We start from the raw sequence: 144,179 nt of genomic DNA, 5'->3' as shown, positions 1-144,179 counted from the left end.
AATGAAGAAATATTTCCTCGATTTTCTACGAAAAACTTCTTGGATACCGTAGAACCCCGTTGAATAGCTAACATTGCATTTAAACGGCACTCACTTTGAATTTGTTTAACGGGTATCCCTACAGTGCCCAATGGCGCTACGCAATGTAATGCAATTGTAAGTTGAATTCGACTCAGGAGCTACTTTTATCAGTGGTGTAGACTGGTTAAATTTTTTCTCGATATTCGTCATATTCCAGCAGATTTTGAGGAAAATTTTACTCACTCAGTGAGTGAGTGTGTAACAGTGAGTAACCCAACTTTCACGATTTTAAGTGAAATGTTTAGTGATGGTGGTTGGAACTAGTGACCCTCGAGGTTAACCAGTCATTGAAAAAAAAATCTTTATTTCCTACAAGGTCGCAAAGGACCATTCTAAATGAGTAACCAATTCCAAATTTACCTTGACATCACAGCCCAAATAAAAATTGTATGGTTCTGGGTATCATCCAAACCATTTATGGAATAGTTCAATGATTTGGGTTATCGTTCGTTTATGGTTATTTTTTATTAGGGAGGGGTTGCGGTCTTCATCAAAGCTGGTCAGATACATAAGATCTATTGGAAGGTGTACAGTTGAGTTCTGAATTTGTCTTCCAGGTGGCACTAATACATTATTTGCTTAACTTGACATCGTGATTAGACAGAAGTTTGCTGTCTTCAGTTCTGAATGAGAAGATCTATCGTATCTCACTCGAAAAAAAATCATTAACCACTAGTGTTATTTTAAATTAATGGCTTGCCTAATTTGACATCTGGAATAGATAGAAGGTTGCAGTTCTAAATTATCACACCAGGCCCGGCGAGTATACGATTTGACTTATAATTTCTTGCTTTAACTTGAAAGCTCAACTAGATAGATGGTCGCTCCTGATGAATGTGGGCGTCTTAGCGGAATACCTGTATAATGAGAGAGAGAAGGATTAGTAAATTCCATTTAATTCCTTATTTGCTTATCCTTGACGGATACGCGTATTTCGTTTATAATGTGCAGACTTCTTCAGTGTCTTGTACTAATACTCGACAGAAGAAAACATCTCATTTTACCGAATATATATTCGGTACATTTTTACTTAGAAGCTAGGTAAACTTAAATTTAAATTTATTGAAAGGTACGTCCGAACCTTGTTTCTGTTGGTGTTGTAGATCTGTGTGATATTTTCCCCACGACACTGAACTGAAATGACAGCTACGGTTGTCAGCAGTGATTGCAGAGAAGAAACAGTGCTGTTTTCCTTTTGCCATTCTTGTAACGCATAGGGTTAACTACCCCATTTTGGGCCTATTAAGCACAACCCGCACGTAGTATTTCTTAATCTAGCGCAGTTTAGCACCAAACGGAATGTTATTATTACTGATGGCTTTCAAATTTATTTACCTTTCCTTATTTATTTTACCTTTAGTAAGATTTGATAAAGAGAAACTAATTGTTGAGATATTGTCAAAAGTCTAACACTGCTTCTTGACGCCAAACTCGGCCTACGGATTCTAAACTCGGCCTAACGCATTGAAACCTCATTGAAACGCCAATGAATTCACTTCGGCCTATCGGATGAAGATAAAAAATTGATTCGGTCGGAGCGCTTCTTTTGTTTTTGAGAATAATGGGTGCAAACCTTCATATCACGCGTTCTCATTAACTTCGTTCGATAGCTTATTAACTAAAATATCGTACCAAACGCATAATTGACTTGTTAACTCTGAAATCATGGATTTATTTGAAGTTTTCTGCTCGATAGGCCCAAAATGGGCGATTAGGCTGAAGTAGTTCTCTACCCTATCAATTAATATAGACGTATAAAGTATTCGTTGTTCACCGTTCACGTTTACACGTGTCCCTTATAGTTATTTCGGTCTTCCGGTGTCTGCTGCATAACCTGGGAAGTGAGTCCGCGATCGTGGCCCTGCTAGATCCAGTAGTTTCTCCATGCTGCATTATCTCGTTGTGATAATAGCCATTCCACCAAATGGTTGATTGCTTGAGGATGGAAGCCGATTTCATCAAGGATAGCATCAGACGACTATATAGAAAATTGGACATGAAGACTTTGGAATGTTATTCTTTACATCTCAAATTGGCCAAGAAGTATCCAATTAAATTCCAGGAGTTTCTGTCTAGGGCCAAGGTAGCAGAGGAGTGCGAATCGGATAGGAAACGGAAGCTGCACGATAGGAAGCAAAAAACAGACTACGACACGAGTCTCAACGGAGATGGACGACACACCGAACAGGTGAGCAGATCCCATCACCATCACCACGACGCCGAGGGTTCACTTAATTGATGGGTTGGTTGTCAACCGATGGACGACCACATTCACGGAAGAACAATTGATACACTTCAACAAGGGGCTATGATACGCGGTTACAACCAAGCCAGACGTAGAACAGATCATCATTGACGTAGAGACAGTGATTACCAAGACACTTCCAACATCATCACAGAATACGGTCAGGACTACCTATCACATCGAACATAATCAAGTACGGACAGGAACAAAGTCGCACCAACGAAAAGGAAATTCGGATTGTAAAGGAGCTGAAACTGAAAAGTAAAGTGTGAAAGCAGGCAAGGGCAACGTTGTCGTTATCATGGACAAGGACGATTACGACAATCATATGACAACGAAGATTAACAACGGACCGTATAGACAGCTTCGTGCAGACCCCTTACAAAACATAGTGAAACGCGTGGAGAAAGCACTGACGGAGTGCAAATCAATATTAGGAGATGGAGCAGGTCATTTACGGGAATCCAATCCCATTCTACCCAGGATCAAAAGTATCCCCAAATTCCACAAACCGGGGAATGAAATACGACACATCGTGTTTGCAGTTGGTTCCCCCACCCACAAACTAGCGAAGTGGCTAGTCACAGAGTTCCAGAGTATGCCGAATCAGTTCCAGAGTAAAGCAGTTAGTAACACCCAGGAATTCGCCCAGCAACTACAATCTTCAGGAGATATCAACAAGGACGAGATTATGGTATCTTTCGACGTCACAGCTCTTGTTCCCAGTGTACCGATCAAGGAAGCGATCAACCATTTGGCTATTAACACAACAAGAGGATGCAGCCTGGAGAAACAAGATTCGGACGTACCTTACGCTGACTCGCCTTTGTATGGAAGAGAACTACTTCTCTTTCCGAGGTAACTTCTACAAGCAGACGAAAAGAGCCCCAATGGGAAACCCCCTATCTCCCTTCCTGTGTGAACTTTTCATGGCCAACTTGGAGACAATCCTGAAGGAGAAAGGACTATTACCAAACCGTTTGTTGACTATATCTTCAGCGTAGTTAAAAGGGAAGCCCTTCCACAAATTTTAGATGAGATCAACAGAATTCACAAGGATATCAAATTCACTCACGAGGTAGAAAAAGACGGAAAACTCGCATTTCTCGATCTTCTAGTCATCAGGGAATCGTCATCATCTTCTTCGCTTGAATTCGAAATTTACCGGAAACCAACAAGCACCAAAAGAATTATCCCCTATACTTGCAACCATTCGTTCCAGCAGAAAATAGCCCCCTTCCACCACATAATTCATCGGATGCAGACTCTTTCACTGAGCGATACAGGAAAGGTTAAGAAATTACAGTACATCTTCGAAACAGCGAGAGTCAATGGATACAAGAAGACCACAATCCAGGCAATCATCGATAATAAAAAGCGCGAATTCTACAAAGGAGATCATTTACAACCCTCACCGCAGCACCTGAACCCTTGAAACGAGTGTACGTTCCATTTGATCAAGATATTACTTGTAAGCTAAGACCACAGTTAAAGCAATTTGGATTAGATTTAGTTTTCACCAGTAGACATAACCAGTTAAAATCATTGTTAGGATCCACTAAAGACCAAGTTAATGTTTTAGGTAAAGCAGGTGTATATAAAATAAGCTGTAATCATTGTAACAAAGTATATGTAGGACAAACTAAGAGAACATATAGCGGAGGTTAATAAGGCCAAAAAGCAAGAGGAAAAAGGCCTAACATATGATTTCAAATCTAAGGTTGCAGAACAAATCTTCACAGAGGACCACCAACTATCGACGGAGAACAACACTGTTTTTACGAACCGTATCTACACCATGGAAATTTGATGTTGCAGAGAGCCTCGAGATCAACAAACAACGGAATTCAACACACATGGCTTTTCAAGTTACTACCATAGAGGTAACTCTAAGACAAGAAGGTCCCGAAATAACGTGCTCAACTTTTTGGCTCAGCTCTGGTACTCTTTTCGGTCCCAAGCTAATCGATTCACCCCTCGAAACATAGGAAAATCCACTAACCCCTCATTTTATCTGTCAAACTTTCATAGCGAATCAAAACAAACATTGTGTAGTACTAGAATTTCGACTAGAATGGGATACGTTAATCGTTTGCTTGGGACCAATAGGCTAGTCAAGTAGTGAGCCAATTTAAAATCGTTAGTTTCGTATTGATTGTTGTTACTGCCTAGGACACTCAACGAGTAAGCAGCGGAGTACCTGCTTCTACAGGAAATTAAATTTAAGTTTACCTAGCTTCAAAGTGAAAATGTACCCGTTGTAATATTGTAACCGTTAAGTTCCCCGTAATGTGGGTAGATCACCTTTTCGTGGTACGTTACGGGATGTAAGATCTACCACCGATTCCTAGTCCTGACTACTTCAAACTAGAGGAACAGGATTTTTCAGTAATCCAAGGAACACATCTTAGTCCTTGTTACTTTTTATGCCTTGTTGATAGTGACAAGACTCGGCTTTGTCTACCGAGGATGATCTTGAAAGAAGGAAAAAAATGAGTTAGTTGTCTTCATCTATGTGATTCCTAATCTTCTATTCGTTGTTCCCTAGTTTGAAGTGGTTAAGACTAGGGTTCTGATGCATGGTCATTATCGGTATTATACCTTAATTTTGTTGCTAAGGAATCCAATTTTGATTGACAAAGGGGCGCGCCTTTGGAGGGTGTTTCAACACTCCGAAGGGTATAAATAGCGGGACCTTTCAATTAGAGTCGGCTCCTTGCGATAAATGCAAGAGTGACAACTGTAAAAAAATCGAATACTTCATCATTTCTCAATAGTGATGGAGTAATACGACATGCACTAAACTAAGGACACGGGATATACTACAATAGATCAATTTACTGGTCGCAGTAGTGTTAGGTCCCGAACAGAGGAAAAAAAAAAACCGTTAAGTTACAATGACCTAGGTTTTAATTTGCGCATGTTGTTTTAGGAAACTGTAGTGTTTTTTAGTGTCAGTGTTGGGTTAGTAGGATTAGTAGGATTGTTGGTAAAATTGCTGTAATTGAAAAATGTATAAATTTGTGTTAGTAGGTAGTTTGAAATTGATATTTTTTTTTTACAAACTTAATTGGGAGTGACAGGATCGAATGGGTGTTATGATCAACTGTGGTTGAAAAACTCAAAAGGGGAAGGAGATGATATGGATGGGTGGTGATAAGCTACAAGGAAGGAAAATGGAGGAAATAAGGAACGAATTGAAAAATGGATGGGAAAAGGAGGGCTTTTGATAGCTGGGATGGTCAACCATTGCCCAGAAGTAAACCGGCGTTTGTGTCTAGAAGACGTGAATAGAGTACAAAAGTGAACCGAAGTGCAGTGAACGACCTTTTTATGTTCCTGGTGTTCATTCAGGTGGGGCCTCCCTTAGCTCAGTCAGTAAAGGCGCAGCTACAAAGCAAGGCCATGCTGGAGGTGGCTGGGTTCGATTCCCGGTCCGGTCTAGGAATTTTTCGGGTTGGAAAATTTCTCGACTTCCCTGGGCATATAACAGTATGATTGGACTTGCCACACAATTATACCAATGCAAAAATGGTACAGGCATCGAAAGCTCTCAATTAATAACTGTGGAAGTGCATCTAGAACACTAAGTTGAGAGCACGCAATAAGCTAATATGCCATATGCAATAAGCTTAAAAAGCGAAGAAGAAGAAGAAGGAAGTGCATCTAGAACACTAAATTGGGAGCACGCAATAAGCTAATATGCGATATGCAATAAGCTTGAAATGCGAAGAAGAAGAAGAAGAAGTTCATTCAGGTAACTGAATTTGACCAAATATTTTTTTGGCTTGGTTTTAAACAACCATTTGTTCTTTAGGACCTTTTTGATTTATTCCACGGATATCATCACAATCGGCACTTTTCGACCAAGTCAGTCTCGACTGTCTTGGTCTAAATGTCAAGGACCTTCCGCTCTCCGGCTTAATAATTGCCAGAAAGGAGAGCATCCTCGGACTCGGAAGTCCTAATTGTTAAGGAGGAAGACCCTTCTCGGCTCGACCAAAGGTGGCCTTGTCACGGTCAGCTGATATTCGCCAACGAAGGGAGACGCCGTTGACACCGAAAAGACTACTTCGGTAGCTGCACAGGGATTACTACATTCCCTGGTTGCGAAACGCCATCGCAACGCGCAAACCCAAGCCTCAAATCCGCCATTGTAGTGACCACAGCTCACCAGGCGCCATCTTCCAGACCAGTTGAAGACACCGATCCGCCATTGTGGACGGAGTGATCAAGCCACGGACCGCCATCGCGATCAAACAACAGCTGCCCAATACAATCACCACCAGCGAGCGCTCGCCATCGTCCAGCAAACACCACCGGTACGTACCAATGAAGCAGAAACCCATAGAACACACCCCCCAATAGCCCAATAAAACCATCCGCACCATAATACCATTTTAATAAATTGCTAGACTTTTTCCACCCACACCATATATATTCGGTAAAATGCGATGTTTTCTTCAGTCAAGTATTAGTACAAGACAGTGAAGAAGTCTGCACGACATGTCGTTGCATGGCTGGCTTGAAAGCTGACGTATTTTTATTTTGGTGCGTATTTTCGTCAGCGAATTAATTTAAATTTTTTGCTTTAAATTTGTTAACTTGTGTGCTGAAATTTTGTGCTGAAAGTGTTCATAAAGTTATCATTTAGTGATGTATCGTGTTTTGCCTGTGTTTGCCTTGAGTGACTCGGTTGACGTTGAATTTAACCTCCAAAATATAAAACGCAGCTTCAGTTCTATTGTTCGGTGTCGGTTTTCATTGCCCGGTTCTCCTAGTTCGGATGCTTCACTTTTGGCGTGTAGTTCTATTGAAAGATCGGTCCGGTTGGTGGATTAGCCCGGGAACGTGTTGATAATATATCCGTCGCGAGTTTTGGTGGTGATTCGGTGGATGAGGTTGGCGTGAATCAGCAAGTTTTTCGCTTGCAAAAGTGCTCAGCTGCGGGTCTCTCTCCGGTGTCGAAGATTGCGAGCAATATGAAAGATGTCTCACTGCATACTACCAAGACTGGACGGGTTGCAGTTGGTGGCCTCGAACTGTTCCTGGGGAAAGCACTAGACGTGAACCTCCTCCCAGATGACCATGGCAATGCACGAAAATTTGTGTTCGTTGAAGGAAGTATTACGACAAAGTTGCATCACGAAATGCGATGCAAAGCTTAGAGAAAATCAAAATTACGGAGCGCATGGATTGGAGGATCAAATTAACATGGTGAGACCAGTCCAAATACATTTTAAAATTAAAAAAAAAACATAAACTAAATACGTGCCAGGTTTGAAAAGAATATTTTCGAACCTGGAAGCGAGTATGTAATACCAAAATCCATTTGATAACAGTTATGCATACATACGGGGCTTATTGTAAGTGAAAGTAACCTCAGAATGGGCGTGACTCTCCAGACATTCTGAAAGGGGTTGCTGGATCTGCAATAGAGCTATCACTTTCTAACTCCCGGACTAAAGCTGTCTACAATGACCATAAATGCGACATTGCATTGTAGAGAGAGTTCTTCCTTAATAACACTGCCGGCCAGTGGGGGTTAGAGGGAATAAACACACACACGGGTTGAAAAAGTCTGCACATTGTAGACGAAATACGTGTATCTGTCAAGGATAAGCAAATAAGGAATTAAATGGAAATTACTAATCCTTCTCTCTCTCTCTCTTTATAGATTGTCGCTGTTTTTGACAAAGTTGAACCTTCACCGGTATATGAACTGAAATGCTATCATTGACTTAGTTGTTCCAATGCAAAAGACCTATTGGGTGATGCATAGTTTAGTTCAGAATTCTGTCACCACGGAACTAAAGGTGCCTTTGAAATAATAATTCTTTAAAAAGAAAATTTGATAATTTCTTCTTATTATTCATAGTTATTACGTCCTAACTGGAACTTTGCTTTTGTCTTCAACTTTCGTTTCTCGTGAAATGAAGATGGCATACATCAGCGAAATATAGCCGGACAAAGATTTATCAAAATGGTACCATAATATCTGCAAATTTAAATACAGCCTTGTGTAAACGAGAATAGATCAGTTCAAACTCACAAAGATATGTTAATATGAAACAATTTGACCTAATTGACCTTAAATGTATTGTATTACAGCGGTTGCTATTTGATAGATTGAACACAGATAAAGGACAAACTCAAATGAGATTCAGTTTATCTCTCATAATTTTGCAACATTAAACTGTAATAGCATGGTGTGACGTACTTATATGTATTTTAAACTGGTTTGTTATATGAATTGTATTTTAAATAGCGAAGTGTGACTCTGGTAACTGTAAATAAACATTATTCAGTAGGTACCTCCCAAGCAACATTGCAAGTTTTATCGAGGTTTTAAAGCATTCTACAAGTCTTAATCATGGTCTACATAACCCTTATAGAACCAAAATTGTTACTTGGGCTGAAAATTGGTTGTACATGTTTTGAACCTAATTTTGAATGTGATAGGAACTGAAATTTGAAATATTAAAATTGAATTTAATTAAGGATATTGAATATCCCTAATTTCAAAACTTTGCTTTGAATATCTATTCTAGAATAAAATTTATAAATTAATAATATTGTAATTATTATTAAAATTAATAAGCAAAAAATCAATCTCGTAGTCCTACCTCAATAATTCGGTCACCCTTGGGACACAATTCTTTTTAATTGTAAGTAGATTGAACAATGTACCAAAATGTGATTGAATCCCTGATACTGATTGCAGAAAAATAAATGTTAGTTTACCGTTTTCAATTCAATACAAAATCTTTGAGATATAGTTTGAATAATTTATTACATTAGCAACATTATTATATAAGCAAAATAAGAATGTTGGAAATTAGTCTGGTACAGTAAGGTCTTTTTGTTGGGTGTATCACAACATATCAATTTTTCCTAGTGAGATAACTCATTTTCGACAGATGTTAGCAAACAGCAGCCAAACAAACCACTTTTGTTCACATGCTATGCACGACAAGAACTGTTGCTATCTGCGTGTATTGCACGCTTTATGCTGATTTAGTAAGCACGCCACGAATCAGCTATATGCAGAACCAGTGTCGAAATAGAATCTCAAAATCCGTCCTCCCACATTCAACGTAGGAGCAGGAGCAACATGTTTATAGGACTAATTTTGCTAATAAATGTAGCACACGATCCGGCAAAGTCCACGACAGCCTAGCGGGCAACAGCAATCAGAATAAAAATTCACTCTCTGTCATGCTTTTGAAAGGTGGTGCCCACTGTATGCTGCCAGTAAAACATGGATACAGTAACGTACACCTTTCCGTAAAGCCTTTTTCCTTACAGGGGAAATTATTTATGACGAAAATCACGAAATCCGAGGTCCCCGTACACTACCGGAGTGGAACTCGGTGTGGCTCCCGGGCATCATTTTTATAAAATAATGAAGTTGTTAGCAGTAGAGCTCTCACGTATGCCAAGAAAGAGTGTAATTACACGGTATTGAAGGTCACACAAGTTAACAGACCATACGTTTAGTAGGGCGTAGCAAAATATTTATTATATCAATGTTAAGATCAAGCTTGCTGAAATCTGGTTTCGAGTAAACCTTCTCTGCCTGCTCAGCTAGTTCTATTAACGTTAAACCAGTTGTGAAATCGACAGACTAACACCACGGTGGTCGTAACCCAAATATGACCCACTCATCGATCTCATTATCGATGCAACTGGATCAAACAATGCGACGCTCAAATAATCAAAAGAGTAAGCGATCTGCATCAATCCACTCGATGGATTTAAGTTTAAACATTACATAACGATTCAAAACGTGCGCTTCTCAGGCTTGCACCTACCTGCTGCTACACACGATGGAGTTCGCGTGCCGTTTTGTATTGAAAGTGAGGGTCAATTTGTTTTATCGTATTTTTTGCGATTTTTTCCAAAGCAAACTTTTTCTCATTCCCTCTTTCTTACAACTATATTTAGTTTGCATTCGATTTGTCAAATACTGCAAATTGATACCTACCTAGTGGCATTTTGCATTTTTATCACCACATACCACTGGTATATGAAGGCTGGACGAAACAAATACTCCTTGGTCGTCCAGCACTCACCTCCACAAGTGGTAAGGATGTTTTATGGTTCAATAACAGATGCATGTAGTACAGTGGCACATGGTACCACAGTCGGTAAACGGGCGGTGTGTGCTAAATCCGGTCACGCAGTGGAAACTACCAAGTAGCTGCAGCAGGTTAACGCTTTTGACAGCAATGATACTTGTTTTGTTGCCAGCGTTCAAACAGGCAATTAGTTAATTGGGCAGTTAACTAGCTGCTACTCATCAATAGTTAGAGAAATCTCAGTTAAGTACTTTTGGCTAAACGATGTGTAAATTAGCAAGTTTCGCGATCTTTAACCACGTTGAATATGCTTAGCTTTAAGGATACACAAAATCTAGTTCAGAAGCGTGTTGCTAATCATTCTTGCCGTCAAATGTTGTGTTCCACATATAGTTTAGTTCTAATTTACAACATTGTGGTATATTTTCATACAAAATAGTCTGTGCCTATCTGCACAGAGGGTTAAACTCAATAAAGACCCGATTTTACCCATGGATATGATATAGCAGACTCAATAATTACTGCACTGCACCAGTAATTAATATTTGTCTAGAGTAAATGCAATTCCTCATTCCATCTTGAGTTATTTGCTGAGGAACGGTCTCTTTACTGGACGACTCCGAATGTTTTTACCTCTTTTGATCTAGCCTGCTGAATAAAAATTAGAAACTCTACTAGCCCTGTATATTCTTACGCCGCAATGTATCTTCAACCAGTCTCATGTTCATCGAATACGGATTTCTCGTATTAAATCTACGTTAGCACTAATTTCGTGCAATCACGACATGTAACACAAAACTTTTATCCCTCCTGCACCGATTTAACCATTAATGGGCCAACTAAATTTCACTAGCCACACGTTTACTAATTTATGGCAAAGTCACAATACGACGTCCTCGATGTTGCAGATGATTTCTTCCACTATGGAAGGAAGAACTTTGCTGTCTCTTACTTGACCTACTTCCTAAAAATGGTTTCCGCGATTGCCATTTCCGCACGTAAAGCGTTCAACGTGGTATCGGTTAGTCATTCGGAGTCACTAACGGTCGACGACGCTGCCTTTTCGTTTAGATATTGATTTTCTGATATTTATTACTCACATTTGGATATTTCCAAAGTAAACATTCAAGGGTTGTTGTTCATGGTTCTATGCCTCTATAGGTATACGACATTGTTGATCGAACAAACACTCTACCGGCGGTTCCAGCCCCGCATTCCAAATCTTCATAAATTGCCATTCCCGTGGTTTCAGCAATTTGCAAATCAACAATCCACTACTGTTAGGCAAATTCAAATCCTATGCACACACGCTACACGTATGACAGATAAAGATATTATTCATGTGGTCCCGGCATAGCACTATCGCACCACAACCATGAGGTAGGGTCCATTTGTTCGATCGATCACCGGTGTAGGTTTTACCTTCCGCCCTCTAATATGGAGCACAAACTTACGATACGATGATTGGCGTGTTTTGAAGAAATCATTCATTGATTGCAACCAAAGCCAAAGAACGATTAACACGATCACACCGTCCGTTGTTGGTGCGGCCAGTGAGTGTCAGCACTGCCCCCCAGCAGTCAAGGTGCGGGTGAAAGTGGAACCAATTAACATTCTTCACCAAAGGCCACCGTACTTGACCGTCGCGTCGCCGTCGTTGTCTAGCTGGTAGTTCTGCATGAACTTGATCGATCTAGTGAGAGCCAGGGAGGGCTGAGTAAATAGACGAACCTTCGAAATTCAATTTAGAACCTAGCCCTCTTCATCGATAGCATCTGCGCGGTGCTAGATAGTTGTTGGTGAACCAGAGACAGAGGCGTAACTATGGCCCGCCTTTGGATAGAGTGAATGTTATGGGGGATTCTGTTATAACTACGAACTAGATTCATGCGTTTTGTTTCAAGTAAAAATACAAGTGTTAGCAAGGCCGTAGCCAGGTTTCGAGCTAGGGAGGGGCGAAAAAAAATTACCATGGAAAATTTGGCCGAATGCCATTTCACCGAACGCCATTTCCTCGAAAGCCTTTGTGTTGCCGAGTTTAGGGGGGGGGGGCAGTCGCCCCCCCCCCTGCCCCTATCTGGCTACGCCTATGAGTGTTAGGTACAATCATTAGATTTTAATAAAAAAATGTGAACAATTAAAGAAGGCGATAATTTTGGAAACGCCATAGTACACACAGATAAAAATTCTGAATTTTAATTGTGATGTAAACATTCATTCACGTAGACTTGTATTTCATTTCACGCAACCGAGCAACTTGCAAACAATGTTGTTTACAAAGATGGACTTTTGTATACAATATTTGCTACATTGCATGAAATGTGTCAGAACTTTGCATTATATATAATGTGAACGTAGGGGAATTTACGTATTCTCGTCAATCTAAGCAGCGTCCGAACTTCTATTAGCGATTTCTCAGCGTCACACACATACATGACAGGTTTGTTTGTTGACATTTATCTGCTGCTTGCTGTTCTACCAATTTCAATCGACAGAATTGATCAAAACGGGTTGAACATGTTTTTACAACGCTCCAAACTTCTCAGGTGAGTGTGACTATTGTCGGCAGTCTCATTTTCTTCGGCACCCTCTCCATTTGAACTGCATGTTAACCAGCTGTTCTATTATCGGCAACTCGAAATCAGCCGTATTTTGTAGTGTGTATATTTAATTTAAAGAAAAATATGGCATAACAGGATTGCACAGTCGTAAAAATGTAATCAGATTGAAGATGAAAAGGTAAGGAATCGGCTTAATACATTCAGCGAAGAGTTTTGATGGGAAAATACATTGAAATTAACGTTTCAATTTCGGTTGCCGAAAACAGTCAATGGGTGCCGAAACCATAATTTACCCTATATGATATCTATATATATAAAAATGAATTTCGGTCTGTCTGTCTGTCTGTCTGTCTGTCTGTCTGTCTGTCTGTCTGTCTGTCTGTCTGTCTGTCTGTCTGTCTGTCTGTCTGTCTGTCTGTCTGTCTGTCTGTCTGTCTGTCTGTCTGTCTGTCTGTCTGTCTGTCTGTCTGTCTGTCTGTCTGTCTGTCTGTCTGTCTGTCTGTCTGTCTGTCTGTCTGTCTGTCTGTCTGTCTGTCTGTCTGTCTGTCTGTCTGTCTGTCTGTCTGTCTGTCTGTCTGTCTGTCTGTCTGTCTGTCTGTCTGTCTGTCTGTCTGTCTGTCTGTCTGTCTGTCTGTCTGTCTGTCTGTCTGTCTGTCTGTCTGTCTGTCTGTCTGTCTGTCTGTCTGTCTGTCTGTCTGTCTGTCTGTCTGTCTGTCTGTCTGTCTGTCTGTCTGTCTGTCTGTCTGTCTGTCTGTCTGTCTGTCTGTCTGTCTGTCTGTCTGTCTGTCTGTCTGTCTGTCTGTCTGTCTGTCTGTCTGTCTGTCTGTCTGTCTGTCTGTCTGTCTGTCTGTCTGTCTGTCTGTCTGTCTGTCTGTCTGTCTGTCTGTCTGTCTGTCTGTCTGTCTGTCTGTCTGTCTGTCTGTCTGTCTGTCTGTCTGTCTGTCTGTCTGTCTGTCTGTCTGTCTGTCTGTCTGTCTGTCTGTCTGTCTGTCTGTCTGTCTGTCTGTCTGTCTGTCTGTCTGTCTGTCTGTCTGTCTGTCTGTCTGTCTGTCTGTCTGTCTGTCTGTCTGTCTGTCTGTCTGTCTGTCTGTCTGTCTGTCTGTCTGTCTGTCTGTCTGTCTGTCTGTCTGTCTGTCTGTCTGTCTGTCTGTCTGTCTGTCTGTCTGTCTGTCTGTCTGTCTGTCTGTCTGTCTGTCTGTCTGTCTGTCTGTCTGTCTGTCTGTCTGTCTGTCTGTCTGTCTGTCTGTCTGTCTGTCTGTCTGTCTGTCTGTCTGTCTGTCTGTCTGTCTGTCTGTCTGTCTGTCTGTCTGTCTGTCTGTCTGTCTGTCTGTCTGTCTGTCTGTCTGTCTGTCTGTCTGTCTGTCTGTCTGTCTGTCTGTCTGTCTGTCTGTCTGTCTGTCTGTCTGTCTGTCTGTCTGTCTGTCTGTCTGTCTGTCTGTCTGTCTGTCTGTCTGTCTGTCTGTCTGTCTGTCTGTCTGTCTGTCTGTCTGTCTGTCTGTCTGTCTGTCTGTCTGTCTGTCTGTCTGTCTGTCTGTCTGTCTGTCTGTCTGTCTGTCTGTCTGTCTGTCTGTCTGTCTGTCTGTCTGTCTGTCTGTCTGTCTGTCTGTCTGTCTGTCTGTCTGTCTGTCTGTCTGTCTGTCTGTCTGTCTGTCTGTCTGTCTGTCTGTCTTGTTGCGCCCTTTCTATATGTTACGCTGTACGCATACGCGAATCCACCCCTGCAGAGAAACAACATTACCACTGACGTTCTGTAATTTGCGCATCATTAATAAAAACACGTTGTTCAAAGTACGCGGTCGTGTATACTTTTATTCTGTCCGATTATCCTGGTTAAACCTGTCCGTCTGGTTCCGTCGGATGATTGTCCGCCAACAGGTTATGGGCCCAGTCTAATTCGTGATTGCGGAATTCGGTTCGTGCGCGAGAAAAGTTGTGGAACGGTTCGTTTTGCGGTCGAGTGTTTGTGGCTTCGAGCATCGGCTGGTGGATTCCTGCAAGCGACAAAATGGCGGATTCGCAGAGGTTTGCGATGCAGAAATTAAACAACCACAACTACCAGTCGTGGAAGTTTAGATGGAGATGCTGCTGATCCGGGAGGATACATGGCAGGTCATTTCAAGTCCACGTGAGAACCCAGTGACTGAAGCGGATGCAAAAGCTCGGGCGACAATCGGGCTCTGCATTGAAGACGACCAGACGAGCCTAGTGCGCAGTTGTGCAACTGCGAAGGAGGCATGGGATGCCTTGAAAACGTACCACGATAAGGGATCGGAGGTGTATCTCTTGAAAAAGCTGACGCACTTGGAACTAAAGGAGAGCGGCGATATGGAGCAACATTTGCAGACGTTTTCCGATTTGCTGCAACGGATCGCGGACGTTGGCGATGCAATTCCGGAGAAGCTGCAGGTGGCTATGTTGTTGTGCTCGCTGCCGGACTCGTATGATTTCCTTACGACGGCATTGGAACAACGGCCACGAGAAGAATTGACACTTCAACTTGTGAAATCCAAGCTGTTATCAGAGGCAGAAAAACGCCGAGAGCGCAGTGAAGGTGCCAATTCGAGCAGTGGACAAGCGTTGTGGGTTGAACATCGTCGCCGACGAGTGCGTGGTACTGGTGGAAGTAAGCAAACAGAAACACGATCTTGCTTCCAGTGTAAACAACCGGGGCACCTGAAGAAAGATTGCCCAAATGTTGCTGCTGCCGAATCAGGGAAGAAGCCGACGAAGAAGAAACCGGAAGAACCGAAAGCCAAGCAAGCACAAGCAGTTTCCGAGGAACCGCTGGCTTGGATGGTGGGGCAAGCTGAGCCAACAAGCTGGTTCATCGACAGTGGTGCTTCTCGGCATATGACGGGAAACGAAAAGTTTTTCAAGGAGCTGGAGAAGACCGGCGGAACAACTGTGATGTTGGCTGACGGCGAGAGAGCTGAGGTATCTGGAACTGGCCGTGGAATCATTGTCGGTGTGACCGATACAGGGGAACCGATAACCATCGAGTTGAGTGAGGTGTTGTATGTGCCGAAACTTACCAGTGGACTTGTATCGGTGAGTACCCTTGCGAAGAAGTGCTTTGACGTGATGTTCAGTGAGAATCGGTGCGAGATACGAATGCGTAATGGACAGATGTGCGCGGTAGGTGAACGGCATGGAAGGTTGTATCGTTTGTGTATTTCGGAGCAAGCGATGATAAGTGTCCAGACGGTGCACACGTCGCATTGTCTGCATACGTGGCACAGACGCCTAGGCCACCGAGATCCCGATGCGGTTCGTTCGATTCATGCAAATAAGCAAGCAACTGGCATGAAGCTGGTGGATTGTGGCATACGCACTGTGTGTCAATGTTGTCTCGAAGGCAAAATGGCAAGAGCACCGTTCCCGAAGAGTGTCGATAGAGGTTCGAAGGAGAAGTTGGACATCGTACACGCCGATCTTAGTGGACCGATGAAGTGCACGCCGAGTGGAAACCAGTATTTCCTTTGTTTGGTTGATGACCATACACGAATGGCTTTCGTGTACCTTTTGAGGAAGAAGTCAGATGCCGCGTCGAAGATCATGGACTTCATTTGCTTCTGCAGGACGCAGATCGGCAAGACACCCCGAGTTTTGCAGTCTGATGGTGGAGGTGAGTTTATCAGCAAGGATTTGCAGGATTACCTCCGGGCAGAGGGTGTAGTGAGCCAGTTCAGCGCACCCTACTCGCCACAGCAAAATGGGGTGGTAGAAAGGCGGAACCGATACCTGAAAGAGATGGCGCTCTGTATGTTGTTGGAGGCAAAGCTGGACCAGAAGTACTGGGGTGAGGCGATTCTAACAGCGACCTACATTCAGAATCGGGTACCTTCTAGGTCCATCGGAATGAGCTCCTATGAGAAATGGTACGGAAGACTTCCGTCGTATGAGCACTTCCGGATCTTCGGCTGTGATGCGTGGGTGCATATTCCAGCTGAGACGCGTAAGAAAATGGAGCCTAAAGCGCGAAAACTGATGTTTGTAGGCTACTCCAACGAGCATAAGGCCTATAGGCTGCTGGATACGGGTTCGGGACGAATCACCATCAGCCGGGATGTGAAGTTCCTGGAAGATTGGCGCATGGATAGTGAAAACGGTGCCGATCGGAAGCTGGAAGTTACTGAATCGACAGTCGAGTTGGAGCCACTACCGGAAATCACGCGTGAAGTGGCACCTGTGTCTGAATCCGAAGAAGAACCTGAAGTTGAAGAAGACTTTGATGGATATGAATCGGCTGAAGATCTGTATCACGGTGAAGATATTCCTGTTCCGGAGGATGAAAATCAGCGGGAAAATCCTCGTCGTTCCACCAGAGGAGTTTTGCCAGCACGATTCGGCGATTATTTTGTTGGAATGGCAACGGTGGACCAGGATGAGCCGACTTCGTACGAGCAAGCTGTTAGCTGTGCTGAGAAGAAGGACTGGATTGCTGCGATGGATGCTGAGTTCGATTCATTGGTTTCAAACGATACATGGGAGCTTGTGGACCCACCGCCTGCTACCAACATTGTCGGAAGCAAGTGGGTGTATAAGAAAAAGATGGACGCGGACGGAAAGGTTGAGCGAATGAAGGCCAGACTCGTAGCGCAAGGATGCAGTCAGCGCTTTGGGTCTGATTACGAGGACATATTTGCTCCTGTGGCGATGTGTTCTACCTTTCGTGTGCTGTTGACTGTTGCGGGCCATCGAAAGATGTACGTAAAACACCTAGACATAAAATCTGCATACCTGTATGGAAAGCTGGATGAGGTGGTGTTCATGAGGCAACCTACGGGCTACAAGGTGCCTGGATCTGAGAAGAAAGTGTGCAGATTAAAGCGGAGCATTTACGGCTTGAAACAAGCTGCAAGAGTTTGGCACAAGACGCTTACGAATATACTGAAGCAGCTTGGTTTTGAGCAGTGCAGTTCCGATTCGTGCCTTTATCGGAAGCGTATTGGTGAGAACGGGTGGATGTATATCTTCATATATGTGGATGATTTGCTATTGTGCTGCACGCATGAGGAGGAAATCGACCAGGTCGAGCAAGCTTTGCAAGATCGACTGAAGATTACAAGGCTGGGAGATATCAGGAGCTTCTTAGGTATTCGTGTGCGAAAGAATGCGGAAGGTTTCTTTGTGATTTCCCAGAGTGGTTTCATCAGAAGAGTTGCGACACGATTCGGGTTGGACAACGCTAAAGGGTCGAAGTACCCAATGGATCCGGGATACTATAAGGTGACCGAGGGTAGCCCGAAGATGGAAAGCAACGAAGAATATCGCAAGTTAATCGGTTGCCTGCTATACCTGTCTGTCAATAGCCGTCCAGATGTCGCAGCGGGAGTTGGAATATTGAGCCGGAAAGTTAGTTGCCCATCGGTGACGGACTGGACCGAAGCCAAACGTATTGTACGCTACCTCTTACACACGGTTGACTACGGATTGACGCTTGGAAGGAGTGATTGTGAGCTTCTGTTGTCAGGATATTGCGATGCGGATTGGGCTGGCGACAGCACTGACCGTAAATCCTGTACCGGTTACATGTTGAGTCTAGGAGGAGGAACCGTGACTTGGGTGAGCCGGAAGCAGAGCTGTGTGGCCATGTCTACCATGGAGGCCGAATATGTGGCCCTCTCAGAGGCTACGCAGGAGGTTGTTTGGTTGCGGCGTTTGCTAACTGAACTGAACGAGAATCAATGGCGGCCGACAGTTATTTTCGAAGATAACAGGAGTTGCCTAGATTTTGTCGCATTGGATCAGCAGAAGAAAAGGTCGAAACACATTGACACTCGGTACCACTACACCAGGAACTGCTGTTCTTCTGGTGATATCGAGCTGCAGTACTGTGCATCGGAGTATATGGTTGCGGATATCTTGACCAAGCCACTCGGGTCAACAAAGGTCAAAAGATTCGCTACGAAGATGGGATTGGCAACCGTGCCGATCGAGGAGGAGACTCGGGGTTAAATTCGCGAGGAGGAGTGTTGCGCCCTTTCTATATGTTACGCTGTACGCATACGCGAATCCACCCCTGCAGAGAAACAACATTACCACTGACGTTCTGTAATTTGAAAGAAACGGCTAGCTCAACGCTCTCTTAACCTCGGACCGGCTATCCACGTACTCTCGGCAGACTCGTCGGGGGACAAGGTGGATCAATCACCCAACGAACAATAACTGAAAACCGACTGTCATGCACCTAGGGCTCAGAAATTTAGAAATAAGGAGACGTTCACATTCATTTTATCTTTTTTTGTTTTATTTAAATATACATGAAGGAAGGGAAAGGAGGGGACATAGGGTAAGGGGAACGATGCGGCCGTTCAGCTCCCGTTGACGTCATGCAATTGTAGAGAGAGAGAGAGTTCTTCTAGCGACATACCTATTGCTGGTTACTCGATGGTGGGATGCTCACGGCAGGGGGAGAAGCACATCGGCATCATGCACTGGCAAGCGGGGGCGGACCCGCCGGACCTCACCAAGCTGACACCTCCCTAGCGTCCGCTTCTCCGCTCCACAACCGTGTGTAGTCGACCGAAATGGCGTGGGGGGGTCTCGGCAACTACCTGCACCCAGGATGGGGATTATTTCGGGCTTTCGGGACTCACGTGGTACAGTCTGGACCTCCTAGCTCACTTCGGCAAACGACGCTCTTCACTCTTCTCACGTGGCTCCGATGACTGACCGACAAGGGCGGTTCACAGAGGAACAGAAGATTGTCCCACGTTGACTTCCGACTTCTAGCTCTTCAATAGCCGACTTTCTTCAACGAGCGGGCAGAATCTCGAGCGACGGCGTTGCCGGGTTAGCACGGGAAATCTGGGGTCACCAAGGCTCTGAACATCCCCGTCTCCCGACCGAGGAGGCCGTGATATGGCGTGTAGATGACACCGAAAAACGTGCCAAACCGTGACACTTGTCTTCGCTGGTGTAACCAGAGTTTCACTCGCGCACCGTGCAAATCACCACACACTCCACGAAACGTATCGGTCCTTAGTGGGATTATTCCGATTCCCCGCGTGTACGAAAGGTAAAATTTTCTTCCAAAATGGCTTCGGGAAGGGTATTCACTGTTTGCGACGATCTCCGCGTACGTCCGTCTTCGGTGATAGTTCTGGACACTCTATTCCCTTCGCTGATCCTCAACATTTCTTTCCTCCCATCCTCTCCTTTTCGAACTCTCCCTCTCAACTCTCTTTCTCTCTCTCTTTCGCCGGTTGGCTTTCGGAAATGGGAAAACGGATCCCATTTCGCTCCATCGGAGATGTGAAGGGTGCACGTAATTTGCACACGGTGGGTTTATTAGTATATATATTGTTGTAATAATTTTAGTGCGGAACTTTGCCGTCTTGTTTTATTTATTTACATTCATGATCATTGGACAAATTACGCAAGCGCGGTTTAGATTGGTCCAATGATTTTTTTTCCGTTTGTCGGTTTTCGATAACATCTAGCTACATGCAAAGCTTTACATCAACTTAATATGGGGCTGGGTAACGAATTAAATAGGTGAAAGATTTTATGTTAAACACAAATGAACAAAAGTGGTTTGAATATAGATATCTATGTATGTATATAATGCAAATATGGGTATTTAAGTAATGTTGAGCCTTCCTATGGCAAACAATTAAGTAGAAATCTAGCTTCCTATAAATTAAATTTTGTGTATTGCAAAAGCTGTACAATCCAATTTGCTTAAAGCCATTGTTAGCGGTGATTGACCGGTAACAAATTTGCGCATCATTAATAAAAACACGTTGTTCAAAGTACGCGGTCGTGTATACTTTTATTCTGTCCGATTATCCTGGTTAAACCTGTCCGTCTGGTTCCGTCGGTTGATTGTCCGCCAACATGTCTGATCCTTATAGACTCGGAAACTACTGAACCGATTGGCGTGAAAATTTGTATACAGGGGTTTTTGGAGCCGTGGAAGGTTCTTATGATGGTTCGAGACCCCTCTCCCTTCTGTAAGGGGGGGCTCCCATACAAATGAAACAGAAATTTCTGCATAACTCGAGAACTAATCAAGCAAATGGAACCAAATTAGGCATGTGGGGGCGAGTGTGGGGGTATAAGGAGATAATCATAGGGGGTAGCCCCTTAGGGTGGTGGTCGACAGTCGAGTATTAGTACAAGACACTGAAGAAGTCTGCACATTGTAGACGAAATACGCGTATCTGTCAAGGATAAGCAAATAAAGTAGTGGAATTAAATGGAAAATACTAATCCTTCTCTCTCTCATTATCTTTTGATTTCATTATTCCTAAAAACATGTTTTTATGCTGTCAACTACATATAAGTATGACAGAACAAAGCTTCTTACTGTTTCACACTTGCATCGCAGTGTGAGCTATGCGACGAAATTCTTGATTGTTGCCCCCGTGGTTTTATGCTAAATGAGCATTTGTAACCTTGAATTGGTAGCAATTCTTCTTCTTCTTCTTTCACGCATATCAAGCATATTGGTTATCGCATATTAGCTGATTGCATGCTCTCAAAATAGTGTTCTAGATGCACTTGCACCAACCGGTGAACACTCGTGTTTATTTCAGTTACCGTGGGGACGTTATTTGTGATTAGCCCCGGTCCCTTTCAAATTGTATGATTATTTATGAACGGTCCTTATATTTAAAATGACGTTTCACGTTCATCTAGTGATGGCCGATTTTCATTCGAATAATTGATTAATCGATTAACGAACCGGAAAGTAAACTATTTGTAATCGGTTATATCATATCGATATAAGCATTAACTTTTCCAGAGGATCATCACCGATCATTTCAAACATGTGCTGCACTCTCATTGGTGGAAAAGTGGCAGCACAGCGAACAAAAAAAATAATCGATTAATTGTTAATCGACTAATTAAAAAATGGGACATCTCTGATTTTTGTGTGATTGTTTTGATAAAAATGAGCGCAAAATTTCATCTCTACCGAGGGGGCAGCAAAACCACAAAATAACCTTGAATACGGGGGGCAGAGTTGCGACCTATCACAATCACGATCGTCAAACAGCTGATGGTAGTAACGCTTTGTACATTCCTATCAATGTGCTCGTCGAAGCTCTCTCCATGACCATCCATCAAGTTGACGAATGAAGTAAAAAGCAACTGGGGAATGTCGTCTTCGGTTGTGATCCATCACCGATCTGGTCATTCCCGACAAGCACGACACTCATCTGTGCTCGTTTTGAAGCAGTTGTTGCTTTGCTTGCTTATGTGAGTGTGTTGGTGAGTGAGCCCAACAGCTTCCGTTTAATATTGCCAGCTTTGTTTGTAGCTCACACAGTCGCGCCTGCCGAGACAAACTTGGAATGCGTAGGCATTGTTTTCATTTTCTTCTGTCGTTTCGCTTTTTCTCATGATCGTACTGCAGAAGTCTTCACTGTTTTCGTTGTGCTTTTGATCATCACCTTCTTTTGTGTATAAATTGAGTAAAATTAGTTTAGAGTGTAATGTTTACATGTGCAAAATCTCGTCACAATCTGTGAAGGGGTTATCCGAGCGGTCGTGGAAAATCAAGGCCAGTGCCAAAGGTGGATCGTGAAACATTTTGGAATCGAAAATTCGACCGTGTCCCGTGTGGTAAAATCGTTCAAGGACACCCAGACGACACAGCGGCGAGCTGGCAGTGGAAGAAAATCAAAAGCGACCGACCCCGTGAATGCAAGGATTACTTCAAGCGCAATCCGAACCTTTCGATTCGGGACGTAGCCAAAAAAGTCAATTCTTCCATCTGGTTCGTCCAGCATAAAATGAAGCGAGCCGGACTTCATGTCTTCAAGGTAAGGAAGGCGCCTAACCGAACCGATAAACAGAATACGGTGTCAAAATCCCACGCCAGGAAGCTGCACCGCGAGTGGTTGGTGCAGCCGAAAGCATCTTAATGGACGACGAGACGTACATTAAAGCGGACGCCAAGCAGATCCCCGGCCTGGAGTTTTCGTCGGCAAGTCCTGCTTGGATGTTCCGGAGAAGTTCCGGAAAAACTACAAGGGACAGCTCTATGGGGTTGTACGCAATGGTGACGTAGGACTACGTGGTCTTATATAATAAATCTTATTTGTTAACTGCAGCAGGCGCTTGTGTTTTGTGTAGGAATAGGAATTTGAGCGGAATTCTTTCTGTTTATACTCTTTAATATGACGCGCTTGACATAGATGGCCCACAGCGACGCACGAAGAGCTACTGATTCCGATTAATAGCGCTGCGGCTTCTTCCTCCTTCTATGGATGGTCATGTGGGCTGCAGCTCGCACAGCCTTTCGTTGTGTACTGGAGAACAATGTTGAACGCCACACGCCGAAAGCACTGCTGCTACTGCTGCTGATGCCGACGTCCAGACACCACCACAAGCGGTGATTGGAACTGATTCCAATCAACGGTTGAGATCAGCCTTGATAGCTAGCTTGCGTGGAGCCTTTTATTGTGTACTGGAGAACACCGCCACTCACCACGTGGTGATTGAATAAGCATCGTTTGGTGAGACCGAATGGAATTCAACTTTGAAATCTGTGTTAGGGAAATCGCTTTTCGCAGGCAATAGGTGATAATATTAATTATCATAGCAACAGTTGCACATTCATGTAATTTTCAATAGTGACGTTTTGAAAAATGATAAAGTCTTAAATTTAACAAATGCGTAGACATATTTCTGATCGATTTTTGATAAAATTATTGAAATTGGTCCAGGATTAGCTGAGTTATTAATGTTTAAAATCTTTCATAATTATTTTGTTACATGTTTCAATTTTGGTTTTCACAAAGTGTATCCGCAGGTCCTTCCTCCGGTCCCACGAAGGTGACACTCTGTTTTGGCCGGATCTGGCATCGTACCATTACGCGAAACCGGAGATCGAGTGGTACGAAGCCTATGATGTTGTTCTTGGGCCGAAGGAGGCAAATCCGCGAAACTCGCCAAAACTTCACCCAATAGAAAAATTCTGGGCGATTATGAAGGGCAAGCTCCAGAAAACAGGGAAGGTATTCAAAAACGACAAGAGTGGATGAAAGTGTGTAAGAAAGATGGCACAACCCGTAAAAAAAAAGAACCGTAGAGGTACAATGAAATGTATTTTAACCATACATTAGAGTTTATTGTATTTACAATAAATCGTATTCTCCACAACGATAAAATTACAATAGAATGTAATGTTTCTACAATAGAATCTATGGTAAATGGGGGAATATACAATAGAACATGGGGGTCGTTATGTATCTTAACCATACGAAAAATCACTTTTTCCCGAACAAACTTGAACCATTCATTAATTGTATTGTTGTTCTATTGTTGAAAATTCTTACTATATGGTACGTATTGTACATCTATTGTAATAACAATATGTTCAAATTTCGTGTACTATATACGTACAATAAGATCGATTGTTGGCAATAGATTTACTTGTAATTGTATTCTATTTTATGGTAATTGAATGGTTATTTTTTTCCAGGAAGTGTTGCACAGGATTTGTGCTTTCCGTTCCTAACGTCTAAATTTGCATAGATTTAAAAATTCAATTAGCTATAAAAAACATAATTTCTCAATATTTTTCTTCACAACAAGTTGCATTTCGTCGGGAATCTATTGAAGTTTTTGAATCCATCTGAAAACATTTGGATCAATACATGGTTCCAGAGTTATTCCGGTTCCCGTTGGGGTCACTTTTGGTCGGCATTCGGCTTTACTGTTTTGTAATAAGTATACACACGGTGAACATCATGTTTTTTTTCTCTCAAATGATGTAATTGGACCAATGGCAGCTATACTGACGTTCCACGGTCACATTGGGCATCCCGGAAATGTTCCTGTGTCCCCGGGGAAGTTCCACCGGCTAGAGCGGGAATCGAACCCTCACTTCATGGCACCGTGCCAATTGCGGTTTGTGATGTAATCATCTGAAATAAAAAAACCATGCCAAATCGTTAAGCATGTGTTAAACGAGTCCTTGATCGTTCGGTTTTTTTTTAATTTTTTTGACAAAATGGCGGCCTTGCAAAGTTGAAGTGCCGATTTTTGATCCTTAAAATTTGTCTTTGATCGGCTGTAAAAAATCGAAATTAAATGATAGACGAAATCCGAACGATCGTGGACTGCACAAAATAGCACTGAACAGAAATCAAAACGAATCGGACGAATCGAATGTATACATTTCGAGAAATTTTTGGCACCGGTTTTGAATACATGATTCCGAGATAATCGCGTTTAAAGTTTCAAGTTGGGTTTAGTCCACTATAAGTGAATATTTTTGTATGTCGCATAACTTTCACAATTTTCATCGGATCAACTTGATCTTTTGAGGAAATATTCTTGACTTTATATACTTTCGATTAAGACAATAAAAAAAAATCGATTTTTTGAAAGTTTGCGGGTAGGCGTGACCCCTTAAACTACACTAACATATCGCAAACATACGATTTACCAGCAGTTCTCAGAAATCGATCCATCTAAAGTGTGCTCGTAATTGAAAAATAGCTGCACGGGTGATTTCCTGATACACTGTATATAGATTTTATTTTCAAATTGGAATGAACTCACCAGATCAATTCATGATCGATGTCCAATGGTGTGGATTTATACATTTTGATTTCAAATTGCAAACCCTTCGAATTCATTTGATCCAGAAATGGTTAAAATAATAACAATCAATACTTACTGTTTCCAGCTTCCCGTAACTGAACCGCTCTAAACACAGCCTCATGGATGACGGGCGCGTTTCCTTGCATTATCAAACTTTTTAATAAGTGATAAGGCACTGAACAAATAACATTTTGTTGAGAAAAGCCCAATAATTAATCCCAAATTATTACCTGTTCCCTAACGGATCGTTGTGGTGTGTAATGAATTGGTTTTTAGGATAGATCTTTAAGGTGTTTCGCAGTGAGATCCTTATTCTAGTAATCACTTCGAAACTTCAAGTGCACAAATATCTGCTTCCAGGACACGTACCACAATGAAACTGTTCCTCCACGTTTGCTGCATTGCAACATACATAAAGTAGCAATTTCAGGTGAAATGAGGCACTAATTTCTGAGATTTGTGTTATTGTAAAGTCGAAGTGGTAGTTAGTTATGTATAGCCTTCGTGGCGACCATTTGTGGACTCTACAAGGATCACCTTTAGGATCTGTGAAATGTATTTTTGTCATTACATACATACAATAAGTGTATCTAAAAGATGGTACACATACATTCATATACCAACAATCAATAGAAGTACAGTTCGATCTTGATTTTGGCAACATGTAATTTGTATAAAGAAAGAGAGAAGGGTTAGTATTTTCCATTTAAATCCACTACTTTAATTGCTTATATTTGACAAATACGCTTATTTCGTCTACAATGGGCATACTTTTTCAGTGTCTTGTACTAATGCTCGAATATTACTACAAGACACTGAAGATGTTTACACATAGTTATAGAAATACGCGTATCTGTCGAGGGTAAGCAATCAACGTAGTGGAAGTAAATGGAAATTACTAATCCTTCTTTCTTTGTTTATAAAGGTATTCCACTATAGACGCCCACATTCATCATGATGTATTTTTTTGCGTTTCATAGTGTTTATTATAAGCAAATCTTTATGGTGGTTTTCCTGCAAGTCTTCCATTGATATTCCAAATACTTACAAAAATATGCATATGTGAATTTACTTTTTTTCCTTATGAACCTACCCGAATGTTTGACATTTGACATGGTTGAGCAGTTAAAATCTTTTAAATTTGTCGAACCTCTTAACGGAATCCCTTTATGAAGAGCTTTGAGTGTGTTGGTTTATTTCCTTTGAATTCCGTTATAATTGCTTATCTTTTGACAGATACGCGTATTTCGTCTACTACTTGCAGACTTCATCAGTACCAAGTGGTGTTGAGTGCTTGGCACTGATGAAGTCTACAAGTAGTAGACGAAATACGCGTATCTGTCAAAAAATAAGCAATTATAACGGAATTTAAATGAAAAACCAACACTCAAAGCTCTTGAAGGATTGTTAATAAAAAACATCGTTGGACCTGGTCTAGCTTATGGCTACCATCCATTGTTGAAAAGAAATTTTCAACCAATATCTGTGATGAATTGATACACTGATGAAATCGATCCGTTTTGCCATATTGATAATACTGATGCTAATTTTTACAATTCTTTGTGCTAGTTTCTGCTTCTCTCGGGCCCATTAGCCCCTAACTACGGCCTTTTCAGCGAGACTTTTTGACCTCTCAAGTTTCAAAGAAATCCTTTGATAGGAAATGCTAATAGAGTGCGAACATGGGCGGCAGCACTTTCTGCACCCAAATGGCTTAAATTAATTGACCGATAAACACATGTTGTACAAAATGCCAGGGCTCAGCCGGTATTTATTCTTTGTTTTGTCCGAGCTAAAATTCGTTTCAATCGTGAGATTGTCAGATACCTATCTTGTCTGAAATGTTCGGGTTTTATGCCACTACCACCCAAAACGAGAGTACCTCGATGCGATGATGACGACCAAAACAATCAAGACAATGACGATGGACGGGATCATGATTATAGCCCTTTGCAGCATCCATATCCTATGGGCACATGGAATGTGGAAGGCGGGCGTGTGCATTTGTTCAGTTTCATGGCTATGAACAGGCGTCGCGACGACAATGCGTGAAGTGAAGTAGAGGTATGTCCGTCCGTGGCGAGCAGTATGGAAAAATATTAGTGTGTAAAAAATGTATGTTGAAATACATGTAGGTCTACTGCTGAAGCGAACTGTTCCGGCTGCACAGCACATCATTGACCGAAATCAGGAGAGAAGGCGTGCTGCAAATGATTAATCAAAAATTACATGCATTTATAATAACAATCTCCATTTTTCGATCGGGTGCTGATTGATTATTCGCTGTGTTAGCATTGAATTACAGTGTGTAATGTGGTCGTGAAAAACGTAAATACCATGATTTAGATGGAAGTTAACGCCATGCGGAGACCATGTCTCCTGTGTTCGTGGGAGGTGTGAAGTATATGCGAGTGGAAAGCAAGCTGTCTCTCGCACGATTAGTTATGATCGTTTTAAGTTTCTGTGAGTTAAGATCCATAAATGACACAATAAAAGTAGAGCAAGAGTTGGTGCACTTAGGCTAATGCCTAGTTGAACGCTTTGTTTAATTGTTGTTATTTATAAATGCCAGCGATCCAAAAGATCACGGTCAATCTAAGTGGATATTAAATAAAACCAAAGATGGCTCTCATAGATATGCTAGCGTCGCTGAAAATGTTTGAACCTCGAAATAAAAGCCTTGATGCCATATGGATTGTCTTCAGAACACATTCAAGAATAAAAAGCCGTTTGACTGTTATCTACGCCCACGACCACGACATGCAATCCTTAAAAGGGCAATCGATTCTAGGATCTCTTCGAACAGTTTGGCTTGCCACGGCGATGTTCCTCACTGAGACAAAAAAAAAGAAGACACCACAATGCGACATGCTCCACTTCTTGGTTGGAAATTTGTTTATCATAAAAAAAATTCTCTCGCATAAACTTTTCGATTGCTTTATGCTACAGTGTCACGCAACCGTAGCTATGTGATTAATTATTTTATCTGAGAACGCGACTGTGAATGGTGAAAGCTCCCGACTCCTGACTGACATGGACGTAACTGAGACGAACCCATGTGTTTGCAGTTTATGCATGTTCTCAGGTTGTCTATCGCTACTCAGGAAGAAAAGCTCAAATTCCGACACATTACACGAGCGAAATGGCCAAGCTCGGTCGTTCCGGTTGCCAAGGAGTTGTTGGTTCCGACGATTGTCGAACTCATGAATAGTTGTTCGTCTTCTAGCCGGCGATGGTTCCATCGGGATGGTATAAAAGGAACCATAGATCCTCGGATGGGCCTTCAGTCGTCGGGAATCGCGCGGAACGTTCTAATCGAGACAAACCGGAAGTCGAAAAGTTTTGCAAAGTGGAGTGTAAGAAGAAAAGGAAATCAAAAATCAGCATGAAAACTGGATATGGATTACCTACTGGGGATTCACTAGGATATCTTGGATACACTGCTAAGCCGTATTCATCATTACCATACAGTGGATATAGCAGCAAAGGATACTCTTCGCTAATAAGTGGATTGAAGCCATCGAAATATTGTGCCGAGAAGGATACTACGTCCGGGAGAATGAAGAAAATAAAACCAAGGCAAGAAATATGGGCAATGAAATTTCTTTAAATGGGAAACATGTGATCCGTGACAGAGTTCCTTCCTATAAGAGATATAAATCAATAGTACTTCAAGCTACAATACTTCTTAAAAGAGTGAGTCTGTTGTGGATTATTCGATTGCTGGCTAGCTTTGGTGTAAACGATGGGAAATGTAGCAATTAAAGTGCCCTTAGTGATATCGTAAAAGTTAAAAATCTTCGTAAAGCTAAAACAATTATTATATTTTTAACTTCTAGTTACAATACATATGGTGTATGGCATCAGATAGCGTAGTCAGTAAAGGCATGGTGTTACCAACCGGGGGTGGTGTTTAAGATTCATAGTATGGTCTAGAAAAAAAATCAGGTTGGAAATTTCCCGACTTCCGTTGGCATAGAGTGCAAATTCATGCATTAGTTAGCATTGAAAGCTCGCAATTAATTAATGTTGAAGTGTTTTAAAGAGCACTCAGTTGAGAGCAGACAGTATGAGCTCGCGTAACAGCGTCCACGTCAGGGAGAAGATGTCTGCGTAATCAAGGATTATGGAAATGAAATAATTATTTTCAATTTAGATAATGGACATACAGGAACAATATTTGAGGGAATGTTTTTGGTATGTCTGTTTGAGTGTAAAAAAATCTATCTTGCAGTTTGTAACGCTTCAAAATTATTTGTTATCAGAGCAAGTAAATCTTTTTTCAAACTTATAATTCCAGTGATGTTTCAACAATTCAATGAAAGTTAGCATAGCTTAGACTGGCTGCTACAACGGGATTAATCCAAACCAGTGAAATTACACAATGAATCAACTGAATTACTGAATGGGAGTGGTCGTCCATTCTCACGTACGATTTTCAGTGATTTCATATACATATAAAAAATCTGGATCCCTGGTAATCGGACCGTTCTAAATCTGAACACTTTTTAATTTGAACCCCGCTAATCTACACGCCGTGCAAACTAAAAATTGCTCAAACGTCATTCAGCATATGGAATGGAGAAAAGCGAAAATGGATTATTGTAAAATGGAACGCACAATCATAACAAAACGGCAAGTAGGGCTACTAGAAACATGCATTTCTGATGTTGATAAGGTTACTAGAAGTGCAAATTAAAAATGAACCCCGTTAATATACATGAAGTGTCGTTTATATCACGGTACTCTTAGAAACATATTTAAGAGACACCCAATCAAACCCTGAAATAAAAGTATCCCTTCACTATTGAGTGAGTTTTTCTTATCCTGCCAATTGATCGTTAAAAATTGAATTTAGTTGTTTCTCCGATACAACAATTTAACAACAAAATTTTAATGTACCGTAAAACGGGGTATCTTTGATAATGCAGGTAACTTTGATAGTATAATGTAAAGATTAAATTTACTCGTTGCGCTTTTTCCAAATTAGAAACATTGGTTCCATATTGTAGCTTAGGGTATTTCCGTTGATATTGTACATAGTTTTTTATATAGTATTTGTTACATATTTTACAAACATATTAAAAAACAATTTTCGTATTTTTCGCCTTTTTGAAAAAGCAGTCAAACCATCACTTATGAAATGTATTTCCGATATAGCCATGACAAATTCAATGTGGTATTCTTATTGCTTATGATGTTTTCCGATTACATACTCATTAAAAGTTTCATATTCATAAAGAACTAAATTGTTTGAGTTTCAACCATTTTTTTCTACATTCATCGAGCATTATCAAAGTAACCCCAAATAAAAAAAAACTGAAGTTTGGTCACAAAACTAAAAATAGTACAAATGCTTTAATTTCCTTTAAACATATTGAGCTTGAGCTTGAGCTTGATTGACCGCCCACGGTTGCTACTCTGTTACTGCCAGATCAGCTGTAATTACACAGAGAACCAATAGACGATGCTTGGGACTAGCAATCATCCTCAATGTGTAAAAACTGGTGATCTTAAATTAGGCAATACCAGCGCCGGCCGCGCCCGAACACAGGTCAAGAAAGGAATGGGAAGGATTGTGTTGACATGACACTCGCTTTGATGGAAGCCGAGAACACCTCTGCACTTCCACGAGGAATCACTGGGATGTTGGATAAGAGGGTTGGGTTTGCAGCAGGGTTCGTTTTGGTAAACGATAAGCTGAATTGATGTCCTAACGATCATATAACGCGAAGGAGCTTGGGACTAAACCCACTGTCTTCTGCTCAGTAAGCAAAAACGTTTGCCACAAGGCAGACGAGCACCTTATTAATCACCGAGTTGCTGTTATTACCATGTAGTCATATTAACAAATAAAACGATTGACGAATCTTGAATGTGGATGGGCCTGAGATTAGACTCATGATGTTCTGCTCAGTAAGCAAAAACGGTTGCTCTAAGGCCACCGAGCCCCTCATATCACATAATACCGTTGCTCAAATTTGTGTATCCATTCAAACCCGGAACCAACGACAACAACGAGTTTCGCAAAATACACGATACACAAGCGATTTTATCATAAAACTCTTTGATATGTAAGGACCTGGGACCGCGTTTTTCTGCTCAGTAAGCAGGCCACTGTAACCGACGATCTTTCAAATCCGAAAACTAATAACTACGAAAAAGTACTTAGGCCTTCATTAAGTTCCTCTTTCACGCGACGTTCAATGACAGGGTCCTATCCAGGATTACATCTGAAAAATCCAAATCTGGCCAACGCCCACCTAAACCTGTTCTAATCCACCTGAAATGACTAACGAATGGAAGACTTTGACTACCCAGCCATGCAATAGTCTCATTCCGTGCCTTATGGTAACTTGATGATTCTATTGCGCTCATCTTTTGGCACCACCCAGGGGAGACTTGGTCCTGTACCCAATGCTTAACTTATCTCCATTCCACTCAGCTACTCGCAATTTCTTGTGATATAGTGGGCGGAATATTATTATATGAGACAATTCAATGCAGACGTCTTTCCAAATTTGGCAGATCGACAGGTAATCGGTGAGTTACCACGATAGTTGCTATTCAACAACTCGACAACGTCCCATCGTCAACGCCTGCTATGAGAATTTCCCATTGCAGACGCCAACGAAATGACGTCATCGATCTATCGATCAACTACCCTGGTTATCGCCTGGTACCTTATAGCACGATGCTAGGAGGCGAACCGGAAGAATCGATGAGCTACCTCTTCCCCCTTTAATTTCCTTTAAACATATTACTGACGAACTGACTCTTGGATCCTCAGTACTTGTTTTGAAAATATAAAATTTTAAAAACATTCATTGCTGTAAATATTATTTAGAATATACTTTAAAAAACTATCAATGTTACCCCGTTTTACGGTACTTAAAATTCACCAGTAAAAAACATTGTAATTTCGTTGGTTTATTATGGTTATTTTCATTCGGGCGGTGTTTTCGAAGCAGTATCTACTACAAGAGGGGCGACTCTACCTAAGATGCAGGAAAGATTGTGTTTTGCTGTGGCAAGCTGCGCGCACGTTGAGTAGGTAGAAAGAAGATTGATGACGATTCTGAAGATTTCCTGCAAAAAGATGATGCGCAATACAAGTTTAGATGCGAGAAATGAAAAAAAGAATTTTCGAAGATTGTTTCGCTTGTGTGAGATTTTTTGGGCATCTAGAATTGAGATTTATATGTGTCGTCTCCTCGATTTACTTACTTCATTTGCAAGTGTCTCGTTTGTGATTAATCCCTCTAGAAGTGAGATGCAAATTTAGTTTTTTCACATAAGTGAAGATAGAATAATAGTTTCTATAGCAAAGTTCGCATTTTCGCATTCGCAAGTTGCACAAATTCGTAGGTGGTACAAGTCTTAGAACATTGTTTGAGAGTATTACCACCTCCGCCCGTTGCCGTATTGACTGAGGCCTCTTAGATGGAGGTATGTAGCACTATATCCAACAATCGAGAACTATCCTGGCCACGTGCTTGTAACTGCTGGGGATGGGAAGGATTATTAGTTGGACACTTACTTAAGAGAGGTACAGAAGGTCCCGAAGAAACGTCCTCAACTTTTTGACTCAGCTCTGGTACTATCTTCGGTCCCAAGGTAATCGATGCACCCCTCGAAACATAGGAAAATCCACGAACCCCTCATTTTATCTCTCAAACTTTCAAATCGAATCAAATCAAACATGGTGTAGTTCAACTATAATGGGGTACGGAGGGGTTACATCGTTTTTTTTTTAAAGCTTTATTAGCGAGAGTTTTAGCTCGTTGGCTAGTTCAGCTCGTAAATAGTTTTGGTTTCCTTTGCGCACTTATTCCTTGGCTCATAAAAAAATAAGTGAGCAGAAGACTCCAAGACGATACAATGTCACAGCCATTGGCTTAGCTAAGGGATGTGCCAAAGGGGCTAGGCCCCCTTCAGAAATGTCTAGCTCCCCCTCCTCGGAAATTTTGGGTGTTTTTTATACGGTATTTTTTCAAGCAGTTTCGAGGCTACTTTATTATTATGTTTTTGTTTTTTTTTTATGAATGTCTACTTTTCTTAATGTTCTAGACTTGAAGAAACGATGTCGAGAATTTACACACTTAAACAGAGACCCTGAGATCGGTATTGCTAAAAATTACTGATTGCTGAAAACTGTTAATGAAATGACCGAATTTAGGTAATTTCATTTTAATTTAACGAAAACGGTAAACATTTTTACCAGCAGGTCTGTAAATCGGCTTCATCACTGACTTCGGTGAAATATTTTACTGAAGTTTCGGTAAACAAAGCGTTCCATTACTGAGTTCGGTAACGGTCTTGGTAAACGTCAAATCCACCATATTGTGATTTTCGATCGACTTTGAAAACGTTTGTGAAAAACTAAAAAGATGAAATTGTGGAGGCTGTTATGCAACACCAAGATGAGTAATTAATTTTCGTTATCTAAATAAATACAGATTACGGATGGTCGATGTTGTTGCTTGTGTTTTCTGTCGGTTCAAGTTCCATTCCCGTTGGCGACGATCTGAAAACGGCATTTGGAATCTTCAGCCAATGCTTCCCTGTTTCAGTGTTGTTTTTGTTCATTGGTGGAGCAATTTGCAACACTAACACATTGATCACGACTGCAGCCAAATTTTTGCATGGGTTGCAGTGACCGCCACCTTGAAACAATATAAAAGCAAATTACAGTTGAGTCGGTGACCTTTTTAAAAAATTACAGATCTCTCGGAAATTTTCGATTTGCGAATGGTTCTCAAAATTACAATTCTCCGGTAGAGTCGACTACAAATCAAGCAATGCACATCGGTAAACGTTACCGATCGTTCGGTAATAAATTTGACAGCTGATTTTACTGATCCAGTTTACAGATTATTCGGTAATGTTCTCCATTACCGAAAACATTACAGACCGTTCAGCTGTTGAGAATTCGGTGAATGAAGTCTGTGATTTTTTCTAAGTGTGTATGTTATATCGACAATTAATCGATATTATAATAAGACGTCTTCGGGCTCTACAAATTGGCCAAGAGTCCAGGAATTTCCTTTAACCATCGTAAAATTTGAAGAACTTCTAAGAAGAAATCGTAAAAATTAACGAAACTTATTAGTAATTCTGGGAACTTCAAGGAGCTGTAGAAAAATACGTAGAAACTCAGGGAGCTTTGGAAAAGTTTAGAAAACTGCGGAGAAGTGGGAACTCTATTTATGTTTTGGGATCTTCGTAGAAGTTAAGTATTATATAATTTCAGGGAACCTCATTATTGTTCGGGCACCTTCATATAATTTCAGGATACTTTTTTGAAGCCTCAGCTTGGTATATCGCGGAAAATCAACGAGAAACGTAAACGTACAGCAAAATTTATAGAAAAATTTCGTAGCATTTTGAGAAGCTGCATAAAACTTCATATAAGTGCAGGGGATTTTGTAGAAGATCTAAAAAAAGTTCAGCAAACTTCTAAGATCTTTAGGGATCCTCGCTTCAGTCTAGGGAACTTCGTTGCAGTTTGTCTGATGTCTTACTTCAAAAGAGCTTAATGAACTTCTTTGAAGTTTTGGGAAATTCGTTAAATTTCAAGGAACTTTCCAGATGTTCACGAATATTTCTAGATGATGGAGTCTTCCCAGAAGTAATCGTAGAATTAAGAGAATTGGAAAAAATATGGAATTTGGAATAAATTCAGGGAACTTCGTAGAATTTGTGTAAATTTTGTAAAACTTGAGAGTTTTGTAGATGTGTTCCTTCTACATATGTTACAGGATATTCTTTTAGACATCCTTCCTAAACATCAAGTAATATTCAAAAGATCTCCAGATACACGAAGATATTAGTAAAGTTCTTTGGATATATTTTCAAGACTTTGGTTGATCAATTTCTGAAGATTTCCAACTGTAAAGTATTCAAAAGTACTCCAGCTTATAGCTGCAGCTAATTAAGCTATTTTGTCGGAAGGGAAGTAAAAGCGTTCGTCCCCGGTTCATGAGTAGATGGGTCAATTGGTAGGGTGGGAGATGTCTCCCTGGCGTCGGTAGCATTGGTACCAAGGTAAAAAACTAAATAATAAATTGGCTCCGAATGGGTTCAACCAAAACTAACTCCATTTCAAATAAAAAAAAATTTCATAACCCAATAAGCTTTTGTAGAAAAACATTGAAATAGTATCTAGTTTCAAACAGGGGTACAATCATACAAGTTTGGAGTTCATTCATTTCCTCTCGAAAAATGGTGTCTCAGATTCTAGGTAAGTTTCCCAAGATCTTTAATTACGATTTTATTTTGAAGTCCGGGAGATTCAAAGCTGGTCCATGAGCTGCTAAATATTGAAAAAAAAAATGGTCGACTATTTTTCAGGCATACACACTAAGATGTTGTTTCCGTGTTCGGTAAATTTTACCGAAATCAGAACAGCTGAACGTTCGGTAAAACTTTGACCTTCGTTTTAAAGGCTATTGAATTTGATAATCATACACACTTAATTCAGATCACCGAAGTCGGTAGGAATTTACCGGGTTTTTGAACAGCAGAATAACTCGGTAAAATTTTCAAATAACCGTTACACGTGAGAAATCAAGAAAATTTATAAATTTTACTTTTCATCAATCAATGGGGTAAACTGAACAAATTCTGTACAAGTTCGGGATAATTTTTTTAATAATTGGATTTTTCACTGAATTTTAAACTTTTACCGAACAGTTCTGTACTTCAAAATTTACCGAACGACGGAGGCCTGGATTACTGTGTATCAAAACATTTTCAACCTTCTTTTAATGATCAAATCTTGTCATTTTAGGGGAGATTTAGTTTCAAAGTAGCTGAAAAGCAATTGAATTGAAATGCATAAATTTTACCGAAAAGTTCAGCTGTTCAGATTTCGGTAAAAATTACCGAAGTCGGCGATAATTTCTAACAGTGTATTTATAGTAAAATTATTGTAATTCTTAATTGGTTTTTGTTTTAATATTCGTGTACTAGGAAGAATTTGCAATTTTATCTTAGTCTCAAAACTCAATTATGATAATTGATCAAATTTTGCGATCTGTTGTTTACTTTTGAATTCGAAGAATTTATACTTACAATCTGTGTATAAGATATCTAATTTTAAAGTTACAAAATCTTGAAAACATATGGGTTTGGGATTTCAAAACTATTTTTATTTTAACTTTCAGAGGTTTAAGAATTGAACATTGTTCATATTGTAAACTTTTTCCTATGTCTCAAACATAATTATCAAAGCCAGAAAATTTGAAAATTATAAATTAGAAGATCTAGAATTTAGTGTTGTTAACTATGTCTAAGATTTAATTGATGTTTGAATATATATGCTCTAAAAAACCTAGTTACAAAATTCATGGAATTATCTAAACCTGAGAATTATCTTACATGAGACTTATTAAAACAGCAAAAAGTTATCTTCCATTTCATTTCACTTAATTAATGTTGGTATCTATGACAGATACGTATTTCGACTACAATGTGCAGTTTGAGATCCATATGATATCCGGGCAATATTTAATTTAATTTAAAAAAGCTTGAACAAACGATCATGGCCCGTTCAAAATCAGTATGCTAATAAGACTCTCCGAAGCGTTGTTATGAAATAAATACAATAAAATTGAATTTTTCACCATTAACATATTACGGACGCCACAATTTTTGTTTTATTAAAGTTTTAAAGCAGTTGATATAGCCAAATTATAAAACCTTCAGTGACGACCATATTGCTTTAACAACCTCTTGTAAACCGGTATACAGCCATGTCATGGCCAATTGGGCCAGTTTTAATGCAATCACTAAAACTCAATATGCAAACTACCTTAGGAGCATAGGTTTTATGTCAATTTTATCACACTCTATACGTGGTTAAAAAAAAAGAAAGTATAAAACCTCCTCCTGGTCAGAAAGTTTTAACAACCTTTTTATGACTACCATAAAACTATATTACAACCGCTTAAATCGCTCCTGAAGAAATTGATATATGATACGCAAAATATGTTGACAAACTTGAAGGTTTTAAAATTGGGTTCATTTGGATGATGGTTAATATTGAGAAATATTTTATTGTGGGTTTATTCTTTCGATGCTTGATGTGAAATCATGATCAATGTCAGTTTGTAAAAATAGCTGATTTTGTTGTATATTGAAAACAAGACGACTTTATTACAATTTGGAACCAATCTGTATATGCTCCAAAGCATGCCGTGCATATATTTATGGTGATTATTATTCCAAATTGGAGCATAAATTCTGTGCGCCATATGAAAATTAAAACATAGGGATATTTTTAATTTGTCTACATTAGAACCATACATTAAAGAATCATTTAAAGTTTATCTATTTAGTACAAAAAATGTTATTACTGTTGAACAATAACCAGACCAAATATATTATTTAGTTTTACATAGATGTATGTAAGTGTTTTATCGCCTATCAATTAAAGTGTAATTATTCATATTGTGTGAAATTTTCTCATACTGCGACATTTTTTCGTTATAACTTGCTGCTCCAAAAAATGCCTCAATGTAACATATCCTCCTAGATTGATATTCTAAAGCATAACATAAACCTAATGGTTGTATCTTAGCATTTCCAAGTCCAACTAGAGAGTGTTAAGTTATATGTTAGCTCTATAGCAAGCTTGCTGGTTTTATTAGGTACAGCGAATCAAAACAAAACAAAAGCCTGGGCAACCTGTCAAAAAGTCAACATTCCAAGCGATCCTTCTATTTTCTCTTGTAATCAAGATGTAATAAATGCTCATTGGCTCCATTAAAAGCTTGTACAATATACGGAGGCGAACCAGCCCCAGGCTGAAAGCCTCCCTAATAAAGAAAACTTAACTTAACTTTTACAATACAAGGTGTAAAGCCAACCGGTGAACACTCGTGTTTATTTCAGTTACCCTGGGGACGTTATTTGTGATTAGCCCCGGCCCCTTTAAAATTGTATCATTATTTATGAACGTTCCTTATATTGGAAATAACGTTTCACATTCATTTAGTGTAAAGATACTGAATTGGGTAAAGAGGCGACACCTTATCCATTTGACAGGTCTCCTGCTTGATTGGAATAACTTTTCCTATGACTTTGACAGATAATCGATTGTTCTAATTTCGACATGTCGTCTCTTTATAAATTCAGGCTCTTTAATCTGGTGATGGCCAATTTTCATTCGAATAATCGATTATCGAACCGAAAAGTAAAATATTTGTAATCGGTTATATCATGCCGATATATGCATTAACTTATCCAGAGGATCATCACCGATCGTTTCAAACATGTGCTGCACTCTCATTGGTGGAAAAATGACAGCACAGCGGACAAAAAATAATTGATTAGTTGTTAATCGAGTAATTAAAAAATGGGACATCTCTGATTTTGATGTGATTGTTTTGATCAAAATGAGGGCAAAATTTCATCTCTACCGAGAGGGCAGCAAAACCACAAAATTACCTTGCATACGGGGGGTATTCATTGGATGAAAGGGACCGTGAAAGAGGACACTAAAATAGAAAGTTTTTCTTTCAACAGTTTTATCTTAGTATATTCATCTTTGGTAAAGCCGTGATGCCAATAGTGGCCATCTCCAACCGGATTTAGTGAAACTGACTGTGTAGTTTTAAGAAGAGTTCGTGGATCTTTCGGAAGTGTATCGGAAAGCCGCTTGTTCAATATTTTTAAGAGCTCCTTCACCGCACTGTGCCTTATGTTAAATGAGGGAGTCCATAACTGTAGATGCTCCAAGAGTTTCATATTGGCGATCGTCTCATCTTCATCGTGTTAAAAAGCACTGAAGGCACTCGATTTATTCAATTTCCACGCACTCATTTTCGCCATTTTTTGTTTTCATATTTGTAACAATTTTCAGAGTATTTTTTGTTATTGTTGTAGTATTTTTATAAACAGTGAATCTTATAGCGAATTCGTTTATTACCGGGGTTAACACCAGTTCCAACCCAGTGCGAAACCGAACTTTTTGTTAGTGTGAACCTCAACCTTAGCTAGGTTTTAAAAACAAACGAGCAAACTGACGTTTGTCAGAAAACAAGCTGACGGAGATTCACTGTTTAGAAAAATACTGATAAAAATGATAGCTGTCATGAGACTTTAATGAAGGAATAATATAGCTTCAAGTTTATATCAGCCATGAAAAGTATGCCATTAAACATAATTGCATGTTTTGTTCTGGTTTTATTCTTCAGTTATAAGTAGTGATACAGAACCACCTTACAGCTACCGTTAAAACTATGAACTACAACCACAGGCTACAATGGATGCTATGATAAAACAATGATAAAATAAGAATACATCTTCCAAGCATTTAGATTGTTTCTTGGGTAGTAAGCTTCGCCATAATAGGTCATATTATTGGGCGAAGTGGAAATGTATCCAACAGGAAAATAAAATAACAAATAGTCTTGACGCCTTTTGATTGAATGGCAGTTCCAGAGTTTCTATTTAACCGTAGTTTAACAAAACAAAACAAAATGTCACAGGCACCCTTCGGGAAACATTTCTAGCTACGCCAATGGTCACAGCGAACTTTTGAGGAGTCTAGTTTGAATTCAAAAATACAATATACTATGTTCAAAAGATATTCTCCATTTTTTTTAGAAAAGGCTTAAGAAGACTGTGGTGTTAAAACTGTAACAAAAGCTGTAGTTTGCGAAAGAGCTGCACAATTTGAAGTAACATGGTTGTAAATACGCCTAGACAGTTAGAAATAAATAACTAATTAAACCATGAATTTAACATTTGACGGAATTTATGTTTGATATACAAGCAAACATCCGGAGTGATTTGAGATTTGGGCGTAATTGCATTTGTAAACAAACACGTCAATCACCGATTTCTCACGAATAAAAGCTCAATCTCAAAAAGTAATAACACCATGAGGTAGAGGAATAATTCCTCTATCATTTGGTATAGTTTGTTTGTGAGATTGAGCTTTTATTCAAGAGAAATCAGTAATTGACGTGTTTGTTTACAAAAGCAATTACGCCCAAATCTCAAATCACTCTGGACATGTCATATAGAGTGCACTGAGACTGAAAAATATGTTACTCAAAGGATTGCGTTGAATTTACAGTCTTTTGTGATTTAATCTAGAGAAAAATGTGTTTGTAAGTTAAGGTTCAATTTACTTTGATGCTTTTTGGAAAATTTCAAAAGCAGTTTTTTCCGACTCATTATTTTAGATTGCAAAAAGCTCGCGTCATTTTGTGTAAAATATCAAAAGGAATCGAATAGTGCGAGCTTTTTGCAATCTGAAATAATGCGTCGGAAAAACTGCTTTTGAAATTTTCCAAAAAGCATCAAAGTAAATTGAACCTTAATGCAAACCAGTGAAAAACATTGCTCTAAAAGAAAACCTCATTTTGATAAGATATTAAGTAACAGTCAATAAATTCATACTCTATAAATTTCACAAAATACAGAATACATCGATGACCAGGCAAACATAATAAAATAAAATAAATTAACGCTGATAGTTGGATAATCCAGGATTAAGGGTTAAAAAAGAACACAATTTTTCGGTATCGTGATCAACGTCGAATTAATGTGACTGAATCAACATTTTTCAACACAGACAGAAGCTATAACAATTTCCAATAAGATAAACCGAACGCAATCATCGTCGGTGTATGAAAGCAACACATTTTTATTTCATTCATTGCGTGCTGAATTTGTGTTGCATTTGGAAGGGGGAGACAATTGAGAAACGCACAAAAACAAAAAGCTGCTTACCTATATGAGAAAGGGGAAGCGATCCGTATGCATAAAGGACATGTCTGTCAGGCGCACATGTTTCACCCCCACACACATGCGTTGTTAAGGGTAACTGAACTATGACGATCATTGTTGACGGTGGACAAACAGTTTCAATTTTTAGTTCTTCGCATATGATACGTATCTAGAATTAGTAGTTATTTTGATTGCATAAAAATAAGTTTTAAAATTGTTAATAATCATAAAATGAGTGCAGAATCGTCGAAGAAAGTCGATACATTGTAAAGCAAATGGTCACTTTGATTTAGAGCAAATCCCTTACCAGTAAATTGTATCATTTCTTCACAGGAAACTATCATCATCCGACAAAATCGATACTCCATTGTACAAGAAGAAAACGTTCGATTTCACCGATTATGCATATCGTGAGGCTGTAAATCGACTCAAGTTCCTTCTCACGGAAGCATATGAGCCAACTAAGGTTGCCACGTCGATCTACTACCGCGGAGTGGATGATGTTAAATCGGAAGCATCGGACAATCAGTCGGTCGTGGAGAGGCCCTCGATCACAGAAGTTTCGAAATATTTCAACCATGGTGCTCTATCACGGTACCAATCGGGGACCAGTGGCGGCGGTCGTCGATATAGTTTTCTGAATAAAGACTTCGGTACGAGTCCGGCATTGAAACCAGCAGTGTCCACAGCTAATCTACAACCGGCACCATCAGGTATAGTGGTTAAAGTGTAAGGAAATGAACATTGTACAAAAATATTTCTGAATTAGTGTGCAGTTTTTCTCAGAATCTGGAAATCACTCATCCACCTCCAGAGTTGCTTGGATTCATTGAGAAGCAGGAAAACTATATTGAACAGTTGGAAAAGGAGTCTCAGTATTGCAGGGTAAATAATTCGCTAATGAACATGAATTTTCAACACAATCTAGCATTTAATATCTTATCAGGAGGAACTGGCCACCCTGTTGAAAAAGGTGAAGGATGTGGTTTCAGAAAATGAAGCTCTCACGGATCGAGCTCGATCAAAATCGATCTACCAAATTGACACGTCGGAAAGCGAAGATTTGGATTTAGATCGGATGCGCGAAAAAACGAAGCTTTCAGGGCCGAACATTGTGTTCGAGTCGCGAATCAGTGAGCTGGAAGCTCAGTTGGCGCAATCGCAGATCGACCTGAAGAAGCTGTTTAACGAAAACGAAGAAAACAAACGCAAACTGTTGCACGGATCGAGTGATGCTAGTTGTTCCGATGTATACCGGAAGCAAGTGGAAAATTTACAAAGGTGACCATTTTTGAAGGCAGGTAATTGAGCGTCGAATTTTAATTGTTTTATAATTTCGTGCAGGGATAAACACAACCTGGAAGAATCGGTCCGGAAGCTCCAGCTAGCCATTGATCAGCTGAAGGACTCCGAAGCGACGAACTTCTCCAAATCTCAGCGAAGTCGTGATATGATTGAACATGTTGCTTTTGAGCGAAACCAGGCGGAGATTGAGATTCGGCGGTTAAAGGTAAATGAGTGAATATTTATTATACATTACTTATAAGAGGTTGTCCTAATACCACATGGACACTTTAGTGGCGGGCTAAAATATAAACGGCACATAAATAATTCGCACCTTGCACTTGAAATGATCATCATTGCCAATAAACCTGCTTGCTCAGGAGCAACAAACTATTGAAATTGAGTAATAGACTAGGGCAAGGTAGCAATTGAAATTTAAAAAGTTGCAATAGAAAATTTTGTTTTCGCCAGTAAAACCACAAAAAAGCAACATTAAATTGAAAAGTTGCAACAGTGAGGTAGTTGCTCAGAATATTCCGAAAAATTCTCTTGGAATTCTTCTCAGTACAGTCAACTCTCCCTTATTCGATTTTCAAGAGATTATCTACTTACAGAACATCGGAAAAAAAAGCATTGCAATTCTAGCGTTCAGAATAATAAGGACCTAACTTTGATGACAGATTCTCTAAATCGATTTTCTCTTCGCATTACCACAGTTCAGTGAACCAATTTTCCGAAATTCTTAAAATACAATGTAGTAAAAGGATGTACTAGCTAGCAAAAGCAACATTAAACGCAACGAGAAACGTTAATCCAGAAGAGTTATTAACAAAAAAGAAAATCGATGAAAAGAATCGATCTTTTTTTTTTCTTCCTTTATTTAGGAGATTTTTAGCCGTAGGCTAGTTCATCTCCGTAAAGGGTGGGAAGCCTTTGAAAGAGGTCCCCCAGCCACATTGCTTAAGTATCATGCTACTTTAACCTTTGATAATCTACTTAGCTAAAACATTTAAACAGCTAGTACAATAACACAGTAAACAGCATACGAAAAAGACAGACTAAAAGGATACAAAAAAAGAAGAACAAAATATAAAATGAACAAAACAAAACCAATAACAAAACATAGGTCCACTGTAGGAGGTCCTTGGGGGCCCCGTCCAGTGGGGGGATGTCCGGACGGCCGAAAGAATCGATGGTGCTAAATCCTGCAGTATAGCTTCGCCGCCTTCAAAAAGCGCAGTACAGCTGCTTGAGTTGAGAGAACGTCTGCTAGCATGTCCCGTACGCTGGCAGGCAGACCGTGGAGGCAGCGAAGGCGCTCGAATTGTGGACATACGCATAACACGTGCTCCACCGTCGAAGGAATATGGCAGAACTCACAGGTCTTCCTGAAGGGTCCTCCACTGAAATCTTGTGAGATTAGGGAGTGTCCTGTCCGGAGTCTGGAAAAAATCCTCTGATCTCGCAGGTTTGCAAGGTCCGTCCACTTTCCGATGTTACCTTTAATTTTTATAATAAACGGAAGGCTGGCACTGGACCATTCCGTTGCCAACGCTATCCGCACTGTGCAAGTGATCCATCTCTTTACGTCCTGCAACGGTACCTTGTGCGAGTACCGAGGACCCGATGGGCCTGACCCGGCTAGATTGTCCGCTAGACTGGGTCCTCCGAAGAAAGGGCCTGAATAACTCTGTGGGAGTCCGACAGGATCAGAATTGGGCGATCCGCAGGAACCGTGACGGCATGAAGAATAGCCGCTGCTTCTGCCGAGAACACCGAACATTGTTTTGGCAGACTTCTACTCGTTGGGGAAATGTCACCAGCGATTCCCATTCCGACTCCAGCTCTAGATCTTGACCCGTCTGTGTAACGATGCATGTAGTTTGGGTACAATCCGGTCAGCTCTGCTACCGATCTCCTAAGGGCTCCCCGTCCCCGGCTCTGAACTTCTCCTTTATCCGGCTGTCGATGTTTGGTGCGGGAGATTGCCAACTCTTATCTCCGTACCAGTGAATCTTGGCCACTGGGGGGAGCTCTGCGTTGGCGATTGTACGGAGAACTCTGTCCCCCACGCTGAGGAGGCAGATTCTGTCGGCGGTATTTGCTGAAAATGCAGCGGCCTTGCTGGCAATGGCTGCGTAGATGCGGTACCGGAAAGGGAGAGTGTCGGCTTCGACACAGCTGGCATCGGCTGGCGTCGAGGGTAGGAGACCGGAGATGATGCGCGTGTAGCTATTGTACACCGGAGCGAGTATTTGTATTGCCTTTTCGGTAGCGATGCAGGTCAGCTCCAGTCCATACATCAGCCGGCTGTCTACGATGGCCCGGGCAACACGGAAACGTAACTTCTCTGTTGTTGGACCGGTGGGGACGGGAGATTGAATCGATCATCGCAGTAGGCCCTTATGCTTCTGAATACTAGAATTTGTTTTCTTCTTTATTTTAGCGAATTTTAGCCGTTGGCTAGTTCTTCACTTTGCAGGAAAAAGGTATAAGGCCTGCCTTGGGAAATAACACAGTTGGAATTTACAGAGTTTTGGTTGGACGACGTTAAAAATTTGGGAAACACAGAAGAACAAACTAGACCATTGACATTGAGTTAACTTATTGATTAATCCGAACAAGGCAGAGCTCCGCCGTGGAAGGCGGTGCCCCCCTCCGATAGAGATGCCCCGACGGCCGAAAGGAAGGAATCGAACATTGAAAAACAAACCAGCGTCCTTCAGGAAGGAGATCAAGGTAGCCAGGATCGAAGGTTCGTCGCACAGTATGTCGCCGATATTCCCCGAAAGGCCGTAGTGTTGCCGTACGAGCTCGTAATTTGGACACACGCAGAGGATATGCTCGACGGTGGCTGGAATATTACAGACGACGCAATTCTTGCTGAAAACTCCCCCGCCGAAATCGTGTGAGACCTGTGCGAAGCCTGGAGATGACTTGTTGCTCCTTCAGGTTCCCAAGGTCGCGTGCTCTCCTTGATTTTCCTTACAAGCGGTCCTTGGTTTGCCAACCATTCTTCTTGCCACCTAGCCTGCATGGAAGTTTCGACCCATCGCTTGATGTCCGGAAGGGGAACTTCATCGGTGTACCTGGCACCAGATGGTCCCGCCCCGGCCAGTCTGTCAGCGTCGGAGTTGCCAGTGATGCCATAATGACCCGGAACCCAAGTGAATACTGTGTTGGGGGGGGGCACGTCTGATGATCCCCAGAATCCACGAGTGAGTGGGCATGTTGGACCGGAGAGCGGAAATTACGCTGTGTGAATCAGTGAGTATTAGGACTGGTCGGTCGGATGGTGTGATTGCTGCTTCAAAATCGCCGCTGCCTCTGCAGAAAAAAAACAGAGTATTGTGGCGGTAGGCTCAAGCTCGTTGGCGAGATCTTTTCCGCAATGCTATCCCAACTCCGTTGTGCGATTTGGATCCGTCCGTAAAACGGTGCGTATGCCTGGGGTACCCGGAGTTTAGCATCTCCGCGACGGCTATTGGGGAGAGGTCGGTATTGGCTGCTGTACGGAGGATTCTGTTCTCCTCCTCGAGGAGATAGATCCATTCGTTACCCGATGTTTTTGCCAAGTAGGCAGCTCGATTCGAAACCGGAAAGGAAGTACCCCGTCTTCAGTGCAGGGCAGGAGAGCTGAAACTACCCGGATGTAGCCGTTGTAAACCGGTTCAAGGACTTGCAACAGTTTGTCCTTGGCCATTGCGGTGAGCTCCAGACCGTAGAGTAGACAGCTGTCAATAACTGCCTTGGCTACATGCAGCCGGATAGCTCGGTTTTTGGTGCGGTGCGGCATGGAGATTGTTTTGATAAGGTTTATGCGGGTCTTGCAACTATCTTTAGAGCGTGTGGAAGTGTTGCGTGAAGCTTAAGTGTCGATCAACTAGAATGCCGAAGATGCGTATAATTTTTTAAGGGGATCGGTTGATCCCTGATCTTGATAGAAGCGCCGCCGACTCGGTGATCGGAAGCACAGACGTGACAGCGGATATTCTTTGCTGCTGAGATCTGGAACCCGGCTGAGCCGCCCATTTGGCAACTGCCGATACAGCTGCTTGTGCTTAGATACGGGTTCTTGCGATGGTGTCGACGAGAATGTTGATGTTGAGTGGCAAACGAGTAAAGATCCGGTTCATCGCTATTAGAAAAAATCGTCACCGCGATAACCGAGCCTTGCGGCACCCCTGTTTCCTCCGGGAAAGAAGAAGACTTGCTGTTCTCCACGGCGACTTTAAACGATCGTCTTGCCAGAAAGCCTCGAATAAAGGAAAGGATATTTCGCTTGAATCCCCAGATGATGAGCTCTTGAAGTACTAACGGCGTCCATGTTCGAAGGCCTTGGAGATATCCAAGGAGACGATCTCCGCGTGGTGGCCCTTTTCTTGCGTGTCCTTTAACAGTTCTCCCAGCGAGAAACTAGAATTTCTAAAATTCGTCATATTAGTCAAGAATTCAAATGGCCGCGCGCTTCATACGAAGTTGGAAGAAGTATTTAATGTTGTATTCGTTAATTTCTTGATTCAAAAATATACATGTCCAAAAATCTTTTTGAAGGATCAAAATTAAGCGCAATTTTGAATCACAATGAATAATGTTACAGCTACAGCTAGATCTCAAATGATCGGGGAAAACATAATATTAAATTGACTTAGATGCATGGGTATGATGTGTTTTGATCGAGTAAAAGAGGTATCGAGTTAAGGAAATATCGTGTTAGGTAACTATAGAGTTAAGGAGGTAGCGTCGCTTGTAAAATTGAAGAACTTTAAAAATCTTCAAGTTAGGGAAAATATTGAGATACAGAACATGAGTTGTGCTACCTAAGTACTCTCCAAAATTTCGCTTGGAATTATTCTCAGAACTCCCTTTTAAATATGCCTTTTGATTCCTTGGGATGCTTCATGATGCTCCTCAGTTTTACCGTGCAATTATTCTCAGAACTAATTTGGAAATATTCTCTGAGGAATTATTGCTCGGAATTTCCTTGACACGCTTCTTAGAGTTGCTTTTGAATTATACCCTGAATTTCCATTGATACTTCAAAATTTCTTTTCAATTCAAATCAGAGTTTTTTTGAAATACTTCCCTGCACGCTACGAAAAACTCATGTAAATTGTGGTGTTCTGAGACTGAAATATATACAAGCGTCACTTTTGACATAACGCTAACCCTTAAAAGATGCGAAATTCAGCTGAATCACACATATTTTTCGGTCTCCGAACCAGGGCTGTCAAATGTCATTTTCAATGAAATATTTCACGCGATATTTCCATCAGAGATCCTTCTGTCACTATATTTGGATGAGAAAACGATGATAAAGATTTTCTTCAAAATCTCATCGATTTTTTTTTTTGTCATGACAGAAGATGACAGTGTTGTGACCATTGCTCACTCGCATCATTGCTAGCTCTTATTGATATTATTGTTGTACCGCGAAAATCTTAAAAATATATTCACTTTACTTATTACATACTGTTGCTTGCCTAAATTCATCTAAATCAGTTGGTAATTTTGATGTCAAAAACCGCACGAGAATTAAAGAGCCACATGTGAATAGGGCATGCAAGCCTTTTGTAAACAAACATTTGTAAGCCAGCCTTTTCTCGCCGACCGAGGGTCGCTCACGCAATCCAACAACATCCTCGGGAAGGGGAAAGATTCCCCTGCCCGGTGATATTGATGGGTTGCGTTGATGTCATATTGGTGGCGAGAAAAGGACATAAGAAGGTTTGTTTACAAAAAGCTTTTATGTCCATTTCACATGTTGTTCTTGAATTTTTCTCATGAGCAGGCATGGAAAATCATTTACATTCATTTCGTGCATTCATTCACATTCATTTGCCTTTTTTCATCAACAGCATTCCACAAAATGATGTATAGAGGTATAGTAGGTTTTGTTATTAGCTACAACTTTTGTCCATAACTCAAATCTGCATCTCTTATGAATCACGAATTAGAGCGGGCAGACCTTGTTGCTGTTTTTCAGTGAATGTAAAATACATTCACTGAAAAACAGTAGTGGCTTTTGTTCGCTCTGGTTCGTCATGCATAAGATATACAGATTTGACAAAAGTTGTAGCTGCTAACAAAACCTACAAAAGCTCCGTACATCATTTTGCGGAATTCTGTTGATGAAAAAAGTTAAAGGCAAATGAATGTAAATGAATGCACGGAATGAATGTAAATGATTTTCCATGCCTGCTCATGAGTACTTGGTCATTTGAAAATGACAAGAAAGCTCATGATAGGTAGTTTTGTCTCGTGATAGTGAGAGGACCTGTTTTCTCGTTGTCACATGACAACCGTGATATTTACCGCTCCGAACACTTAATTTTACATGCAATGATTGTTCACGCTCCATCCTTTATGCCAAAGATAATTTCTGTCACTGGAATTATGTAAAGTGTGGCGTTTGTGACCTTTGAAAAATTCTCATTATTCTGTAGCTCAGTCAAATTTTAAATACCTGGAATTTTCAAAAAAACATTCAAAATCTTGGATATCAAAAGACTTGTTATGAGCTTGAGCTTGAGCTTGATTGACCGCCCACGGTTGCTACTCTGTTACTGCCAGATTAGCTGTAATTACACAGAGAACCAATAGACGATGCTTGGGACTAGCAATCATCCTCAATGTGTAAAAACTGGTGATCTTAAATTAGGCAATACCAGCGCCGGCCGCGCCCGAACACAGGTCAAGAAAGGAATGGGAAGGATTGTGTTGACATGACACTCGCTTTGATGGAAGCCGAGAACACCTCTGCACTTCCACGAGGAATCACTGGGATGTTGGATAAGAGGGTTGGGTTTGCAGCAGGGTTCGTTTTGGTAAACGATAAGCTGAATTGATGCCCTAACGATCATATAACGCGAAGGAGCTTGGGACTAAACCCACGGTCTTCTGCTCAGTAAGCAAAAACGTTTGCCACTAGGCAGACGAGCACCTTTTTAATCACCGAGTTGCTGTTATTACCATGTAGTCATATTAACAAATAAAACGATTGACGAATCTTGAATGTGGATGGGCCTGAGATTAGACTCATGATGTTCTGCTCAGTAAGCAAAAACGGTTGCTCTAAGGCCACCGAGACCCTCATATCACATAATACCGTTGCTCAAATTTGTGTATCCATTCAAACCCGGAACCAACGACAACAACGAGTTTCGCAAAATACACGATACACAAGCGATTTTACCATAAATCTCTTTGATATGTAAGGACCTGGGACCGCGTTTTTCTGCTCAGTAAGCAGGCCAATGTAACCGACGATCTTTCAAATCCGAAAACTAAAAACTACGAAAAAATACTTAGGCCTTCATTAAGTTCCACTTTCACGCGACGTTCAATGACAGGGTCCTATCCAGGATTACATCTGAAAAATCCAAATCTGGCCAACGCCCACCCTAAACCTAAACCTGCTCTAATCCACCTGAAATGACTAACGAATGGAAGACTTTGACTACCCAGCCATGCAATAGTCTCATTCCGTGCCTTATGGCAACTTGATGATTCTATTGCGCTCATCTTCTGGCACCACCCAGGGGAGACTTGGTCCTGTACCCAATGCTTAACTTATCTCCATTCCACTCAGCTACTCGCAATTTCTTGTGATATAGTGGGCGGAATATTATTATATGAGACAATTCAATGCAGACGTCTTTCCAAATTTGGCAGATCGACAGGTAATCAGTGAGTTACCACGATAGTTGCTATTCAACAACTCGACAACGTCCCATCGTCAACGCCTGCTATGAGAATTTCCCATTGCAGACGCCAACGAAATGACGTCATCGATCTATCGATCAACTACGCTGGTTATCGCCTGGTACCTTATAGCACGATGCTAGGAGGCGAACCGGAAGAATCGATGAGCTACCTCTCCCCCTCTTGGATATCAAAAGACTTGTTATTCTGAAAAATAGATAATCTGCTGTGTTTTTGACGCTTAACTTATAAAAGATTTCCAAACTTCAACATAACTCAAAATTATGCACATTTTTCTTGTTACTGAATTAGGGAAAGGGGTATTCGCCTCTCTTGCTATACGTCCATGATTAAGAAAAAATCGATTTTCTTCTTCAGGATGAGTTGGAACGCCAGCACGAGCGAGTACGTGAAGTTCAACTCGAAATGGCCAAACGGCTTTCCGAGGAACGTGCAAACGCCGAACGACGGTACACGTTCCAAGTTGATCAGTTGGGAGGAGACTTGAGTAGCCAGTGGGACCAAGCGACGAAACTACAACTGGAGGTGGAACGCATGAAACGCATCGAATCGGATTACAAACGGGAACTCAACCAGAAGAATTCCCAGATTGATGAGTTGAAGATGGAATTGAAGAACAAAACGGCAATCTTCATGTCCGATCTGAATCAAGCAAGTGCGGAAAAACAATCCATTGAGCAGGAGATTACTTCACTGAGGTGCGATAGATATTGAGCAGTTCCACGTCAAATGATGAATCGGAAAAACTTGACCAAAGATTTGCATAAAACTTTGCATAATTGTTAGCCACATTTTTACCAAAATTCTGCCATTTTTAATGTTGTAGCTTTTTTTCAAAATGGGGTCTTTGAAATTTTAAAATGAATTGCAGAACGACAACGTCACTTCTGATCGAAACTGGTAGAGAAAAATAAACTGGTAGAGAAAAATTAAGTCTTGCTGGGAAAAATATACATGCATTTTTTTATGATTTTTAGTATAAAATTCAAAGAAAGTGTTAGAAACTCAAATATATCAAAAAGTATATCGTAATTTTTTTTAAATGCTCATGGAAAAATGCCAACTTTTTGAATATTTAAATCCATGGACACTGCATTTTTCATGAGCTTTATTTAAAATTAAATTAATTTTTTGCAGAATTACTTAGCTTTTCTAAACAACCTTGTCTCAGTCGTCATTTCGATCAGAAGTGACTTTTTAGTGCTACAATTGATTGAAAAATGTCAAAGACGTCATTTTGAAAAAAATACAGGATCAAAAATGGCCGATTTTTTGCAAAACTGTGAATGATTATCCATAACACATATTTATGCAAATTGGAGAAGGTCTAGTCTTACACTTTTATTTTTTTAAATCATATTTGGCCTGGAACTGCTCTATTGCAACAACGAAACGATGATGTTGAATGGTGTTAGGCTACATGTTTTCCTTTATCTCTTCAAGATTGCAATTGGAACGAGCAGAGCGTCAATCTAAAGTAGAGGTTTCCCGTTTGAATGCTGAAATCACTTCACTTCGGCAGCGCTTGGATCGAGCTGATGCTGATTTGCTCCATTCCAAACGAGAAAATTTAAAACTTTCAGATGAGGTCGCTTCACTTGGAAAGGAAGTAAGTATCCTAGTTTCGATTTAGTATTCTATAAGTATTTAGAAATCCTTTTCAATTTAAGCTAACTTTCGGAGAGTTGAACAAAGAAACCCGCCCGTCCAAGGAACTTGCGAAAATGATTTCCGACATGGAGGCCAAACATGGTGAGTACAAGTAAAGTTTCTAGAAATGTGTATGGCTTATGCAGTAATGCTAAACTAGAACGCTTAGTCCATGGGTAAGCTATTGAAGCCCACCAAATGTACGCGTATAGACGAAAGATCGACGTTTTCATTCACCCACTCGCATAAACGTGTTTAGAGCCTCTTATTCTATTTGTTTTCATGTGTTTTCCACAAAAACCAAAATACATATACATACATTTTGATGTTGCATTAACTCAGTTTCCACCGAACAATAATTGAACAAGTTCGCATACATCATATAACCCACACCCAGTGAGAAACAATGCGAATGCATATTCAAATTGACTATAGCTATCAGAACCCAACCTGTTTATGCTAATCTTGTGCAAGCACACGACGAAACAATGAGAAAACTGATAAATCTGGCGTTCTCAATAGTTTATCCATGAGCTTTTTTCAACCTTTCAAACTCGCTGGCCTTTAGTTGTAAATCTTCAAATTTTCATCTAAGATAATGGTGTTACTTACATGTACAGATAATTAAGATATTTAACCTTCCGTCAGTTAACGTCTCTATCTCTCCATTTGTCTCAGACGTCATACACCATTCAAGAGGGTAACAATATGACAATAAGATTTATTTCACCCGTTCCGTCACCATACTTACCTTACTAGCATGAATACAATACCCGTGTTTGCCGGATTCTTATGCATTGTTTTCGTTTGCCCTAAAGCTGTTCAAACACCAAAACAACAACCATTGCCGCCGCATTCTACTGTCTCATGTCTCTACTGTCTGTTGTCCACTTTTCTTCTTCCTACTTGTAGCCGCCACCGTGTCAGAGCTCGAGGGCATGGTTCAAGATCAAAAACAGCTCATGGACAAACTAACTGCAGAATGCAGAAGCTTAACGCATAAGTTAGAGGACACGACACTGCAACATAAGTACATATCCTTTGATTTTCCATTCCACTATTGTTTATCGTTCGATTGTTTGGTTTTTAGTAGGTTTTAATTATATCTTGCAGTTTGTTTGATGAATTTGTGTTACCGTACAATTTTTAGTTATATGAATTGTATTAATTATGTATACTTACTTAAATACTGTTGTATAGAATATGGTAGCTGTTGGTACAACCAATTGCATATAATATGGTCAATTAGTAAAATTTAAGTGGTAAAGCGAATAATTTGCGATAACATGATGGTAAGAGTTGTAAGCATGACGTACATTGAGCAGAAAATCTTTTGGATATAAAGGCTAAGATTTTGGGTTTATGAGGATTCCTGCGAGGATAGCGATTAGTATGGAATTTTGGATAATAGGTTACTTATAATTGAGGGGATCAGAAGGAAAGGGGTGCATGTGACAAGCAGAAACGGACGCTTTTTTCATATAATATGAGTCACACACACTTACCCCACAACACTCCCCCATTTGATGTGTGAACGAAATTTATGGACAGATCCTAGTTTGAATGCTTATTGATCTTGTCTGATCGATAGAACGAAAATGGGCGATTACGACGAAGTAGCGCTCTACCCTAGTAAAATAAATATTGAAATAAAATTAAAAACAAAAACTACACTATATACATGTTTTGAAAACAACAGTGGTGAGTGGTTCCATGTGCGTGTTACCAAAAACAATAGCATGGCAAACAAGACACATGCTTATGGAAAACACGTTAAAAGGGTGGTTAAGAATTGTCACCCTTATAACGAGGCCTACAAACCCAAGGCTGCCTGTGACTTTTCTCGTATTTCGTCTTCAATGGAAGTACTTCGATTTTAAAGTTGCTCTTTCAATTTGTTTAATATGCGTTGTGTCCTATTTTTGTTACGTTTTTTTTAGATAAATGTACGGATTTATCTGTACGAAAATAAATTAAACATATTACGTGTAATCTTCGAGTGTTTCATGTGAGAAATGCTTTAAATATAAATTTTCATTTTCCGTCATATACGTCATGATTCCATGGTTGAAGTGCTTCATGAAAGACGAAAAGATCAAATATGAGCGCTCTTGCACTCGTCTGCTTCACCGAAGCATGAAAGAAAGACGAATAAAGCGACTGGAGAAATAGAGACAAACGATTGAAAATTTGAAGATGCTCGACTTCAACAGAAAACAGAAAGTTAGCAGTTTCTTCGCTGCATCGGTTTTTCAGCAGGTTTTCTACCAATCGTTCTGATTTTCTACGAGAGACTTCTTCTCCATTGACACTGCTCACATAGTCACATGCAAAAAATCAGACCGACTGGTTGAAAACCCGCCGAGAAAAAGCGGTGGGTTGAGTGCAGTGGGTAACGCGCTTTTCGGGGAATAGCTGTTTTCGTATTTAAAAAAAAAAATGTAGCCTTAAAAATGGCTTTTCTAGTCGAATTGACGGCTGGTCGAATTGGACAGTAAATGAAAACGCTGTTTAATAGCCTCAATCAGAGCTGGTAAATATCACGGCCGTCATGTGAGAATGAGAGAACAGGTCCTCTCACTATCACGAGACGAAACTACCTATCATTAGCATTCTTGTCATTTTCCAATGATCAAGCACTCATGAGAATAATTCTATTGCGGTTTTAACATCTACATTTCTAACTGATTTAGATTAATTCAAGCAAGTAACCGTATGTGATCGGTAGAGTGAATATATTATTACGATTTTCTCGGTACAAGTAACTTTAAAAGCAATAAATGAGCTAGTAATTACGATGATCACAACACTGTCACGTTCTGTCATGACGAAAAATTCGATGAGATTTTGAAGAAAATCTCTATCATCGTTTTCTCATCCGATGATAGTGACAGAAGTATCTCTGTAAATATCGCGTGAGATCTTTCATTGAAAATAAGATTTGCCAGCCCTAACCTCAATAGCAAAATATTGTGTATTTTTACAATTTTCGAACTTATGCTTATTTCAGAGCTTATCAAAAATGCTACCTTTTCTGATATTGGACACAATGAACAATTTAATTGTCCAAAGTGTCCAAAACCTTAAAACATCAACTACTAGTCAAAATTATAAGCGGCGCTGGTGGTAAAGTAGCGTGATTGCCTCTCTTCCCAAAGGGCCTGGGTTCAATCCCGGTCGGGACCGTCGGGATTACCTGAGGCATAAAATCTCTGAATATTGTCTCCGTCGTGGTTGATGTTGTGGTCAGGCTTGATGGAGCCTCGCTCGCGAGTTTGAAATGAACCGAGCGTAGGATTTTTCTGAGGCGTAGAATGCCTTCTGCCAAATCATTCCACTGAGCTTCAGAGCTTGTGAGCGAAGGGGGATAAAATGAGAGTGAGATTTGCTGCCATTCATGTCAATGTTTTCTATCACACACTCTTACTCTCACTGTGGGTGAACTCTGAGCTTCTTGCGTCGAACAAAAAAGTCATGTAGAGTCTCGAAAAGCGCACCTCACGTCAAATCATCCTCTCGCTGAACTCCACTCTCCCTCTCTCTCGAGGAGTTTTTGTTTCCTTCTTTCATATTCCTTCCGCCACTCACTCGAGGTGAGGGCTGGCTAAACTCGCAGGACAAGAGTGTTTTAGAACCTCCAGTGAGTTTGAGCAGTTTCAGCAAGCCTGGTTGTGGTTCGAATGATCTGAACTCCATGACGATTTGATAAACCTAAAACACGAACGTTATCATTTAATGGTGATTTTAGAGTCTATGAATCTTTTTGGATTTGCTCCGTTGCCCGGAGACCTAACCAGCTCTGGTTGATCTAGTAGATCACATAATTGAACGATTTAGATGAATTCTAATATTTCTTGTTTAGTCTAGGTTTTATTAACACTATTGGGCATGTACCATAGGGGAGTAAGTGCTCAGAGTTGATTTAGCGATATAGTCAAGGATTAGCACATACACACCAAATTTAGATCGCTGAAACTCAGCAGAATTTTACTGATTTTGATGAAAGCTCAGCAAACTTTTCAGCTATATAATGCTGCTGAATTTTCCAGCAATTCCAACTTCTGTCAACATAAGAACATTTTACTCATAATTAGCAAACATTTCAGTAAAATTTCTTCACTGATTTTTCAGCAATAAAAAATTTTGACAGCTCACAGCATTTAGCTGAATAAACTCAGTAAATCAAATTTATTTTCACTTGGGGCTCGCAGCTTCTGTTAAAGATTTTGGATACAAATACACAAATTTTGTCTTTATTTATTATTCTAAAGTCTTTTCCACGCATAGTTTATTAAAATTTAATATAAGCAGTGCTCTTAGCAATATAATTTTATATATTTGCTAAACTCTTTGAGCCATTTCGGGAAGTAGAAGTTTTATTTTATGTTAAGAGAAACGGGAATTCAGGATAGATAGAATTCTAATTTCAAACAATGCATTATTACACACTTACTTAAAAACTCGTCACCTCCACACTCTCCTATCGTGACTATGAATGTTTTATGAATGCCCCTAATATAATATAATAATAAGTAGTATAAACACATACAAACAGACGTAACCCTTCATTGTGTATCTTCGTTAGCGTATTTAACGGTTGATTTGAATATTATCAGTTCCGCGAACTACTCGCCGCAGCGCTGGCATCGGATCACTTTGACGTTTTTATACATTCTATAGAACTTTTCTGCAATATTTTTTGCGAGTTAGCGAGCAGGCTTGTTTTCCGCGAGAAGCCAGAGAGATGTCGTTACTGAGGTCATACTGAGGTATGTTTTAAGGTACTATGTTTTCAAGAAAAACTTTTTCAAAGAGCTACGTCTGTTTGTCTGCGGTATAAAGGTCAACTCCGTACGGAAGAAATCCTTGCTGTGCATGTTAAATCTTCCAAAGAATTTCTTGAAATCATCGAAGTCCACGATCGACGATCGTGTGTCATATTGATATTTTGTTCACAGCATGTCAGCCGCCATAAATATATGGTCGGACTCAAAATGATTAAGCACGATCTCATTTGGACCTACATTCATATTGCTACGGAGTAGAACAAGATGCTAAGAAGTTTTTGTTCTACATACAGCATTCATCATGTTTCTCGAGATGCCCATACGTTTAATGGCTTTATAGAAGTAGCAAACGATGATTGCAGCAATGTCAACACACTTATTATTGGTATCAATTAATGAGGCAAGCCTATACAAACTATCCAGGAACTTTTATTTATTTATTTCGTCAACAAACGTAGACTAGTACAAAAGCAGATGATAGCATCAAAAACATGGCTGTCAGCCAGGCCCCTGATACATACATACATCGATACATAGGGGAAATGGATGTAATGTCGGCCTAAATGCCCCTACATAAATTTAGCAATCGACTAAATTTTCAATAGCGATCAAAAATATCCAAAGTACCGTCCCAATGACGCCTTCATCTAGATAAAATTGATAAATAGCAGATTTTTAGCGATGGACGCAATCTTAGATCCATAGGCCAACATAAGAGCCATTTGCCCTAACATATAAGAGTCCCACTCAATATTATTCGTTTACAAATAGTCTTAACTGATTTAATTGAAGGTAATTTCTGTAGTATTCACTAAAAGATATTGATTCTGTTGAAATGTGAACAATGCACTAAGTTCTTTTAACGTATATTCCTTCCAATGAATAGAAATGATTTGAAACATTATTCGTGATTTTCTCACATGCAACTTTTAGAACATGGGGCAGATAGGGCTAACTACCCCATTTCCGGCCTATTAAGCACAACCCGCACTCTAAATCTAGCGCAGTTTAACACTAAACGGAATTTTATTATTACTGATGGCTTTCAAATTTATTTACCTTTCCGTACGTACCGTAAGATTTGATAAAGAGAAACCAATCGTTGAGATATAGTCAAAAGTCTAACACTGCTTCTTGACGCCAAACTCGGCCTACTGATTCTAAACTCGGCCTAACGCATTGAAACGCAATTGTAACACCAGTGAATTCACTTCGGCCTATCGGATGAAGATAAAAATTGATTCGGTCGGAGCGCTTCTTTTGTTTTTGGGAATAATGGGTGCAAACCTTCATATCACGTGTTCTCATTAACTTCGTTCGATAGCTTATTAACTAAAGTATCGTACCAAATGCATAATTGACGTGTTAACTATGAAATCATGGATTTATTGGAAGTTTTCTGCACGATAGGCCCAAAATGGGCGATTAGGCCGAAGTAGTTCTCTACACTATGATGGATTTTTAATATTTGATTTAATGGTAGTAGTAATTTTGGCTTCAAAGGTTTGTGCCGCGTGTGCGTATTACGGATATAAAGTACTGAGTTTTACATCTTCTTTCCTTTATTTAACGTCGGTCTCTGTTCCGCAATCTAGTGCCAATCACGGACGGACATCGATTGCCATCCATTGACGGCAATCGAATGTGCAGCTACCACACCTGCGTAGGATATCGCACCCATTCAACAACATACATGGGCCGGGACTAACGGGCTTTACTTCCCTTCCGAAGGAAGACGTGACCAGAGATTTTTATGGCTCAGAAAAATCCCACCGACCTCGACTGGGATTGAACCCAGACCCATTGGGGTCAGAAAGCAGTCACGCTTACCACTACACCACCGGCGTCGGCTCGAGTTTTACATGTCTCGATTACTTTTTTGAAGGGAAGTATCAGCTTTTGTAAACAACGCATTTGATCGTCGATATGGCGTAGCTGGTAGCTCACCCACGTAAATGGAAAATTTCCCCTATCTGATGGCAGTGTTAGAATGTGTGGGCGAGCTACCAGTAACGCCATACCGACGATGAAATGCATTGTTTTCAAAAGCTGGTACGTCCCTTCGAAAAAGTAATCGAGAATTGATGAAAAAAACAACTTTTAAGCTTATTTGGAAGAAGCATTGAATTAGTAGTAAGTTTTCTGGATGAAAAAGGATGCTTTGTTGGTTATGTATATTTGAGGTGGACAAAAAGGTGAACCAAAAGGTGGTCGTCTAAGCTTTTTCACATTTAAATGGCTGAGAAGCAACTGTAAACTGTAGCGGGAATTTCTATCTGTAGCTGTAACCAGTTTCTTTTGATTTGCTAATCTGGTTAAGATGTTATACTTAATTTTCTTAAAGATAAATCTTCCAGCTCAAGCCTTCATAGGGGTAAATTTTACTCCAGGTCGGACTCGATTATCCGGAGTATCGATTTTTTTTTCACTCCGGATAATCAAATCGTCCGGATAATCGAATCACAACAAAAAATTCAAATCTGCCCCTCCTCTTAGCTACATCCAATATTGTTAAAATAATCATATTGTATATTATAATACTAAATTATTTCAAATGTCTGCATAAAAACTAAAAAACGCAAAAAAATACTCCCGATAATCGAGTCTAAAATTCCGGATAATCGAACCCCGGATAATCGAGTCCGACCTGTATATCTACTTCTATGCATGTTATCGCACATTATTCGTCCGTACCATTCCTCTAGGTCTTAGATCACTCTTCCTAACGCTTGGTTTTTGGTTTTCATCCTTGCACGTCTCTCACTTTCTCCCTCCAAACTGCTATCCACCACGAATCCAGCAGACGCATCCTCAAAAAGCATGTTCGGTTCTCACTCGCTAATCCTACCGAGCCTCAGTCCGGTTTCCGAGGATCACCCCACTCCTTCGTTGAGCCAGCATCAACGAACCGTTCAGGACGTGAAACAGACCTCGGACCGAGCAACAGTGCATTCCGGCGGCAGTTACCTTCCAGCAAGTACTCGCCCCTGCTCGCGTCCCTTTGTGACAGCCATCATCGGCTCCGATGGCAAAGGGACGAACGTGTTGGACGAAGAGCACGCGGCCTGTACAAAACGGCACCCTATTAAGATTGATGTGAACGTGCGGATCAGCCCGAAACCGAAAACCAAAACCAGCGACAAGGAGGAGTGTGAAGACTAGACTAGAGGAACATCCATCGAAATTCAGTCCCTGCTCCACGCATTAATAATATGAATTATTTAGAACTTTAGAGTCTCTCAGGTATCCCTGCAAGTTTACTAAACCGACAGCACAATACATAATCTATGTTGTGTTTGATGAATAGTTCACGTAGTATAGTAGTATAGTTGTGTGCTTGGTAGACTTTACAGAACTATTGCAAAGTATTGAATTTTCCGGAAATTTTTGAAATATTAGAAACGAAAAGAAGGAGCTGAGACAAACGAACAGTGAATTGATGGAACGTTTAAAGCAAGTCTGGGCAAACTACAAGGAAATCAGTCCAGCTTTCCAAAAACGGAAGTATAGCTCCGACCAGCTGGACGCAGACTCAAATCTTTCATCGGCATCGAATCACGACCCTGAGGTATGTACCGATATTAACTAATCTAATCTGTTTTCTTTGTTTTCTCTCTCTCTCTCTTCTTGCAAACTCATCAGGCAGGAAATAGATGTCCTTCAGAATAATTTCGAATTCCTCTCACAACGCATAGAAACTAGTGGCACCGCCGCCGCAACCACCGGTCAAGATAATCAATACGCTTTACCCTCTGCTACCGTTAACGACAATCGCTATCCAGCCGAATATGCTTCCTCTAGACCTACCCATATCAATTATAGCAGCTACCCTACGGCTGCTACTACAAATCCCACTGCGGCTACTGGAGTTGCTCAAAGTTACTCAAGTCCGTCTCCGAATCAGTCCGTTGCGCGAGATGATGTGAATTATGAAGGTATCGTTCTGCCACAAACTACCCACCAATCACACCTTCATCAACACTAATTAGGCTTCTTGAGAACCTTAGTAAATGCTTAGTTCCAAATTGCAAGTCGATGTTTTATTCACATTGCATATCAGTCGGTGTCAGGGAAATACTGTGCGCTTCATTCAGCATTCATTTATGTTGCGAACAACACTTACTCACATCTCATCAGCATCAGCACCAGGCCTGGTAGTTTCCGCTGTTGGTCGGCGAGAAAATTCTCACCATTATTTGATTTCGCTTAGAAGGGCTACGCAGCGCGCTTTGTGGGAAAATATGTTTCAATTATAAATATTGAAGTCTGCTTTACCGTTTCCTCGCCAATGTTTTCTAACTGGAACATTCGGCTGATTGCTGGTTTCAAGAATTTTATGTTCGCGAGAATTTGATTATTTTATTGAAACGTACATACAACTGTTCAAAAATGTATCCTAATCAATAGCATAAATTGATACATTGCTGAAGACGACAGCCACGTTCCTGAACTTTCCATTTTTAAATCAACAATAACATATACAAATCGGGTTAGGAGAGTAGAGCATTTCGCTTGAGTTTTCAATGTATGTGCTCGGAAGAAGGTTTTCTATATTTACTTTCGGTTTAGGTATCTTCAATTTTAATTTATTATTTTGGAGCAAATACATTCATGGAGATATCGTTTAATGAATCTGTAACCTTTAGTAGTGCTTTGTACACGTAGGCTATACATGCACTTCCACTTCGAATTTTCAATTACACAAATCTCGGAAATGAATGCCCCATTTCACCTGAAATTGCTACTTCATGTATGCTGCAGTACAGCGAACGTGAAGTAACAGTTTCAATGTGGTACGTTTCGGGAAAGCTGATATTTGTGAACTTAAAGTTTCGATGTGGTTACGAGAATAAGGATCTCACAGCGAAATTGAATTGATCATATTAGTCGAGCAGTTTTGGGGTGATCTTCGGCCGCACTGGCATCCGATATCGGATGAGACGATATTGTTGCGGCGGTATGAGAGAGACACTAGTACTAGTTGTGTCCAGTTCGGCAAAATCTTGATACTACACGGCAATATTCAAAATTCTCCTGTGGTCACTCATTTGATCTAACAGTATTGGTCAAGGCAAACCATGTCAATTGTCAGTGACAATGCTGTCAGTGACGAATATGTGCAGATTTTTGTATTAGCTAAATTTGTAACGAAATTAAATGACTTCAGCAAAACAATTATATGGAGCCGTTACACACTTAAATTTTTTCGCCGAGATTCCAACAGCCGAGTAATTCTGCAATTTATTTCGCTGAGATTCAGTCAAACAATTGCCGAGACTCAGCGAACAAATTAAATTTTGCTGAGATATCAGCTAACAAACAGATATTTTGCAGTGATATCAGCAAAAGTGAATGCCGAAGTAATCGGCTGTTGGAGATTTTACCGAGCTAGATTAAGTGTGTACAGCGAACAAACATCTACGCCCTGAACTGCTTGGATAACACTAATGTGACACAGGATGCACGAAATTACACTTTTTGTTACCAGGTGAATCTTTGTCATTGACAAAAAAATGAATGAGATTTTGACAAAGGTTTTTTTGAGGATCAAGTCTATCAGTGACTATGTGAAAAACAATTTGTCAATATCGCACGAAAGTCTGTCAATGACAATGATAAATCTCAGCACTGGTTGTCTCTCTCATATGGACGCAAAAAATTTCGTTTTGTCCGATATCGGATGCCAGTGCGGTCGTACCTTTAACGGTTTCTGCATGACGGGGTACCTCAGTATCAAGCTCCTATTTGAATAACACGGTGTAGAAAAAGCAACAAATTCCTCACGCACATAAAGCGAATCCCACACGTTATAATATTGACGCATAGATACAGGGTTGACTACAGTTTTTCAAATATCTTTGGCAAAATACACCCAAAAAACTAGAAGAAAACTGGATCCCGAGAACTAGAAATTTGATTTTCTTCTAAACATGCTAAATTTCTGAACTTTTCAAGATTTTTTTTTTCAATTTGTTTTTTTTTTTTGACACAATCTACCAGCATGTATCCACGTTTTGAACTGTTATTTTAAAACATTGAAAATAGCTTTAAAAAAATAAAAAAAAAATATTTTTTGAAAAGTGTGAAAAATTTCCTATAAGAACTTATCAAGAGATTATGATTTGAGTGGCTCAAAATGATTTGGTGAGCGACTATGTTGCGTGACGTTACAACGTTTTGCCCTTCTCAGCTACACTACTCAACAACGGGAGCGGGACATTTCGTCGAAGGTCATTTCGCCGAATGGGTAATTTCGCCGAAGAGCAAACCATTTTCTACGGTTTTGAACTTTTCTCAAAGCTCAGTAAATAATCAATGTTTTACATTTGTAGAAATGTTTCCTTCTTTTAAACATGACCAATTCTTTCGAGTTGAACTGATTTCATTATTTTCTAAACAATCAATAACTAATAGGAATGCTTCCTTCTTTTAAACATGAGAATTTCTTTCGAGTTGCTTTACATAGGAATATCTATTATTTAAATGCGTTCGAAAGTAATTTTAATTGTATATTGATTCATGATTAAAATTCGGCAAAATGACCCATTCGGCGAAACATCCTTCGGCGAAATGACGCAGCTCTCTCAACAACTACTAGCCAAAACATTTTGGGCTACTCCAATCAGAAACTCTTGATCAATTCTTATAGGAAATTTAACGCGCTTTTCAAATCTGCATGATTATTTTGGGGTTACTTTTTTCAAATAGGAGAAATGGATGTAATGTCGGCCGAAATGCCCCTAATTTGGGCCCATACATAAATTCAGAAATCGCCTAAATTTTCAATAGCGTCCAAAAATATCATTACTGCCGTCCCAATGACGCTTTCATCTAAATAAAATTGATAAAAAGCAGATTTTTAGCGATGGGCCCAATCTTACATCCATAGGCCAACATTAGAGCCATTTCCCCTACAATGCAAAAACTGAAGAAGAAAAACAGGCAAAAACCGTTGTAACATCACGTAGAATGTGTCATTTGGTAAGACTCCACTGTTAAAAAAAAAAAACTTTACGGTGCCGTAAGTCTTCAAATCAATACTGATACTTGTAGCATTACTAAATTTCATTGATATTTTTAAATGAAAAAGGTGGACCTAAATGACACACGTTAAAGGGCCCATAAACATATACAAAAAAAAAACTGGAAAAGTTTACTTATGAAGGAATTTTGACGTAGGATTATGTCTTTCGGCAACATATTGCGGATGCAATTTCAAAAAACCAAAATCGACTGCATTACGAAAAGTGGTCAGGTTTTGACCACTTATAACTCTGTCAATAGCGGATGGATTTCAAATCTAAACAAGCCAATCGATTGGAAATTTTTCTACAAATCTGTTAAAATGAACACTTTATTAATTTTCAATATGCCACTATTGAAAATTATACAAATGTCCAACTGTTGCAATGGTGATCAAACTTATCACCGATTGCCTGCAAAAAGCTCTTTCTCTAATACAGATTTCAAAATCGAATTCCATCCGGTCTCACTGAACAGTACTTATTCAATCACCGTGTGTGGTGGTGTCCGGTTGGTTGTTATTATCAGCAGCAGCAGCAGTGCTTTCGGCGCGTAGCGTTGAACATTGTTCTCCAGTTTACAACGGAAGACTGCTCACCGACAAACCGACATGAATGATCATACAAATTACAAAAAAAAAATTCTGATCAAACCACAAAACTGACATCTGCCGCCGTGTTCGTGGAACATATTTATCCTAGCCATGAACACGTGTACAAAATTTATGAGTTGGTTCGTGTCTAATCTATTTAGGACAAATATTTTTTTTTTCTAGATAAAAAAATTCTATGGTTTTGACAGATGGGATCGCTGCACATTTGAATCGGCCGTTATGGATTCTCGATCAAGAGTTAAGTTTAAGTTTCATGTCGTTTTGTCACTGGGCTGCCCGCAAGCAGCGAGCTGCAGCCAACATGAGCGCCCATTCACCATAGAAAGAGGAATAAGCCGTACCGCTACTGATCGGAATCAGTAGCTCTTTGTTAGTTGTTGTGAGCCATCTATACCAAGTGCGTCACTCTCGTTCCAAAAAACATACAACTCACCAGCCTCATCTGTGTTGAACACCCTAATAGCAACAATCAATACGAAACTAACGATTTTAAATTGGCTCACCACTTTAGTAGCCTATTGGTCCCAAGCAAACGATTAACTACCCTATTCTAGTTGAAATTCTATTACTACACTATGTTTGTTTTGATTCGCTATGAAAGTTTGACAGATAACATCAGGGGTGTGTGGATTCATGCAGAACTTGCAGGGGTGAGTGAAATAGCTTGGGACTGCTTGGGACCGTTGTTCTGGTACTGAGTGAGCCAAAAATAATAATGATTTTCATCGGGACCCAGTGGTCCCGGAGTTACCTCTATGCTAATAGCATATAGGTAACTCTAAGACCAGAAGGTCCCGAAGAAACGAGCTCAACTTTTTGGCTCAGCTCTGGTACTATCTTCGGTCCCAAGCTAATCGATGCACCCCTCGAATCATAGGAAAATTCACGAACCCCTCATTTTATCTGTCAAACTTTCATAGCGAATCAAAACAAACATTGTGTAGTACTAGAATTTTGACTAGAATGGGGTACGTTAATCGATTTGCTTGGAACCAATAGGCTAGTCAAGAAGTGAGCCAATTTAAAAAGAGAAAAATAAACAAGAGCATATTTCTTGGGAATTTTCGGAGAATACATGGGTATGCTAAATGAAGGATTACAATTAATTCTGAGAATAATTCTAGGAGAGCTTCAAAGGTATTCCAAGAGAGTTCTGACTTGCATGCCAAACCAATTTTTAGAAGAAATCTATAAAAATTGTGAGGAGAACTGAAAGTGAATTCTTTGGACAAATTCAAAGTAGTAAATTCTACGAAAATTCTGAAAATAATACCAATGGATTTCTTAGAAGTATTCCAAAAGAATTCTGAGGAACTAAGGCAATCTAAAGAAAAAAAATATGAGGGATTTGAATTTCGATGAGGGTAGTTTCAACATATTTTGAGGATAATTTCAAAGGATTTCCGAGGAGTATTTGATGGATATTCTGGTGATAATTTTTTAGAAAATTCAGAAGAAAGAATTAATATTTTTTTGAAAATTCTTATTCCATGGAAATTATAAGGAAATTAATTCAAAGAATAAATGTGAATTGAGAGCAGCAAAAAATAATTTCTATGGTAATTGCATGGGATTTAAGAATATTATTATGTAATTTTTTTTATATCTTTATTAAGGAGACTTTCAGCCCTGGGCTGGTCGTCTCCAGGCTATTATATAAATGCTGAGGAGAACTCTGAAATCTGTTTAAGATTGCGAGAAATTCATTAATTCTTGGTTTTCGAGCTCGAAATCATACCTCAAAATATTTTGCCATCAATAGTAAAAAAACTGGATAAAACTGGATGAAATCTTAGAAAACTTGGAGATTTCAAACGGTAACTGTTTAACTGGATGCGTAAAAAACTAGAAGAATCCAGTTTGAACTGAAGTGTTAGCAACAGGTAGAGGAATTATTGGCATTAATATTGATGATGTGAATAATACGGGAATATTGTCAATACCTATATATTGACGTCAATATAGACTGTATTGACAATACGATTATTGTCAATAAAAGCAATGGTGTAGGGTTCACTTAAGGGAAATGAGGAAACTGTTTGCTGACTTTTTAGGGAGAACATTAATAAGGCCTTATTTTCTCGAGGTTCTATAAGTCGAAAGTTCAAAATAATAATCCACGGCAAAGTATGAGTGGTATAGGAATCGTCATTAAACTGCTCGAATGATATGGTCATCTAAAATAATATTTCCCATGACCAGGATCTTCGTTACTTGAACTTGATTTTTTAACGTTCCACTATCTCTAAAAGATCTTTCTAGTCTGAAATCCTGAAATAATGCTTGTTCAGATCTGCATTGGCTTCTGGTTCGCTTTGAGCGATCCATTTCCCAGGAGAAGGGCTTAGATCTAATTTGGCACCTACTAATCACAATCCGCGCTTTACCTCTATTTCTCGAGCGGATTTTTTTTTCACACTGGAGATGACTTCTAAATGTATTAACCTTTCCGTAAGTACCGTAAGATTTGATGAAGAGTAACTAATTGTTGAAATATTGTTAAAAATCTAACACTTCTTCTTAACCCCAAACTCGGCCTACGGATTCTAAATTCGGCCTAACGCATTGAAACGCCATTAAATTCGGTTCGGCCTATCGGAAGAAGATACAAATTGATTCGTTCGGAGCGCTTCTTTTGTTTTTGAGAATAACCCATATCACGCGTTTTTATTATCTTCGTTCGGTAGCTTTTGAACTAAAGCATCGTACCAAACGCATAATTGACTTGCTAACGCCGAAATCATGGATTTATTTAATGTTTTGTACTCGATAGGCCAAAATGGGCGATTAGGCCAAAGTAGTTCTCTACCCTAGCATTACTTCGTCTGGGAACGCGACCAAATGCACCTCCGATAAGCGCACCGGTAATGATACCAAACATTACATTGGTCACAACATAGCATGCCCTCATCTTGTTCGGACTACGATTCGCAGGCTTCGTGAAATCTCCAGCTCCCGGCATCGTATTTGAGGTTAGAACCCTTCCTCCTATTTCTTTTGAGAATCTTGTTCGGCTACAGGACAGCTTGAAGGGTCTGACGTTGGAAAGCGTTCGAGGACAGCTACTGTTTCCCAAATCGGTGCCAAAAATCATCAGCAAACTTCGCCAGCTGTATGGACGCCCGGAACAGTTGGTACAGTGTCACATTGAGAAAGTGCGGCGATTAGATTCTCCGAAATCGGACAAATTAGCGTTGTACATTTCATTTGGCAATGCTATGGAGCAGTTATGCGAGCATCTAGAGGCAGCGGATCTAGGGCAACACCTGGTTAATTCTCTCCTTATCCATGATCTCGTCGACAAGCTTCTGGCCCATGATAAGCGTGAGTGGGTTCGTTACAAAATTCGGAAAAGGAGGGTAAATCTGCATACTTTCACCGATTTTGTGTCGAAGATTGTTGCAGAAGTTTGCGAGTTCAGAGCGGAATCCAATTTGCAACGTGCACGCCGGAAAGAGCAAAGCGAAGGAAAAGGGAGCTCATTTATACAATCACAGCGTGGTGGATCTCCGGCGTCGGCGAGCATCGTCCGAAACCTTGCAAAGCGTGCAAGCGGACCGACCATCGTCTGCAATTCTGCCAGGATTTCAAGGGCTGGACATTTCGGGATCGTTTGAAGTTGGTAGAAAAGTGGAAACTCTGCGTTGTCTGCCTCAATGATCACGGTAACGCTCCGTGCAAATTCAAGATCCGGTGCAACATCGACGAATGTCGGGAGCATCATAATCCTCTACTGCATTCCGCTCCCGTATCCGTGGTAACCATAACGCACACTTTCGAACCACCAGTACCATCATGTTCCGTATGATACCAGTGACCTTGTGTTTCGGTAAGCGGTCGGTTAATACGTTAGCGTTTTATGGACGAGGGCGCATCAGTGACTCTGAAGGAAATTTCCTGGGTGGATTAGCTAGGTGTCCAAGGAACGAAGGAACAGTTGGAGAAGGGATCCCGACGGATGGACTTGTTCATTTCCGGACGAGATGGGAATGAAAAACATCAACTCGGCACGGTTCGAACTGTAGACTAGCTGCTACTACCGAAGCAATTCCTAAGTGCGTCGGTGTTCAGTCAGCGAATGAAGAATCTTCAAGGGCTACCGATTGCTTCGTACGAAAACCAGCGCCCGGGTTTATTGATCGGTCTGAACAATATCCACTTGATTGCACCGACTGAAGCAAAGGTTGGTAAGCCTGGTGATCCAAGGTAGGATGGGCAGTGTACGGTCCAAATGAGGTGCAACCATCAAACGCGGAAGCATATCCGGTACATCACGATGAAGTAAGCAATCAGGACCTGCATGATCTGCATGAAAAGTTGCTGCAAAAATTTAGTACGATTCTAACATTGATCCGAACAATGCTCGTCCCGTATCTTGAGAGCCTTCAAATGGTAAGTTTGTGTCATGAAGATTATCTTTATCCCAAATCCTTGACAATTTCGGTTCAACATACTTTGGTTCTATGACCGAGTACCGTTCATATCAATTTGACGTGGACGTGGAGTTTTAGAGGTGGATGAAGTATTCATGGTCCATACACTATTTTTTTATTGGCCAGTGTATGTTTGGCCACGTGGGGGAGAGGGGGGTTTGAAATCGTTTAAAAACTGTACAGATGCAGCGGTTGTCAGAGCATTGCTAATTTATCTAAAAACCGGAAATGTACCGATGCAAAGAGAAACGGCCATTCTAAGGAGTAAGAGCATAGCCAGGTTTATAAAAACAGGGAGGTAAAATTTTAATGAATCATATTTGAAATTAAAATAAATCTCCTGGGATAAACCATTTCAAAGCCCCACAATCTTAAAATAAAATATATCTAAATAGAATTTTTTATGATTTACTATGTTCAGGTTATCGCAAATTGTTTCAAAGATGAACAAAAAATCAATACCTTACCTTGATTTGTTTTGACCATCCAGAACCTTGAAAATATGCCCCGTATACTGATCAAAGATCTTACGCTTTTAAGACCAGCATGTAACTTATTTGCAAGTCACGACAGTTTCAGAACCTTGAAATTTTGTTAAAATTCTGGATTTTTTATGTGTCCGTTGAAATATGTGTGTTAAAATATTAAAAATGTGTGCATCGACAATCATATGCAGAGGGAGGGGTCTAACATCCATCAATAACTTTTCATGTAGTTTTTCGCCAACTCCAAACAAGCTTCTTATAAAAGTTGTACAGAAGCTTTGTTTAGATACTTTATTTTATTCGTTAGGCCATCCCTACGCTCCTTTACTCCTCCTTTACACGGAAGAGTATTAAACCTGAGTAGCTACGCGATAATCTTGCTGGATGATATTATTATAGGATAGCTTCAATAACATAATGAAAATTTAATTTTATAAAATGTTATGCATCGGAGATCTGCATAAGTGTGTCACCTATTAGTAATACTGTTTTGTCCTTATAGATGAACATGACATATATTATCCATTTATTCATTAAGGATAATCAACCCTACTCAGCTCTGATAGTTCTAATGCTATTACAATTCTACAATACTTTTTCTTAGCTCCCAAGATCGTATCACGGCCCGGTAGCACAGCCGCCCACTATCCACCAATCAGAGCAGCCCAACAGCCTGATGATGCCATTGGTCGATCAACAGCCGCCGCACAACCATCTGCTGTTGGCAAAACATCCCGACCCGAATCACAGATATCCGATAGACAGTATGCCACCAGTCGGCAGCAACCAAATGCCGAGTTGTCTCGTACAAGCTCCATCATTGACAACAATGAACCCAAAGGAAACAAGTACACCGATGAGAAACGAAGCGAGTCTCGTCTTTCCCGAGCATCGATCCCCAATGAGGACACTGCAGCCAAGTTGCAAGGAAAGGAGTCGGAGCCTGGACGTACTGACGCTGAACGACTATCCCGGACAAGCGACAGTACAACCACTAAACCAGACGGCACCGGCAGTAGTGGCAGATTATCACGCGAATCCATTGTCGGCAGCGAACGGGCATCCAGGCAATCGATTCGACAACCTACTGCATACATCGAGCAGACACAACCCAACCAGTATGTATCGGAGCCAGGGCACGCCGAATCCGTGGAACAGTACCTACCAACAGCAGTCGATCAATACCCATCACAATCCGGAGATATGGATCAATCCTACCAGCAACCCTATGATGAGACCACCGGATACGATGCATCCCAGTATGACCCCACCCAGCAGTATGACCAAAGCCAATACGATGAATATGGAAATCAACAGTACGTGCAAGAATCATATGACCAACAAGGCTACGACCAACAACAGCAGTACCAGGATTATCAGCAACCATATGATGCACAGCAGTACACCACTGAGCAAGTATATGATGAATCAAGCTACCCCACCGAGCAGTCCGTACAGTCTCCAACCCAGCGACCTGCACCAGCGCCAGCAACCACACCAGCGCCAACAGCCACACCAGTCCAGCTGCAGGAACAAACAGAAAGCAGCCGAAATGTGGGCTACACGCGCTCGAGAAATCCCCCGGGACCCTCTGGAAATGCTCCGGCATCAAATGGAACCAAACAACCCCAGTACAAGCAACCAACAGGGGCCTCAAACAAGTAGAGACCATTGCTACAATAGCTTACCACGACAGTTGCCAGAAAGTTGCCATTTTCAACCAATCGAGTCCTATCCGAGTCTCAGCATAAGTAGCCCTAGTTTGTTCGGTACTAGTCCCGAAACTAGTCTAACGCCATCGCCAACTACAACTGTGCTCAAGAACTACAATACCGCTAGTCCTAATCCTCAGTAAGAGTGTAGCAGCAGCAATAGCCGGACGCTCTATTTAACTCTATTATTCCATTGTTTCAAGCAGACGTAACGAGAAATAAACTACTTATTCCATAGTACGCATTACAAGCACGAGAGGAAATACATATTTATGACACTACTCTTCGACATGTTTTTTTTCCGCGATCATTGATTTGAAGAAGACGTATTATCAAATAACTACATACAGTCAGGAATCCTTATTGCCGAATAAGGATACCCAGAGCTTATGGGATTTGCACTAATAGGGGCTGTAGTGGATTATCTCATTTGTTTCAATATATAGAGCTATACCAAGCTATACTGTCTTGGACAAAGTTGTTGTACTGGGATAGACCAACAAGCTTGTGTCATTGGATTCAGGTTAAATTGGGAACTATGCCACTAGAGGCGCTTCAATTTTATGTTACTTATGACGGGTGCTATAATATATGGATCTTAAGTCCAACAAGCATATTTCGTGATCATGGTCATAAAAAAGGTTACTGTCTTCAGCAAAGTTGTTCAGTGGATCATGTCCTTTTGTATGGTATTCATATTAGTTCAGAACTCTCTCACTACACAGCGCTAGTGTGCATGTGAACTTCCTATATAAACTGTATCTCGAGAACCTGTCCATATAGAAAGTTGCTGTCTTTAGGAAAGTTGTTCAGGTTGTTGGGATCCAAAATGGTGGCAATCGGCTTTCCAAGGGACATTTAGTGGCTATGGACAGCCTCGTATCAGTTCAGCACAGTTAACGTGAACCGTTTACGGCGTAGGTTTGGCGATAATCCACTAGGAAAATTAATTTTAGAGCTCAAATTCTTGCCTTGCATTAATTTTCCTGAATAAGGCTTACCAAGCCTATTGCGTATTATTTGTACGATGTGTATAGCGTATCATTAAGCAAGATGACAACGTATCGTGGAGAACTCCTCAAAACGATTAAACGCTTTAGTTTGTTTTATTTTTTCTTTCGTAAACTGTAAATCTATTCCACAATGTATTTCTTCTTTCGATGACAAACAATCAGTGCTAGTGAAAGCCTTCATTCTCGGCTGTTTCCAGAATAAAACTGTAGCTTCCCTTGACATAGTTCAGCTTGAGATTTTTGATGATGCCTTGATCAAGGGATTGAATCAAAGACGTGATATTTGGTGGCATGTATAGAAGCATTATTTAATTAGATAATACTGACCACTTTAATTTTTTTTTAACAACGATAAAATGAGATCGGTCTCTGGCGTTTACACGTCGTCCCTTCCGGAAATACCCATATTGTGGTATTTGACAGTTTTTCTTGATGCCTCTGTAACTCCCAATCCTGGAAACCCGGAACGCGCCGTAGAAAGCCCCATGGAAGCCCCCAATCCCTCCGTCCTGCCATCAGCAGCCTTCGTTCATCATAGTCGTTCCGGACCTGCTGTCGGATGCGGAGAGGGGGTCTTCCAACCCACTCACTATGGCGAGTATCCAATGAGACTTGATGATGGTCAGTTATTGCCTGATGTATCTGTGATTTCCAGGGAGAGCAGTCGTTCGATTCCTTGCCGCAAGCAGGACGTCGTGATCTTCTACCAAAACGCCGGTGGAATGAATTCTGATGTTGAAGAGTACCACCTAGCTGTATCGGATCGTTGCTACGATATTATTGTCCTGTGCGAAACGTGGCTCGATTATCGAACGCTTTCCAGTCAAGTCTTCGGTCCTGACAACGAGGTCTTTCGTTGCGATCGGAATCCTAAAAACAGCCGTAAATCTACTGGTGGAGGTGTCCTTGTAGCTGTCCGTAGCGGGTTGGAGGCAAAGGCCATCGAGAACGATTCATGGAACTATGTGGAGCAGGTTTGGACAGCCATCAATCTGGGTGATCGCACACCATTTCTATGCGCTCTGTACATTCCACCTGTTCGAGTCCGCGACAATGAACTCATCGATACTCACTGTCGTTCAGTTTTCACAGTTGTCGAAAGTGCCACTCCAGTTGATGAGATATTCATTTTTGGTGACTTCAATCTGCCAGGTGTTTCGTGGAGTCCATCGCATAGCGGATTCCTGTACCCAAATCCTGATAGCTCTACATTTCACGCAGGAGCTATTAGCCTTCTCGACAACTACAGCGCAGCGACGCTTTCTCAAATTAACCATGTAGTTAACGAAAATGGTCGTAGTTTGGACCTCTGCTTCGTGAGCACACAGGACAGGGCTCGATCAATTTCCTCGGCTCCTTGTGCATTAACTAAGCTAGTTCCACATCACCCTCCTCTAATTGTCACTGTTGAGGATAAACTCGTGCGTGATTTCGACGACTATACTGCTACGGTTTCTTATGACTTCCGTAAAGCTGACCACCGTAGCATCATAGATGTATTGTCTAGCATGGGATGGGAGAACATCCTTGATCCAGATGACGTTGAGGCTGCAGCGCAAACCTTTTCGATTGTCTTGGCATATGTCATTGACAGACACGTCCCGAAAAGAACTCACCACAAAATGTCTCACCCTCCCTGGCAGACAAGAGAGCTACGTAGGTTGAAGTCAATCAAGAGAGCAGCATTGAGAAGATTTACGAAGTATCGCACGCTTTCTCTGAAACTACATTATGTGAGGCTGAATCACATGTACCAGCGAGTCAGTCGTGAATGCTTTTCAAGTTTCCAACGAGACATCCAGCGCAAACTTAAGCTACATCCGAAATCCTTTTGGGAATCCGGTCTCCCATCGTCTATGGAATTCAACGGAGAAGTTGCTGCCACCGTTCAGGATATATGCCACCTTTTTCCGAAAAGTTTGCCAGTGTATTCACTAATGAGATAATTACTGACGACCATATTAACCTGGCTACCAGGAACGTTCCAGTAAATGATCAAACGCTGGATGCAATTGATGTTAATGCAGACCTGATGGAGTTCCATCTGTATTTTTGAAGAAACATATTGCTAGCTGTTAATTCCGCTTCTTCGCCTGTTCCGAATGTCTCGCTCCAGTGACATATTTCCATCTTGCTGGAAATTTGCGCACATGTTTCCCATCCACAAAAAAGGAAGGAAACGAGCTGTGGATAACTATCTAGGAATTACATCGTTAAGTGCCGTTTCGAAGCTATTCGAGCTAGTGATTATGGTATTGGTCAGAGGTTTTCATCAGAATTGAAAGGCCGAGTTTAGTTCACGAACAATAAAAAGAAACTTTATTTAAGAAACGATGTTAACACTTCGAATGTTCGACCACGAATGAAAAAAGCACCTACAGTACCTTTTTGTTTTCTCTTCTCACAGTGTTGCCACCAACCAAGATGAATGAGTAAGGTGGCACGGCAGTTGTACTCAAAACACTCCTCCTCAACGTATAGTGCCACCATTTGATGACAGTCCCAGCATTCCTGAGAACTTCCGTTGTTTCGTAGTTCCCAGGGGCTTAGTAAGCACGTCAGCCACCATGTGCTCAGTTGGACAGTACTCTAACTTCAAGAGACCCTGCTCACACAGCTGCTTGACAAAATGCTCTCTTGTCTCAATGTGTTTTGACCGACGAGTGGTCCTTTCGGAATTCACGAAACTTATACAGCTCTGATTGTCTTCCATCATCGTCACCGGACCATCATCTGGCTCGCCCATCTCTTTCACCAATCCACGAAGCCAAACAAGTTCTTGCGTAGCTTCGCTCAGAGCCACATACTCTGACTCCATAGACGACAAGGTAACACAGGCCTGTTTACGACTGGTCCATGAAACAGCCCCGTTAGCATAGCAGAAAGCGTATCCGGTTGTTGACTTCCTCGTACTAGCGTCGCCAGCCCAATCAGCGTCAGTATAGCCGATCAGACCATAACCAGATCCGTTATACACCAATCTCCAATGTTTAGTCGCTTTCAAATAGCGAACCACTCGCTTCGCTGCTACCCAGCATGCCTCCGTAGGAGCACTCACTTTACGGCCAAGTATCGCCGTACTAACAGCAATATCCGGCCTAGCACACACAGCAATATACAGAAGGCCGCCAACCAAACTTCTGAACTTCGTTTCGTCAGCGAAAGAGGCACTCGTATCTTCCACTTTTAAAAACCCTTCGTCCATTGGCGTCTTAGCAACCTTTGCATCACTCAATCCAAACTTGTCAATAAGTTTATCGATGTAGCCTTCGAGGCTCACACTATAGTCACCCTTCTCTCGCTTAACCTCCAGTCCCAGGAAGTAGCTCAAGTCTCCGAGATAGGTGATCTCAAAATGTCTCTTCAACGATTGGTACACTGAGTCAATCTTCTTTTCATCTTCACATCCAACCATTATATCGTTATAATCGTTATAACAGGAATACCCTCTTCCCATCTTCGATCTTCATGTATAAGCACTGATCAGAACTACTCTGCTGAAAACCCATGTCCACAAGAACACCGTGTAATTTTTGGTTCCAGCAACGTGCGGACTGTTTGAGTCCGTATATGCTTCTTTTCAAACGGCAAACCAAGTGCTCCTTGCCTTTCTCCTCGTATCCAGGCGGTTGCCGCATAAACAAGTCCTGTTCAAGCTCTCCATATAAGTAGGCCGTTCTGATGTCGAAATGCTTAAGTGTCATTTTCTTCTTTGAAGCTAGAGCAAGCATCATGCGAAGAGTCGTATTGACGAGTGCACGGATGAATTTTAGTTCACTCACTCGACAAAAAATGACACAACAGCGGGGCCCTGTTTACTAAAAATGAACACATATGTGTTCATTTTTAGTAAACAGGGCCCCGCTGTTGTGTCACTTTTTGTCGAGTGAGTGAACTCAAATCCATCCGTGCACTCGTCAATGGCTCGTGACTAAAGCCCTACAGTAAAAGTATGGACGACTGTCACCACAAAACTGAAAAAAGCTGTTCCAATCGAGCAAAGCAGTGCATTTTGACGGTTCGATTGGAACAACTTTTGACAGACGTCCATACTTTTACTGTAGGGCTTTACTCGTGACGGGAGCGAAAACTTCATCGTAATCCTCGCCGAACCGCTGCGAATAGCCTTGAGCCACCAGACGCGCCTTGTGTTTGGTCACCTCCCCAGCTGCGTTCCGCTTCAATTTGAAGACCCAGCGGCAACCTACCACCTTCCGTCCTGCAGGTAACTCCATCAGCTCCCAAGTGCCATTCTCCGCATGTGATTTCAACTCGTTCACCATTGCTGCACTCCATTCTGCGTTTTCCTTACAGGTTAATGCTTCCTTCAAATTCCTGGGTTCAACTGCAGTATGTACAGTACCCGTTGCATAGGCCTCTTCAATCAACCGTACTGCCGCGATTCCTTTGTTCGGACGACCGGATCTGCGTGCGATTTCATCCATAGGAAAACCTCGGAACGATGGTTCCTCATCGGTCGCGCTGTCGTACTGCGTTGCATTAAGATCGGTATCATTTATTTCGCCAACACTTTCCTCGGCATTATTTGTACCGGCCGCCGGATTCTCGAGCGGTGAAGTAGGTCCGAGTGACACTACCACTACTCCTCCTGACGTCGAAGGCTCCTGTTTGGCAACCTCAACATCGCACTGTTCCAAAAAACTTCGCATCCCTGCTAATGGTGATTCCTTTCGTTTCCAGATTCACGAACCGATAGGCCTTCTGCCCCTCCGCGTAACCAACGAACACCAATTTCTCCGCCTTTTTATCTAGCTTCCGGCGCTTCTCCTTCGGAACATGTACGAAGGCTTCCGATCCGAATACTCGAAAATATCCGTACGCAGGCTTCCTCCCGTACCACAGCTCGTAAGGCGTAGACTCTACCGAAGACGAAGGCAAGCGATTCTGCAGGTAGTTGGCAGTCGAAATCGCCTCGCCCCAAAACAGCTTCTCCATCTTCGAATCCGCCAGCATGCACCGCATCATCTCAACGAGGTACCGGTTTTTGCGTTCGGCCACCCCATTCTGTTGAGGCGAATACGGAGCCGTCCGTTGATGCACTATTCCATGATCAGCAAAATACTTCTGCAGAGACTTACTGCCATACTCTCCGCCACCATCCGATCTGATGACTTTCGGATAGTGCCCAAACTGGTTGCGTACCAAAGCACAATACTCGCGAATTTTCTCCTCGGCCTCCGACTTCTTATGCAACAGGTAGATAACCGTATAACGACTATAGTCATCCACCATTGTCATGAAGAATCGACTACCGCGCGCTGTTGGCACCTCCATGGGTCCTCCCAAGTCCGTGTGCACCAAATCACCAACAACTGAAGCTCTCGAAGATGAAACTTTCGGAAATGATTCACGGCTCAACTTGCCCTCACAGCAGGATTCGCAAACAGACTTTACGTCACAACGATCCACTTTTAAACCGTGTCCCAAATCATTCCGCAGAATCTTCATTACCGCCTCCATGTCACGGTGCCCAAGCCGACGATGCCACAGGTGTAAACAGGAAACTCCATGATTCGAATACGCTAACTTGGCTTGCTCCGGAAAACGCTGCAGGTGATATAGGCCACCCTTACGTTGACCCACTAACAGCACATTTTCGCCTTTCAGGACTCTGCACCCGGTCTTATCGAACGAAACTTGAAACCCCAAATCAGTAATTTTACTCACCGAAAGTAGGTTTGTTGCGAGCGACGGCACATGGTACACGTTGTCCAGCGAAACGTTCATCCGAGCACCATTTCCGTTCACGGACACAAGCTTGCTACTTCCTGCACCAGTCGATTTGATGCATTGGCCGTCAGCCAACGAGATTGCTGATTGCTTCGATTTGTCCAGCTTCACCAGGATAGATGCGTCGTTTGTCATATGAGAAGTGGCACCAGAGTCTAAGTACCACAACCCGGCTTCTTCAGCTCTCCCAACGAACAAACACAGATCCACACTATCTTCTGCTTCAACGGCAACGTTTGCCTTTTCACAAGCTGCTTTTTCCTTCCTGTCAGCCACCAACTTCCGGCAGTCTCGCCGAAAATGGCCCTCCTTACCACAATAATGGCACAGTTTTTCTTTCTTCTTGTCATTTTTCTTTTCACTTTTAAATCTACTCTTCTCACTACTTCCACTCGACACCAGTGCTTTTTCTTCTTCTAGACCTTCCTGCGCTCGACGTCGGCCTTCATCCAACAGCTTCCCTTTGACGAAGTCGACCGTGAGGTCTGCATCTGGTCGACTCTCCAACGCCACGATCAAGCCATCGTATGATTTCGGCAGGCTCGACAGCATCAAGGCTACGAACGACGGATCCTTCATTTCTTCACCAAGTGCGATCAGTCGAAGCCGCAACGACGTGAGCTCCTTCAGGTGCTCTCCCATGTTGCCACCCTCCGACATCCGGGTAGCAAACATCTGGCGCATGACGTGGATTTTACTCGAAAGAGATGACCGCTCGTGGTATCCCTTAAGAGCGTCCCACATTTCCTTCGACGTAGTGGTCTGCATCACGTGAATTAGCTGGCTGTCTTCCAGTGCCAGACCGATCAGCGCCCTCGCCTTCTCGTCGTTTGCGAGCCACACAGCATCAGGTTCCGCAGGTTTCGGCTCCGACACAACTTTCAGCACTTTTTCACGGGACATTAGAAGCTGCATTTTGAACTTCCAGATTGTGTAGTTCTGGTCGCTCAGCTTCTCAATCGAGATGTGTGATTCCGCCATCTTGTTTAGTGCAGGCACGAACACGTTCACTCCCGACTTGTTTACTTCGCAAAATCCACTTTTTCCGCGACGATGAACCGCAAAGCTCGATACTTTCCACGATTACCTGGGCCCATAACCTATTGGTCAGAGGTTTTCATCAGAATTGAAAGGCCGAGTTTAGTTCACGAACAATAAAAAGAAACTTTATTTAAGAAACGATGTTAACACTTCGAATGTTCGACCACGAATGAAAAAAGCACCTACAGTACCTTTTTGTTTTCTCTTCTCACAGTGTTGCCACCAACCAAGATGAATGAGTAAGGTGGCACGGCAGTTGTACTCATAACATATGGAACCGTTGCTGTCCCATTGCAAGCAGTATTTGAGTGCTGATCAACATGGGCTTACTGTCGGCCGCTCTACAACCACCAATCTGCTGTGTCTCACATCGTAAATAACCGAAAGCATGTCGGATCTGGTTCAAACGGACGTTATTTATTCAGACCTATCCGCAGCATTCGACAAGTTGAACCATGCTATTGCGATTGCTAAACTCGGCAGGCTCGGTGTATGCGGTAATCTTCTGAGTTGGTTTCGATCATATCTTACCGGTCGGCAACTAAAGGTTGCCATAGGAGATTGCAGATCAGCTAGCTTCTTCGCCACATCAGGTATACACTGGAGTCGCTTTTTACGCGGGTGATACGTCCCGCGTAAAAAAAAACCGCGTAAATTCCGGAATCCGCGTAAAAAAAAACCGCGTAAATTCCGAAATCCGCGTAAAAAAAACCGTGTAAGAAAAAACCGCGTAAAAAGCGATATACCGCGTAAATTCTGAAATCCGCGTAAAAAAAACCGCGTAAATTCCGGAATCCGCGTAAAAAAAAACCGCGTAAATTCCGAAATCCGCGTAAAAAAAACCGAGTAAAAAAAACCGTGTAAGAAAAAACCGCGTAAAAAGCGATATACCGCGTAAATTCTGAAATCCGCGTAAAAAAAACCGCGTAAATTCCGGAATCCGCGTAAAAAAAAACCGCGTAAATTCCGAAATCCGCGTAAAAAAAAACCGCGTAAAAAAAACCGTGTAAAAAAAAACCGCGTAAAAAGCGACTCCAGTGTACCTCAGGGAAGCCACATGGGACCGTTAATTTTTATACTGTACTTCAACGACGAACATCTGGTCATCGAAGCTCCTCGGTTATCATATGCAGATGACCTCAAAATCTTCCTACGAATCTGCTCCATTGCGTCAACTGAATGTATTCGCTAGTTGGTGCAGGTTAAACAGAATGGTAGTGAACCCAGCCAAATGCTCCGCTATTACGTTCTCACGAAAACAACAACCGATAATATTTAGCTATGACCTGCTTGGCTCGACAATCGAACGCGTGAATCAGGTGAAAGACTTGGGTGTGATCTTCGATTCGCAGCTTTCATTCAAGCAACACATCGCATATGTTGTTGATAAGGCGTCAAGAACTTTAGGGTTCATTGTTAGAATAGCTAAAAACTTCACTGATATCTACTGTCTAAAATCTCTCTATTGTTCGCTTGTTCGATCGATGCTTGAGTATTGTTCAGCTGTTTGGAACCCAAACTACAATAACAGTGCCGAGAGAATTGAATCTGTTCAACGTCGCTTTCTTCGTTTTGCGTTGCGTAGATTGCCTTGGAATGATCCGTTTCGATTACCCAGTTACGAAAGCCGTTGTCAACTTATCGACCTAGAGCTTCTCCGGACTAGAAGAGACACAAGCAGAGCCCTAACCGTGGCCGATATCCTGCAAGGAAGGACAGATTGTGAGGCTATCCTGAGGCAAATTGACCTGAATGTTCAACCCCGACCGCTTCGTAATAACCTTATGCTAAGACTGCCTCTACGTCGCACAAATTATGGTGCGTACGGTGCGATTTGCGGACTGCAGAGAACATTCAACAGAGTTGCATCTGTTTTCGACTTTCATCTCTCCCGTGATGCGCTTCGTCGAAAGTTTTCTTCTGTTTATCGCCGGCAGCAGTCTGACTATAAGATATCAAGAACAACATGTGAAAAGGGCATATAAGCTTTTTGTAAACAAACCTTCTTATGTCCTATTTTCACCACCCCCATGACATTCACGTAAACCATCAACATCACTGGATAGGAGAAACTTTTCTCTTCCCGACGATGCTGTTGTTTTGCGTGAGCGACACTTGGTTGGCGAGCAAAGGGCCTACAAAGGTTTGTTTACAAAAAGCTTGTATGCCCTTTTCACATGAAGCTCTTGATATATGTTTTTTAATGTTTTTTTTTATGTTATGAATATGCTTGAATGTATTTTTTTACCATAGTTGATAAGGTTAAAATCATTGAGGCTTCATCCAGCCTGTTGATGTAAAACAACAATAAAATACTAGAACCGATTGTGGCCATCTTGGATTACAAAATGGCGTCTGGCATCGATTTACAGCCTCTACACGTCGTCCCCTATCCGGAAATTATCATATTGTAGGGAATTTGACAGTTTTTCTATGTTTTCTATGTTGAGAAATTCGAGAATTGAAAAAAAAAACTCAAAGGATGATTCCAAGAAATAATGAAAAAAAAAAAACAATCAACGGTGATGTCAACAGAACTTCTACACGATCGTTAAAAAATCTCACTTAGAGAGATATTAACTTCTCTGATGAAAGAGACATTTCTAATAACGTAGGTTATTCAGCGCTGAGGTTTTCCCAATTTGTTTTAAACTGTCAACATTCGGAGGTGATTTTTTTTAAAAGAACTACTACACATTTTGAAAATCTCGGGTTTTTCAGATTCCGAACTTGGAAATTTTAATTTTTTAATTTTTAGTTTAATTTCGGATGATTAAAAACTTGATGCAGTTTGTGCTGAAGTATAGTAAATTTTATTGAATGGATTATTTTTTCTTGGAAAAGCTATGTACCTTTTGTTTCTGGTGAGATGAGTCGGTTTGCTAGCTCCAATACCGTAACTACTGGACACGCCTTGCTGAATACGTAGGTAAGCCGGAATTATTCGACATGCCTTCAGCAATAAGCAGTTAGTGACGTTGATGCTTTGAGACCGAAGTAAATTCCAGATTTCACTCAAATTCAGGCTACAATTTCTCTCGTCGTGAAAATAAAGTTCACTTTAACATAACACATGCGTTGATAGTAGATATGATCAGCATACGCGTAGATTGGTTACTTAAACAAACTTTAATGTGTTTTCTTTATTCTGGTCTACTTTTGAAAGATACAAAAAAAAAGTTCCACTTCATGCCCTTTGAATTTGAACATCAAAATCCCATACACACGATGCAACTAATATTAGCGCCTTAAAAATCACTTTTTTTTTTAATAGGAATCCCGTCGACATCCCCATTGTAATTGTAGCAGAAACGCATCGCAGGTACAGAGCTTTAAGGTGAATCGCTGCGGAAACCTTATTTTTTAATAATCTTACTATCACCTTAAAATTTCAAGATCACAAATTTCAGCTCCCCCAAACATATAGCAAAGAAACTGGAACTTCACGTTTGCTGCAGTGCAGTAAACAGGGAGTAAAAATTTCAGGAGCTATATCGCAACAGAGTCAGAGATTTGTGCTTAATAAACTTGAAGTGATAGGGCACATCAGCTATCATGACGGCCATCTTTGAACTCTTCCAAGAACTCGTGTTTTCCTCGAGCGGCTCCTGCTGTGACTGACAGACTCTATAGGACGGTATTCAATCAGCTTTAGCGAATAGGGTATTTTCCCATATCTTTATTTCTGTCTTTGTCCATGGGACGTGACAAAATCTATGGATATAATAGAACAAAATGAATAAAACAAATTACGAATTCAGACTTTAACATTAACGTCCGAACATAGAATAGAGGTAAAACGGCAAAGTAAAATGAAAATAAATTGGAAATTCATAAACGAAAAAAAAAAGCCAAAGGTACTATTATCTTAGCGGAACTTGATCTGTGATTCGCGGTCACGATGCAACTTCGAGTAGAGGTGAATACGCAGCTGAGGCAATGTCTCCAGAATGGTGTTGCACATCTGGCATGAGATACCGTGACGTGGTAGATTGACATCCCTGTAGCGATTGAAAAGGAAAAAAAAAAAAATTAGAAAGCTGTCCAACGACACACCTTTTGATCAAACACATACGTGAGAGCCAACTTGTGCAGCTCGCGGCAGTGTTTCTTCAGGAAGTCCAACTGCTTGGCACTGACCGGCAGCAGGTTGAGCGGAGGCAGAAGCGGGAAAATCGCATTGTCGTAGATGTTGAAGTCTTGCTTGCGTTTCTTCGATGACGAAGACAACGACTCGACCGGATTTGCGTCTTCTTCGATCCTCCAGCTGTAGTCATTCGGTGCATGGCGTATGTCCATGAATTTACGCTCGTGTTCCAGAATTCTAAAATGAGAAACAATTATCGATTATTAGTGAGAGTACTATCGGAGGTGATATTACTGCAGGGAAAATTACTTAATGATATACTGCTTCACTTTTGCTTTCAAGTTCTCGATCGAAATGTCACCAAACTTAGGCACGGTTTGGTCCTGATCGGTATGCAGGATGGTATCCATGGTGTACCGCAGAGCGTTGATCTGAAGAGGAATGTTGGTTTGAAAATCTTTCATATCAATGAGTGATAAAATGTCCATCTTACCTCAACTATATCGTCATCAGATAGAACGATATCTAACGTCATTGCCAAGTCGTGTTCTGGGTAAAGTGATTCTCCGGTGGTATTATCGAAACCTAAGCCCGTAAGAAGGGAAACAACGCGGGTTCCTTCCTCATCCTTCTTCACCTGACAGGTGGGACAGAAAATCAGTGCCATCAAGACGCCAAAGCCGGGAATGTTAGGCATCAGAGAAGCTTGTCGAACGACCAAACGATTGCCTTGTTCGTGAACATACGCACCAACGAGCAACTTTTCGTGAGTATCCTGAGGATTTGAATCCAACAGGATGGAATTCACCGAATCATTTTCGATTGTAACGGGCTTCATAACTGAGGATCGGACCGTCGCTGAAGCGGTTGTCTCCAAAGGACTGTGTGGGCCCGAGAGCAAAACCTTGCATCGCAGTTTCTCTTCAGGGGGAGATACATCTTCCAACTCATCTTCTACGTACATGGTTTGATTCATTTTTGACGAATTGTACACTTCATGGCGGATGTCCTCGTCGAAGGACATTTCCCGTTGCTTACGCTCACGTTGGTCGTGATCCAACTTGGAAATGTAGCTTTCTTCAGCGTACTGAGCGAACTTCAATCGGATGAGTTCGGAATTTATAGGAAAATCGTCTCCCTTCTTCAGGATAACACTGGCCACATTATTTACTACCGAATAGATTTCCGCAACGAAAATCTTCCCGAGAGTCATCTCCTTGAAACGATTGATAGACTGTGCGGTCCAAATGCCTTGTGGCGAAATAATAGCCGAGGGCTGAACCTCTGTCAAAGAGGCCTCAAATACTCGCTGAGGAATGTCTTTCATGTACTCTAGAGGGCCGTCTAATTTCCTGAAAGCTGATTTACCCAGAATCGCCGAATGACCGTAATCCATAAAGAACACGGTATACATTACTTGATCAGTACGCATGTTCCTGTAGCTCTTCAAAATAGCTCGAGCATATCGGTCGCTACCCTCTTCAAGGGGAGCAGCTACGACTTGACCGACGCTGAATTGATAACCGGATTCAAAGCGCTCCAGCTGGTACATTCTCGAGTTCAGCTTCGAATGGATGTCCACAAATATGTCCTTGTTTTTCGTATCTTCCGGGCGCAGATAAAACTTGTTGCAATGTACCACGTTCGTCACCTGACATACCATAGCGGCCTGATGGATGGCCGGAAGCACCGAGAGGTGAGCATTGCGGATCACCTTGCGCCGTGGAACCCATCCGTTGGCGTCCTCCCAGTGTCCCAGTTTCATTTCCGTTGCAAAATCAATGGCATCTCGCTGGCGCATGGTTTTGATTTCCATGATCCGGTTGCGGGCACCCAGTTTGCGCAGTTTTATGGCACGATACACGTCGGCATGTACCTTTCCGGGCATGAACGAACCCCGCTGATCGTGTTCATCATTGCTGCCGAGGAACGTGACGAAAATGCGGTTGGTAGTTCGATCGTACATGACCTGAAACAGAAGGAAAGGAGAAAATGAGTTATATATATATTATCAAATTATGTTTTTGAAATCATATTGATAACAAATTTTGATATTCGTTTTTTTTTTGTCATTGAGGTTAAATTGATTAAAACAATGTATGCACATTTATCACTGAAAATTTAATCAACTTTTTCAATCTTTATTTGGTATTACGTCAAAATAAACTAGTTATATAATGAATTCCAGTATTTTAGAGATAATGTATTGACTTCTGATAACATATTTATCAGGATACAAAGCAGGATTGACACTGCTTTGTTCATGTACAATACAAGGAGAATTATGAGTTATATCACAACATTTTTTAATAGTTAATATTAAACTGTCAATAGAATGCCTGCGATTACTAAATTTGAAATCGAAAATTTAATATCCCGGTTTACTACAAATTTTAAAATAATAACAAATTTTGTTATGTTTTGACGTAGGACTACGTCTTTGATTTCTATATGGGGTACACTTTGTGAAAACCGAAAATGGAACATGTAACAAATTAAGAAAGATTTTGAACGTTAATAACTCAGCTGCCCCTGGTCCAATTTCAATAATTTTATCACCAATCGATCAGAAATATGGCTACGCATCGATAACAATGCTTCCGAATGTTGATTTTCAACAAGAAACTATTGAAAAGCTGGTAAATGTCCAGCATTGTCCAAAAGCGTCGAATTAACTAACAAATCCACCAATTGCCTACATGCATATGCTGCTTCCCCAGCACAGTCGTCAGAGAGTAGTAAGTAGACGAAACAAGTCGAAGTGGCATTCGCCTCCGTTCCTTGGGCGCGTGCAAATAGGAAGGATGGAATTGCGTAATATGTTGCACACTGATCGCCACACTCAGAACCGAACGCTCCCAACGACCACACCACTGGTGGTGTTCGGTCGTCGAAATTAGTAGCAGCAGTAGCAGTGCTTTCGGCGTGTGGCGTTGAAAATTGTTCTCCAGTGACAACGAAAGGCCGCCTGCAAGCAGCGAGCTGCAGAGCCCACATAAGCAACCATCAAAGGAGGAAGAAGCTGCACCGCTATGCTATGGATCGAAATCAGTAGTTCTTCGTGAGTCGCTGCGGGTCGGTCATCTATGTCAAGCGTGTCACCCTCGCCCCAATCGACAGCTCGACAGCCTCATCCGTGTTGAACACTCAGCTCAGAATTACTCAACCATCACTACAAAACGGTCCATTTCAGGGCCACCAAAAATTTGTTAAAGAGAATTATTTGGACATTGGTCAAGGTCATCAGTTCCCGCAAGCAGCTAGCTATCAAGACTCAACCTGTCTATAGAAGGTGTGGAATTGTAGGCCTGAATATATTGGTGCAATTAGTTTTTCCTCGGCTTTCATTCCGCACGATTCGTTTCTTTCGTTAAATCAATCACCCTTGTAGTGACGTCGAAAAGATTGTTTCAATTGGCGCTTCATACGAAATTTAATGTGGATTATAGAATTTTGACGTAGGACTACGTCTTTGATTTCTATATGGGGGTACACTTTGTGAAAACCGAAAATGGAACATGTAACAAATTAAGAAAGATTTTGAACGTTAATAACTCAGCTGCCCTGGTCCAATTTCAATAATTTTATCACCAATCGATCAGAAATATGGCTACGCATCGATGCTTCCGAATGTTGATTTTCAACAAGAAACTATTGAAAAACTGGTAAATGTCCAGAATTGTCCAAAAGCGTCGAATTAACTAACAAATCCACCAATTACCTCCATGCATATGCTGCTTCCCCAGCACAGTCGTCAGAGAGTAGTAAGTAGACGAAACAAGTCGAAGTGGCATTTGCCTCCGGTCATCGGGCGCGCGCGAATGGGGAGGATGGAATTGCGTAATATTTTGCACACTCATCGCCATGTTCAGAACCAAACGGAAATTCTTTGAGATAACCACCATCCGTCGTCTGGCACGCCGTGGCGGTGTCTGACGCATCTCCGGTCTGATTTACGAGGTGTGCTGAAGGTGTTCCTGAAAAATGAGATCCGTGATGCTGTCACCTACACTAAACACGTGAAGCGTAAGCGGCCATGGATGTCATCTACGTTTTGAAGTGACAGAGACGCACTCTGTTTGGTTTCGGAGGTTAAATCATCACCAACTTTGGCAAGAAAACGGCTCTTTTCAGGGCCACCAAGCTTATTACAGTAAAGAGTAGGAATATAAGCCATCTGCCTGTTTGTCCATATTCAGAACCAACGACCACACAAAATGCGCATGTAATCATACTGGAAGCAGGGGTATGAATTATTTTGATCAACCTTGATAAACTTGGAATCGCCACGGCCGGATATTTTCGATGGAAGAAGCAACAATCTAGCATCTAATTCGACGAAGACGACAGGAAACATTTGTGAAACCGAGTTATTTACGAAAGAGAGTGTCGATGAAGAGAATCGATCAATGTAGATAGGACCTATTGAAAAGTGACGCGAGATTTGTTTTCCGTACTGAACTCCAATGCTACCGACGCCAGGGAGGCAGCTTCCACACCTGGACCCTACCAATCGATCCATCAACTCAACCGGGGACCAACGGCTTTACTTCTCGAAGGAAGGCGTGATCAGAATGTTATGCCTTAGAACATGCCGGTGGAGCCGACTGAGATTGGACCCAGGCCAACCACCGGCACTGATATCTTTCAAGGTGATATCACGGCGAATGAGATCGACCCAAATTTGAGTTTAGTTATCTCAGAAATAAGAAATAAAGTGCAGGAACTCAGCGATGATTAAATTTGCCTCATGTTTTCTCAGATTTTTCCAGGGAAAAATTCCCGAATTTGAGGAAAGTAAAGATTGGATTCACTCAGTGTATTGGTACTACTCCGAGAGTGAATAAAATTTTAATCAAATTTCCTCATTTTCTGGCAGATATCCGCTGAGTTCCTGCACTTTTGGCGATTATGAGTGAACTAAACTCAAATTTGGGTCGTTCTTATTCGCCGTGTACGCAAAAGGAAAAGAGGCAGTGTCGCTACTTGATAGCAAACTAGTCATAATGAGAGGAGTCTTTGTAGCTTTTATACCACTACTTGGTTGCACATCATTCTGCTTTAACCTGAAAAGATATAAAAGAGCGCTGCTGTATAGTGAACAGCAACTCCTTTACACCTAACAAGCAACAATTGTTGTGGCAAAGAAGGAACAGGTCTGGTAAAGGAGGCGCCAAGAGTCATCGAAAAGTTCTTCGAGATAACCGCCTTCCGTCGTCCGGCTCGCCGTGGTGGTGTCAAACGTATCTCCGGTCGTATCTACGAGGTGTGCTGAAGGTGTTCCTGGAAAATGAGGTCCGTGATGCTGTCACCTACACTAAACACGCTAAGCGTAAGTGGCTATGGGTGTCCTCTTCAATAAAACGGCCCTTTTCAGGGCCATCAAGCTTACATAAGTAAAGAGTTGGAATAGAATTTATCTGTGCTTGTTTGTCCATATTCAGAACCACAAGCCCCCAACGACCACACAAAATGCTCTCCAGAGCTGTAATCTTGTAACCAAACTTGGAAGCAGGGGTGCAAGTGAGTTTGATTGATTCTCTTAATCAACTTTCTCTTTGAAAAAAATTACTACAAACTTGGTACGCCTACAATTCATAAACGGAAAGAGTTGAGATAATAGATAATTGATCAATTAAAAGAACTAAATGCTCTTCACATCTATTCCGTCAACTAGCGGTCCTACGTCAAGCTTCCGTTCGTGCCCCTAGGCACAGACCCTTCTACTTTTTTGTTTTTTTTTTTTCTGCCGAAAATAACAACATCAAAACCCATACAGAACACCGGGGTGCATTTTACCCTACCCTTTTTTAATTAGTTCGTTTATGCTCAGTCTTGTGTGACACTTTGCGGAGCCAAAAATCCGTAATTTTTAAATTAACATTTGTAACAGCAGTAAATCTAGAGTTGGTTGGAATTGCAATCTATAACATGAAGCTTTAGTGTGATAATTTATTAGCTAGAAGATGAAAATGAGCTTAGAAGAGGGTAGGTGGACACCCTCTTCTAAAATCATTCTCTAGCTAATATATTATTACACTAAAGCTTCATGTTAGATTGCATTTCCAACCAACTTTGAAAATCGCAAACTTCGCGTATGAAGTAACATAAAAACACTTTGAATGTAACGACTCAAGGCGGGTATAGCCGTCAACAATGCTGATGATGGTACAGCACGCAACACACACACAGTTCTCTTCTAAGTTGGCAAAACGATTGGACAAGTAATTCTCTTGGGCGGTGGTTACAATCCATTACTCCAAATGTTTCTTCGAGAGCGGAGGTCTAGATGTAAGCCGAGGATTCATTCGCGTGATGTCAAGACTTATGTCCAACTACTACTCGCTAGACGCACATCTCTATAGAATAAACCTCCTTGACAGCAATATATGTAGGTGCAGAACCGGTTATGATAACATCGATCACGCAGTTTGGCATTGCCCGGGTAATGACGCCTCCAGAGCACGACTATTGGATACCCTGGTCCGAGGTAGGGTTAGGCAAAAAGGTGTGCGTTTGACTTTGTACTGTCACATTAATGGCCCTTCGCTAATTTTCAACTTCTATTCAATTTTAATACTGCCGTACTCTAACGGAACTATCCACCTACCCTCTTCTACAGATCATTCTCTAGCTAATAAATTATCACATTAAAGCTTCATGTTAGCATTTCCAACCAACTTCCTGAAGTTTCCGGAAGGCGGTTGAGTATTCATTGAAGACACCGAAGCCAGTGTTTTCATTAATGCGTGATCCATCAGTGAAACATCTTCTATTGCAATTGAATTGTTGGTACTTTTCAGCAAAAATACGGGGAATTGCGATAGTTCGAAGTTGATCTGGAACTTTTTGAATAGCCTGTTTCATGGAGAAATCATAGTCAATGTAGTTAGTAAAGCATAAGTACATGAGGGGGTTATAGCACGGAAGGCTAATATCCGATGACATATCTCGCGTCACTTTTCAAATAAACCAATGTAACATATCCACCATTTTGAGAAAATCGAAGTTGAAGTTCGACAGATTATTATTTTTACTGTTTAGAAATAATACATGTTGCAATACTATTTTTAATGTAGTCAGTGAATAATAACGTTGAAAATTCAGTAGAATGTCATATAGGAAAAAAACCACATTGGTACAACCAACATGTTACATTGGACGATTTTTTTCAATGACATCTAGACCAACAAAGTGTTCACTCGGCTGTCGACAAAAGCAGGCCACTCTCGATGTGTGCTACGCGATCGTCTGTTTTCTCGACAGCAACCATTGTGTGGTCCTCCTCATTGTTCTTCATCAGCAGTTCTTTCGGTCGATGTGTCGTCGACTTTGGAAAGCAACCGTTTCGTGATGAGTGTGTGAGTGCTGACCACGTTTTGCGTCCGTTGCTGCAATGGACGCGCTCTGACCCTCGTTGGCATACAACAATTTGCCATACAATGAAACTACTGGAAGCGGCTTCAGTTCTGATGGAGGAGGCTTTTTGGATAGCGGAAGATAAAGTGTTTATTGTGTTGTAACTTTTGACTATAGTTTTAAGATGTATTGTATAGTGACCAAGAATCCTCGGCTCTGTAAAGTTAATTCGGTTGAGCCTTATCAAATAAATTAATAAACAAAAAAAAAATCAAGAGCAACAATTGAAATGGCCTTAACTCCAATTTGTAAACAAACCTGGTAAGGCCATTTTCTCGCGAACCGAAGTCCGCAAAGGCAAACCAACATGATGAACAGGTAGGGGAAATTCTCCTCTATCCGAGAGTGGTTTAGGTTTGCGAATGAAGGTTTCGGTTCGCGAGAAAATGGCCTTACAAGGTTTGTTTACAAAATGGAGTTAAGGCCATTTCAATTGTAGGTCTTGACATAATCAATCAGTGTTACATTGGACGTTTTGCCTACATGATACTAGATTCCATTTCACAGATTTCAGGGTAGAATACCTAAATTTAGATTGGCCCCGCCTTTAGAAAATGAGCACCAATCACGTTAGGCAGCCCGAATGATCGAAGTAACAATGATGTAGTCATAATTTAAAACTGTACATTGGACAATTTTGAACCTTTCATTATATTAAATAAATGAAAATATATTTGGATGGGTGTTTTTGAATCACATACATAGAAGAGCAATAGTTTGTATCACTTAACTCGATTTTTTTTTACATTTGTTACTTAGGACCTTTTGAAAAGTGACGCGAGATATTATTAAAGTAGATTCGCACGAATCTAGACTGGGTGCTCAATTCGAGCATTGCTTGTCCTACATATGGCTATTATTTCTAAAAACTCTTCTAAACCATCAAATCATTAGAATTATTGAATCCATTTTGCTTTGACGATAATGAAATATGTATCAACTTTCAAAGCATTGAAAATGGAGGGAGAGGTGCCTAGTGCAGCTCCACTAAAGCCCATTCCTTACTCTCTCCTCTGCCTGGATCCCCCGGGACCACACTGAAGCGACTACCTTCGAGGGGACTGTGCTCATGGCACTTCTCATCTCTCAGTGTTAGCTGGCGTTGCTAGATCGCTGCTCCTCTCGCCATTGCAAATGCCTTCCTCTGTACACATTTCATCGACGACATTCTGCACGTTAAGGACAGGCATCTCCCTTCACACTGTCTCGCATCTTAGTTATCGTTATCGAAAATAATATTGTCCATGATTTCACCAGCACTCCAAACGCTGTGTCATATGACTTCCGTAAAGCTAACCATCGCAGTATCGTCCATGTGCTGTCTTACCTAGAATGGGAGCATATTCTAGATCCTGTAGACGTCAACATTGCTGCACAAACCTTTTCTCACGTCTTGGCATATGTCATTGCCAGACACAGAAATTTGACCTTATTGAACCAAAAAAAAATATTATTGAAATATTTTGCAATGTCAAATATAACTTTTTTTGAATTCAATATTTATATTTTGTAGCTTCAAAAATGTTTTTTGTTGTTTTCATTGCAAATTCTGAAAACAAATATATTGTAGGTTCAATAAAATATATTTTTGTCTTCAAATATTATTTTAACTACTTTTTAAAAATATATTGTAAATTTAAAAGCAACACTTTTCCAAAACATACACAGGCTCATTTTGTCATTGTATGTGTGTGTTTCCAATGCCTGTGCATGCTCGGCTTCCCAGTCTCGTCGGAAGAAGTTCTTTTTGAACAAGTTGCTTTCTTTGTAAGGAATTCAGTATTTGGTTTTTAATACGTGTTTTAACGATTTTTTCCCCCAATTCCAGCAAATCAATACACTGTGGAAATGTTGCCCGTTTCGAAACGCAAACTATTAATTTACATACCGTTAATGAGAAGTCATAATTTCGGTATTTTTTGTATAATTGATAAACCTATTGAATCACTATTTGTACCGTTTGTTAATAAATAGAAAATGAAACCAGAAACAATTTTTAAATTTATTGAAAATTATTTCTCGAATAGAAAAACTGCTAAAATTAAAAATTAAAATATTTATGCCAAACCAATTTTATTTTTAAATTATTAAAAACAATTTCTTATTTGCAGCAATTTTTTTTTTGAATAAAAAAAAGTTATTGTTGGTAGCAACTTATTTTTTTTTATCAAAAAAAGATTTTGTCTGTTTGAAAATAAATATTGTAAATTCAACAAAATATATTTTTAATTGCGTTTTTGACAGATTTTGAAAACAACAATATTTTATGTCCGAACAATAAAGATTTATTGTTGAATTCAATAAAAAAAGTTATTAGCCGGGGAATGATAATTTTTGTTATTGTTTTTAATACATAATATCATTGAAATTAAAAAACTTTTTTCTGCGTGAACAACTACCGGGAATCACGTAGCTGAGTGCTGTATCAAAATTTTTTGAATTGGTTGTCATAGAGTTCCTAAATGCGCAAGCAATATCTAAGTACAGATCAACACGGATTCATAACTGGGCGTTCCACAACTACGAACCTGCTGTGCATAACGTCTTACATCACAGACAGTTTGATTGCTCGAACCCAAACGAACGATATCTACACAGATCTTACGGCAACCTTCGATAAGCTGAACCACGAAATTGCGATCGCTAAGCTTGATAGGTTAGGGATCGGTGGAAATCTTTTGAGATGGTTTCGTTCATACCTCACGGAGCGCCAATTGACAGTAACTTTGGGTACTTGTCGCTCAGCAAGCTTCTGCGCAAAGTCCGGTATACCTCAGGGTAGCTATCTGGGACCATTGGTATTTCTCCTTTACTTCGACGACGTTCACCATGTTATCACAGAGCCACGATTATCGTTTGCAGACGATCTAAAAGTTTTTCTGAGCATCCGCATATTCGCCGACTTCTGTTCTCTCCAAAATCAGATTGACATCTTTGCTGACTGGTGTAGTCTAAACCGACTGGTGGTCAACCCAGCTAAGCGTACAGTTATTACTTTCTCACGCAAGAAACAACCGACTGTTTTCAACTACAAACTACTAGGCACGACTATCGAACGGGTGCATTGCGTGAAAGACTTAGGCGTTTTTCTAGACTCAAAGCTGATCGCTCTATTGCTCTCTCGTACGATCTACGTTGGATTACTGTTCTGCAGTCTGGAGCCCGAACTACAATAATGGGGCCGAACAAATCGAATCTGAAGAGATGTTTTCAGAGCCTTAATACTCTGCAAGGAAGAATCGACTGCGAAGCGATTCTGCAACAAGTGAACATTAATGTTCAACCTCGATCACTACGCAACAGTCTTATGCTGAGACTTCCACTTCTTCGAACTAATTATAGCTTAGGGAGCGCTATTTACGGCAAGCAGCGAGTGTTCAACCGAGTAGCGTCGATGTTCGATTTCCACTTGACACGGAATATGCTTCGCCGAAGATTCTCTGCCTTTTTTGCTGACCGAAGGCGCTTGACACCCAATAGCTAAGTGTAAAATTTAAGACTTAAACATTTTTAGTAACTTGACAATGCTTTCCTAGTTATTTTCGTTTGTAACTGTAGTAACTGTAGTATATGTAGTCTGTATAATCTGTACTTTTTTTTACAACACACATTGGGACTATTTCTAGTCTGTTGATGCAAACATCAGACGAGTTCTCCGGCAGAAACCTATTATAGTCCTTCACTTACAACTGAGCTCAACGGGCAGGACAAATTCTACAATTGATACCACATTTTAACCTTCTATTAGGATTGAGTACGACCCGAGCCCTGGAGCTCCCTAGTTTGAAAAGGGCTTATCAGCTCTTGTAAACAGAACATGTTTGTTCTGACCTCAGTAAGACGCAGTTTCCAATGATAGATAGGTAAAACCGAGAATGAGTGAGTGAGAAATCACTTACCTTCATATTCTGAAACTTGGTGGAGTCTCCCTCGCAGAGAATCTTCTTAATCTGCATCGTGTACAGTGGGCCGATGTATTTTTCGTGATCGAAACCGGTGAAGAATACGGTGTTACAAGGATCTCGTCCACCCAGCTCGGTGAACGACTGACGTTCCATCAATTCCTTTCCGCCAACCGACATCGGAACGTAGTAGTTCGGATAGAACGCCCCGGCCATAATCACCTTCAGAATAACCGTCTTCTCACGTGAAGACCAAACAACCCGACCCGGTCCGGATATTTCCTTCATGCCAATTTTGTTGAGACGATCCTTTAGTTCACGAATCAGTTCCGCCATATCCATGAGACACTTCAAATCCAGGGACATGCGGCGAGTCCAGTTGGCCATATCACTTTCATTGCCAGCCTGCTCTTTACGACTTTTCCAAGCAATAAATGCATTCAGAATCGCAATTCCGTCACTGCCGGATCCATCGGCCCAGTACATCTTTTGTGAGTATCCCCGCACGGAGCTCTGATTCAGGAAAATGTTCTTCTCATTCATCCCCGCCGCGATAATAATCGATTCCTCCAGTACACTGAAGATGTATCCCAGGATGATCATTTTGGAAATGCGCAGATCCAGTGGGAGTCTTGCCATGATCCGTCCCATGTATGTCAAGTCCCCATCGAGTTGCTCATACTTGCCTTTTACCGTCTTCACTAGCGCTCCAAGTTCCTTCAACTGCAGAACCGTGTTTCGAATGTCACTCAGATCTGGCGGGTTCATAGCCAGCGCAAGAATTGAATGAGGTGGACCCATTTCCAACAGTTTAGCTTTCAAAACTACATTCTCCAACGGACAACGGAGAATTTCTGGCGAGGTCGAAAAGGCCATCTGATTTTCGTAGAAGCGACGATCGACCAGCCGATAGACACGACCATTCATCAGACGTCCAGCACGACCGGCTCGTTGTATACAGTTGGCCTGAGAAGCCCAATCCGTTCGTAAAGAAGAAAAGTTGGTTACAGTATCAGTGAACAGGACACGCTGTAGGCAGAAATCGATAATGTACACGACGTCCGGAACAGTAATGGAACTCTCAGCAATGTTGGTCGAAAGAATCACTTTGCGCTGTCCTGGGGCTGGTTTACGGAACACCTTCACCTGAAATTGAATAAATAATGTAATATTTTCGACGAACAAACTGATTAATAGAATGTACCTGGTCATCAGCCGGGAGCATTGAATGTAGACGATGGATGTCCAGGTTGGGTTTTTCGTTGTTATCTGGAATTCGGGACAACATCTCACGCAGAGTGCGATCCATCCGGTCGATCTCATTAATACCCGGCAGGAACATCAGAACAGATGGTTTGTACAGCAGGTTTGCTTCGTCACGAGCATCGTTCTCGACAATCCTATCGCACACGAGAACCAGCTTCGCGCCAACAGTGTACATGTGTGTCGAAATTCCAGGATTCTCGTAATCAATCGCGAAGTCCATTCTCAGTTTGTCCAAATCGTCGTAGTAGTAATCATACACGTTGTACAGTCGTGGTCTGTCGACTGAGATGATCGGTGCCGTTAGATAGCCGATTTTCTTTGGAGTTTTGAAATATTCCGAGAACGCCTTGGAGTCGATCGTAGCCGACATAAGGATAACTTTAGTTTTGGTAGAATTCGTAGCCAGGAATCGGCGAACAACGATCAACAAAAAATCCATGTCCACTTCACGTTCGTGGATTTCGTCCAAAATCACATGAGTGTAATTGGCCATAGACTTGGAATTAATCATTGACTGTAACAGCACACCCGTAGTTACGTACAACAATCGAGTATCGGGACTAACACACTCCTTCAATCCAACCTTGAACCCCACCAAAGATCCCAGTTCACACTTTTTTTCTTCAGCCACCCGCCGGGCAATGGACATAGCAGCAATCTTGCGTGGTTGAGTCACAATAATGTTGCAGTATTCCTTTCGATGAAAGGCTTCCTCCAATAAGAACTGAGGTACTTGTGTCGTCTTACCGCAACCGGTAGGACCTTCCAGTACGATAACTGGATTTTCCCGAATGCGAGTCAAAATCTCATCCTTCGAATAGCGAATAGGCAACTTGTTCTGCTTCAGGGTGAAATTGTACTTCTGGAACAAAGGAAGCATCATCTCTTTGGCCTTCAGCGCTTTAGTGTGCTCTTCATCTTCGTCGGCCATCGAAGACTCATCATCAACGTCTTCCAGATTTGATGTGCGCGACGTAGACGGTCCTGCCGCTTCGTCCAGGAAGGCCTATCAAACGGAAGTAGAACAACATAGGTTAATATTCAGTTGGGCTACATATAAATATATGATGATAGGTTCTACCAGCATTGTATCGCAGACTACATAAATTACGATTACAATTCATTTACTTCTAATCTGATTAACTCTATCGAATTTTCTAACATTTTCCATATAATAATTATGAAGCATTGAAAATGCTCATATGAGGGGCTGTTCATTAACTACGTAGTTTTTTTTTTTTTTTTTTTTTGGGATTCTTGACCCCTTTCTCCCTGCGTAGACAATTGTCCATACATTTTTTTAATTTGTATGGACCGGGGATGATTGCCAACCCCCTCCCCCTAAACTGTCTATGTAGTTTATGAACAGCCCCTGAGCAGGATTGCAATATTATTGCTGATTGCATCTGAAACTGAATTTCCTAAAAAAAATGCAAAAAGTTAGTACACGTTTCCGTTCAATCGCTTTGGTGTCTTCGGAACACTTGTTGCTTTCATCATAAGGAATAAGTGCACCGAAGACACCCAGACGGAAAACTAGATTTTTTTCATAATTAAAAACGCGCTTATTTCAGTGCTAACATTTGAAAACGGCGCAAAAGCCATTTGTAAACAAATGGTTTTTGGGCCCTTTACTCGCTACCCGAAGAACGCCCACGCAAACCAACAGCATCGTCAGGAAGGGGAAAATTTCCCCTACCCGATGTTGCTGTTGTGTCGCGTGGGTGTACTTCAAGTAGTGAGTAAAGGGCCCACAAACCATTTGTTTACAAATGGCTTTTGTGCCGTTTTCAAATGTTAGCACTGATTTGTCCAGTTTGGCAATTATAATTTTTGGAGTCCAACATAGTGTTGGCAAAATCGAACCCTTCCTGTCTTAACATCGCTGTGCTTGTTCCCACAAAAACGCCAAATACGCTTACATTGATCAGCTGGCTTTCTTCCTCCTTGATATATTTCCCGGCGTATTCCTTGCCCATTTTCTCCCTCTCCGGCATTTTGTTGAACATAGTTTTGTCCTCCACCACGGTCGCATTGCAGTAACCGCCGGAAATCACGACCCGGTTGAACGGTTTGCTGAAATCGAAGAACTCGTCGATGTCGTCCATTTTTCTTTTCAATGGAAACGCACTACCACTAGCAGCTGCAGCAAGGTTCCAGGTACTTCTTTTGTCTGCTGGAAAATGTGGATTTTGGGTTTAAACCTTTAGGAACTGGATTTAGCAGTCCACACACTTCGCACGCACCAAGAACCACGTAGTTTTACAGTAAAAATGGACAATCTTCGATTCGACTTCACCTATTATTTTTGTTTAAGAAGAGATACAATATTATGACACCGCTACACAGCCGAACGATACAAGCATCAAACACGAATGAAGAGTGTAGGCTTGAGCGATCTTAGATCGATCTTTGGAAGATAGAGCCAACATCGATCCGTCAAGGTCGACCTTTCTTTGAATATCGCCCTATCCTAGAAGAGTGCACTCTTAAAATAAATCACATAAATAATTATTGAAAAATTTCACATAATTTTCATGTGATCCCATAATTGGAAATTGCACCACTAAATCACATGATAGTTATGTGTCCAATGAACTCTATATGATTTCTCGTATAGAATTTATTACGCTAATAAACATTCAATAATTATATTTATGTGTCCCACACTTGAATTTTTGCAATGTGATAAACAAATGATATAGGGGAAATGTATGTAATGTCGGCCTAAGGGCCCCTAATTTGGGCCCATACATAAATTCAGCAATCGACTAAATTTTCAATAGCAACCAAAAATATCCATAAGTATCGTCCCAATGACGCGTTCATCTAGATAAAATTGATCAATAGCAGAGTTTTAGCGAAGGGCCCAATGTTAGGTCCATAGGCCAAAATTAGAGCCATTTCCCCTATATATGAGTCGGACACATAGTTCTTATGAGTACACATAAAATTCATGTGTAACCACACATACGATTCAAGCTGAACATTGCATTAGGTCCTAAGTAACATTGATCGATTCTCTTCGTCGACCTTCTCTTTCGTTAATAACTTGAGCACATAACCGTTTCTTATTGTGTTTGTCATATTACATGCTAGATAAAAGCTTCTACTATTGATCTGTGTACTGAAAATACCTGGGAATGTCTTTACTTGGCCGTGGGGTACAAAGAGAAAGTCGTCGAAGAGAATCTGTCAACGTTACTTAGGACCTAATGCAATGTTCAGCTTGGATTCATTTGACTCATAAATTTCATGTGCAATCAAAAATATTACAAAACGAATGTAGATTAAATTTTATGCATTTTATGGTTTTTCAAAATGTATACATTGGTTCGATTAAAATTTTCGTCAAAATTATACTAAGTCCGAATAACGGAGTGGAATTCGATCAATGTTTACTAAAATGACAGAAAAAGAACATCTGGATTCCCTTCGGAGCTTCGTGCTGATGAAGAGCTTTGTCCCGGCGGATTTCTACTGCGCCTGTGATCTGCTGGGCAGCATCGAAATTGTAAGTATTTCTTTAAATAATATTCATAAAAAATAAACTAATTTAAAAGGCTTCCTGAGACAATTTTTATTTTTATTTGAAAACAATAATATTTTCCATAAATAAAATAAAGAAGTGAAAAATACGTTCTCTCGAATAAACCGTATCTATGCATTGAAAGTAGGTTTCGATTTTATACTATGGCGCGCATAAACAATTTTTATACTAAGTTTGCATTCTCTCCCTTTATACAGAGCTTTGCGTCGGTACGGAGAGTTGCGATTTAGCAAATTTAGCAATTTAGCAAAAACGAAAACTACACTCAAAAATATTACAAAACCAACATTGATTAAATTTTATGCATTTTATTATTAATCAAAATTTATACATTGGTCCGATTAATATTTTCTTCAAAACTATACTAAGTCCGATTATCGGAGTGGAATTCGATCAGTGTATACTAAAACGATCAAAAATGACAATGTCAAACACGATGGCACTCGTAGTCGTTTTTCAGTTCACGTTGAAGGTGGTAACGTTCTCAAATGGTTCTGCAAACATCGTCCGCTCATTGATCGAAAGAAGCATATAAGCCTGCCGGAAGTGGAATCAGAGTCTGCCATCAATGGCAACCCTGTATCGATTAGCCAATAATCTGTTGATGCACAGTAATTTCTTCTATCTGTTCGACTTAACGGCCAAAACGTTGAATATGACCATTCCAGGTGGACCCAAGTTTTAGCCGCCTATCAAAGATCAAAACGTCGCGTAATGATAAACCTGGGTTTCGATAATGATAATTTTATGGTACTGCTTTTACTTTAATTAAAACTTTAATTTTTATTTTAAAACAATAATATTAAGCATTAAACGAAAAAGAAGCAGAAAATACATTCCCTCGAATAAACCGATTTTATACTATGGCAGGCATAAATCATTTTTATACTAAGTCTGTATTCTCTCCCTTTATACCGACCTTTGCGTCGGCACGGAGAGTTGCGATTTAGCGTAACTTTTATACTATTTAGCTTCCAATATTTTTTGAGTGTACATAAGTGAAAACTTTTTTCAGTGTGTGGAAAGTAGTAATGGGCGATCTTGAGTGAGAAGGTCGATTTTTTTAAGTTCGATTAAGGTTGTTTTTATTTTTGCGGTGTAGCTACACCGGTGCTACACAGAGAAAAAAAACTCTACATATAAGTAATTTGGGTAATTTTGAGTTTTGCACTCGGTTTTGCATCCCACTCTCACACAGAAAAAAAAGTTGTTGAATATTACATCCAAACTGCTGCAACCAGGTCAATCCATCGGTTGTGTAATATAACGTTGAATGATGTACATCGATTTTGCGAACAAAATGACATCCATTGATGTAATATTGTATCTGCGTTTTGCTATTACATCATTATTTCATACATCAGCGTGAATTACATTTTTTTTTTATCTAGTTCGTTTATTTGTAAGGCTCAATCGCGTTAGCTTTACGGAGCCGATAATTCATTGTTCTTTGTTTGTAACAAAATTCACTTAATTCTATGTCTAGTAGGAGTTGGGCCGATTACTCGCGGCTTACTCGAGGTTAGAGGGGTACATTGTCGAAGGATAGGAAAAGGGGAGGAGCTTGGGTAGGGTTTCGTTGTCTCATCAGAGTGATGTCGCCAGTATGAACGGTAGTGTGGTTCTAGATTCGTCTGGAGTTCGACCGGCTATGGTGACCAGTGGGCGACGATGAGACTCATCGAGACGGGGGACAAGACAAACAAAAACTAATAAAGAGAGACAAAAGACAAACGAATTAAATTCTTATACTAGACATTTGCAGAAACACATAAATCGACTGCATATAGCAGAGATCGCGGGTACCCAACACGTCTCTGATAGGAATATAGGGTTGTCTTCCTTGGGCCTCGAGGGTATTCAAAAGTCGCTCTCTGGCGGCGTCATTATCCGTACATTGCCAAACTACGTGATCGATGTCGTCGTAACCGTTTCCACACCGACATATGTTGCTGTCCACGAGGTTTATTCTATTGAGATGCGCATCTAGCGAGTAGTGGTTGGTCATAAGTCGCGTGAATTACATTGATGGGTATTACATTTTTTTTTTGCTGTGCACTTTTTGTTGTTGTCGGAACGAGAGATTCGGAAAAAACGGAACGAGAGATTCGACTTTCTCATGACTATCGTTCAATAAGCTACTAGCACAAACAAAGTGACAAACGACTTTCTCCGAAGAAATTAATTAAAATAATGTGGTTCTCTGTAATAGAATTTTAGTCCACCTTCCGCCGCTCACCGCCAGGTTCGCTAATATTTTTGTTTTGAATTAATTCACGTTGGTTTTGCGTGCAATAATCTGCCAACTCGTTACTTTATGAATCGGTCCTGTCTCTTTTCGTCGAGGAAAAAATTGACTAACTTGATTTGCTATCAACCGTGTCCATTGAGTTATATATTGGCTATGTTATACTTCCAATCTGTTAATCACTCTTATGAATGAATCAATACACGGAGAACAAATTATAGCAGACGCAATTATTTTTCCGGTCAAAATAACTATATTGTTCAATTGTTTTAGAGATAACCCGAAACTATAGTTGATTTGACTATATATAGAGGGCAACAACTATAGTCCATAGTTGGCTCCTCAGTTGGCTCAACTATATTTTTCAGTAGATGAACAAACGTCAATCTTCAAAATACAACTATGCTTTAGTTGATTCAAGAAAACTATTGTTAGAAAAGCAAAATTTTACAATGTTTATTAAACAAACTGCTCTTCATTATCGACATATTAAGGAAGTTTGTTTTGCTTCCTTATCGATCTCAAAAACACAACTGCAAAATCATAAAAAAGTGAACAAGAACATTCAACTTAGATTTGAACCGTGTTCATCTGCGTGAGAACCAGCTATCTTATCGCCTGCTCTACGCATCACAAGTTAAAAGTATGTGGATTTATGATGATCATTTGAAACCAAATTATATAAATAAATTACATTTGACGGTTGTTATAATTGATCAAAGTTATAGTTGAATTGAGTATAAGATGAACAGTTGAATCTACTAGGTAGATATGATTGAGTTGACGTTCAAATTAATGTTGGAATAACTATAGGTTTCTTTTCAAACAACAATATTTTTCCATGTGAAAGTAACTATTAGGATTGTTATCTTAACTTAACGAATTTGTTCTCCGTGTATACCTATCTCAATGCTACCGAAGGATGTTTAACATTGTGGAAAACTCATGTACGCAAGACAATTTCGGCCTTGTTTAGGTTCCGGACGTTCGAATTTACCGGCAACGACGAAATGAAGATGTGGTACCATCGACAATCAATACGAAACTATCGATTTTAAATTGGCTCACTACTTGACTAGCCTATTCTGCCGTTATACGCATAACTGTCACATGTTATAGGCAATCCTTATGCACCGTGGGACTCTTATGCGTATAACGGCAGTATTGGTCCCAAGCAAATCGATTAACGTACCCCATTCTAGTAACAATTCTAGTACTACACAATGTTTGTTTTGATTCGATATGAAAGTTTGACAGATAAAATGAGGGGTTAGCGGATTTTGCTATGTTTCGAGGGGTGAATCGATTAGCTTGGGACCGAAGATAGTACCAGAGCTGAGCCAAAAAGTTGAGCACGTTTCTTTGGAACCTACTCTTAAGGCCCACGCACATTAGATCCGGATCGGACGCGTTGCGGCAAAGTGACAGCTAAATTTTATGTCTAACTGTTATTGACGTCAACGCATCGCAAAAGGATCTAATGTGGGTGGCCCTTTAGAGTTACCTCTATGGTTCTAGCGCCTACTCAATTTTGAATTGGTGTCATTTACTCACATGTAAACAGGATTACTTATAGCGAATTCGTTTATTAGCGGGGTTGGAACCAGTTCCAACCCGTGCGAACCCGAACTTTATGTCAGTGCAAACCTCGACCCGTGCCAGGTTTTAAAAACAAACGATCAAACTGACGTTTGCTAGAAAACAAGCAGACCCAATCTTGATACCCGATCCAGGTTGGAACTGAATAATAAACGAATTCGCTATTACTTTTATGTTGTTTTCACTCAACGTCAAGTTCAAACTACTCAAAATTGAGTTTTAGACAACTTACTCAATTTTAACTTGGCGAAACCGTCGAGTTGGGTGAATAGAACTCAATTTTGGGTTGTTTTACTCTTTTCGTTTTTGACAACAAGAGTGAAAGAGAGCAAGTGAAAGGTATCAACTCAAAAGTAAGTTTAAATAACTCAATCGTTGGATGGTTATGGTTGGTTGGTGTAGTGGTGTAGGTTAAAATGAAATGTAATTTAATTTGAATTTGGAAAAATAAAAAATTCTCTAAATTTAGTCATAACATATGATAATAATGAAAATTGTATAAAGAAGAGAAGAACTTAAAAGAACACTCCCTAAGAACTATCACTTCTAGCTTATCTATCCGACTACAGTAATCCCTTTATTTATTTCTTGGCTGTCCTAAAAACCATTATAATATATGTGTTGGTGCGATGCTCCGCTAATTGCTTGCGATTGCAGCTCCTGATGGACAGTTTCGAAGAGCAGTGCATTACAAGAATGGAATTACACTTGACGCTGCTTTGACATTTGAGCTACTTACTCGGACGGAATTCGTCTTCAAGATCTATAAGTTTCGGGATCCTAAATACCTACCTAGATCTATAATTGGATCTGTACAAAGGAGATTCGTTCCTTATGCCCTTCGCTACCTTCCTTGGAATGATTCAGTGAACCTTCCACCCAAAAAGGACAGTTGACTACTCCTGGGTCTTGAACGTAAGCGGACGATTAACCAGCAAAAGTGCTAATAAACGAAACCGATTCCGCCGGGATTTGGGCTGAATTTGAAATCTGTGCGCCTGAAAAAGTTCTTCGGTCGTGGAGTTTTCTACGTCTCCGACTCCATGTGTGAACGGCTTATATGATCCAACTTATGTCGGCACGTTTCAATGAATTCTTCGCTTTATACAATGAATATATTGTATACAAAAATGTAGAGAATCTTACATTCTCTTGTTGGCAAATGGGATGCTTAAAGTTAATTTTAAATTTTAAGTAAAGAGAAGGTTCAAAGGAATTATTTAAATTATATTTCGCTGACCACAGCTACAATACCAATTATTAGCAGTATGTGTACGTTATCGAATAATGCAAACCTATTTATGAGCCAAACTTCTGCTGCTTCTCATCCTGATACTTGAAGTGCAGATCCATACAGTCCTGGTTGGAAATGTTAACCCATCCGGTCGGCTTGATGTGATACACTCGCACGATGCCGCCAGAATAGGCATCACGATGAGTAGCATGATAAATCGCACGTCGACCCAGATCTTGGGCTTCCTCGTCGGTTAATTCCCATCGGTAGCCGGAGTCTAGTACACCGTACGCGTAGATGGAACCACTGCCGACTGAGAACACCTTACCCGGAGTACGCGTTCCTTCGGAATCGATGTAGTACAGTTGTGGGCCCTGCGTCGAATACATTGAAAGTCAATCCAGACGTCTCTCGAAACAATACCATCTTCTACTCACCCTCTTATCATAACCAGCCAGCATCATTCCCATGCTCAATCCCATTCCCTTGTAGTAGTAGACAATGTTGGACATGATTTTACTAGCTGCCGCTACCGAAATTCTTTCCTTGTTTCTCAGCTCATAGATACGGCACTCTTTTGCCAGCACCCGATCCCAGTACACACAATCAGCGGCACCTCCGGCCAGCGTACCCAGCAAATAATCATTGATCTCCACAATCTTCTTCATCGTCTGTGAGCCAATAAACTGACCGCCGGTAGCACGGGAATCCACGGCCAGGATAACACCACCCTGGAAACGGAAACCGAGTGTTGTGGTGCCGTGATCGAACTCCATCTTGATTCCACTGGATTCGCCATGGGCTTGTAGTTTGGCCAAATTTTGGGCCGGCTGTAGGGAAAGGGACAAAATACAATGACTCGGTATTATTAGTTGAAAAAAAACATAACCTTCATCCGGTCGAAACTTACATCTTGGAACGGTGGAACTGCAAGCGAGAAACTGTCGTGTAGGTTTTGGCTGTTGAGAGCGATATCTCGCTGGAAAAATTGGTGACCCATGGAGGCACCGGACAATAGGCCTCCACTGGGAAGTCCGCACACATCGGCTAGAGCCATTTTTCCGGGAAATTTTATGAAAAACCGTCGAAACTATCGAAAATCTACCAGCACAATGATGACAAACAAAAAGCTTTTTTGACAGCGTCAGGCACGGTGGTAGAGCACGGTGGGTCAAAGTGATATTTTTAGTCAGTTAATTTTAATAGAACCTTACAATTGTTAGATATTTGAACCATTTAGGTCTGTGCCACAAATGGGAAAGAATTCAGGGGAACATGTCAGAAGGGTCTAACTCGAAATGTAAACAATTACTTGGATCGTCGGTCTTACGAATGACAACACACCCACTCAAACTAACTAGGAGCAACCGTAACGGTACGCTGCTAAACTCATTTTAGCAGCCCTCATCATATAGCGCAGCTACCGTATCGGGGGTTGCCATACGAGTAACTAAAATAGCAGTCGGCTTCTCGGTGAGAAGCTCGGTGAGAAGCGCGTTACCAAATTTAGCAGCGCGGAAGAAAGGTTGCTATTCGTAGAAATGTCAAAATGCTCACTACCGGTACGGACTACGGCGAGTAAATTGATAACCGCGATAGCAGCGACCGGTGTGGAGAAGAGTGACTAAACTAAAATGAGAGCGCTGTGCGCTGTTAAAATAGTCGCGCAAATGACAACGACCGTTACGGTTGCTCTAAACCATCTGACAGATAAATGTTCGTTCTATGAACTGGTGTAGTCAGATTCCGTGAGTGTGTGGCCATTCAAGAGAAATTGACGTTCAAAGTCATTGTTTTCGTTTCTTGTTATACCCTTCTGACATGTTTCCCCTATAGTCGCTATATTCATAGTCTGGCGGATAGAATCTCTATTAAGAGATGAACTAGCCTCAGGCTAAAAATCTCTATAATAAAGGAAAAAAAAAAAAAAAAAAAAGGATAGAATCTCTGGAACCAATTGAGCTCTCAAATAGCGGAACCAATCGAGCAAATCACGACCAACAACAGAAAAGAGCACATCAGCTATTGCGAACAAAACTTCGGAAATCCTGTTCTCGTGACTTAAGGCTCGCATACACAAATTAACATCATCTTTAGGTTGAGGATAGTTTCCACTATGCGATAATGCCGGTAATTTGCGTTCGATTGGCGAGGAAAGAATAAAACGCTGTCCAGACTGGAGCGTTATAACATGTTATAACGGTTGTCAAATAATTGCAACACAGAAACCACCATCAAGATAGCGCTATAACATGTTATAACTCTGTAGTCTGAACGTACTATAATCAACGTTTTGTTTATAAAAGTTGATAGTACCTTTTCAATTGTTGGTCTACAATATATTGAATTGGTTCCGAGATTGGTTCCGCTTTTTGCTAGATCGAAATTCTATCCGCCAGACTATGCACTCAAAGATAAATTAAATCAAAAAAGCTTAAAAAGTATGCAGATTCCCGCTTCACCTTATTGAGCCCGAGCCATGATTACTTCGGCAGTAGTCATGCATGATTAAAATCGAAATAATCTTTCCAGTATTAAATTTTAGTCTTTTTCAATACTGATATATAATCAAAAAAGATTAAAATTCAATCAAAAATTATTAAAATAGAATCAAAATTGATTAAAATTTATTCTAAAAAAGATAATCTACAATCTAATCAACCATGATTTAGTTGGGATTAATATCAGATGCATATTTTTTAGAAAGATAGGAATAATTTTTAATCATTCGATATGATTATACGGAGTTTAATGTTAAATTGATTAAATTTCAAGCAAAATGGGAATGATTCAATTTATCAGTGTGAATATAGCGACTATAGCTAGCCGTTTCTATTGAATTTTCAACGTTATTATTCACTGACTACATTAAAAATAGTATTGCAAAATGTATTGTTTCTAAACAGTTAAAATAATAATCTGTCGAACTTCAACTCCGATTTTCTCAAAATGGTGGATATGTTACATTGGTCTATTTGAAAAGTGACGCGAGATTTGTTCCTAAATTATCTTGCAACCCTTGCTAGAAGCTAGCATTTCAAATGATTTTTATTTTTGATTCGATTTACGTGCAAAATAATAGTTGATTGCATTGTTTTTGGTTCCAAAAACTAGTTGAATTAGAGAAGCACACAAAACATAAAGGTGATTGAATTTCTGTTCGATTGCAACACTTTCAAATTTATTCTTTATTCGCCCATCTCCCCCTCTGAGTATTTCTATTAACAACCCATTATTTGTCAAGTTATTTGTAAGGTTCACTTCCAAAGAACCTTAATAAATAAGGTGAAAACTTTATCACACAAACGTTCCATAGCCATTTCAGTTAAAATTAAGCAGGGATTTTAAACAATTTTTAACCATTTTCGGTAATGTCATTTCAGGGGAAACATGTCAGAAGGGTATAACTCGAAACGTAAACAATGACTTTGAACGTCGTCTTCAATGACCACACACCCACGGAATCTGACTAAACCAGCTCATAGAACAAACATAGCTCCGTCAGATGATTTAGTTAGTTTGAGTGGGTGTGCTGTCATTCGTAAGAAACCGACGATCCAAGTCATTGTTTACGTTTCGAGTTAGACCCTTCTGACATGTTTCCCCTGATTTTATCGTTTGCGTTTATGCGGGCGGTATCTGATGGCTGTGATTTTTTAATAAAATATAGTATTGAATCCGAGCAATCTTTATTTTATCATTGACACACATAAGAAAACATAAGCCTTATGTTGACTCACTTTTGAGTAAACGACGTTCTCACGTAGACTGATTCAAATCCACTTAGCGATATTTTCCGTTTGGGGGGGGGGGGGGGGGGGTTTGTTTTGATTTTATTCAAGGAAATGAAAATTGTCTGCTCCGGATTCATTCTAACGGAGCAGAAAATGGCTCAACACCATTTCCATAAGCACTGAAGGAATTTCCGCCCGTTTTGAGTGAAACATTCACCCGTTTTCTAGGACGTTTCCTCCAACATGGTTGACATTTTTTCTAAGTCCAGGATTATGCTGACTGAGTGGCTTTTACTCAGTTTGATATTTCTTGTTTACTCCGTTTTTGACAACTCGAAACATCGGACGAAAGTGAATACGATCGACTCACCCGGTGAGTAAACTGAAGTTAGCGTGTACATTGTGCAGTAAAAACCGTGCTTGAAAAACGTGTAAAAATACTCTTCGACAGTGAGCATTCTCTTTTGTTAATAACTCGCTACATTTAACGTTTCTCGGAGCGTTTGCTGTTGCTTTTGATAGCCAATACATCTTGTTACTATTCTGCATTGAACAAATTCTTGAAAATTGTTTCGCTTAGTAGTAGCTCACTGTCGAACTTTTTATGAGTAGACTTCTTTTTTCACGAATGTGTGAAATTTACACGCTATTTCAAAACTAGCCAAATTTGGGTAGAATCCACCCAGATTGGTCAAAACTGAACCTACCCAAAAATGGGTAAACTCCCGAAAAAAATGATAATAAAACAACGAAATTACAATGATTTTTACTGTTGAATTTTGAGTACATTAAAATTTATTGTTAAATTGTTGTACGGGAGAAAAAAATAGATTTCGATTTTTAACGACACAATGCTCAAACAACGAAATTTAGTATGATGAGATCAAATTTGTTCGGGAAAAATCACTTTTTTATATTGTTAAGATGCTTAACAACCCCCCTTTTTACTATAAATTTCTCAAATACCATGATTTCCATTGTTGTGAACCATGAATTTCGTTGTTATTTTATGGTAATGGACAAAAATGTCCAATGTTTTGACAGTAAATATCATGGTTACAATGACAATGAAAATGATGAAAAATTGACAAAGTCGATCGGATTCATGTCGATGTTGTCCATTTGTCAACTTGTCACTCCCAACATAGTTTACCCATTTTTGGGTAGGTTTAGTGGATCAGGGTGGATTCTACCCAAATTTGGGTAGTTTTGAAATAGCGAGTACACATTAATGTGTTTACGCTGGTAACCTTGAATAGTATTTTGACATTTCCAATGACGATCCCTGCCAGAAAGCGAATGAAGGAATCGAAGGAATCTGTCATCTGTCAAGATAAGCGAAAAAGAGGATCAAAAAGTGCTGTGTGTCGCTAGCAAGTGTAATTTTTGCTCGTTGAAAATCCAAAGAAAAAGCAATTTTTTCGCTTCATCTTCTTGAAAATTTATGGAAAACAAAGTCCGAAGGTGATCGCAGTGGAGTACGTTTAATTGGCATAGATTCTGAAGCGATTAAGTGCGGGTTTTTCATTGCACAAAAAAATAATCATCTCAAGCAGTCAAAGGGCAAACGTCACAACTTCACACGTCAGCCGGAATCTTGCAAGCTTTCGTGCGACTTGTACTCGTGAGTGTTGATCCCATCGTTGTTGGTGTTTATGCCCTCGTCTGGAACTACGGTCTGAGGATATAGATTCAAAATGGTACTGATAGCAGCCGCCGTCTGCACAAAAGCAGGAAAAAGTATGTATGAATGATGGGATGTATGAATTTGTTAATTAGGTTGATTATCCCGCCGTAGCAATTGTCTCTCGGCAATTTGTTGAGATGACCAAGGCTCGCATCGAAGGTCTGCTGGCTGCTTTTCCGAAACTAATGACTTCAGGAAAGCAGCACACTTTTGTGGAGACGGATTCCGTGCGGTATGTCTATCAACCGCTGGAAAAGCTGTATATGCTATTGATCACCACCAAGGCCAGTAACATCCTGGAGGATTTGGAAACGCTGCGACTCTTCTCCAAAGTGGTAAGTGGCTGGTGAGGAGTTTACCGTGGTCGGTTGTAGTAGGTAACTAAATATTGTTTTAGATTCCGGAATATTGCCGCTCGTTGGAAGAGAAGGAAATCATCGAGAATGCATTCGATCTGATCTTTGCTTTCGACGAGATCGTTGCCCTCGGGTATAGGGAAAGTGTGAATCTGGCTCAGATTAAAACATTCGTTGAGATGGATTCGCACGAGGAGAAGGTTTACCAGGCGGTTCGACAAACTCAGGAACGAGAAGCCAAGCAGAAGAGTCGCGAAAGGGCGAAGGAACTGCAACGGCAACGGATGGAACAGAAGAAAATGGGTGGCAGTGGCCGACCCTACGGTGGGGGTAGTTCCGAAGGCTTTGGAAGCAGCTCGAGCGCAGGCATGTCTAATCATTCAGCAATTACAACTCCGTCGATAGCTATTGGCGAAATTAAACCGGCTGCACCTGCTGCGTGAGTTGAATTTAGTTGTAGAAAACAGAATTTAACAAGGTTATAAATAATGATTCGGAATTTGTAGCAAACCGGCTGTTGCCAGAAACGCTCTCAAGCTGGGAGGAAAGAATCGAGATGCGGATACTTTCGTGGATCAGCTGAAGAGTGAAGGAGAGAAGGTCGTTGCTAACCCAACGCCTTCAGCTACTTCGGCGGTGGTTAAAGCTAAACCGGTTTCAGATGTTCCAATGGATGAGTGAGTATTAATTCTATGAAAGTTCCTTGATCATCTATTACTATCTATGTGCCTTTACTACAGGGTGCATCTTCGTATGGAAGACAAAATTGTGGTCCGCATCGGTCGTGACGGAGGTTTGCAAGCATTTGAACTGTCTGGATTGTTGACCTTGCGCATTTCAGACGAAAAATACGGTCGAATTAAGGTGCAATTGCAAAATGCAGACCAACGAGGCATTCAACTGCAAACGCATCCCAATGTCGATAAGGAACTATTCAAGAGTAAGGGTCAAATCGGTTTGAAGAATCCAGCAAAACCGTTCCCAATGAATACAGATGTTGGCGTTTTAAAATGGCGATATCAGACGCAAGATGAATCTGCCATTCCTCTGACCAGTACGTGTTGCCGTGGATGTTCTCTTTGTATTATTGAATCTAATATTCAACTTTCCCAACAGTTAATTGCTGGCCTTCGGAGAATGCTGAAGGTGGTTGCGATGTTAACATTGAATACGAACTGGAACATACCCGACTTGAGCTTCAGGATGTCTGCATTACCATTCCATTGCCGTAGGTTTTGCGTTCAGTCAAATATACCGTGCCCCTTAGCTTACATTACTTATCTACCTTGCAGCATGGGAATTACTCCATCCATAGCGGAATGTGACGGCGACTATCATCACGACTCCCGCAAGAATACTCTGCAGTGGAATCTACCCGTCATTGATGCATCCAGCAAGCAAGGTTCGATGGAATTCACCGTACCCAACTCGATCCCGGGTGACTTCTTCCCACTGGACGTAAGTGACCCTTTAACTATTTTCCATTACGCGCTTAAAAACAATTTTCCCTTGTCAATAGGTATCGTTCTCGTCGAAAATTCCCTACGCCGAGTTGCAGATAGTGAAAGTGCAACTGGTCGATGACGAATCGGATATTAAGTATTCAACCGAAACCCTATTCTACCCCGATAAGTACGAGATTGTGTAATTTGTTTCTGTTCCAACTCGTTGGTCTTCTCTTGCGTTCCGGAAACTATGTGTTTATTAGCCTTATAACAGTAGGTACTTCCTTTGGGTAACAACAACTGTTTACGTATATGTACACAAAAATATATTTTAGTCTGATGCTATTGTGTCCTATTGCCCACTCTTCTTTATATTTTTATTGTAATTTGAAACACTGCATTAAGTTGATACAATTGAAAGATTCACATTTAATTCAACGTCATTTTGAAGTAGAATTGCGTGGCAAGTAGGAAGAACGCTTTAAAGGTAAGTCTACTGATACAAGCATAATACAATTTAAATAGGAAGAAAAATTAAATTCTATAGTATCAAATTATTTTATCCACATCGATTTGAAAAAAAATACATAACGATGATAAATTTTGGCGTGTTTCCTTCGATGCTAGTATCACACATTTTGCAAAAACTCAACGGGGTAGCATTTAATATAATATACTGTTACTATTCGCATAACAGTCCCAAGTGAATAAGAAATCCATAGGCCATGGGACTGTTATGCGAATAACGGCAGTATAGGTCCATGTATGGGACTCTTCATTAACTAGATAGTTTTTTGACGTAGAACTACGTCTCAGTCGACTATAAATACTGGGGTGCAAATCAAAAAATATGTGTGGTGAAATAGTGTTAGGTTTTGAACGCTTGTAACTTGGTCATTTATAACTGAAATTAAACTCCAAATACGCCAATCGATAGGATATTACTAAATCTGCTGGCATAAATACTTTTTCAATTTTCCAAAAAACAACTTTTGAAAAATGTTCAAATGAAAATTTTATCAATGTTGTCATGAAATTTTATGATTCTTGAGATGGGGCCCCTAAAGTCGTTATATTCATAGTCTGGCGGATAGAATTTCGATCTATCAAAAAGCGGAACCAATTCAATATATTTTCAACTCCCTGGCAACTTGACAACTTCAGTATATTTCCAGTGTACCCCGACAATTTGGTGCTGGTGGTTCTGTCAAACTCACAAATTTCAGAAGTGTTATCTGAATAGGGCGAATTCGGAAATGATGTACAGTAAATAAAAATAAAACTTGAAATTCATCTTATTTTCGCGCGTCCACCGGTTTGGACACGTGACGTCCGATGTAAAAATTAACATTAGCAACATACGAACTACAGTGATGCCAGCGAGAAATGTCGTTATGATTCTCAGTAGTACATAATCAATACAATACGTAATCAGTAGATGAAACATTTTTTTTTTAATTTGGTGTAGCGTTTGTATTTGAGCAGTTCATAACGAAAAGCTTACACATATGATTTGATTTTTTTTTTAATTTCTTGCGATTACGGATCTTTGCAAAAATATATACAAAAATCGTCAGAACTCAATTTTAGCTGATATTCTTGAAAATTCTGGTTAACATCCTCTTCACTTAAATGATCAGTGCATTTTTAGGGTTTTTCATGGTATTTGTGTTGTCATTTTCACTATGCCCATAACTGTGTAACTAAATAATAGAACATACCAGCTTATGGATTCATCTGTTTCTTGAGGCTTCAAGATTAGTGAGGAATAAGGTTGAAGATACGGATGGTTGGAACAAAAGGCAATGATTTAAATTTATTCGTTTTAGAAGCTCATCGTAAATAATTTTTTGTGAGACCCTTATTTGATTTAGTTTATATCATTTTATTTATTTCTTCAATTTTAAATGGATGTACAAATTGCTCGTCTTCATCCAGCAAATCTGCTACTCACCGCGAAACAGAATCAATTTTGTAAGTTTTTTTACGGATAGAATTCTTAGTGCCTCCCATGTTTTTGGCATATTCCTCTAGCCGTAGTTTTAAATAAAAATCAATGCACAATTTTATCAAGATATTGCGATGATTGTTTACTGGATCTGCTCCAAAATATGTCTTGATAGTTGCAAAAAAACATGTTGATGAATGTTAAGCTGGGTTTAGACAGGGCAAGTCAATTGATCAAACCAGTTGAATTCAACTGACTTGAACGCGAATTGAACGTGTAAACCATGCCATTCAACTGACTTGATCAACTCACTTGAATTGAAAAAAGTTGAACTAGGCTCAACTTTTCAAGCCAATTGAATTCAATTGAGTTGATCATTTGACTTGCCTAGTCTAAACCCAGCATTACAGATGCTCATTAGGATTCTGTTTTCAAGCCGTTCGTAATATTTCCGCACGTTGAAATTTTTGTGGTGATCAATGAGTAGTTTTAGTTCAGTTTCAGAAATCTTGCATATCAGAAGAACATCTTTGTTTACTTCAATTTCCGAGTTTCCTATTAGTTCATGCAAACACTGCTCACACTGCAGAGAAAAAAAAACAACTGCACTGAAAAACAAGAGGCAGTTTACTTACCCCGTAAAAGAAACACAGGAGAGTAAACTCTTTTTAATCATACCGCTATGTATCCCAAGGCTGGTTATATTCAAGAGGATAATACAATAAGATGATGATGATGATGATGATGGTCCCACCTCTTACCCCTACAAAGGTTTGAGCTGGACGAGTTATCTTTAAGATAATTAAATATAAACATTTTAACCAGGTTTGCAAACAAAATCGAGCTGGTTACAATTACAGATATAAATGTCCTGTTAAATATGCTATAGGCATCAACCAAAAACATTCAAAGGTGTAACTAGTTATCAAAAGTCCAAGTATAGTCCTCGACAATACTTCCATTTACACGTGACCTGGGATTTACACGTTTAAGCTTCCGCAGTGCCAGGACTATATCCAAGGAAACGACTTCCAGCCAACCCTTTACTAATTCAAGGCTTTTGCCACAATTTCCACGTATTAGTCAGTTATACCTGTATTCCGCGCGCGAGGCTCAAACCATCGTAGACTACTCAAAGCTATTTTTACTATTACTACTACAAAATCAAAAAACTAAAAATCCATCATCACCATCGAGGCAAACAATGTAGTTTTTTGTATATGCTACACCAATTACTAAAATGTCTATATGACAGTCTCCATACAAAATAATCCGTTAGAGATAACTTTGTCAAGATACATGATTTATCCATTCATAAAAATTTAACTGCTCAATAAACAGCTTTTACATGTGAAATGCAGCGTCTCTTGAATTCTGTAAGTGTAGTTGCACGCTTGATGTGTCTAGGCATCGAATTGAAAACATTTATACCTTTGAAAAATAATGAATTTTGTGAAGCATTATTCAAAAGATGTGGTGTTCTTACTTCATCCGCGTTTCTAGTGTTATATCTATGAAAATCACTTCCTCTTTCAATCCGATCACACAAATATCGAGGCAGCAAACCGTTAACTACTTTAAAAATGAACACCATAGTCAAAAACACAATTCTTTGCTTCACTGACAGCCATTGCAAAGCGTCCAGCATAAAAGTTGAGGAAGTGAATCTATTACATCTTAAAATCAAACGCATTACTTTATTCTGCAAACGCTGTAATCTCGATATTTGTGTTTCATTTGCCAAAAATAAAATGGAAGGGCAAAAGTCTAGATGAGGGGAGATGATTGATTTGTATAACTGTATTTTACTACCAATAGTTAAATCGTTTTTCAAGCGACATAGGATTCCATACTTCTTGGCAATTTTCTTGATGACATTGTCAATATGAGAATTGAACTTGAGTTTGTCATCAATAATCACGCCAAGATATTTAATTTCCTGAACGCGATCAAGTGTCTCATCATCAATAACAACACAGACATCATCATCTACACGATTCCGCGAAATTACCATGAATTTAGTTTTACTTATATTCAATTTCAATTGTTTATACTTCAACCATCTACTTAGAGAACGCAAATCTTCATTCAAGCGTGAAACGGCTTCTTCTAACTCTTTAGCTGCAATGAATAACACAGTATCGTCAGCAAAAAGATTAATATCACAAAACCGTAAAACTCGTCGCATGTCATTAATATACATAATAAATAAAAGGGGCCCTAATACACTTCCCTGAGGCACTCCAAGGTCATTGTTAACGGGACAAGATACAAAATCATTAAAAACAGTCCTTTGTGTTCTGTCAGATAAATAGCTTTCAAACCATTTGTATGCAGAACCCGAAATTCCAAAGCGCTTGATTGTTCTTAACAATAAGGGCCTAGAAATTGTCTCAAAAGCGCGTTTTAGATCCAAAAACACAGCAACAATCGTATCTTTATGCTCCAAATTTTCTTTCCATTTAGCTAACACTAAGTTTAACGCGGTTTCACAAGAATGGCCTTCCCGGTATCCCGATTGTTCCGGTATCAACAAACAGTTACTATTTAAATATTCTAACAGCTGGCCTTTTACAACAAGTTCCAAAATTTTCTCTAATGTGTGCAACATGTTGATGGGACGAAACTCTTCGGCTTTAATCGTCCCAGCAACTTTTTGTATAGGAACAACTAAAGATTCTTTCCAAATATGCGGCACGTGCCCAGATTGCAATGATTGATTAATAAGGTCCCGCAGAGTGTGTCGAATGACATGAAAGCAATCTTGAATAACTCTAGCATTAACATTATCTACTCCAGCCGTTTTTCCTAATGAAAAGCAAATATTTTTAAGTTCATCTAATGTAATTGGGTGAAAACCATCAAATCTACAATTACTATTAATCGGCTGTTTTATTTCGTCCGGTTCATTGATCAGTTCAATAGATTGATTGATCAGTGAAACGCTCTCGACGAAATAGTCATTAAACTTAGAAGCAATTACTTGTTCTGACTGTTCTAATATGCCATCAAAAGTTATGGTCCGCGATTTACAATTACTAGGCTTCATCAAAGATTTCAAAATTTTCCATAACTCTTTGCTGTTGTTTTGATGCTGATCAATTTTCCTCTGAATATATTCACATCGAGTTTTCTTAATCGATTGTGAATATTTATTACGCGCGACCGTGTACCTATTCCAATGATTATCACTATTAGATCTACAAAACTTTTTGTACCATTTGTCCCTCTTACGTTTAAGACGCAAAAGATCCAAATTGTACCAGCTGTTCGAGTTTTTCAAAGAAACAAACTTTTGTTCAACTAATTTATTGGTACAAGTTTTCAAAACGTTAGTAAGAACAGCTGCATCTTCATCTAAAGTTCCGGTAACTAATGGAAAATCCACGCTTCTCTCAACAAGATTCGAAACAGCTTGCTTCGAATATTTCCTCCAGCACTTCAATTTTACAAAATTATCGTTATCGTTAACACTGTCTAAGAAATTAATTACTAAAGTTTCATGATCGGTTATTTTCAAATCAGCTTGAGTAACTGAACTGACAGAATCAAAATTAGAATAAACATGGTCAATCAAAGTTCTACTGTGCCGGGAAATACGCGTACATTCACTTACTAATTGTTTTAAATTAAAGAAATCAGCTAATTGCTTCAGATGGTTCGAATTGCTAGTATCATGCCAATTAATGTTAAAATCACCCGCAAGTATATTTAATTTACTAGAATCTAAAAATGTCTCGAACCAGTTCTCTAAAATTTCAATAAAACGCTGATTACTTGAACTGGGAGAATGATACAAAACACCATAATTACCCATCTTCATGCCACGTTCAACTGTAATGCCTAAGAACCAATTGCCATCAATAACTTCGTTTTGGCGAATATTGAATTGAACTGATTCTTACCTTTCTGAGCAAGCAATTCACATCGTATTGAAATGCAATACATTTTAAATCCATCTGTTTTTAACAGTAGTGTGATTCAATGTGCAATACACTTGAATAGATAGTGAAGGATTTTCAACATTTCAAAGTTTGAAACACTATAAATTAACGTGTATAACACATTGAATCAAGGTGAAATACACTTAAAGCACAGACAAACAGACGTAACTCTTCATTGTTTATCTTCGTTCACGCATTTAACGGTTGATTTGAATATTATCAGTTCCGCGAACTACTCGTCGCAGCGCTGGCATCGGATAACTTTGATGTTTCTATACATTCTTTAAAACTCTAAAGCAATATTGTTTGCGAGTTGGCGAGCAAGCTTGTTTTCCGCGAGAAGCCCGAGAGATGTCGTTACTGAAGTCCAATGTTTTGAGATACTATGTTTTCAAGAAAAACTTTTTCAAAGAGTTACGTCTGTTTGTCTGTGCTTAAAGTAAATGTGATTGCGCATTTAAAAAATCAATTGTTTAAACACTTCGATCAAACATGTGGAATTTTTTGAGTGTATCAACGACCGGTGTGGAGAGGAGTGATTAAGCCAAAATGGAAACGCTGTGCGTAAGTAAAATAGTGCCGCAAATGGTAACGACTGGTACGGTTGTGAACACATGATGTAGTCTGCAAAAAAACGTAGGTGCGTTACGTTTAATTTAAACCACCAATATGGTAGATTCTACTGCACCATTCCTTTCCGTGTATAGTGCTGTTCGATAGGTTCGAATTAAGCTAAAATATTTCAATAAATTCATTCTGTGTGCAACGTTAGAGCAGTGTAATTCGCATTTATATTTTTTATACATCCAGAAACTCGGCGAAAACTTAATTTATTCAAATATATAAATATAATAAAATACATTCCTGTATGTTTTTCAACAACATCAGAATACACTGCCTTCAAATTTTTGACAACATATGATTTTTGTCTATTATGCAATCTATAAATTCATAGAATGCTCTATTCGATTTATGATGTTACTCGACCATTCTTTAGGAATTAGACGCTGGATATTTCATGAAATAGGGTAAATGTTGGCTTCGGTACCCATTGACTGTTTTCGGCAACCAAAATTTAAACGTTAATTTCACTATGTTTTCCCATCAACGCACTTCCCTGATTGTGTCCAAACGATTGTTTAGCCTTTCAGCTTCAATCTGATTATATTTGAACGATCGAGCAATCCAGTAATGCTACATTTTTCTTCAAATAAAGCATACGCACTACAAAATGGGTTTCATTTCGAGTTGCCGATAATAGAACAGCTGGTTAACACGCAGTTCTAATGGGAAGGTTGCCGAAAAAAAGAGGCTGCCGACAATAGTCACACTCACCTGAGAAGTTTGGAGCGTTGTAAAAACGCTTTCAAAACGTTTTGAAAAATTCTGTCGATTGGAATGGATAGAGAAGCAAGCAGCAGATGAATGTAAACAAACAGACACATCATATATGTGCGTGACGCTGAGAAAATGCTAGTAGAAGTGCAGACACTGCTTAGATTGACGAGAATACGTAAATTCCACTATTATACAGAAAACATGGGTGAAAATTTAGGCAATAAACAGATGGTGACGGTATTTAGTTGTTGGCCATGGCATGATTTTTAATGTTAACAAACTCCACGAAACTGACCAGAGCCTAATCTGGCCTGAAATGAGCAGCTACCTAATATACACAGAAAAAAGTTGTTGAATATTACATCCAAACTACTGCAACCAGGTTCAATCCATCGGTTGTATAATACATCGATTTTGCGAACAAAATTACATCCATTGATGTAATATTGTATCTGCTTTTTGCTATTACATCATTATTTCATACATCAGCTTGAATTACATTGATCGATATTACATTTTTTTTGTTGCTGTGTACCACAATCAACAGCATCTAATTTGTGTGAAATGTGGAATCTTGTGGATCATTACAACAAAACCTAACGATTATATCATTCCTGTTTATCATTTTAAACTTGTGTTGAAAACCAAATATGCTGTCAGACGATATTTTCTTTGATTAGAAAATCGAGACTACTTTGTTAATTTTTGAGTAAATGTGAGTAACTCAAATTTACTCGCTGCAAATATATTTACTCTGAGTACAGCTGTCTTGCCCCCAGGCTCTTCTATTCTCCACGAGTGCCAACTTTGATTTGCCAATAGTTCAGCCAAATAAGTTACTTTTGAGTTAATTGCATATTCTCAAATTTACGTGAATTAAACTTAATTTTGGGTAGAATATTCTTAAGAGTAAGTAAAATTACTTAATTTTTGAGTTTTTCATCTCCGTGCACGTTGCCGAAAGGTCAATTCAAGCTGAACATTGCATTAGGTGCTATGTACTATTGATCGAATCTCTTTGTCGACTTTCTCTTTTGTTAATAACTTGAGCACAGAACCGTTTCTTGGCGTGTTTGTCATATTAGATGCTAGATAAAAGCTTCTTTTATCGATCTGTGAGCTAAAATTACCGGGAAATGTCTTTACATGGCCGCGGGGATACCAAGAGAAAGTCGACGAAGAGAATCTGTCAATGTTACTTAGGACATAATGCAATGTTCAACCACAAACGAAGTGACAGACGGAGCGGCTCGAAAACTTTGGTGACTAACCTGCTATTGCAATTTTTCAGTGTACCACATGGCAACACCACTACTACTGGATTGTACCACATGGCAACACTACTATTAGATTGAACTAGCATTTTCACCAAATGTACTAGAATGTTTTGGTTCTATCTCATTCACTCTACTCAAAACTGCAATGCATAAAAAAATTACAAAATGATACGCACTCTTTGCACACTGTCAAAGAATCATTGTACACAAAATCAACTTTGTTCAAATCAAAACAAAAAAACTAACCCATCTGGTGGATGATGGCACAAGCTTCCAAGAAAATTCTATTACAGTGAACCACATTATTTTAATGGATTTCTTCGCCAGTTAGTCGTCTGTAACTTCGTTTGTGGTTCAACTTGAATTATTCAAAACAAAAAATTAAACCCAAGAGGAAGAGGAGACAATACGAAAACGAACCAGTTTTCTGTCAAACGCGAACCAGCTCGTGATTGGTGCGTTAGATAGAGATAGAGATAGATATAGATAGACCCTAGGGGCATCCCACTCTAAACTTTGTATTTCTATCGATATACCTATAGATACCTGGGAATATTTATAAATACTTAAGAAATATCTAGCGATGGTTTATTTGGATTCAAATCTTAACCGAAAGGTAAAAGTTTTTTGTTGCGTATAATTTAAAGACGATAGGAAAAGAAACAGTGTTCAGTTTGCTCAGAAAGTTAATGGTCAATTTGTAGTCGATAGCCACACAGTTAGAAAAATTGAAGTAAAATTAAGTGCTCTGAGACTGACATATACGAGTGTCGGTTTTGACTCAATCAAACGTACTTTTAAGCTTTTCAGTCTCGGGACACTTAATTTTGCATTACATGTTTGTTTACGTGGCATCCTTTATGTCAAAGATGGATTCCCTCGCGTGTAAGATTAGGTATTTCTAAGTGTGCAGTCATCTACACGTTTCGTGACGGGTGGCGATTGGACTCCCATAATGAAGAGGGCCACGATGGAACAGCGGATACAGCTAAACGCATAACGGGTGGTGGACGAGCTACGATGAAGAAGCGAGAACACCGACAAACCGACATGACACTTAATTCCAAGGGGTAGGTCACTCCGCACACCAATTTTGGGTTATCTTTTTTGTCAGTGTGCCGCAAGTATGCCGATTGTGCCGGTCATAGAGCAAGCTGCGATTGTTTGTAAAATACCCATCCCGGCAACCCGGTATTTCTGACACCTTGAATGTTTTGGTTTGAAATAGCAAAGATAAATTGGATTGAGGATGACGCGGGAAGTGGTGGGTGTGTGAAATTTTGGTGTTTTGAGATCCATAGGGTAATAAAAGTCCTGTGTTTTAGTGTTTTATAATGCCCGCAAAGGCAGACCAGAAACCTAGCCTTTCGGCCGGAAAGAGTTGGAACTGGTGGGGAGCATTGTTGGAGACCGACTTTGGAGGGTAATGAATAGACTTCTTTAGTTTGTTCTGTGTGAGTTGCAGCATTATTTGAATTAAGGGCACTAATGAGGTTTGATTAACAGCACGTAATGTTCGGAACAACTTCAATGACAGTTTTCCAGCAGTGCCCCCTGTTTTATTTTACAACAATCTTATGCCTACGGGATTGTGCCGAAGGAAAGCCGAAAATGTGCCGATGGATGTGCCCAAGCTGTGTAGAATATAATTCCGGCACAATGTGCTGAGTGACTTACCCCTTGCTTAATTCTGACTTATGCCCGAAAATCGGAAACGGCTGATTTAAATGTGCAGTAATTCGAACTGTCAAAACCATAGGATTTTTTGATCTAGATAACAATAATTTGTCCAGAATAGATCAGACACGAACCAATTCATAACTTTTGCATGCGGGTTCATGGCATAGCTAAATATTTCCCACAAACACGGAGCCAGATGTCAGTAGGGTGCTTTGGTTGAAAATTTTATTGTTTTTGCTATGGTCATTGATGTCGGTTTGTCGGTGGCGAGAAGGTCAGTGAGTCAGGGAGCTTTGGAACAGAGTGAATCTGGTGAAATTTGGATAGGATTCAGGGACGTGAGGCACGTTGTTAGAGAGCACTTTTGGAAGGTAGTGTGTGAAGAGCGGTGACACTGTGCCTATCGGAGACCGAGATTTCAACTTCTGTGACAGCTAACGTCCGTGGTCTCCCAGGATTTGGGATCAGTCCACACTACAGCCAACAATCAATACGAAACTAACGATTTTAAATTGGCTCACCACTTTAGTAGCCTATTGGTCCCAAGCAAACGATTAACGTACCCTATTCTAGTTGAAATTCTATTACTATACTATGTTTGTTTTGATTCGCTATGAAAGTTTGACAGATAACATCAGGGGTGTGTGGATTCATGCAGAACATGCAGGGGTGAGTGAAATAGCTTGGGACTGCTTGGGACCGTTGTTCTGGTACTGAGTGAGCCAAAAATAATAATGATTTTCTTCGGGACCCAGTGGTCTTAGAGTTACCTCTATGCTACAGCCGCCGATAGCCACGAGGCCGGTTTTTCTATTGCAGCAGCGTAAGTGTTTCACCTCCCGTCCGCCATTGGATCAATAAAACCATTAAATTAAAGCCTAAATTAGCCCTTGAAGCTTGACATTCTCATAATTCCGAAAACTCTCCCTACCTTGCCAATGCCCGGAGACCCGGGAGCGAAAGAGGCCTTTGGTGCCCACCCCAACAACTGCCGACTGGCTTAGACCAGCAGTCAGCGATGTAGACACGTCCCCTTCAGGAACGGCGCAGAAGCTCCCGGTGTCAAACAGTTGTGAGTTTCAATATTAATAGAATTAACTACACGCCACTGACCGTATCGTAGGTGACTCGTTGATCCAGTCTCAAGAGGAACCTAAATTGATGGCCATTGGAACATTTCGACTATTGCTCCTTTAAATGTATCGTTCAAAATACACATCTTGAAATGACTATCATGTTATAAGTATAGTTTTCCCGGAGGTTTTTACCGAGGTTTTAATCCACTAGGATATTGATCCTGTGAAAATGACTACGGAAATTTAAGCTGATGGGAGCTGAATCGGAACTTGTAGCATCCGAAGAGCCAATTCTCATAGCTTCCGTAGCGTTATGGATTCCGTAGCATACGATACCCTTCTACTTGAAGCTCATAAAGGTCGCCAAGTTGGACAAGTTCAAATCGAAAAATCGGTTCAGAATAAAATTTAGAACGGTTATTAAAATTGACTATCATAACATTCAATTCACCTGTTATTTTTCTTACAGACGCTTACTTTGAATATTCCCTCGCAAAAATTAGAGAAAATGTAAACTCCCCCCCCCCCCATTTGTCACGTTGTTCCAATAACTAATGCATTGCTTGTCACATATTTGTAAATCCCCCTCCCCCCTAAGATCATGACGTATTTAATGGATGCTTCATTAGAGGCTTGAACTAGCTTCTAGTGGATAGTTATAATTATTTTACAACACAGATTATAAAAAAAATGTGGCGATATTCGGGGTATGCTCATTAAATGGGTTAATGACCTGAAGGATAACCTTAAAAAATGCTCCATTATCGTTCAAAAAACCATATTGTAATTTTAAAATTATTGTTATTTATATTTTCGGTGGTTCGGTAAAGTATGATTAGTCTGTTAAATTTTTAGTAGTGTTGAGAATAAACAGTTTCATTTTATTTCATAATACATACAGTCAACAACATACATTTTTCCACAAATATGGAACACATCCATATGATGAACACACTAGACTGACTGTAAGTAATTAAATTTTCTTTAATTGTAGGGGACTGTACACATTTCGAGCTCTTTGGTTCCACAACCGTCTTCTAGGATCCTGATGTTGGAGAAAACGGATCAACAAGGCTTGGTGTACTTCAATTTCACATTTTAGATCACTGAAAAACATACATTTTGTTATATCCTTTCGTGGACGGATTTGAAATACGTACCCCTTGGAATGAATGCAGACTTCATTTGAAATAAACTCATTTTATACTCTAAAAAAATGATCAGATCACGCGACTAAAATTATCGAACTGATGGAGCAAAAAACAACAAACATAGTATTAGCAACCGGCCATGAAACAAAGTAGCTACGATGAAAATAAAACCTAGAATTAAAATACTTAAAAATACTTAGCGATACTTACGAGATATTTGAAAATATTTAATAAATATTGGAACTAAAGTTCAGAGTGGGATGCCCCTAGGATAGACCTGTGCACGGGTGAACTTTAGTTCATCTACTGAAAAAAAAAACAAATGACACAACAGCGGGGCCCTGTTTACTAAAAATGAACACTTGAATAATGCTCGCGTAACATTTGAAAAGGGCCTATCAACTTTTGTAAATAATTTGCTAGGTCTTTTCACGAGAACCGAAGTACGCCCACGCAAACCAAGAGCACTATCGGGAAGGGGAGAATTTCTCTGCTCGATGGTGTTGTTAGTTTGCGTGAGCGTATTCGGTTCGCGCGAAAAAGGCTTAACAATTGACCACTTTGTCAAGCAGTTTTGGCGTGACTTTCTACCAGCGATTTCACAAAACTGGACCAACTAATTTCTATTTTTTAATGAAACGGACAAATGTTGGCTACTTTTCTAGAGGTTCTAGAAGAAAAAATCTCAAAATAATGTTTCATTTCAAAGTTCGAGTGGTAGTAAACGTCATTTTTATCTGCTCGAATGAAGTGGTTAATTTTTGTGTACATAAGTTGAGTATTATTCATGTGTTCAATTTTAGTAAACAGGGCCCCGCTGTTGTGTCACTTTTTGTCGAGTGAGTGAACTCAGATCCATCCTTGCACTCGTCTATAGAGATAGAGATAAAAGCGATAAAAGAGTAAGAAGCCAGTTGTCTCCTCTTCCTCTTAGAATAAATCGTAAAGCACGCAGCCATCCAGGATGTTTCCCCGCCGTTCGGCGATTTGAATATTCTGCCAACACTTGCCTCGATGTAAACAAAGCAGTACATAACATTGTACATAACCTAATCTCGCAGGCAGCTGGCAGATAGATCCTTTCCTGCTGCGCGCAATATTTATTTTCGGTCTGATTTAAAACGCATTTCGGTGTTGTTGTACAAAACTTTTCTACCAAATAATTCTCTACAGTACAAACGGAAAATGTGTGTTAGGTTATAATGATATTCAAGCATCTGTTATCGTCTTGCTCAAAAACAAAGAACCAACTGCTGCAGGTGAAAGCACGATCAGCAAACAACGGCGTCACGACACCTCCCAACAAATCTGTACCTACGCCAGCAGCATTTAGCGTGTTAAATGTCCGCTACGTTTCCATCTTCGATGGCAAGGATGACCCATCCCTACCGGGTACGTCTCTGTTCAACATCAAGAAAACAGTCAAAGCCTCTCCATATGAATGCACGGAAGGATTCACATGCATACGGACGGTGTGTCCCGTTTGTAACGTCATACCGGGCCAGACTGAGAGTACCAAGGCAAAGAACAAACCGATATACGTCAACAAGACCACGGGTAACTTTACCTGTTCGACTTGTCAGCATTTGGGACGGTGGGACCACATCGAGAAGTTTTTCCTGCCGTTCAACAAAAGTGCCCGGACGGTTCAGGAAATGCGAACGCTGAGGGATGCATTTCTGGAGAGCAAAAAGGGAGATTTCAAAACATCCATTGAGCTTCCAAATGGTTCGGTTAAGGTTGATGAGAACCTTGCCGCGGAAGTGTGCAGTAAGTTAGGTTTGAATGTAAGTGCAATGATTAAAAATGTATCACAAATCTTAATATTAATGTTGGGTATACCTCGCAGGAAATTCCAGGGTCAAGTTTAGTTGCTATCGGATCTAGGTGGAATGCGGATGAAGGCCATTTATATGTTCCTCTTGTTGACGTAGAATCTAGGATAGTTGGTTACAAAGTAATTAGCCTTTCAAATCAGACCGGCGAGGATGTGCTAATCGAAAGAACCGTTCCCGAAGCGAACTGTTCGGGTTTAGTGTATTTTAAGTGCTCAGCTGCTTTTGGAACGACATCGAAACCTACTACCAAAGACCACTCCAACGCCATTCTGGTACTTAACGTAATGGATCTGTTAGCGTTGAGTACTGCTAAAATTAATGGTAATTCGTTTTCTGTTAAAATTGAGGATCTTAATAACTCTTTCTATCATATTCCCTTCAGTAACAGCAATTTGTCTTCCACATGACCTCAAAAGTCTACCTCAGCAGTGCCTTCCCGGATTGGAACGATTTCAAAAATTAACACTATGGTTCAACTACGACACCGCCGGCTGGGACACAGCTCGTAACTATGCCAAAAAATTGGACGAGCGAAGATGCATGTTTGTACGACCCACCGATGCACATCCAACTCCAGCTAAGGCACTTTCGTTGGGGCTTGACCTGAAGGGGATCTTTTCGAAAGCTCAACCAATATTACATCAGTCCATCACAACCTTTCACTCGCTACGGCAGGACGTGCTGAGTGATCTGCAGAATATCGATAAGGTTCAAGGAGTCAAATGGAAGAGATATCCAACGTTAAACAAACTACTGAAAGGGCATCGGAAAGGCGAATTGACCGTTTTAACTGGGCCTACTGGTTGTGGAAAAACCACGTTTATGTCAGATTACTCCCTAGATCTTGCCTTACAGGGTGTATCAACGCTCTGGGGATCTTTCGAAATTCGAAACACTCGATTAGCTTCTACATTGTTGCGACAAATGGCCGGACGACCGCTGGACGTGAATTTGTCCGAATTTGACTATTGGGCGGATGAGTTTGAGCGACTGCCAGTCTACTTCATGACCTTCCACGGTCAGCAGCCAATCAAAGTCGTTATGGAGGCCATCGAGCATGCGCAGTACGTGAATGACATCCAGCATGTGATCATCGACAATCTCCAATTTATGATGGGTGTATCGGAGGAGTCTAAGCATTTGGATCGCTACTGGAAACAGGATGCGATCATCGCATCATTTCGAACGTTTGCCACCCGGAAGAACTGCCATGTGACGCTAGTGATCCACCCCAGGAAGGAACGTGATACAGATGATCTGACGACCAGTTCGATTTTCGGGGGAGCGAAAGCTTCCCAAGAGGCGGACAATGTATTGATAATTCAGGACAAACGTCTAACGTCGGTTCGGGGAAAGAAATATCTGCAAGTGGCGAAAAATCGATTCAGTGGAGATCTGGGTATTATGCCTCTCGACTTCGATAAGCTCAGTCTGAGTTATGCTCAGAAGCGAAAAAAGACTGAATCGGTAGACACCCTCGCAGCAGACCCAGCTGAAACAACAATCAGTGATTCCTAGAGGTATTTATAGACATTTATTTACTTACATTCAAAAAGTATGCCATTGGATCAAAAGTTTTGCTAGTTACTTATCATAGACGGATATATAGAATTACTTAAATTAAAATCTTAATGTATATTTACATCCAAAAACTATCCTGAAATCCTTCCTCAATCAAGCGGATGACTGACGATAGTTTTTAACGTCAAGAAGTTTCTTACCACACATGGCGCAGATTCCTTTCTTGTAGGAACACTGTTGGCAGTAGTGTGAACCAGCTTGGTGAATTTTCTGTTTGCAAATTCTGCAATAAAATCGAAACTTTATTCTTCTATATTATGATTTTCATGCAAACCTACCGGCAAGGAGCAAAGTTTCCGGCCATAGGATTGAAGCGCATTTTTGCTCCGGTCAGTGCTTTGTTCTCGTTGATCTTGCGACCGCCGCCTTCGGTGGTGTTTCTCGCGCCCGCTTTCCATGGGTCCGGAGTGATAACCTTTCCTAGTTTCTTTTCACATTTTTCGCAAACCATTTTGCGTTCCTAAAAGGCTTCAGTACACTGAAATTGATGTTGATTTGTAGGAAATCGTTGACCACTTGTGTACGCAAATAATCGTGTTGTTTTGGTTACCTCGATGCATATATATTTGACAGGGTGTTAACTCGTCGACCGGTGGAAGTGGAACGGCTGCGTTCTGATGTAATCGATGTAATCATCAGAATACTCTAAAAGTGAAACACTCAATTTAGAGGTACTGTGTTTTCCAGATTTACCTATAGACCTTTTTGATATTTAATAGTCTTTCTCTATTTAGTACACAGGGATGAATGAATGGTTTGTTTTCCCACTAAACTGTTTCCCTCTTGCTCGCACTCTTTTCATTTAAATGATGCATTAGTGTACGCCGATTAAACGTCAAAAAGCTCAATAGTCGCTATATTCATAATCTGGCGGATAGAACCAATTCAATATATTTTAGAACAAAAATTGAAAAGGTACTATCAACATTTATAAACAAACGTTGATTATTCTTTCCACGGCAATCGAACGCAAATTACCGGCATCATCGGATAGGGGAAACTTTCCACAAACCAAAGATGGTATTAGTTTGCGTAGGCGAGCCTTGAGTCACGAGAAAATGGTTTCCGACGTTTTGTTCGCAATAGCTTATGTGCTCCACCGTTGATCTGTTACAGTTTGGACCGTAGTTTCTACATTTTTCTGCTAAAATTGCTGAAAGTTTTTCGCTTAGGCAAATGGTGTCCATCAACGAAGTGGAAGTTTTTTTTACTCATTAATGAGTATAAAAATACACATTTTTTGACTGGTACTACATTCTTAAAATGTGTATTTTTTTACACATTTTAAGATCTCCATATTTACACGTTATTTGACAGCTGCATATAAATATAAAAAAATGTGTATTTTTTTTACTCATTTATGTGCTTACGCTGGTTACCGTGCAAACGCTAAGCACGGTAACCAGAACTAGAAGGTCAGAACCGAAGTAAGCATGGGTCTCGGCATGGGTAACCAATTGGCTACAAAGTTGACAAGAATCAGTTAAGACCAAATCAATAGTTGGGGATTTCTTGCTGAAGAAAAGCATGTTGGGCTGTTTGGATATTGAATAGAATAATAACCCGCAGAACAATCATCAAACAGAATATTAACATTGGAATTGCTTTGAGCATTATTCCATAAGCGGTGTTTTGCATTAAAGTCACCAATAATGAAGAATTTAGACCTATGACGGGTAAGTTTCTGAAGGTCACCCTTGAGAAGATTCTTTTGCGGCCTACGCATTGGAATGGCAAATAGGCAGCTATAAACGTAAGTTGTCCAAATTTTGTTTCAACAGAAACTCCCAAAGTTTCAAAAACTTTGGTTTCAAATGAAGAAAGAATTTTATGTTTGATTCGTCTATGAACAATGATGGCAACGCCACCACAGGCTCCATCAAGACGATCATTTCTATAAATGAAATAATTTGCGTCCCTTTTAACCTTATGGTCTGGTTTAAGAAACGTTTCAGTTATAATGGCAATATGCACGTTATGAACTTTCGAAAAGTTAAATATCTCGTCTTCATTATCTCTAAGAGATCGAGCATTCCAATTTAAAATATTTAATGATTTAAAATCCATTACTGAATTTCAAAGTCATGAATAGCATCAAACATGGAGTTAGATTTAAGCATATCAGAAATCATGTCGATTAATGATTTCTGTAAAAAAATCCATTTTAGGAGCAGTAATGCTTCCTAAGTCAAAATTTCCATTAGAATTACGTTGGTTAGTATTTTGATTTCTACCCGTTGCAGTAGCAGCACCGACAAACCGACATGACACTTAATTCTGACTTATGCCCGAAAATCGTAAACGGTCGATTTAAATGTTCAGTGATCCGAACTGTCAAAACCATAGGATTTTTTGATCTAGATAAAAATACTTTGTCCATAATAGTTCAGACATGAACCAATTCACAACTTTTGCATGCAAGTTCAAGGCTTAGCTAAATATTTTTTCGCGAACACGGAGTCAGATGTCAGTAGTGGGCTTTGGTCAGAAATTTTATTGCTTTTGCTATGGTCATTCATGTCGGTTTGTCGGTGGTAGCAGCTTAGGTAGCTCCATTAACTCGCTGAACATTGTTTGCAGCGAGGGCAGCAGGCATAGATGAAAAATTTGAAGCAGGGGTGATATTTGTACCTATGGGTACGAATGTAGAATTTGTTCCACGCTGAGCGTTGTTACCAGCAGAGGAATTTGTACCTGTTCGGAAATGTGGAGCGTTTCCTACCTGTCGCTTAGAACGAGATTGTAGGATCGCTTTGCGAGTCTTACATTCCCGAAAATTGGATTTTTGGTTTTCACCACAATTTGAACATTTAAATTTCTTAGGATCTTCCTTCACATAATTCATGCATTTAGCTGGCATGTAGCAATTTTAAGTTCCGTGACCTCATCCCTAGCACTTACGGCACTGGGTGAGGATGAGGTGGAAATTTCCTCCTTTAACGTCGGTCTCTGCTCCGCAATCTATAGTGCCAATCACCGACGGACATCGATTGCCATCCATTGACGGCAAGTGAATGTGCAGGAAGGCAGCTTCCACACCTGCGTAGGATATCGTACCCATTCAACACACATGGGCCGGGACCAACGGCTTTACTTCCCTTCCGAAGGAAGACGTTACCAGAGATTTTTATGCCTCAGAAAAATCCCACCGACCTCGGCTGGGGTTGAACCCAGACCCATTGGGGTGTTAGAAAGCAGTCACGCTTACCACTACACCACCGGCGCCAGCTGTTCCCACTTCACTCGGACATGGAGCATAAGGCTAGCTTTTTCCAAGGTCTTAAGGTTGTTTAGTTCACTAGACTTGAAGTGAACTAAATAAAAATAATTAGAAATCCCATTGCGGGAATCGCCGGGACGGGGTTTCATTTTTAATTTGATTACTTGGACTGGCACAACTTTGATCTGATCCACACAGCAAAAAAAAAGTTGTTGAATATTACATCAAAACTGCTGCAACCAGGTCAATCCATCGGTTGTGTAATATCACATTGTACGATGTACATCGATTTTGCGAACAAAATTACATCCATTGATGTAATATTGTATCTGCTTTTTGCTATTACATCATTATTTCATACATCAGCTTGAATTACGTTGATCGATATTACATTTTTTTTTTGCTGTGCACGGTGACTGGGCAGTCCTTTCATGATAACCTTGAACACACTTTCAGTTTTGGTAAGTAAAAAAAATATGCTGCTTCTCAGCAAAATACTTGAAAAGACAATTGAATGCGTCCAAGGTTTCAACCGATACACGGCATTCAACCCGACGGCCAATTTGCATTGAAAATTTAAATTTCACGAAGTTCAAAAGTTCCGTGTAAAGAGCATGGAAATCGGAAGTGGTTATCGCAATTGGGGGAATATTTTCCTTCTTGGCATTAAGCCGGGAAAGTTTACTAGATTTTTTCCTGGATGATGAATCATTCTCATCATCCGTGAGCATATCAAATTGATTGCTCAAATTAATTTCATCAGCAGGGGGATCAAGAGTTTGTCCTTTTCTTTTGCGTTTAGGCGCTTTGGCGGCAGTAAATTTTTATCCAAATCGCCTTCCAAGCAGATTACTATAAGAATCTGAAGGATCGAAGAGGAATTTTCCAAATCAATATCCAAGAAAAATTACCTCGGGTAGGGTCCAAACAAGGTTCGAACACTGAACGAATTTGACATATTCCTGTTATGTGGAAGTCTAATAAATTTGCGCTATAAGATAATCCATTGAAAATGATATGATTGAAAATGTGTCAGGTAAATTCTATATGAATATCTGATACATTTACAATGCTGATAATTTGGTAACTTTTATATGATCGTCATATGATAAATGAAAATCGATCAAATTATAATAAATAACTGAAATGGATTTGAAACCCATAAGCATAAGCTATACTTTTCACCACAATATAATATATGTGTCATAAATCAATCGAAGTAAAGTTTATGTGAAAATAACATGAAATTTACTTCTTCTTTTGACACATATATTTAATCGATTTCTAAAAATAAATTCGAAAAATAAACATCAGGCAGTGGGAGCTTTCACAGTTGTGCCTTTTTTTTTATTGCAGCTGATTTGGGATTCGATCAAGGTCTGTTGAGGTGTGATGCTTTCGGTGTCTGTGCTCGATTCCACTGGGCCACGGCTGACTTCAAGATTGAGCTCGTTCAAATAGCATGAAGTAAGAACAGCTCTCCCGACATGGAATGTAGTGCAACTTTATGCTCGTTTTGCTAGAGTGAAGACAAATAGCACTGACAAATTTATGTTCCGTTTCGGTGGTGTGGTTTGTTCAAATCTTCTTAATGCACCTGTGTCCAATAAATCAACGACTAAATTATATGATTTGATAGAACTGGCTCATGAAGTTCGAATACTACTTAGGGCTGGAATCTGAATTAGCCGTGTAGAAGGCTTACAATTAGAATCATAGCAAAGTAAATATTACAGTAGAATATTTTTTTTTTTCAATGTCAATATTTACATTCTTTTCTGGAACCAATTATCATATGAAACAATAACAAACAAAGATTATTCAATACAGTATCATTGTTGTTAATAGTATTTAGTTCAACTAATCATTTTAATGAGTGCACGTTAACATCGTTGAAAATTGTTTCAATAATTTATAAAGAACAATCATGTAAGATGTATTTTATTGGGAGCGATATTCATCCCAGAAAAAACATGCAAAAACAAATGCTTGCTGTTGGATTTCTTAAAAGGCATTTCTATATGACTATTTAATGATTGGGATAGATCTGTTTACAATCTTTAAACGTCAAAAATCAAAGCAAGCTATTACAATGAGATATACATGTTTTCCTATACTGCAAAGTTAAATGACAGTCCAATAGTTTCTACATGTCTATTTACACGCGACATATCAACAAACGTCAAAAATCAGTAAAAGCAACTCCAATAAAATATACATGATTATCTTATAAGATATATATTTTAGTGAGCAATATTCATCATGAAAACAGGTATATTTTACTGAATTTTCTCATAGTGCAAACTTATATGATTTTCCATTAGTTTCTAGATGTCTGTTCCCACCCATGACATATCAACAGTTTTTCACCATGAAATATATCAGACAATATTCATATACTTCTTACCTTCGCTAACCACGTTCGAAGCAAAGTATTATCAAGTACTAAGTATGCGAAATTACGATAGAAATCATTCCATATCGCAGTCATGGTTTTTAAGTGATAATCCAATGGAATCTATCAATCATCACATAGAATGAATAAATCTGCTGACATTGCTATGTTATAAGATGGATCCAATAAACGGTACATGTCGATTTGTTTCAGTGAAGAGGAATAAGAGTTGAACAAGGTAGACATTTTACAGGTTGAGCATTGAAAAGTGATGTTTAAATTTGTTGTAGATTTAGGTAGTAGTAACACTTCCTTCAGCAAAAAGCAAATAGATCCGCACGGCAAGAGAGCACGATGCGGATTGATCAAATGCACTACTGATGGCTAAATTCAGTTGATCGCATATCTCCAAATAGTTTGATAATTTATCACTACTATTGTCTTTTATGTAAATTTTATGTGATTTTGGCTTTGGATTATTCAAGTATCTGTTATACCAGACTGGATTTTTTGTTTTTCGGTGAAGCCTTTTTTCCTTTTTACTATCAAAATACAGGTTGAAAACTATAGATTGACGTATAACAATTCTCGCGTCACTTTTCAAATAGACCAATGTAACAAATGTAAACAAATCGAGTTAAGCGATACAAACTATTGCTCTTCTATCATTGTATGTGATACAAAAACATACATCCAAATTTACTTTCATTTATTTAAGATAATCATTGATCAAAAATTGCCCAATGTACAGTTTGAAATGATGGGTACATGATTGTTACTTCGGTCATTCGGACTGCCTAACATGATTGGTGCTCATTTTCCAAAGGCGGGGCCAATCTAAAGTTAGGTACTATACTCTGAAATCTGTGAAAGGGAATCTAGTATCATGTAGACAAAACGTCCAATGTAACACTCATTGATTATAACAGTGAGAAAAATCGTCCAGTGTAACATGTCCGATGTACAACTCGACTTGTCAAAACGTCCTATGTGGTTTTTTTTTTCTATGTTGTAGCATGAAATTTAAAGTAAAATTGTGATTTTACCGTTTCTTCTGAATTTTCAACGTTATTATACGCTGACTGCATTAAAAATAGTATTGCAAATTGTATTGTTTTTAAACAGTTAAAATAATAATCTATCGAACTTCAACTTAGGTTTTCTCAAAATGGTGGATATTTTACATTGGTCTATTTGAAAAGTGACGCGAGAATTGTGTGTACATCGTATATTTATTTTTTAATTGATAAATTGACTTAGTACCTCCACTACTGACTCACCCACCCTACACGTTTTCAAAGCGTTTGTTAGAACAGCTGTAGATTCATTTAAATTACCGGTCGCGAATGGAAGATTTTACGCTTCCCTTCACAAGATTCGAAACAACCTGTTGAATATTTCTTCCAGCACGTAAATTTTACAAAATCCATGATCACCTCAAGAAAGCTATTCATAATTAAATTGTTTTATTGTTTTATTGTATTGTATTGTATTGTATTGAAGCCCCAATGATGTTAACCTTATCAACTATGGTAAAAAAAAATACTTATATAGGGCTAGGAAACACCATCAGCTTAAGAAAAACGTGTATCCAAGTCTTGCCGTTTAAAACATGTTGTTGAAAAATCGATAAACTTCACAAACTGATTACAAACTGGGCGCGAGCGGAAAATTTTGAAAACCGATCAAGTTAGCACTGATTGACGTGTGACACAACGATCGCAGTTAGTGAAAAACCGTTTGTTGAAGATAGCGGGTTGAAGATACCGGAAGAACATGAAAGGAAAGATTGAAGAAGTTGGAGTTGAAGCTTCGTATGTTTGAGAAACAGAAAGCTCGGAAGGTGGCTGCCGGAGAGCTGGGGAAGAAGTGTGTTAGGGTAATTTACTGAATTTGAATCTGTCGTCAGATCTATAGTGACGTTCGTCTTTTTTTTTTAGGATCACAACAAGAGCAGCCATTTTTCATAGAAACTGAGTGCGCGGTTGTAGTATAAAGGACTTTTGGAAGAACAACTTCAACTTCGGAGATCGGCATGAACTTGAAGACATTTATTCGAGGCATCTATGATGATTGATATTTGGGTAAGTCGAGCCATGATTAGTAATCAAAGTGATTATGAACACTAACAGGTGTAGATAGCATGCCTGTAGTTCATCCCTTCCTATACCATGGAGCCCAAGTCCAGTTTTCCACACATCGAAAATAGCTTTCAAATCAAATATATTCTGAAAATTTTGATCGCGGAACCGCTTGGTCCTAGAAGGGAACCAGCCTAAGCTCCCAAGCTTCTGATCTTAAGCTCCCGAGGTGGATACACATGACTTTGTTTGGTTCCGATTCCCAAGGCGTTTTAGCGAGGGGGAGTTTTCGTTGTTGGGAATCCTAAATAAATAGAGAGTAACCTTACTTTTACCTTGTTTATTACGCTGAATGCTTTTCACCATCATCGGCTTAGTTGGGAAGTATTGTAACACTGACCAACCGGGCGGAGTAAGTGGGTTGGTATTGGCTTAGGAAGAAGTGGTGGGGTTGCTTTGGAGACCATCCCTAGTGGTCGGTTGATACGAACTGGCTAGCGAAGGCTGGCCGGAAAGGTGCTTGATAGCCTCTGGTTTTAAAACGGGCTGGTATAAGTGGCCTCCATTGTCGAAAAATTGCGTGGGCATGCAGGAACGGCAATTTGGAATTTAGTGAAGGTTCTCTTCTCAACACAGAATTATATAACAAGCAAGTCATTGTCATCAAATATTCATTGGCTGCATGTCAAATAGAAAATGTCTGGCAATGAGAAACTAGTTCTTCTAGTAGTTCTTTTACATTCACTCGATTTTAAGTAGGATAACCAATTTGACCTCACATTTGCTCTTGATCAGTTTTAGAATGAAAGAGAAGACAAAATCACAATGTATTTATTTACTTAATTATTTCATCAACCAACGTAGATTAGTACGAAAACATGTAGAGTTTTTTCTTAAATATAAAAAAAAAAAAATATTGAAAGAAAAAGTTAAAGCACAATTTTGTCTTAACTGAAATTAGGCAGTATCTGTTTCCTTTTTTTTTGTTTTAATGAGGTATGATTTCGAATGGAATTTAAATATTGTTTTAGTTTATGCCAAGACATTGTAAAGTCAATTGTTTCGCAGTATTGATTGTAAGAGGCCATCATGCGATTTAATGGCACACATTTTTGCATAATTTGTGCGATGATGGCTTATGGCAAATAAATTTCGATTTCGGAGTTACCGACTAGGTGCACAGAAAAATAATTTTGGTAAATGTTCTATTGAGTCAATGCGCTGCGAAATGATATCGTTTACTAATTAAATCATTGCATTTTCACGACGCTATTTTAATTTGTTTTTATGTTTATAACCCGAGCATGAACGAATATCGCGATACCTTAAACTGGTATGGTGAAATACCAAAAAATAATTTAAAAAAAAGTTCCCACAATAACATTCCAATACCAAATTATGGAACTGCAAGACCAAAACAAAACCACACAGGTATTCTTCTAGTATCCAAGTATAATTTTATATTATTTACTTATGTCAGGTTGACCAACACCAAATGTTGGTATCAAGAACAGAATTAGGTATTCATACGTTATTTTCTCCTGCTCGGGAAGCATGCAGCGTGCTTCATATGGGGGAAGAGGAAATGATGTCCAACCTAATTTACGAAAGGCGTATAATAGGAATTGTTTTTGTACTAATGCTAATCTTTCTTCGTGCGATACTCCAGTGTGGACCTCACACAGGCAATATAGGGGAAATGTAGGTAATGTCGGCCTACATGTCCCTAATTTGGGCCCATGCATAAATTCAGCAATCGACTAAATTTTCAATAGCGACCAAAAATATCCATTAGTACCGTCCTAATGACGCGTTCATCTAGATAAAATTGATAAATAGCAGAATTTTAGCGATGGGCCCAAATTAGGAACATGTATGCCGACAATACCTACATTTCCCCTATAATGTTTTAATTTTGTGTGTGTCCTGAAAGTTGTTGCAAAAATGCTTTATAAAGCCTAGCATGTTATTTGCCCTGTAAATAACTGTGTTGTAATGGTCTTTGAAAGTTAGTTTGGAGCTTAAGATAGTTCCTAAATTCCTAACTATATCACATTTGACATTATTTTGATTTCCTAATGCAATTGAAATGCTTTATGTTGTTCTTTTCTTGCCAAATGGTATTGAGTTGCATTTGATTAAAATTTTTTTTTTAACCATAATATTATGAAGAATATGTGTATTTCATTCTAGAATATAATGATGTCTTCTACATTTCTTATTTCCAAAAAGAGCTTCATGTCTTCGGTATAGTTTAGCTGTTTAAGTTTTTTGAGAATGAAAGAAATATCGTTTTCGTATAGAATAAAAAAGAGGTCCAAAAAGAGAACTTTAGGGGATGCCTAAGTGATTTGAATTGACTTTAAATATGGTTCAAGCCATTTCAGGAGTTCTGACTCAATTTAAGTTTTTTTTTGTAATTTGAAGAGTAGCATTGGTATGTCAATGCGGTCAAATGCCTTCTATATATAGGACTTCTACGTAGTTTCCGTTATCCATTGCATTCAATGAATAGTCTTATAAATTCAAGTAAATTTGTCGAGGTCGAACGACACTAGACGAAGCCGTGTTGCATGTCAGTAATTCTATTTTTGATTTGGAGAAATAATTTTTCTTTGACAATTGCCTTTAGGAATTCAAAAAATGATGGCTATTTCACGATAATTACGTACGTCAGATTTTAGGTTATGGTTTATCTCTATCAAGCGGTGCATTTTACCCCAATGTTGTTGTGCATATTTCATTTGGGCTTCATGAATTTGGCTTGGGTCCAATGAAAACCATTCGATTCACTTCGGATATCGCGACACAAGTTATTACGAAGTTCGTTGAAGCTGATCCAGAACTCAAGTCAACAGAACAATTTTGACTGTCGCTCCAGAGCAACACTCGTTTAAACATTATCTTGACTAACGAAGGTACGACTTTCTTTACTATTATAGCCGAGATTATAGCACAACAGCCAAAGGTGCTACGGTAGAGAGCATTTTTAGGATAAGAGAGAAGCGACAAACGACTTTCGCACCCTATGCTTAGGTGATTTCTAGCAACACTGCCGTTTCAATCAAGATGTGCGTTGCTTGAGTATCTCTGGTTTTTACAGTTCGGTTGACTTAAAATCAACCAGGCTCATCTCTTATCCTAGATCCTCTCTACGGAAAGCTCTAATCTAGGTTTAGTTATTTGTTTCAATGGTGTGGCCTTCTTTTATTTACGTAAGAGCTAAGTAATTTATTCGTAGATTAATGAATTGCCTTTAAACACCGTGTTTTAACGTTAAACTTTTGTAATTGGGTTGACGGTTTTGACAATAAACTCAAACAAACGATCCTCCTCTGAATTTTATTTTTATAACTTGAAATAAACATTCAAATTTCTTGTATTGTTCTAAAACTAATGTAAAGCATCAGATTGGTATTGTTTATTATTATTGTTTATTGAAAAATTCAACTGACAAATACTGTCTAAATGAATAAAACTTAAACTAAATAGTTACGGTCAACGGTACGGAAAAGGCCAAGTAGCCGATGACGAAACACGTCAGCTGATACATTGAAGTCGAACATATAAAAAAAGTTGTTGAATTGCCGGCTGATTGCTCGAATTGGCTCGTGTTGTGTATAATTCCGGCTCCGTGGTTCCAAAAACAGAAAGTCGCGTTGACGAAGAGACCTCTCAGGGGCATACATATTTAGTTGTGACAGCAGTGTTGGGCAGTCAATGTCACCTGTAAGCAGCTTTCCGGCGAACATAGCTTGAGCGACCGTCCGTCTCACCTCTAATGGCTCGATTCCCAGGAGACGGCAACGCTCCTCGTACGGTGGCAAGTTCGTTGGGTCACGCCAGTTGAGGAAACGAAGAGCATATCTCACAAACTTGCGTTGAACGGATTCAATTCTAGTGATCCAGCTAGCATGGAAAGGGCACCAAACAACTGAACTTGACTCCAATAAGGATCGCACAAGCGAGCAGTAAAGTGACCTGAGACATAGCGGGTCACGAAACTCGTCGGCAATTTTGAAAATAAAGCCCAATTGTCGATTAGCTCTGGAGATGATGTCATTGTAGTGGATTCTGAAAGTGAGTTTGCAGTCCAAGGTAACGCCGAGATCCTTTATGTGCTCTACACGAGCAAGACAGCGTCCGTAGAGAACATAGTCAAACATGATTGGTTCAATTTTTCGGTGATATGAAATAATGTTACATTTTTCTATGCTTAGACTCATCAAATTTCTTGAGCACCAGTCAGCAAAAATACCTAACATATTCTGGAGATCCCAGCAGTCCGAGAGGCTTTTAATAATTTTGTAGATTTTCGTATCGTCTGCATAGAAAACGCGGCATCCAAATGGTATCAGCAAGGCGACATCGTTTAAAAAGATCGAAAATAGTAGCGGTCCTAGGTTACTGCCTTGCGGGACTCCCGAGTTGTTTGAGAAAACATCCGATTCCGACGCGCCAATCTTGACATGTACATAGCGATTCACCAAGTAAGATCTGAACCAATCCACAGCAGTTGACGAGATGCCAAGTATCTCCAGCTTGGCCAGCAGGATATTATGGTCCACCGTGTCAAATGCAGCTTTTAGATCCATATACGCAGTATCGACTTGCCATCCTGAATCCATGCATCGCAGACAGTTAGAAGTGAACTGCACCAGGTTCGTGGACACGGAGCGCTTCGGGTAGAAACCGTGTTGTTCTGTATCGATATAATTTTTGCAGCGTGCGAACAGAGCACCATTTATGATAATCTCGAACAGTTTTGAGCAGGCACACAGGGAGGTGATTCCACAATAATTTATGACATTCCGTTTATCTCCTTTTTTGTGCACTGGGAACAGATAAGAAAGTTTCCAGCGGCAGGGGAACTCACATTGCTGTGCCGAGAGATTGAATAGCCTCGCAAGTGGAAGGCAGAGATTGGCTACACAACGTTTTAGAACTGATGACGGAATGCCGTCAGGTCCGGAGGCGAACGATAGCTTCAGTCTGCGTGTTGCGGCTATCACCATGTCTTCTGAAATGCGCGGAATAACGAAACTAAACACATCACGTGGCATCCCAACAGCAGCATCCAGCACTTGTGTTGGCGAAGCGGAGAAATCGTTGAACACTTGCTTGAAATGACGAGCAAACAAGTCGCATTTTTCTCTTTCACTATTAGCCGAGTCATTCCCGAGAAACATGGAACAAGGCAATCCGGATTCCTTCCGTTTTGAGTTGACAAACGACCAAAAACTTTTCGGATTCGTGCGAAGGTTCGCTTCCGTGCGTCTCACGTGTCGATTGTAGAGAAAACGATTGTAATTTCGATAACTACGACTCGCAAAATTGAACAGTCGTTTGTAGTACGGCGAGCGAGAGTTACAATACTTTCGGAGGGCGGCAGAGCGTTGACGTTTTAGCACGCGTAGGCGTGGGTTAGACCATGCAGGCTTTAGCGGAGGTCGTCGAACTGGGACAATGCGGAAAATAGCATCTTCCAGTGCAGCACTGAAAAAATCCACTGCATCATTCACGCTAGCGGCAGTTTCGATAAATTGCCAATCAATTTCCGCAAGCGCATTGTTCAATGCAACATAATCGGCCCGGCGAAAGTCCAAAGAGTAGCACTCAGATGACGGCGTAAAAAGAATCGGCGCAGGTAAACTAAATGACACGACGAGAGCGGGATGATCGGCATCTAGATCAATCAGTGGCTCGACGGGCAAGGAAGCAGAAGTGCCCGGTAGTGCGGAATCATTAGCCAGGACAAGATCTAGCAAACGTCCATTTCGGTTCGGAAAAGTATTCACTTGTGTGAACCCGTAAAAGTTAAAACCGTCCAAAAGAGCACAGCAAGCAACCGGCATATGCGAAAGCAGTGGATCAATTAATGGTGTGCCACTGTCTGCAAAGCGCCACTGTAGACCAGCTTGATTGTAGTCACCAAATACGAAAGCGGGAGAGCAGGGACTTAATTGTGACGAAATTGACCCTAACGATTCCACATGCTCACGGATGATCGTGCAGTCGTTTTTGCGGTCGGGAGGCAGGTAGATTGCGCCTACACTAAGCTTGCTTTGTGGAAGTTCTACGACAATCCACAGCTGTTCCAGTTGACTGGAAATGGGTGACGTACTTACGTAGCTGGCTAGTCTAGTAGATACTGCAATCAGGACTCCGCCACCGCGCGATTTTTGACTGTTTAGGGCAGACCGGTCAGTTCTAAAGACGGAATAGAGTGACCCGAAAAGTTGCGATGAGTAAATTCGGTCATCCAGCCACGTTTCCGTCAGCACAATCAAATCATATTCGGCCTCCGGAACAGCCAGGAAAAACGAGTCGATTTTAGTCCTCAGCCCACGCACGTTTTGGTAGTAAATCCGGAGACCATTCGAGGAGCAATCACGGGCACTAGAAATCGAAAGGACATCAGGTATCGAAAGTTCGGAATCACTAACATACTCGCCTGAGGTTGCAGGCCGGAAGCCCCCGATACCATCACCGACCACAGGACCGGGACGATGACGATGGCGGATGTCTGCAGCAAGCGCGACTGGGTCGGGAGGTTCGGAAGCTTCCTCAGTGCCTGTTTTAGGGTGTCCCGGATCCGAGGAAGAGCAGGTGGCGGCATAAACCTGCTGGTAGTTGGCAGGACGGATGCATGGACATGATGTGGCTAGTGTGGAGATCGCAGAACCGGAAACACAGCTAGAAGTTGAAGCGGTATCAGGCAAAGGAGAAGCTGAATCGTCAATATACTTGCCAGTAATAGCTGGTTGGAAGACCCCCGACCTACATCTACACTCAGGGCCAAGACGACTATGCAGAGCGCTGGCTGGAATAAGCGCGACTGAGGCAGAGAAATCAGGGGCTTCCACAGTACTATCCACGATGCGTCTCGGTGGTGATGGTGGTGGTCCAGAAGCAATAAAGGTAGCAGCATTATTCTTGGAAATCGTGTAAACATCATGAAGCGTTGCACTGGAACACGGAAACTGATCAGGCAAATGACTGTAACTAATGTATGCATATTTGCCTGACGACGATGCTCGGGAGACCTCACCACCGAACTCGACCGCAGGGCCAGAACGACTCTGATGGCAGGAAATAGTACGGCTTTGATGGCGGGAAACAGCTAGCGCGACTGGATCGAGTGGTTCGAGGTCTCCCATAATGCGACAGGCAGTGCGTTCTGGTCTACAGCGCTCCAATTCACAACGCAAAATCCAATTCTGAATCAGCAGACTGGGTCTAGTCCGGAAATGGGAGTTGAGAACTCGGAAGGTCCCGGAATAGGAGAGATCGTGATGGCAGGCGTGTTCAAACGAGGCAACCACATGTTTTTTGAACCGTCTTCAAATTCACGGAACAAAATTCCTTTCGGCCATGTATCCGATCTAAGAGCAGCTTCGCGTAGTTTGGGATCCATTCCGACTTTGTACGAGATGAAGCTCATACGGCTGATGTCGGATCCTTTTTTGACTAGTGGCACAACCTTAATCGGATCTTCACACTGTACACAACCTTTGACCAGCTTCTCGATTGATTCAGATTTCACGCTAGGATGAATACGAGAAAGGTACAGCCAAAACAGCTCGCTGGGTTCAGGGACAGTAAGGACCTCGGTAAAGGCATTGTCGCCTGTTACTGCTTTAGAACCACCAACAAGTGGTTTGCTAGTGAGCGAGCCTTCATCGCGGCGCCGTTTTAATGGCGGTTGACGCATGAAATCGGAGTTTGTCGGAGTTGTCAATGCGATTCGTTTCGATAGCTGAGCGATCTGCTGTTCTTGCTTAGCCATTTCCTTCCTAAGCTCAGCGTGTGCGATTTCCTGTCTCTCGGTGATAGAATTAATCACACTGCCAAACGACGAGACGGCAGTTTTGAACCGAGCACATTTCATCAGCTTGGCGCACTCGTTACACATCCAAAACAGGTTCGGGCTAGTGTGGACAATATTCAAAAAAGCCTTATTCAGCTTTGTGCCGCCGCACTTTAGGTGAATCATCCTGTCGCAAAAAGCCATGCAGGAGATGGATTCTTCATCGCCTTTAACTGGTTTAGCGCATTGGTCACAGGCGGAAGTCATGCTGACTCAGTTTCCAAAAGTGATTTAGAAACAGCGGTGGAGATGCTCTAATACGAAAAGAGGAATTGGATTCTGAAGATCGCCCAATGCTAGTCTGATATCGACAATAACACAACAGTATACACTACAATATGTCCGATTGAATGACTTTTTCACTGTTTTCACAACACAAAATATGCTCTAATTAGACGATTATTGCAACGAACTGCACTTTCCACTAACAACCAGTACAACATTACAGGTATACCGAACGGAAAAAAACGAATAACGATAGCCCGTGTGATAAAAAATCGACAAATTTAGCAGTGCACAATCACGACGATGTGAATAACAACAACTGTCAATAAGTGTCAGTGATAAGACCTGAACTAGATATAGCGGCAAACCATGTTTATAATTTTATCCTGCAATCATGAGATCAAACAATGAACCAAACGTATCTCCTCAACAAGACAGGGTCAATTAGAGAAACACTATGATCAAAAACTGACACACTTACCAATCTTGTGCTAACGGTGGATCTGATCCTATTGAATCAAGTGATGAACAAATAGTAAACACAATACTAGTTGGCGCCAGCATCAGTGGTTTAAAAATGCTTCGCGCTAATGGCATAGTTCCCCTGCCGAAGAGCATTCCATAATGGTGTCTTGGTTAGCTTTAGTTTGGCAATACTATTTGAAGAATTCATTGGTCAACAGGATCTTTTGAAGCCTTAAACACTCAATTGATACACTGAAGTGAACACTTTAATTCATACAAAATATGGGATGGGATTGTTTTTTTTAAGCTTGAAATATTAACCTACTATTACAATTTTAACTGACAACGAGAAAAATTACAGATCATTTCAAATGTGGAACTACTAAATGTGGGGCGCACTAAATTCTCGTTTCGGCCCTAGCTCTTCTACATAATACACTTTCACTCAAACTACCAACTTTCTCTGACCTGAAGTCGACTCTATCCTGTGTTTTAATAATAAAGGAGCACATATGTGAGAAGCCCCGTTAAAAGTACTGAACAAAGAATTCAGTACCCTTAAACTCCCACCACATTCCCTGCCAATCACATATGTGCTCCTGCCCTAGCTCCTAACTGATTAAAAACGCTTCTAAGGGTGGTATCACATATCCCGGAGTTTCATTTCCCAAAATGGACCATTTAAATGAAAGTAGGAAATCATGTGCAATCAAAACGTAAAAAAGTTATTTCAACATTCAAAATTTTGCTAATGGGAATGTTTCCTT

The 144,179-nt window shown here is 40.3% G+C and overlaps 6 protein-coding genes across 8 annotated transcripts; 3 read left to right on the top strand and 3 right to left on the bottom strand.

Annotated features, from left to right (window-relative positions):
• The first annotated feature begins 41,510 nt into the window (after window positions 1-41,510).
• On the top strand, window positions 41,511-71,264 carry LOC135706391 (uncharacterized). The gene is made up of 11 exons (XM_065227998.1): window positions 41,511-41,545; window positions 41,613-41,992; window positions 42,049-42,164; window positions 42,226-42,560; window positions 42,624-42,789; window positions 50,646-50,986; window positions 51,732-51,897; window positions 51,959-52,040; window positions 52,851-52,968; window positions 60,125-60,293; window positions 69,884-71,264. The coding sequence occupies exons 1-11, from the start codon at window positions 41,511-41,513 to the stop codon at window positions 71,132-71,134; spliced, it is 3,159 nt and encodes a 1,052-aa protein (XP_065084070.1). The 3' UTR covers window positions 71,135-71,264.
• An 11,153-nt stretch (window positions 71,265-82,417) lies between these two features.
• LOC135706295 (probable ATP-dependent RNA helicase spindle-E) lies at window positions 82,418-97,766 on the bottom strand. 3 transcript variants are annotated; one of them, XM_065227863.1, is made up of 8 exons: window positions 97,717-97,766; window positions 97,393-97,643; window positions 95,409-96,476; window positions 94,202-95,350; window positions 83,377-84,852; window positions 83,193-83,314; window positions 82,872-83,120; window positions 82,418-82,797 (listed from the first exon to the last, which is right to left on the bottom strand). In XM_065227863.1, the coding sequence occupies exons 2-8, from the start codon at window positions 97,576-97,578 to the stop codon at window positions 82,665-82,667; spliced, it is 4,383 nt and encodes a 1,460-aa protein (XP_065083935.1). In that variant the 5' UTR covers window positions 97,579-97,643; window positions 97,717-97,766; the 3' UTR covers window positions 82,418-82,664. The 3 variants fall into 3 exon arrangements, with proteins under 3 accessions (XP_065083935.1, XP_065083933.1, XP_065083934.1); XM_065227861.1 differs by having other exon boundaries at window positions 97,706-97,724; XM_065227862.1 differs by having other exon boundaries at window positions 97,393-97,646; window positions 97,706-97,720.
• Window positions 97,767-104,113: 6,347 nt separating this feature from the next.
• Window positions 104,114-105,247, bottom strand: Prosbeta5 (Proteasome beta5 subunit). Its single transcript, XM_065228040.1, has 3 exons — window positions 105,012-105,247; window positions 104,539-104,931; window positions 104,114-104,475 (listed from the first exon to the last, which is right to left on the bottom strand). Exons 1-3 carry the CDS (start codon window positions 105,156-105,158, stop codon window positions 104,167-104,169), a joined length of 849 nt encoding a protein of 282 aa, XP_065084112.1. The 5' UTR covers window positions 105,159-105,247; the 3' UTR covers window positions 104,114-104,166.
• Window positions 105,248-109,189: 3,942 nt separating this feature from the next.
• Window positions 109,190-111,685, top strand: deltaCOP (coatomer subunit delta). The gene is made up of 8 exons (XM_065228039.1): window positions 109,190-109,575; window positions 109,634-109,857; window positions 109,920-110,317; window positions 110,385-110,555; window positions 110,619-110,932; window positions 110,995-111,106; window positions 111,171-111,336; window positions 111,398-111,685. The coding sequence occupies exons 1-8, from the start codon at window positions 109,533-109,535 to the stop codon at window positions 111,524-111,526; spliced, it is 1,557 nt and encodes a 518-aa protein (XP_065084111.1). The 5' UTR covers window positions 109,190-109,532; the 3' UTR covers window positions 111,527-111,685.
• A 13,130-nt stretch (window positions 111,686-124,815) lies between these two features.
• Window positions 124,816-127,095, top strand: mtDNA-helicase (mitochondrial DNA helicase). Its single transcript, XM_065228036.1, has 3 exons — window positions 124,816-125,524; window positions 125,587-125,896; window positions 125,958-127,095. The coding sequence occupies exons 1-3, from the start codon at window positions 124,940-124,942 to the stop codon at window positions 127,091-127,093; spliced, it is 2,031 nt and encodes a 676-aa protein (XP_065084108.1). The 5' UTR covers window positions 124,816-124,939; the 3' UTR covers window positions 127,094-127,095.
• Window positions 127,096-127,128: 33 nt separating this feature from the next.
• Window positions 127,129-127,681, bottom strand: LOC135706430 (cysteine-rich PDZ-binding protein). Its single transcript, XM_065228038.1, has 2 exons — window positions 127,435-127,681; window positions 127,129-127,379 (listed from the first exon to the last, which is right to left on the bottom strand). The coding sequence occupies exons 1-2, from the start codon at window positions 127,605-127,607 to the stop codon at window positions 127,250-127,252; spliced, it is 303 nt and encodes a 100-aa protein (XP_065084110.1). The 5' UTR covers window positions 127,608-127,681; the 3' UTR covers window positions 127,129-127,249.
• Between the last annotated feature and the right edge of the window lie 16,498 nt (window positions 127,682-144,179).

The sequence above is a fragment of the Ochlerotatus camptorhynchus genome, unplaced genomic scaffold, assembly GCF_037179485.1.
Source record: "Ochlerotatus camptorhynchus isolate MF236.1 unplaced genomic scaffold, CSIRO-AGI_Acam_v1.1 ptg000277l, whole genome shotgun sequence".
Taxonomy (NCBI): Eukaryota; Metazoa; Arthropoda; class Insecta; order Diptera; family Culicidae; genus Ochlerotatus; species Ochlerotatus camptorhynchus.
The sequence above is the reverse complement of the archived record's forward strand: the minus strand, read 5'-3'. Positions and strand labels throughout refer to the sequence as shown.

What these genes read in the sequence shown, in the direction of transcription:
- LOC135706391 (XM_065227998.1), top strand. Translation starts at nt 41,511, where the DNA reads ATGAGTGCAGAATCGTCGAAGAAAGTCGATACATT. An exon ending in TCTACAACCGGCACCATCAG is followed by an intron (nt 41,993 to 42,048) that starts GTATAGTGGTTA and finishes TTTCTGAATTAG; the next exon opens with TGTGCAGTTTTTCTCAGAAT. An exon ending in GACACGACACTGCAACATAA is followed by an intron (nt 52,969 to 60,124) that starts GTACATATCCTT and finishes TTGAAATATTAG; the next exon opens with AAACGAAAAGAAGGAGCTGA.
- LOC135706295 (XM_065227863.1), bottom strand. Translation starts at nt 97,578, where the DNA reads ATGGACGACATCGACGAGTTCTTCGATTTCAGCAAACCGTTCAACCGG. An exon ending in AAGAAAGCCAGCTGATCAAT is followed by an intron (nt 96,477 to 97,392) that starts GTAAGCGTATTT and finishes TCCGTTTGATAG; the next exon opens with GCCTTCCTGGACGAAGCGGC. An exon ending in GTGAAGCAGTATATCATTAA is followed by an intron (nt 83,121 to 83,192) that starts GTAATTTTCCCT and finishes TTCTCATTTTAG; the next exon opens with AATTCTGGAACACGAGCGTA.
- Prosbeta5 (XM_065228040.1), bottom strand. Translation starts at nt 105,158, where the DNA reads ATGGCTCTAGCCGATGTGTGCGGACTTCCCAGTGGAGGCCTATTGTCC. An exon ending in CAGTTCCACCGTTCCAAGAT is followed by an intron (nt 104,932 to 105,011) that starts GTAAGTTTCGAC and finishes CTTTCCCTACAG; the next exon opens with CCGGCCCAAAATTTGGCCAA. An exon ending in TGGCTGGTTATGATAAGAGG is followed by an intron (nt 104,476 to 104,538) that starts GTGAGTAGAAGA and finishes TATTCGACGCAG; the next exon opens with GGCCCACAACTGTACTACAT.
- deltaCOP (XM_065228039.1), top strand. Translation starts at nt 109,533, where the DNA reads ATGGTACTGATAGCAGCCGCCGTCTGCACAAAAGCAGGAAAAA. An exon ending in CTGCACAAAAGCAGGAAAAA is followed by an intron (nt 109,576 to 109,633) that starts GTATGTATGAAT and finishes ATCCCGCCGTAG; the next exon opens with CAATTGTCTCTCGGCAATTT. An exon ending in TCAGATGTTCCAATGGATGA is followed by an intron (nt 110,556 to 110,618) that starts GTGAGTATTAAT and finishes CCTTTACTACAG; the next exon opens with GGTGCATCTTCGTATGGAAG.
- mtDNA-helicase (XM_065228036.1), top strand. Translation starts at nt 124,940, where the DNA reads ATGATATTCAAGCATCTGTTATCGTCTTGCTCAAAAACAAAGAACCAA. An exon ending in GCAGTAAGTTAGGTTTGAAT is followed by an intron (nt 125,525 to 125,586) that starts GTAAGTGCAATG and finishes TATACCTCGCAG; the next exon opens with GAAATTCCAGGGTCAAGTTT. An exon ending in GAGTACTGCTAAAATTAATG is followed by an intron (nt 125,897 to 125,957) that starts GTAATTCGTTTT and finishes TATTCCCTTCAG; the next exon opens with TAACAGCAATTTGTCTTCCA.
- LOC135706430 (XM_065228038.1), bottom strand. Translation starts at nt 127,607, where the DNA reads ATGGTTTGCGAAAAATGTGAAAAGAAACTAGGAAAGGTTATCACTCCG. An exon ending in GGAAACTTTGCTCCTTGCCG is followed by an intron (nt 127,380 to 127,434) that starts GTAGGTTTGCAT and finishes ATTTTATTGCAG; the next exon opens with AATTTGCAAACAGAAAATTC.